Source organism: Pygocentrus nattereri, chromosome 11, assembly GCF_015220715.1.
Source record: "Pygocentrus nattereri isolate fPygNat1 chromosome 11, fPygNat1.pri, whole genome shotgun sequence".
Classification (NCBI taxonomy): domain Eukaryota; kingdom Metazoa; phylum Chordata; class Actinopteri; order Characiformes; family Serrasalmidae; genus Pygocentrus; species Pygocentrus nattereri.
In genome coordinates this window covers 12,518,149-12,652,321 of record NC_051221.1, presented here as the reverse complement: position 1 = coordinate 12,652,321, position 134,173 = coordinate 12,518,149, and the positions used below count along the sequence as shown (strand labels likewise).

Below are 134,173 nucleotides of genomic sequence, written 5' to 3'. Positions count from 1 at the left end.
TGTTTTCACCAAAGGAACTCACTGCATAGCGCTTCTCCCCGTTTTAAAGCTTTTCAGCGCTTCTGGAGTGCTGTGGTCGCCTAATCAGGCTTTTTGAGCGTATAGAAAGCAGGGACTCACTACTGTATTGAATTCTTTATCCAAATTAGAGCTTTACTTCGCTATGTTAAAAAATGTGTTTATCGTTCAGATTCATGACATATCAACTGTGTTTCACGTCAGAAATGTCTGTTTATAATCATTCCATTGTTTTCACCAAAGGAACTCACTGCATAGCGTTTCTACCCATTTTAAAGCTTTTGAGCGCTCCTGGAGTGCTGTGGTCGCCTAATCAGGCTTTTTAAGCGTATAGAAAGCAGGGATTCACTACTGTATTGAATTCTTTATCCAAATTAGAGCTTTAATTCTCTATGTCACAAAAATGTGTTTTCCTTTCAGATTCATGACATACCAAGTGTGCTTCATGTCAGAAATGTCTGTTTATAATCATTCCATTGTTTTTACCAAAGGAACTCACTGCATAGCGCTTCTCCCCGTTTTAAAGTGTTTGAGCGCTTCTGGAGTGCTGTGTTCGCCTAATCAGGCTTTTTGAGCGTATAGAACGCAGGGATTCACTACTGTACTGATTTCTTTTCCAAGTTAGAGCTTTAGTTCGCTATGTTAAAAAATGTGTTTATCGTTCAGATTCATGACATATCAACTGTGTTTCACGTCAGAAATGTCTGTTTATGATCTTTCCAATGTTTTCACCAAAGGACCTCACTGCATAGCGCTTCTCCCCATTTTTTTTTTTTTTTTTTTTTTTTTTTTTTTTTTTTTTTTTTAACCTGTCATATCTGGCCATTTTTGCAATCGGAATGGTAATCCGAATGTACTGATGTACCAAACATATTTGTTTTCACAAGAAAAAGCTCTATAGGTTACTAAAGCCTATTCTTGTTAAAGTTTTTATTTTATTTGTTTGGCCAGGCCTGACAGGCAATAAAAAAGAGGACAGGAAAGAAAGAGAAGAAGGGAGGAGAGAGAAAAAAAAAAAAAAAAAATAATAATAATAATAATAAATCATAATAATGATAATTAAGTAAGTAAATAAATAAATAGAAAAAAAAATAATAATAATAATAATAAAAAAGAGAGAAAAAACAAATAAAATAAGTAAATAAACAGACAACTAAATAAAAATAAATAGATAAATAAGTAAGTTAAAAAAAAAAAAAAAAAAAAAAAAAAAAAAAGGGGAGGGGAAAAAAACAATTATACAGATATACATACATATACATATTCACATATACATATACATATATACACCCAGACATAATTCTACTATTTGCTGCTACATACATACACATGTTTACATATCTATACATATGCCTCTATACATATACACCCACCCACCACACACAATTCTACTGTTTGCAGCAATGTGTATATGTGTGTATATGCGTTCACGTGTCATGTGTCATGGAATGTGCTCAGCAATGAGGGCAAGAAGCCGCAACCATGCCCCCGTGGTCCAGAGACAGATAGGGAAGGACCCGGGGGACCCGGACCATCCACAGCCCATTAGGAACTCAGGAGACCTGAGGCCACACGCTCCGACGGCCACCGCGTGCACGCCCCAGAGGACGAAGAATGGAGGCCCCAGACAGAGCGCCCACAGACAAAGGGCAAGTGACCGGAGAGCCAGAGGCAATGAGCAGCCCACCCCCCCCGGCAGGCCAACATCCCCAGCATGAGCCGAGCATGCGGCCCCCGAGGGCCCAGGCGCCCGAGACCGGCCGACCCCCGGCAGGACCCCCCCCCCCATGCCAGAAAGGCCCAAACCACCCTCAGGACACAACCGCCAAGGGAGCAGGGCAGGGACCACGCCACGATGTCCAGTCATGCACCCAGGGACCCACAGGGCACCCATACCCCGGGTGTGGGGCGGAGTCGGCAAGCAGCGGGGAGCGGTGGGGAGGGGTAACTCCTGCCCACCACCATGTACCACAGATGTCCAGGCTCAGCAAGTCATAGACCCAGGCCCAGCTGTCCACACACACATGTTCACATGCACCCACACACACCCACACCCACACTCGCACACACCAGTCACCCACTCATGCATACACACGGAACATACATGGACTCACAGTATCGGCGGGCGGACACCAGCACGGGTCAGCGGTAACCCAGGGAGGCAGCCACCCCGGCCCCGAATGACCGGCCGGTCTCCCCACCAGGCAGGGTGCACCAAACCGGTGTGAGAGGACCTGCCCACCCCCCCCCCACACACTCAATATGTGTGTGAAATGAAAAGAATGTGTGTGAGCTACAGTGCAATTAAAATTGGAGGGACAGAGGCAATGTAGTACTGAATAACAGCACACTGCCACGCTGCCCCCCAAGGCCCTCAATGTCTAATGTGTAAATAAAATTGAGGGGCAGGTAGCAGTGAGCAGATAAGTGAGGTCACATCAGCAGCGCCACCCACCATCCACTGAGTGACACCTGCCCCCCAAAGCCCTGTGTGTACTGTACTGTGTCATGAAATGTGTCATTGTAAGGGGGGAAAAAAGGGGAGGAGTGGGACATCACGCATCACAGCGAGCAGAGCCAGGTAGGTGGCCCTACTCACTGTAGCATGGGCCCCCCTCCCCCAGAACCCCCATGTGTAGTGTGATGTTTGACTGAGTGGGAGGAGGGGAAGGGTCAGGATAAGAAAGACCGAGAGGCAGAGAACTACCCCTCGGAGGAAGAGAGCCAGCTGGCGCTAGCTCACTAGGCACCCCGGTTTCCTACACCCGGCCGCGGCGCAGGGAAGGCCGGCCCAGGGCCCGAAGCGGCCAAGCCCCCAGGACACCACCGCGCTCCAGGCCGGCGCCCGCCCACACAGCTGACACAGCACAAAACATACACACCCACACGCACACAAGAGACAACAATTATCACACATACACATACTCACGGTTACAATACACATACTCACGATTACAATACAAACACACACACATACATACCAACACAAACACACTCACCCGCACAAACTTCACACACACCCATATATACGCAAACACAGTGGTCCTGGGTCCAGAACCAACCAGCCCTATGTGGTTGTCCCCCTACTTGAGTGCCCCACCCCTCCTCCCGGGAGGCATCAAGAATCCTGGAATGCCAGACAGACACCCCGGCGCGCCCCAGACCCCCATCACCCGGCGGTGCGCCCAGGGGGGCACAGACCCCTCCAGCGCAGGGAGGAGCCCAAACGGGGGACGGGCGACCCCAGGCGCCAAGGCCCCAGATCCCACACCCCGGCCCACACAGAGGAGGCCAGCCCCCCGGACGGGGCCAGCACCCACCCCCACGGGTCCCCAGGTCCCCACCCCAAGACCGTGAGCGCACACATCCAGGCCCCCCACCATCAACAACAGGGCCCGCACACAGAAACCGCAGAGCGTCAGCCCCCATCTCCAGTCCAAGAGCCATCAGACATCCAAATCCCCCAGCCCACCCCCAGCCACCTGCTGGGTACACCACAAGACAAGACTACAGCCGGTTACCCCCATCACGTGATGGAGCTGATCAGTGGGGACCAGAGGGATTCAAATGTAGTCAATTGATTTTTAGTGGTAGCAGACATTCTTTCCAGACTAATGTGGTCTAGAAGTAGGTTTCTGTAGTGAGTTATACATAAATCATTTTTTGATTTCCACTTCATGAGGATAGTTTTCTTGGCGATGCATAAGGCAGTAAGAACTATAGGTGATATATTCGTTTCTATGTTTAATTCACTTATATCACCTAAAATGCACAGTTTTGGTGAGGCTTGGATATCACAATGGAACCATGTGGATAAGTCTTCACATATTGTCTGCCAAAATCTCTGAACTGGCATGCAAGACCATATAGCATGCATATAATTTTCAATATAATTACCTGTGCAGTTAGTGCATATATTTGTTTCTCTGAGGCCCATTTGGAACATTCTGTGCCCTGTATAATGTATTCTATGGAGAGTTTGTATTGTATAAGTTGTAAATTTGGATTTTTAGTCATTTTAAAAGTATTTAGACATATCTGTGTCCAGAAATTTTCATCCGGGATGATGGAAAGATCTCTCTCCCATTTTGTAATTGGAAGGGATATTGAATCATTAATTTTTAATAATAATTTGTATATTTTTGATAACAGTTTAGGGGTATAGAGGTTTAGAAAGTCTGTTATCCACACAGGGATTTCTAGATTTAGATTACTTAGATTAAATCTTGCCTGTATGATGGACCTCAATTGGTGATATTCCAGAAATTTGCTACTGCTAATTTCATATTTTAAAATAAGATCTTCAAATGAAATAAAGGTCCCATCATGAATAACATGTTCTAAATTATTTATTCCTTTTTCTTGCCATTCTGAAAAATTCTCCCCATTTTAAAGCGTTTGAGAACTCCTGGAGTGCTGTGTTCGCCTAATCAGGCTTTTTGAGCGTATAGAAAGCACGGATTCACTACTGTACTGAATTCTTTATCCAAATTAGAGCTTTAATTCTCTATGTCACAAATATGTGTTTTCCTTTCAGATTCATGACATACCAAGTGTGCTTCATGTCAGAAATGTCTGTTTATAATCATTCCATTGTTTTCACCAAAGGAACTCTCTGCATAGCGCTTCTCCCCGTTTTAAAGCGTTTGAGCGCTTCTGGAGTGCTGTGGTCGCCTAATCAGGCTTTTTGAGCGTATAGAAAGCAGGGATTCACTACTGTATTGAATTCTTTATCCAAGTTAGAGCTTTAGTTCGCTATGTCACAAAAATGTGTTTTCCTTTCAGATTCATGACATACCAAGTGTGCTTCATGTCAGAAATGTCTGTTTATAATCATTCCATTGTTTTCACTAAAGGAACTCACTGCATAGCGCTTCTACCCATTTTAAAGCGTTTGAGCGCTTATGGAGTGCTGTGGTCGCCTAATCAGGCTTTTTGAGTGTATAGAAAGCAGGGACTCACTACTGTATTGAATTCTTTATCCAAATTAGAGCTTTAGTTCGCTATGTTAAAAAATGTGTTTATCGTTCAGATTCATGACATATCAACTGTGTTTCACGTCAGAAATGTCTGTTTATGATCTTTTCATTGTTTTCACTAAAGGAAATCACTGCAAAGCATTTCTACCCATTTTAAAGCGTTTGAGCGCTTCTGGAGTGCTGTGGTCGCCTAATCAGGCCTTTTGAGTGTATAAAAAGCAGGGACTCATTGAATTCTTTATCCAAATTAGAGCTTTGGTTCGCTATGTTAAAAAATGTGTTTATCGTTCAGATTCATGACATATCAACTGTGTTTCACGTCAGAAATGTCTGTTTATAATCATTCCAAGGTTTTTACATTAAGAGCTTACTGCATAGCGTTTGCCGACATTTTAAAGCCTTTGCGTGCTTGTAAAGTGCTGGAATCGCCTTTTCTGAACGTATATATGAACGTTTTCATGATTGTACTGCTTTCTTCAACAAAAGTAAAGGGTTAGGTCTCTATGTCATAAAAAGTGTATTTATTTCAGTTTTATGACATAGCAACTGTGATTCATGTCAGAAATGTCTTTTTAAAATTATCCCAAGGTTGTCACATTATCACCTTACTGCATGGCGTTTGCCGCCGTTTTAAAGCCTTTGCGTGCTTCTGAACTGCTGGAATCGCCTTTTCTGCACAAATATGAGGACGGTTTCATGATTGTACTGGTTTCTTCATCCAAAGTAGAGGGTTAGGTCTCTATGTCATAAAATGTGTATTTATTTCAGTTTTATGACATAGCAACTGTGAATCATGTCAGAAATGTCTTTTTATAATTATCCCAAGGTTGTCACATAATCAGCTTACTGCATGGCGTTTGCCGCCGTTATAAAGCCTTTGCGTGCTTCTGAAGTGCTGGAATCGCCTTTTCTGCAAGTATATATGAACGGTTTCATGATTGTACTGCTTTCTTCAACCAAATTAGAGGATTAGGGCTCTATGTCATAAAATGTGTATTTATTTCAGTTTCATGACATAGCGAGCGTGATTCATGTCAGAAATGTCTGTTATAATTATCCCAGTGTTTTCACGTTAAGAGCGTACTGCATAGCATTTGTTGCCGTTTTAAAGCCTTTGCGTGCTTGTAAAGTGCTGGAAACGCCTTTTCTGAACGTATCTATGGACGGGTTCATGATTGTACTGGTTTCTTCAGCCAAAGTAGAGGGTTAGGTCTCTATGTCATAAAATGTGTTTTTATATCAGTTTCATGACACAGCGAGTGTGATTCATGTCAGAAATGTCTGTTATAATTATCCCAGTGTTTTCACGTTAAGAGCATACTGCATAGCATTTGCTGCCGTTTTAAAGCCTTTGCGTGCTTCTGAAGTGCTGGAATCGCTTTTTCTGAACGTATATATGAACGTTTTCATGACTGTACTGCTGTCTTCAACAAAAGTAAAGGGTTAGGTCTCTATGTAATAAAATGTGTGTTTATTTCAGTTTTATGACATAGCAACTGTGATTCATGTCAGAAATGTCTTTTTAAAATTATCCCAAGGTTGTCACATTATCACCTTACTGCATGGCTTTTGCCGCCGTTTTAAAGCCTTTGCGTGCTTCTGAAGTGCTGGAATCGCCTTTTCTGCACGTATATGAGGACGGTTTCATGATTGTACTGCTTTCTTCAACCAATTTAGAGGATTAGGGCTCTATGTCATAAAAAGTGTATTTATTTCAGTTTCATGACATAGCGAGTGTGATTCATGTCAGAAATGTCTGTTATAATTATCCCAGTGTTTTCACGTTAAGAGAGTACTGCACAGCAGTTGTTGCCGTTTTAAAGCGTTTGCGTGCATCTGAAGTGCTGGACTGGCTTTTTCTGAACGTATATTTGAACGTTTTCTTGATTGTACTGGTTTCTTCAGCCAAAGTAGAGGGTTTGGTCTCTATGTCATAAAATGTGTATTTATTTCAGTTTTATGACATAGCAACTGTGATTCATGTCAGAAATGTCTGTTTACAATCATCCCAAGGTTTTCACATTATGAGCTTACTGCATAGCGTAGGCCGACGTTTTAAAGCCTTTGCGTGCTTGTAAAGTGCTGGAATCGCCTTTTCTGCACGTATCTATGGACGGGTTCATGATTGTACTGGTTTCTTCAGCCAAAGTAGAGGGTTAGGTCTCTATGTCATAAAATGTGTTTTTATATCAGTTTCATGACACAGCGAGTGTGATTCATGTCAGAAATGTCTGTTATAATTATCCCAGTGTTTTCACGTTAAGAGCATACTGCATAGCATTTGCTGCCGTTTTAAAGCCTTTGCGTGCTTCTGAAGTGCTGGAATCGCTTTTTCTGAACGTATATATGAACGTTTTCATGACTGTACTGCTGTCTTCAACAAAAGTAAAGGGTTAGGTCTCTATGTCATAAAATGTTTGTTTATTTCAGTTTTATGACATAGCAACTGTGATTCATGTCAGAAATGTCTTTTTAAAATTATCCCAAGGTTGTCACATTATCACCTTACTGCATGGCGTTTGCCGCCGTTTTAAAGCCTTTGCGTGCTTCTGAAGTGCTGGAATCGCCTTTTCTGCACGTATATGAGGACGGTTTCATGATTGTACTGGTTTCTTCATCCAAAGTAGAGGGTTAGGTCTCTATGTCATAAAATGTGTATTTATTTCAGTTTTATGACATAGCAACTGTGATTCATGTCAGAAATTTCTTTTTATAATTATCCCAAGGTTGTCACATTATCAGCTTACTGCATGGCGTTTGCCGCCGTTTTAAAGCCTTTGCGTGCTTCTGAAGTGCTGGAATCGCCTTTTCTGCACGTATATATGAACGTTTTCATGATTGTACTGCTTTCTTCAGCCAAAGTAAAGGGTTAGGTCTCTATGTCATGAAAAGTGTATTTGTTTCAGTTTTATGGCATAGCAACTGTGATTCATGTCAGAAATGTCTTTTTAAAATTATCCCAAGGTTGTCACATTATCACCTTACTGCATGGCGTTTCCCGCCGTTTTAAAGCCTTTGCGTGCTTCTGAAGTGCTGGAATCGCCTTTTCTGCACGTATATATGAACGTTTTCATGATTGTACTGCTTTCTTCAACAAAAGTAAAGGGTTAGGTCTCTATGTCATAAAAAGTGTATTTATTTCAGTTTTATGACATAGCAACTGTGATTCATGTCAGAAATGTCTGTTTACAATCATCCCAAGGTTTTCACATTATGAGCTTACTGCATAGCGTAGGCCGACGTTTTAAAGCCTTTGCGTGCTTGTAAAGTGCTGGAATCGCTTTTTCTGAACGTATCTATGGACGGGTTCATGATTGTACTGGTTTCTTCAGCCAAAGTAGAGGGTTAGGTCTCTATGTCATAAAATGTGTTTTTATATCAGTTTCATGACACAGCGAGTGTGATTCATGTCAGAAATGTCTGTTATAATTATCCCAGTGTTTTCACGTTAAGAGCATACTGCATAGCATTTGCTGCCGTTTTAAAGCCTTTGCGTGCTTCTGAAGTGCTGGAATCGCTTTTTCTGAACGTATATATGAACGTTTTCATGACTGTACTGCTGTCTTCAACAAAAGTAAAGGGTTAGGTCTCTATGTCATAAAATGTGTGTTTATTTCAGTTTTATGACATAGCAACTGTGATTCATGTCAGAAATGTCTTTTTAAAATTATCCCAAGGTTGTCACATTATCACCTTACTGCATGGCGTTTGCCGCCGTTTTAAAGCCTTTGCGTGCTTCTGAACTGCTGGAATCGCCTTTTCTGCACAAATATGAGGACGGTTTCATGATTGTACTGGTTTCTTCATCCAAAGTAGAGGGTTAGGTCTCTATGTCATAAAATGTGTATTTATTTCAGTTTTATGACATAGCAACTGTGAATCATGTCAGAAATGTCTTTTATAATTATCCCAAGGTTGTCACATAATCAGCTTACTGCATGGCGTTTGCCGCCGTTATAAAGCCTTTGCGTGCTTCTGAAGTGCTGGAATCGCCTTTTCTGCAAGTATATATGAACGGTTTCATGATTGTACTGCTTTCTTCAACCAAATTAGAGGATTAGGGCTCTATGTCATAAAATGTGTATTTATTTCAGTTTCATGACATAGCGAGCGTGATTCATGTCAGAAATGTCTGTTATAATTATCCCAGTGTTTTCACGTTAAGAGCGTACTGCATAGCATTTGTTGCCGTTTAAAAGCCTTTGCGTGCTTCTGAAGTGCTGGAATCGCTTTTTCTGAGCGTATATATGAACGTTTTCATGATTGTACTGGTTTCTTCAGCCAAAGTAGAGGGTTAGGTCTCTATGTCATAAAATGTGTATTTATTTTAGTTTTATGACATAGCAACTGTGAGTCATGTCAGAAATGTCTTTTTATAATCATCCCAAGGTTGTCACATTATCAGCTTACTGCATGGCGTTTGCCGCCGTTTTAAAGCCTTTGCGTGCTTCTGAAGTGCTGGAATCGCCTTTTCTGCACGTATATATGAACGTTTTCATGATTGTACTGCTTTCTTCAACAAAAGTAAGGGGTTAGGTCTCTATGTCATAAAAAGTGTATTTATTTCAGTTTTATGACATAGCAACTGTGATTCATGTCAGAAATGTCTGTTTACAATCATCCCAAGGTTTTCACATTATGAGCTTACTGCATAGCGTAGGCCGCCTTTTTAAAGCCTTTGCGTGCTTCTGAAGTGCTGGAATCGCCTTTTCTGCACGTATATATGAACGTTTTCATGATTGTACTGCTTTCTTCAGCCAAAGTAAAGGGTTAGGTCTCTATGTCATGAAAAGTGTATTTGTTTCAGTTTTATGGCATAGCAACTGTGATTCATGTCAGAAATGTCTGTTTATAATTATCCCAAGGTTGTCACATTATCAGCTTACTGCATGGCGTTTGCCGCCGTTTTAAAGCCTTTGCGTGCTTCTGAAGTGCTGGAATCGCCTTTTCTGCACGTATATATGAACGTTTTCATGATTGTACTGCTTTCTTCAGCCAAAGTAAAGGGTTAGGTCTCTATGTCATGAAAAGTGTATTTGTTTCAGTTTTATGGCATAGCAACTGTGATTCATGTCAGAAATGTCTTTTTAAAATTATCCCAAGGTTGTCACATTATCACCTTACTGCATGGCGTTTGCCGCCGTTTTAAAGCCTTTGCGTGCTTCTGAAGTGCTGGAATCGCCTTTTCTGCACGTATATATGAACGTTTTCATGATTGTACTGCTTTCTTCAACAAAAGTAAAGGGTTAGGTCTCTATGTCATAAAAAGTGTATTTATTTCAGTTTTATGACATAGCAACTGTGATTCATGTCAGAAATGTCTGTTTACAATCATCCCAAGGTTTTCACATTATGAGCTTACTGCATAGCGTAGGCCGACGTTTTAAAGCCTTTGCGTGCTTGTAAAGTGCTGGAATCGCCTTTTCTGAACGTATCTATGGACGTGTTCATGATTGTACTGGTTTCTTCAGCCAAAGTAGAGGGTTAGGTCTCTATGTCATAAAATGTGTTTTTATATCAGTTTCATGACACAGCGAGTGTGATTCATGTCAGAAATGTCTGTTATAATTATCCCAGTGTTTTCACGTTAAGAGCATACTGCATAGCATTTGCTGCCGTTTTAAAGCCTTTGCGTGCTTCTGAAGTGCTGGAATCGCTTTTTCTGAACGTATATATGAACGTTTTCATGACTGTACTGCTGTCTTCAACAAAAGTAAAGGGTTAGGTCTCTATGTCATAAAATGTGTGTTTATTTCAGTTTTATGACATAGCAACTGTGATTCATGTCAGAAATGTCTTTTTAAAATTATCCCAAGGTTGTCACATTATCACCTTACTGCATGGCGTTTGCCGCCGTTTTAAAGCCTTTGCGTGCTTCTGAACTGCTGGAATCGCCTTTTCTGCACAAATATGAGGACGGTTTCATGATTGTACTGGTTTCTTCATCCAAAGTAGAGGGTTAGGTCTCTATGTCATAAAATGTGTATTTATTTCAGTTTTATGACATAGCAACTGTGAATCATGTCAGAAATGTCTTTTATAATTATCCCAAGGTTGTCACATAATCAGCTTACTGCATGGCGTTTGCCGCCGTTATAAAGCCTTTGCGTGCTTCTGAAGTGCTGGAATCGCCTTTTCTGCAAGTATATATGAACGGTTTCATGATTGTACTGCTTTCTTCAACCAAATTAGAGGATTAGGGCTCTATGTCATAAAATGTGTATTTATTTCAGTTTCATGACATAGCGAGCGTGATTCATGTCAGAAATGTCTGTTATAATTATCCCAGTGTTTTCACGTTAAGAGCGTACTGCATAGCATTTGTTGCCGTTTAAAAGCCTTTGCGTGCTTCTGAAGTGCTGGAATCGCTTTTTCTGAGCGTATATATGAACGTTTTCATGATTGTACTGGTTTCTTCAGCCAAAGTAGAGGGTTAGGTCTCTATGTCATAAAATGTGTATTTATTTTAGTTTTATGACATAGCAACTGTGAGTCATGTCAGAAATGTCTTTTTATAATCATCCCAAGGTTGTCACATTATCAGCTTACTGCATGGCGTTTGCCGCCGTTTTAAAGCCTTTGCGTGCTTCTGAAGTGCTGGAATCGCCTTTTCTGCACGTATATATGAACGTTTTCATGATTGTACTGCTTTCTTCAACAAAAGTAAGGGGTTAGGTCTCTATGTCATAAAAAGTGTATTTATTTCAGTTTTATGACATAGCAACTGTGATTCATGTCAGAAATGTCTGTTTACAATCATCCCAAGGTTTTCACATTATGAGCTTACTGCATAGCGTAGGCCGCCTTTTTAAAGCCTTTGCGTGCTTCTGAAGTGCTGGAATCGCCTTTTCTGCACGTATATATGAACGTTTTCATGATTGTACTGCTTTCTTCAGCCAAAGTAAAGGGTTAGGTCTCTATGTCATGAAAAGTGTATTTGTTTCAGTTTTATGGCATAGCAACTGTGATTCATGTCAGAAATGTCTGTTTATAATTATCCCAAGGTTGTCACATTATCAGCTTACTGCATGGCGTTTGCCGCCGTTTTAAAGCCTTTGCGTGCTTCTGAAGTGCTGGAATCGCCTTTTCTGCACGTATATATGAACGTTTTCATGATTGTACTGCTTTCTTCAGCCAAAGTAAAGGGTTAGGTCTCTATGTCATGAAAAGTGTATTTGTTTCAGTTTTATGGCATAGCAACTGTGATTCATGTCAGAAATGTCTTTTTAAAATTATCCCAAGGTTGTCACATTATCACCTTACTGCATGGCGTTTGCCGCCGTTTTAAAGCCTTTGCGTGCTTCTGAAGTGCTGGAATCGCCTTTTCTGCACGTATATATGAACGTTTTCATGATTGTACTGCTTTCTTCAACAAAAGTAAAGGGTTAGGTCTCTATGTCATAAAAAGTGTATTTATTTCAGTTTTATGACATAGCAACTGTGATTCATGTCAGAAATGTCTGTTTACAATCATCCCAAGGTTTTCACATTATGAGCTTACTGCATAGCGTAGGCCGACGTTTTAAAGCCTTTGCGTGCTTGTAAAGTGCTGGAATCGCCTTTTCTGAACGTATCTATGGACGGGTTCATGATTGTACTGGTTTCTTCAGCCAAAGTAGAGGGTTAGGTCTCTATGTCATAAAATGTGTTTTTATATCAGTTTCATGACACAGCGAGTGTGATTCATGTCAGAAATGTCTGTTATAATTATCCCAGTGTTTTCACGTTAAGAGCATACTGCATAGCATTTGCTGCCGTTTTAAAGCCTTTGCGTGCTTCTGAAGTGCTGGAATCGCTTTTTCTGAATGTATATATGAACGTTTTCATGACTGTACTGCTGTCTTCAACAAAAGTAAAGGGTTAGGTCTCTATGTCATAAAATGTGTGTTTATTTCAGTTTTATGACATAGCAACTGTGATTCATGTCAGAAATGTCTTTTTAAAATTATCCCAAGGTTGTCACATTATCACCTTACTGCATGGCGTTTGCCGCCGTTTTAAAGCCTTTGCGTGCTTCTGAACTGCTGGAATCGCCTTTTCTGCACAAATATGAGGACGGTTTCATGATTGTACTGGTTTCTTCATCCAAAGTAGAGGGTTAGGTCTCTATGTCATAAAATGTGTATTTATTTCAGTTTTATGACATAGCAACTGTGAATCATGTCAGAAATGTCTTTTTATAATTATCCCAAGGTTGTCACATAATCAGCTTACTGCATGGCGTTTGCCGCCGTTATAAAGCCTTTGCGTAAAAGATGTGAAATCATGGATGTCACACAACTTTCTTCTATTAAATAGTGATAAAACAGAAGTTCTTCTATTAGGCCCTAAAGCTGCTAGAAATAAATTATCACACCTAATGTTGAATCTGGCCGACTTCTCAGTCACACCTGGTTCAACAGCTAAAAATCTTGGCGTTATCATAGATTCAGATCTAGCATTTGATAAACACATATCTAATGTTACTAAAACAGCTTTTCTACATCTCCGTAACATCGCCAAGCTAAGAAATGCTTTATCCTTACATGACGCAGAAAAATTAGTACATGCCTTCATTACGTCAAGGCTAGACTACTGTAATGCGCTACTGTCAGGATGTTCTAGCAGTAACTTAAATAAACTTCAGCTAGTTCAAAATGCTGCAGCCAGGGTCCTTACTAAAACTAGAAAATTTGACCATATTAGTCCAGTCCTATCAGCTCTTCACTGGCTTCCAGTCAAACTCCGCATAGACTATAAAATTCTCCTGTTAACGTATAAAGCCCTACATGGGCTCGCTCCTGAGTATCTGAGAGACCTTATCTCCTATTATGAACCACCACGATTACTTAGATCACAGGGTGCTGGCTTCCTAGTAGTTCCCAAAATTCAGAGAAGCTCTGCAGGAGGAAGAGCTTTCTCTTATAAAGCGCCCCAACTCTGGAATAATCTCCCCGATAATGTTCGGGACTCAGACACAGTCTCAATCTTTAAGTCTAGACTAAAAACTTACTTGTTTAGTTTAGCTTTTGGTAGTTAATGTTAATTCCCTTTAGATAAGGCTGCAGATCCAGGGGTTCATGGACATAGTGAATTGTGGGTAAACTGAGATGCTGGTGCTGCTGTCACTCACTACATGCAGTCACTCAGGTTTGTGGACGGTGGAGTGGGTGAATGCCAGTGTCTCAGGGAGCCTCCGTGTCTATGTTACCTTCTGGCTCTCTCCCTTTAGTTAGGCTGTCATATTCAGACCTGCCGGAGTCATTAGTCACACTCTGATAATTTTTTACATTTTCTGTTCTTCATAAATCCAGTCTAAACTAATTCCTAAATCTTTCCTTCCTCCGAGTTACTGACTGTCCACCGGTCCGGCCCAATACTGATGGATGTCCCACCCTCAAGTCCCCCTGTCCCCCTGATTGACCAGACTGATGGAAGTTTCTGGAACGCAGCTTCTCCACTACAGATCACATCCAAATCTATATGAACTCTAATTGTTTCCACTGTTGATTATACACACCTGAATATATTAGAACTGCGTGGATGTAAAATTGACTTTTCAATGTTTAACTTATAAGTTGTCTGACCAGTGGTAGGATGGTCCCCCCTTTAGATGTGAGTCTTGGTCCTCCCGAGGTTTCTTCCTCCTCCAGCTCTGAGGGAGTTTTTCCTTGCCTCAGCGCTCACGGGGGTTCTGTATATTCTGTATATTATGTTCAGTGTTTTGTCTGATTCTCTGTGCTGTGATTCCCATTTTTGTAAAGCTGCTTTGTGACAACATCAGTTGTAAAAAGCGCTATATAAATAAATTTGATTTGATTTGATTTGATGCGTGCTTCTGAAGTGCTGGAATCGCCTTTTCTGCAAGTATATATGAACGGTTTCATGATTGTACTGCTTTCTTCAACCAAATTAGAGGATTAGGGCTCTATGTCATAAAATGTGTATTTATTTCAGTTTCATGACATAGCGAGCGTGATTCATGTCAGAAATGTCTGTTATAATTATCCCAGTGTTTTCACGTTAAGAGCGTACTGCATAGCATTTGTTGCCGTTTAAAAGCCTTTGCGTGCTTCTGAAGTGCTGGAATCGCTTTTTCTGAGCGTATATATGAACGTTTTCATGATTGTACTGGTTTCTTCAGCCAAAGTAGAGGGTTAGGTCTCTATGTCATAAAATGTGTATTTATTTTAGTTTTATGACATAGCAACTGTGAGTCATGTCAGAAATGTCTTTTTATAATCATCCCAAGGTTGTCAAATTATCAGCTTACTGCATGGCGTTTGCCGGCGTTTTAAAGCCTTTGCGTGCTTCTGATGTCCTGGAATCGCCTTTTCTGCACGTATATATGAACGTTTTCATGATTGTACTGCTTTCTTCAACAAAAGTAAAGGGTTAGGTCTCTATGTCATAAAAAGTGTATTTATTTCAGTTTTATGACATAGCAACTGTGATTCATGTCAGAAATGTCTGTTTACAATCATCCCAAGGTTTTCACATTATGAGCTTACTGCATAGCGTAGGCCGCCTTTTTAAAGCCTTTGCGTGCTTCTGAAGTGCTGGAATCGCCTTTTCTGCACGTATATATGAACGTTTTCATGATTGTACTGCTTTCTTCACCAAAAGTAAAGGGTTAGGTCTCTATGTCATAAAAAGTGTATTTATTTCAGTTTCATGACATAGCGAGTGTGATTCATGTCAGAAATGTCTGTTATAATTATCCCAGTGTTTTCACCTTAAGAGCATACTGCATAGCATTTGTTGCCGTTTTAAAGCCTTTGCGTGCTTCTGAAGTGCTGGAATCGCCTTTTCTGCACGTATATGAGGACGGTTTCATGACTGTATTGCTTTCTTCAGCCAAAGTAGAGGATTAGGTCTCCATGTCATGAAATGTGTATTTATTTCTGTTTCATGACATACCAAGTGTGGTTCATGTCAGAAATGTCTTTTTACACTCATCCCAAGGTTTTCACATTATGAGCTTACTGCATAGCGTAGGCCGCCTTTTTAAAGCCTTTGCGTGCTTCTGAAGTGCTGGAATCGGCTTTTCCGCACGTATATATGAACGGTTTCATGATTGTACTGCTTTCTTCAACCAAATTAGAGGATTAGGGCTCTATGTCATAAAATGTGTATTTATTTCAGTTTCATGACATAGCGAGTGTGATTCATGTCAGAAATGTCTTTTATAATTATCCCAGTGTTTTCACGTTAAGAGCCTACTGCATAGCATTTGTTGCCGTTTTAAAGCCTTTGCGTGCTACTGAAGTGCTGGAATCGCCTTTTCTGAGCGTATATATGAACGTTTTCATGATTGTACTGGTTTCTTCATCCAAAGTAGAGGGTTAGGTCTCTATGTCATAAAATGTGTATTTATTTCAGTTTTATGACATAGCAACTGTGATTCATGTCAGAAATGTCTTTTTATAATTATCCCAAGGTTGTCACATTATCAGCTTACTGCATGCCGTTTGCCGCCGTTTTAAAGCCTTTGCGTGCTTCTGAAGTGCTGGAATCGCTTTTTCTGAGCGTATATATGAACGTTTTCATGATTGTACTGGTTTCTTCAGCCAAAGTAGAGGGTTAGGTCTCTATGTCATAAAATGTGTATTTATTTTAGTTTTATGACATAGCAACTGTGATTCATGTCAGAAATGTCTGTTTATAATTATCCCTAGGTTGTCACATTATCAGCTTACTGCATGGCGTTTGCCGCCGTTTTAAAGCCTTTGCGTGCTTCTGAAGTGCTGGAATCGCCTTTTCTGCACGTATATATGAACGTTTTCATGATTGTACTGCTTTCTTCAGCCAAAGTAAAGGGTTAGGTCTCTATGTCATAAAAAGTGTATTTATTTCAGTTTTATGGCATAGCAACTGTGATTCATGTCAGAAATGTCTGTTTACAATCATCCCAAGGTTTTTACATTAAGAGCTTACTGCATAGCGTTTGCCGACGTTTTAAAGCCTTTGCGTGCTTGTAAAGTGCTGGAATCGCCTTTTCTGAACGTATCTATGGACGGGTTCATGATTGTACTGGTTTCTTCAGCCAAAGTAGAGGGTTAGGTCTCTATGTCATAAAATGTGTTTTTATATCAGTTTCATGACACAGCGAGTGTGATTCATGTCAGAAATGTCTGTTATAATTATCCCAGTGTTTTCACGTTAAGAGCATACTGCATAGCATTTGCTGCCGTTTTAAAGCCTTTGCGTGCTTCTGAAGTGCTGGAATCGCTTTTTCTGAACGTATATATGAACGTTTTCATGACTGTACTGCTGTCTTCAACAAAAGTAAAGGGTTAGGTCTCTATGTCATAAAATGTGTGTTTATTTCAGTTTTATGACATAGCAACTGTGATTCATGTCAGAAATGTCTTTTTAAAATTATCCCAAGGTTGTCACATTATCACCTTACTGCATGGCTTTTGCCGCCGTTTTAAAGCCTTTGCGTGCTTCTGAAGTGCTGGAATCGCCTTTTCTGCACGTATATGAGGACGGTTTCATGATTGTACTGGTTTCTTCATCCAAAGTAGAGGGTTAGGTCTCTATGTCATAAAATGTGTATTTATTTCAGTTTTATGACATAGCAACTGTGATTCATGTCAGAAATGTCTTTTTATAATTATCCCAAGGTTGTCACATTATCAGCTTACTGCATAGCGTTTGCCGCCGTTTTAAAGCCTTTGCGTGCTTCTGAAGTGCTGGAATCGCTTATTCTGAGCGTATATATGAACGTTTTCATGATTGTACTGGTTTCTTCAGCCAAAGTAGAGGGTTAGGTCTCTATGTCATAAAATGTGTATTTATTTTAGTTTTATGACATAGCAACTGTGATTCATGTCAGAAATGTCTTTTTATAATTATCCCAAGGTTGTCACATTATCAGCTTACTGCATGGCGTTTGCCGCCGTTTTATTGTTTTATTGACATCAAGGAAAAATGGAAGTTGGAAGCAAATATTACAATAAAAGATGATGAATGGGAAGAAACATTAATAGCAGGACATAAATTAACTAATAGTCCCACATGGAGGGAACTTGAAAGTAAAAATGAGATACTTCATTATTTTTTACATCAAAATACAATAAGTCATTGGGGCTATGTTGGAGAGGGTGTGGACAGGTACGGGACATGACACATATATTTTGGGACAGCCCTGAACTAGCGGAATTTTGGAGGAATATCCAAAAAGAAATTAGCCAAATTTTAGGAATCAGGTTCACATTAGATCCTGCACTGTGTATATTAGGTATATTACCTGATAGTATGATTGATGAGGATATGGCATACTTGAGAGTCTTAGCCAAATAAGAGAATAGCCAAAAAAATGATAACGGTGTGCTGGTTAAAACCTCACCCTCCCAGTATATTGCAATGGAGAGAGGGATAAAAAATTTAGCAAAAGGTGGCTACCAATTAAGCTTCAAATGCAAGAACTGTAATTACCTTTTTTTTTTTAGTAATCTGTACACATTTATTTTAGGTTGTTATGTTGTTTTGCAAATGCATCTCGTACGTAATGGAAGTTCTGTGTATTGTCATATGTGTTAAATAAAAACTCAGTTTAAAAAACTTGTAGAATAAAGTTTGTTCTCTGTACAGAATTTGTTAACTTATTTTCAAAAATCAATGTTCAAACTTTTTTTTTTATTTTATTTTACATCATAAGAACAATTAATGCAAAACAGGCTGTTTTGTCAGCTTAGCTTCCATAGACTGGGCAGTGAACTGTACATTTGCAGCTGATTTAGTTCTGTAATTCTCAAAAAAAGAAAAAAGAAAATGGATCCTTGCTGGATATTTATAAGTTAATCAGCAAAGCTGTGTTTTTCTTATGGTATTTTACAGACACATTACTGAGCTCATGTATGTCTGAAATGCCTGAAATGTTACTGTGAAATATGTTTATTCATCAGTTTGTTTTATTACCTTTTTTTTTCCTTTGTTTGTCCCATTATTTTGAGCGCTTTGGTTTGTGATGCCAGGTCCAAGTACACTATTCATATTCAAAATAATAAACTCTTGCTTAATTAGTGGCTTTGTTCCTCTGTCATTTCATCATCCACACAACAGTGTTAAAGAAGTAATATTTAATCACTTGACTTTGAAGGCCACAAACATTATGAACTCATGAAGTAATGATTTACTAATGCTAAATATTTCGCCACTTTACTTTGAGGGCCACAAACATCATGAACTCATGAAGAAGTAAGGATTTACTAATGCCAAATATTTCACCACTTAACTTTGAAGGCCACAAACATCATGAACTCATGAAGAAGTAGTGATTTAACAGCCTTTAACAGCCTTGTTCTATGAAGTGTTGGCTAACTGTTATGTTTTTACCACAGTTTACATGATGAATGAAGACCTGTATGAACATCATGAATAACTCATGTCACCTGACGATATTTATAACTTAATAACTACATGAAATAATATATTGATCATGCTTTAAAGCATGCATGAGGCATGCTTACTTTATGCATATTCATGATGACTCATGATGTATTGCATGTATGAGTTAATGATTACTCACTCATGAAATAATGCATGAATTAATGCCATTTCATGTACCCTTATTCTAAAGTGTTACCATCATTTCATCATAAATGTGACCAAAAATATGATCAGATCATTTCAAACAAATAGTTTCTGTAACTGTTGATCAGCATTGCACATTGACTTGGAGGGATCTTGGCTCGTTCCTCCAGAACTGTGTCAGCTGTGTTATGTTGGTGGGCTTTCTTGCATGAAAGCCTCACTTTTGGTTCTGCTTCAATATTTCTATTGGATTAAGGTCAGAACTTTGACCAAGTCATGCCAAATGCAACATTTCTTCTGCTTCAACCATTCTTTGTAGACTAACTGGTATTTTTAGGGTCATTGTCCTTCTGTAGGTCCACCTTCTGTTCATGGATTGATGTCCTAACATTCTCCCATAACACTTACAGATCCATCCATCCATCCATTCATCATCTTCCGCTTCTCCGGGGTTCGGGTCGCGGGGGCAGCATCCTGAGCAATGAAGCCCAGACCTCCCTTTCCCCAGCCACTTCCACTAGCTCCCTGGGAGGGATTCCGAGGCGCTCCCAGGCCAGCTGGGCGATATAGTCACACCAGCGTGTCCTGGGTCTTCCCCGAGGTCTCCTCCCCGGTGGACTTGCCTGTGACACCTCCCAAGGGAGGCGTCCAGGAGGCATCCTAACAAGATGCCTGAACCACCTCAACTGGCTCCTCTCGACGTGAAGAAGCAGCGGCTCCCCGGATGACCGAACTTCTCACCTTATCTCTAAGGGAGAGTCCAGACACCCTGCGGAGGAAACTCATTTCGGTCGCTTGTATTCGCGATCTCGTTCTTTCGGTCATTACCCAAAGCTGATGACCATAGGTGAGGGTGGGAATGTAGATTGACCAGTAAATCAAGAGCCTTGCCTTATGGCTCAGCTCTTTCTTTACCACAACAGACCGGTAAAGAGCCCACATCACTGCTGACCCAGCACCAATCCGCCTGTCAATCTCCCGCTCCCTTGTACCATCACTCGTGAACAAGACCCCGAGATACTTAAACTCCTCCACTTGAGGCAAGAGCTCATCCCCGACCCAGAGAGGGCTCTCCACCCTTTCCCGCCTGAGAACCATGGCCTCGGATTTGGAGGTACTGATCCTCATCCCGGCCGCTTCACACTCGGCTGCAAACCGATCCAGTGAAAGCTGAAGTTCACGGCCTGATGTCCCCAATAGGACCACATTATCTGCAAACAGCAGAGATGTGACCCTGAGGTCACCAAACCAGACACCCTCCATCCCCTGACTGCGCCTAGAAATTCTATCCATAAAAATTATGAATAGAATCGGTGACAAAGGGCAGCCCTGACGGAGTCCAACTCTCACTGGGAAAAAGTCTGACTTACTGCCGGCCATGCGAACCAAACTCCTGCTTTGTTTGTACAGGGCCTGAATGGCTCGTAGCAAAGAGCCATGTACCCCGTACTCCCGAAGCACCTCCCACAGAATACCCCGGGGAACACAGTCGAATGCCTTCTCCAAATCCACAAAGCACATGTGGACTGGTTGGGCAAACTCCCATGAACCCTCCAGAATCCTGGAGAGGGTAAAGAGTTGGTCCAGTGTTCCACGACCAGGGCGGAACCCGCACTGCTCCTCCTGAATCCGAGGTTCGACTATAAGCCGGACTCTCTTCTCCAGTACCCTTCGGCCTCAGTAATGGACAAGCCTATTCCCGTGTCCCCAGACTCTGCCTCCTCACTGGAGAACGTGTTGGTGGGATTGAGAAGGTCCTCAAAGTATTCCTTCCACCGCCCAATGACGTCTTCAGTCGAAGTCAGCAGCACACCATCTCCACTATATACAGTGCTAGTGGCACACTGCTTTCCCCTTCTGAGTCACCTGATGGTTTGCCAGAATCTTTTCGGAGCCGACTTAAAGTCACTTTCCAAGGCCTCACCGAACTCTTCCCACACCCGGGTTTTTGCCTTGGCAACGACTGAAGCCGCAGATCGCTTGGCCTGTCGATACCTGCCAGCTGCCTCTGGTGTCCTACAGGCCAACCATGTCCGGTAGGACTCCTTCTTCAGCTTGACGGCATCCCTCACCTGGGTGTCCACCACCGGGTTCGAGGATTACCGCCCCGACAGGCACCAACTACCTTGCGACCACAGCTACAGTCAGCCGCTTCAACAATGGAGGAGCGGAACATGGCCCATTCTGAGTCAATGTCCCCCACCTCCCCCGATATCTGGTCGAAGTTCTGACGGAGGTGTGAGTTGAAGATCAATCTGACAGGTTCTTCTGCCAGACGTTCCCAGCAAACCCTCACTATACGTTTGGGTTTGCCTGGTCTGACTGGCATCTTCCCCCACCACCTGATCAAACTCACCACCAGGTGGTGATCAGTTGACAGCTCAGCTCCTCTCTTTACCCGAGTGTCCAGTACACATGGCCGCAAGTCTGCTGACACGACAACAAAGTCAATCATTGAACTGCGGCCTAGGGTGTCTTGGTGCCATGTGCACTTATGGACATCCTCGTGTTCAAACATGGTGTTCGTTATGGACAAACTGTGGTTTGCACAGAAGTCCAAAAACTGAACACCACTCGGGTTCAGATCAGAGAGGCCATTCCTCCCAATCACACCCCTCCAGGTCTTACTGTCATTGCCCACGTGAGCGTTGAAGTCCCCCAGTAGGACAATCGAGTCTCCAGGAGGAGCACTTTCAAGCACCCCTTCCAAGGACTCTATGAAGGCTGGGTATTCTGAACTGCTGTTCGATGCATAAGCACAGAAAACAGTCAGGACCCGTTCCCCAACCCGAAGGCGTAGGGAAGCTACCCTCTCGTCCATCGGGGAAAACCCCAACATACAGGCGCCGAGTCGAGGGGCTATGAGAAAGCCCACACCTGCCCGCCGCCTCTCACCATGGGCAACTCCAGAAAAGAAAAAATTCCAGCCCCTCTCAAGGAGATTGGACCCAGAGCCCAAGCTGTGTGTTGAGGTGAGCCCGACTATATCTAGCCGGTATCTCTCAACCTCGCGCACCAACTCAGGCTCCTTCCCCGCCAGTGAGGTAACGTTCCAAGTTCCAAAAGCCAGTTTCAGCAACCGAGGATCAGAACGCCAAGGCCCACGCCTTCAGACACTGCCCGATCCACAATGCACCGCACCCCTACTACTGCCCCTCCCATCGGTGGTGGGTCGATGGGAGGGGGGACTCATGTAGCTCCTTCGGGCTGGGCCCGGCCGGGCACCATGAGTGAATGCCCGGCCACCAGACGCTAGCTGGCAAGCCCCTCCCCCAGGCCTGGCTCCAGGGTGGGGCCCCGGTAACCCTGATCCGGGCAGGGTACACAAGTCCTGCTTTGTTGTCCTCATAGGGGTGGTTATGGATCAGACTTTGTCTGGCCTGTCACCTAGGACCAGTTTGCCATGGGAGACCCTACCAGGAGCTTTTGCTCCAGACAACATAGCTCCTAGGGTCCTTCAAGCACACAAACCTCTCCACCATGATAAGGTGGTGATCCATGGAGAGGTTACTGATACAATCCAGAATTCATAGCTCCATCAAATAATGGCAAGCTGTTCTGATCCAATCCCAGCAAACAGCCCCAAACCTTGATACTCCCACCTCTTTGGTTATGGTTCTAATGCCAGAATGCAGTGTTCTGTTTTGCCAAATGTAATATCTGTCATTTGAGCCACAAAGATCCATTTTTGTCTGATCTGTCCACATATAAATATTTCAGTCATCCTCTGGCTTAACCAGGTTGTCTTCAGGAATCCTTATTCAGGCAGAAATATTCCTTGTGGAGAGTGATGGCTTTCTTCATCCTATCATTCCATACATACTTTTCCTCTTCAGTGTTTGCTTGATGGACTCATGAACTCTGACATTACCCAGTGTAAGAGAGGCCTGCAGATTCTCAGATGTAGCCTGGGGCTCTTTGTGATGTTATCGGGAAGATATCCAGAAGAATTAGAGGGGAAAGTTCATTTTAAATGGACTAACAAAGGATTTAGATATCTGGGTATTATTATTACTTGTGCAATATCGGATTTATTAGAGGAGATTTATGGGAAATTAGGGATTTGGCTAGATGGGAGTTACTGCCTTTGAATCTAACAGGTAGAAACGGTTAGAATGATTTCTCTTATTCCAGTCATTGCCTATTTGGATCCCTAACTCTACTTTTAAAGTATTAAATAAACATATATCAAAGTTTCTATGGCAAAATAAGAGAGCTAGAATTAAATAGACTCTTCTCTGTCCAAAAGAAAAAGGAGGTTTGAATTTTCCAAATTAAAAAAATGACATGCCAAATGCAACATTTCTTCTGCTTCAACCATTCTTTGTAGACTAACTGGTGTTTTTAGGGTCATTGTCCTTCTGTAGGTAGGTACCCAGTGTAGGTACCCAGTGTAAGAGAGGCCTGCAGATTCTCAGATGTAGCCTGGGGCTCTTTGTGATCTCCCAGAATATTATGTGTCTTGGTCTTGGAGTCATTTTTTGTTGGATTACCACTCCGGTGAAGGGTAACAGTGGTGTTGATTTGTTTGAACAGAAACTCCTCAGAAAATGTTTAAGAGCTTCATCCAGCCCAATGAACACTGACAGATGTTTTTCAGTGAGTGTATGGTAAAGACCAGAGTTTTCCAGTGAAGACTCAGGTTGATGGGTTTTTTTTTGTTTGTTTTTTAAGAGTAGAGATATTCACACTCAAACCTGATTGTAATCCAGTTGAATGAACCTCCTGACCCTATCCAACAAAACCCTCACCTGACATTCAAACAGCAGTTCAAGGGGTCATTTGAGTAAATCATTATATCCATGTTTTGGGTATCTCTTTGTAGATGAATCACAGGTATACTAGCTACTGTTTCATGTCTATGCGCCTCATTCACACATATTTTCCTATGTTTTTTCTGAAATTTATTTTTGGGAAAGATCCTAAGAAAATATTTGTCGAATTCACGGTGTGATCTTAAAGCCTAGAACTGTTCTCACCTTTGTGCTCTAGAGTCTGGGTAGATTCAGTTGTTACCTAAGAAAAAATCCCAAATAAAACACTGGTGAATGTCAGAGGTGGGTTTAAGAAGAAATTTCTCCTTAAGAACGTTTGGTGAATGAGGTGCATTAACTAAGAGGATGATCTTGAGGGTCAGACTGAAGTTTAAGGCCAAATCCCTTTCAAACCAGACCTAAGTTTGGAATGATAAGTGGAGCTTCGCTCATATAAGTAGTCTGTATTCAGCTGAATTAAGGTGTTAATCACCTTCATAGCTTCAGTTCTTAGAATTCTTCAGGTTAACATGTAGCACAAACACATTACTGAAATGTTTCTGTCTGTGGACGAAACTACCTAATCTTATCTGTCTAATAAAGTATTACAAATTTAGCTGCAGCTTTGGCAAACAAGGTTTTGACCATCTTTTTGGCTTGTTGTTTCTATGGTTCATTTTTGGTGGTGCTCAGTTCCAGTCTTGGAGACTGAACACTACATATTACTGTATTCTTACTCTAACACACCTGACTCTGATGCAGAGCTTAACAATTCTCTGATAAGTTGAAGGAAGTTTGATATACTGTGACTACCACACACCCACAGTTAGCAGCAGCGCTGAAGTAAGAAGTGAAACCAGCTCCCCACAGCCCACCCAGCTGAACACAAACAAGCAGTTTTAAGCAGTAAACAGTCAGAGACAGAGAGAGAGAGAGAGAGAGAGAGAGAGAGCAGTGGGGTGAATCTCTGATTTGCATTAGCAGGCCTGAGTCGTCCACTTTCTCCCAGAATAGAGCAGCACTTTCAGCAGGTGTTCAGCTTCGTTCAGCCAAACTCACTCAAGCCCAACACACACAGCACTGAATCTCCAGCTACAGATCCTCTCACAACACTGACCATTAAGCAGAGTGAAAGAACAATGTTCTAGATTCAGCTTTATTTCAGCTCAGCAGAACCACAGGAACAGCAACAGGACAGAGAACCGAGTATAGACAGCTGTATAGAGTTTAAACTCAACTACATTCTGTAGATGATGTGGAAGCAGCTCTATGGTCAGCTCTATTTTGGAGCTGCTAGCCTTCACAATGGCAGAGACACAGAGGGCTTCACTGTGGGACTCGCTGGAGTTGACACACATACAAACACATACACACACAGCATTAAACACACACTCTGCACATTCAACTCCAGTTCATTCAGTTTTATCTATATTGAGCTTTTTCCTATAGGCACAACACCACATCATGTAGACAGGGAGGATGGGGGCATATAAGGCTTCACTGTGGGACCTCCAAGCTCCAGTACACAGAGATTAAACTCCACTTACTATCAAATACATCAAAAAGTGATAATTGTGAGTAATCAGACTGCACTGTGATTTAGTGACTCCCAGTTCTAATAAGTAAGTAAGTAAGTGACACTTTTTAATCCCACAAATGGGGAAATTCCACCTCTGCATTTAACCCATCCGTGAAGTGAAACACCACATATATACTAGTGAGCACACACAGACACTAGAGGGCAGTGAGCACACACTTGCCCGGAGCGGTGGGCAGCCCTATCCACGGCGCCCAGGGAGCAATTGGGGGTTAGGTGTCTTGCTCAAGGACACCTCAGTCGTGTACTAACACTAAAACACTCAGTGAGTGAATTCTGTAAGTCCTCTGAACTCCACAACTGGAAATTATGCAGTAACATTAATGCAGTCTAGCACTGGAGAACATTTACTAGTTCCTCTTTACACAGTGAAGCAATTAGAACCTTCCTAGCTCATAATCTAAGTAACATCAGATGAAGTGACATAAAAACAGTTCAAAATGCTCATTAAAACCTGTGAATTTACAGTAGAATAAAACATGCTGCGCAGAATTCTAACACAAGGACTAATTACATACCGTTAAAAATGCTTTATTGTTAATCTATTTTTAAATAAAACTATTAATATTAATAATAACTATTCTTTGACAGTAGAGTAACAGAATATTTGCTCAGAAACACAAATTCAGTTCACATCCACTGTGACACTCATAACAAACAAACAAAAAAAACCCACAAAAATATCATTGCTCATTTGCAATTCTGAATTTCTTCACAGGAAACTTTTTTTGTTTAGCTTAAATTGCTCTTTTTTCTCTTTACTGTAAATGTATTCAGTGTAACTGTTTATTAAATTAAATATTTAAATAATATGTGCACACACACGTGTGCACACACACACACACACACATATGCACACAAAAACACACTTGCATCAAACTCACAATTAAGAGCGTAAATTTAATTTACTCTGTAAAAATGTCTATTATCTATAATATTCTTCTTCACACTATCGGTGCAGAAATAGTATTTTTCTTCATTTCCATAGAGAGAGCTGACTTTGCATTATCAGCACTGCTTCAGTGCTCTGGGGGAGTTTATAGTCCTGTGAGTTTAACACTTCATGACTGAGAGTTGCTGCCCCACAAACTTCACCCACAGCAGACATGACTTTGACCACCATCTTCATCTGGACTCTGAAGATAGAACTTAGGTCAAAATTGTGTTTTAGAAATTAGTTCAAATTCTGTACAAGAGTCTGTTGCACATTGCTTCTTTCCTCATTTACCTTTTTCTCCTCATGTTCTTTTATCCCAGAATCCAGAGGTCAAGCTGTCATCACTCAGACTCCTACAGAAATGAAATCTGCTCCTCCAGGAGAAACGGTCACCATCAGCTGTAATGCTAATGTTGCCTGGAGAAACCTGGAGAAGCTCCTAAACTCCTGATAAAGTTAGCAAACCAGTTACACTCAGGTGTTCCAGCTAGTTTCAGTGGCAGTGGATCCAAGACCGACTTTACTCTGACCATCAGTGGAGTCCAGACTGAAGATGCAGGAGATTATTACTGTCTGATGGATCATTACAACACATATAAAACTTCAGCGCTCACACAGTGATATTAAGTCATACAAAAACCTTCCTGAGTCAGAGACACAGAGACTGCACTGCTGCAGCTGAGACCTACTGCAGGTGCTGAGGGGGAGGATGTGATACAGCACAATCACACACTCTGTGGAGAAGAGGAAACACACACTAACACACAACTCAACACAGACAACTAGAAAGAAGCACAAAGCAGTAATGCACACAGCATTTCAGCTCCACTTCTATGAGAGGAGGAGTTTAGTGGAGCTGGAGCTCATTTTAATCCTACTGTTCATGTGTTAGTGGTGGAGGTTTCATCCTGGAAATGCTCTGCAGTATGAAAGCTGCTTTAGATCCAGCACTTTTGTCAGTAACACAAGTCCTACATCCTCTCCATGGATCACCCCCTTATCGTGGTGGAGAGGTTTGTGTGCTTGAATGATCCTAGGAGCTATGTTGTCTGGAGCAAAAGCTTCTGGTAGGGTCTTCCATGGCAAACTGGTCCTAGGTGACAGGCCAGACAAAGTCTGATCCATAATCACCCCTATGAAAACAAGAAAGCAGGACTTGTGTACCGTGTCCGGATCAGGGTTACCGGGGCCCCACCCTAGAGCCAGGCCTGGGGGAGGGGCTTGCCAGCTAGCGTCTGGTGGCCGGGCATTCACTCATGGTGCCCGGCCGGGCCCAGCCCGAAGGAGCTACATGAGTCCCCCCTCCCATCGACCCACCACCGATGGGAGGGGCAGTAGTAGGGGTGCGGTGCATTGTGGATCGGGCAGTGTCCGAAGGTGTGGGCCTTGGCGTTCTGATCCTTGGTTGCTGAAACTGGCTTTTGGAACTTGGACTGGCTTGGTTACCTCACTGGCGGGGAAGGAGCCTGAGTTGGTGCGCGAGGTTGAGAGATACCGGCTAGATATAGTCGGGCTCACCTCAACACACAGCTTGGGCTCTGGGTCCAATCTCCTTGAGAGGGGCTGGACTTTTTTCTTTTCTGGAGTTGCCCATGGTGAGAGGCGGCGGGCAGGTGTGGGCTTTCTCATAGCCCCTCGACTCGGCGCCTGTATGTTGAGGTTTTCCCCGGTGGATGAGAGGGTAGCTTCCCTATGCCTTCGGGTTGGGGAATGGCCTCTCTGATCTGAAGTGGTGTTCAGTTTTTGGACTACTGTGCAAACCACAGTGTGTCCATAACGAACACCATGTTTGAACACAAGGATGTCCATAAGTGCAATGGCACCAGGACACCCTAGGCCGCAGTTCAATGATTGACTTTGTAGTCGTGTCAGCGGACTTGCGGCCATGTGTATTGGACACTCGGGTAAAGAGAGGAGCTGAGCTGTCAACTGATCACCACCTGGATCAGGTGGTGGGGGAAGATGACGGTCAGACAAGGCAAACCCAAATGTATAGTGAGGGTTTGCTGGGAACGTCTGGCAGAAGAACCTGTCAGATTGATCTTCAACTCACACCTCCGTCAGAACTTTGACCAGATATCGGGGGAGGTGGGGGACATTGACTCAGAATGGGCCATGTTCCGCTCCTCCATTGTTGAAGTGGCTGACTGTAGCTGTGGTCGCAAGTAGTTGGTGCCTGGTAACCCGCGTGTGGGAAGAGTTCTGTGAGGCCTTGGAAAGTGACTTTAAGTCGGCTCCGAAAAGATTCTAGCAAACCGTCAGGCGACGGGGGAAAGAAGGGGAAAGCAGTGTGCCACTAGCACTGTATATAGTGGAGATGGTGTGCTGCTGACTTCGACTGAAGACGTCATTGGGCGGTGGAAGGAATACTTTGAGGACCTTCTCAATCTCTCCAACACGTTCTCCAGTGAGGAGGCAGGGTCTGGGGACACGGGAATAGGCTTGTCCATTACTGAGGCCGAAGTCGCTAAGGTAGTTAAAAAGCTCCTTGGGGTGGATGAGATCCGTCCCGAGTTCCTCAAGGCTCTGGATGTTGTGGGGCTGTCTTGGCTGACACGCCTTTTCAACATTGCGTGGACATCAGGGGTGGTGCCACTGGATTGGCAGACTGGGGTGGTGGTGCCTCTTTTTAAAAAAGGAGACCGGAGGGTGTGTTCCAACTACAGGGGAATCACACTCCTCAGCCTCCCTGGTAAGGTCTATGCAGGGGTACTGGAGAAGAGAGTCCGGCTTATAGTCGAACCTCGGATTCAGGAGGAGCAGTGTGGGTTCCGCTCTGGTCGTGGAACACTGGACCAACTCTTTACCCTCTCCAGGATTCTGGAGGGTTCATGGGAGTTTGCCCAACCAGTCCACATGTGCTTTGTGGATTTGGAGAAGGCATTCGACTGTGTTCCCCGGGGTATTCTGTGGGAGGTGCTTCGGGAGTACGGGGTACATGGCTCTTTGCTATGAGCCATTCAGGCCCTGTACAAACAAAGCAGGAGTTTGGTTCGCATGGCCGGCAGTAAGTCAGACTTTTTCCCAGTGAGAGTTGGACTCCGTCAGGGCTGCCCTTTGTCACCGATTCTATTCATAATTTTTATGGATAGAATTTCTAGGCGCAGTCAGGGGATGGAGGGTGTCCGGTTTGGTGACCTCAGGGTCACATCGCTGCTGTTTGCAGATGATGTGGTCCTATTGGGGACATCAGGCCGTGAACTTCAGCTTTCACTGGATTGATTTGCAGCCGAGTGTGAAGCGGCCGGGATGAGGATCAGTACCTCCAAATCCAAGGCCATGGTTCTCAGGCGGGAAAGGGTGGAGAGCCCTCTCTGGGTCGGTGATGAGCTCTTGCCTCAAGTGGAGGAGTTCAAGCATCTCGGGGTCTTGTTCACGAGTGATGCTACAAGGGAGCGGGAGATTGACAGGCGGATTGGTGCTGGGTCAGCAGTGATGCGGGCTCTTTACCAGTCTGTTGTAGTAAATAAAGAGCTGAGCCATAAGGCAAGGCTCTCGATTTACTGGTCGATCTACGTTCCCACCCTCACCTATGGTCATCAGCTTTGGGTAATGACCGAAAGAACGAGATCGCGAATACAAGCGGCCCGAAATTAGTTTCCTCTGCAGGGTGTCTGGACTCTCCCTTAGAGATAGGGAGAAAAGTTCGGTCATCCGGGAGGGACTCAAAGTAGAGCCACTGCTTCTCCATGTCGAGAGGAGCCAGTTGAGGTGGTTTGGGCATCTTGTTAGGATGCCTCCTGGACGCCTCCCTTGGGAGGTGTCACAGGCAAGTCCACCGGGGAGGAGACCCCGGGGAAGACCCAGGACATGCTGGCCTGGCTATATCGCCCAGCTGGCCTGGGAGCGCCTCAGAATCCCTCCCAGGGAGCTAGTGGAAGTGGCTGGGGAAAGGGAGGTCTGGGCCTCATTGCTCAGGATGCTGCCCCCACGACCTGAACCCCGGAGAAGCGGAAGATGATGGATGGATGGATGGATGGATGGATGGATGGATGGATGGATAGACAAGTCCTACATCATCATGTGTTCCTGTTCTATATTTCACTGTTGAAGCACCAGTCAGTGCCCATGTTTGTATGTCGTCTTAGTTTATTTTACAGTCCTTTATGTCAAAGTGTCACTGCAGTCAGTAAAGTAGGTCCTACAATGAGAGTAAAATGTTCACATTTGCTCTTTTTTACAAATGGAAATAGAATTTTGATTTAGGAGCACTTGAGCCAGAGAATTTGACCTTGTTATGCAAGAATACAAGTGTGTGGAGCAGTGATGTGTGTCAATAAAAATGTTGCTATTCTGACAGGGTTTGACAAGAACATTGACATATAATATGTTTATACGTTAATTGAGTATGTCAGAAGTAAAATGACCTACAAACACAAACTTGCATAGCAGACAAATCTTAGAGTTTAGTTAAGAATTGCTGCCTTAGAGTCCCACTTTTGGTCTCACAGCAATGAACATAAACGTCAAAAGTGTTTGTCTTCTAAAAAAATTACAGCTGCACGCTGTGCAACTTCATCACACACATGAAACAAGCTTAGCTGTGTGTTTATGCAGAGTTATTAGCCAACAGAGCACCCTATGCTGGTTTGTGTGATATATTTAATACTCATCAGTGAGTAACGTGTGGTTTAGAAATGTGTTTTCTAGAGTTTGTTGCTGTGCTGTGAAGATCACAGTATCAGTGCTGCTGTACATTAAAATGCAGAGGAAAGCAGACAAAACACACTTGATAAAGTTGATAAAGCTGGCCTAGCAGGAGAATAAGAGATAAAAAGATGAAATGTGACTGCATCAAAAAATAAATAAAACAAAATCCAAGAGAAATGAATATTGGATGTTGAGACTGGACTGAAGAGTCAAAATCTGAAGAATGACACATTAAAGGTAAGTGCATGAGTGAATGTGTAATTCCATTGGGATTGTGGGTAGATGGGCTTTTCTTTAACCTCCATTCAGAGACCAACCCAAAGTCTGTTTGGGTTATAAAAGAACAATCCACTATAGAAGGAGAATAAAGAGCAACTGAAAGGGATGATCTGATCAGCCCAGTCTTTAGGTTTCAGTTCAATGAGCTTGGAGGGGCCAAATTAGACCAAACATTAATCAAATCAAATCAAATCAAATTTATTTATATAGCGCTTTTTACAACTGATGTTGTCACAAAGCAGCTTTACAAAAATGGGAATCACAGCACAGAGAATCAGACAAAACACTGAACATAATATACAGAATATACAGAACCCCCGTGAGCGCTGAGGCAAGGAAAAACTCCCTCAGAGCTGGAGGAGGAAGAAACCTCGGGAGGACCAAGACTCACATCTAAAGGGGGGACCATCCTACCACTGGTCAGACAACTTATAAGTTAAACATTGAAAAGTCAATTTTACATCCACGCAGTTCTAATATATTCAGGTGTGTATAATCAACAGTGGAAACAATTAGAGTTCATATAGATTTGGATGTGATCTGTAGTGGAGAAGCTGCGTTCCAGAAACTTCCATCAGTCTGGTCAATCAGGGGGACAGGGGGACTTGAGGGTGGGACATCCATCAGTATTGGGCCGGACCGGTGGACAGTCAGTAACTCGGAGGAAGGAAAGATTTAGGAATTAGTTTAGACTGGATTTATGAAGAACAGAAAATGTAAAAAATTATCAGAGTGTGACTAATGACTCCGGCAGGTCTGAATATGACAGCCTAACTAAAGGGAGAGAGCCAGAAGGTAACATAGACACGGAGGCTCCCTGAGACACTGGCATTCACCCACTCCACCGTCCACAAACCTGAGTGACTGCATGTAGTGAGTGACAGCAGCACCAGCATCTCAGTTTACCCACAATTCACTATGTCCATGAACCCCTGGATCTGCAGCCTTATCTAAAGGGAATTAACATTAACTACCAAAAGCTAAACTAAACAAGTAAGTTTTTAGTCTAGACTTAAAGATTGAGACTGTGTCTGAGTCCCGAACATTATCGGGGAGATTATTCCAGAGTTGGGGCGCTTTATAAGAGAAAGCTCTTCCTCCTGCAGAGCTTCTCTGAATTTTGGGAACTACTAGGAAGCCAGCACCCTGTGATCTAAGTAATCGTGGTGGTTCATAATAGGAGATAAGGTCTCTCAGATACTCAGGAGCGAGCCCATGTAGGGCTTTATACGTTAACAGGAGAATTTTATAGTCTATGCGGAGTTTGACTGGAAGCCAGTGAAGAGCTGATAGGACTGGACTAATATGGTCAAATTTTCTAGTTTTAGTAAGGACCCTGGCTGCAGCATTTTGAACTAGCTGAAGTTTATTTAAGTTACTGCTAGAACATCCTGACAGTAGCGCATTACAGTAGTCTAGCCTTGACGTAATGAAGGCATGTACTAATTTTTCTGCGTCATGTAAGGATAAAGCATTTCTTAGCTTGGCGATGTTACGGAGATGTAGAAAAGCTGTTTTAGTAACATTAGATATGTGTTTATCAAATGCTAGATCTGAATCTATGATAACGCCAAGATTTTTAGCTGTTGAACCAGGTGTGACTGAGAAGTCGGCCAGATTCAACATTAGGTGTGATAATTTATTTCTAGCAGCTTTAGGGCCTAATAGAAGAACTTCTGTTTTATCACTATTTAATAGAAGAAAGTTGTGTGACATCCATGATTTCACATCTTTTACGCAAAGGCTTTATAACGGCGGCAAACGCCATGCAGTAAGCTGATTATGTGACAACCTTGGGATAATTATAAAAAGACATTTCTGACATGATTCACAGTTGCTATGTCATAAAACTGAAATAAATACACATTTTATGACATAGAGACCTAACCCTCTACTTTGGATGAAGAAACCAGTACAATCATGAAACCGTCCTCATATTTGTGCAGAAAAGGCGATTCCAGCAGTTCAGAAGCACGCAAAGGCTTTAAAACGGCGGCAAACGCCATGCAGTAAGGTGATAATGTGACAACCTTGGGATAATTTTAAAAAGACATTTCTGACATGAATCACAGTTGCTATGTCATAAAACTGAAATAAACACACATTTTATGACATAGAGACCTAACCCTTTACTTTTGTTGAAGACAGCAGTACAGTCATGAAAACGTTCATATATACGTTCAGAAAAAGCGATTCCAGCACTTCAGAAGCACGCAAAGGCTTTAAAACGGCAGCAAATGCTATGCAGTATGCTCTTAACGTGAAAACACTGGGATAATTATAACAGACATTTCTGACATGAATCACACTCGCTGTGTCATGAAACTGATATAAAAACACATTTTATGACATAGAGACCTAACCCTCTACTTTGGCTGAAGAAACCAGTACAATCATGAACCCGTCCATAGATACGTTCAGAAAAGGCGATTCCAGCACTTTACAAGCACGCAAAGGCTTTAAAACGTCGGCCTACGCTATGCAGTAAGCTCATAATGTGAAAACCTTGGGATGATTGTAAACAGACATTTCTGACATGAATCACAGTTGCTATGTCATAAAACTGAAATAAATACACTTTTTATGACATAGAGACCTAACCCTTTACTTTTGTTGAAGAAAGCAGTACAATCATGAAAACGTTCATATATACGTGCAGAAAAGGCGATTCCAGCACTTCAGAAGCACGCAAAGGCTTTAAAACGGCGGGAAACGCCATGCAGTAAGGTGATAATGTGACAACCTTGGGATAATTTTAAAAAGACATTTCTGACATGAATCACAGTTGCTATGCCATAAAACTGAAACAAATACACTTTTCATGACATAGAGACCTAACCCTTTACTTTGGCTGAAGAAAGCAGTACAATCATGAAAACGTTCATATATACGTGCAGAAAAGGCGATTCCAGCACTTCAGAAGCACGCAAAGGCTTTAAAACGGCGGCAAACGCCATGCAGTAAGCTGATAATGTGACAACCTTGGGATAATTATAAAAAGAAATTTCTGACATGAATCACAGTTGCTATGTCATAAAACTGAAATAAATACACATTTTATGACATAGAGACCTAACCCTCTACTTTGGATGAAGAAACCAGTACAATCATGAAACCGTCCTCATATACGTGCAGAAAAGGCGATTCCAGCACTTCAGAAGCACGCAAAGGCTTTAAAACGGCGGCAAACGCCATGCAGTAAGGTGATAATGTGACAACCTTGGGATAATTTTAAAAAGACATTTCTGACATGAATCACAGTTGCTATGTCATAAAACTGAAATAAACAAACATTGGTAACACTTTACTGTAGGGCACGGTAATGAAGGCTACATGACACCTACATAAGCACTTCATGACAACCGACACAAACATACATAAACATTTATAAACACTTATTCCATAAGTCGTCAGTTGTCATAAAGACTGCTTTTGTCAATTTTGATGTCATGTTGACATAACAACTATGTCAAGAGACATAGATTTTTGGTGACATTAGGTTGTGTCATGACATTTTCTGAGGTGAAATGACATAGCATGTTATGACAGCTGACTTAGTGGCTTTGTGTTTGGTATGTCAGGGTGACACAGTGCTGATGATGTGATACAGCTTTATAAAATGAGGCAGTTGATTAAACTGAACAAAAGTGTTAATTTCAAGGCCTACACAGGCGCAGTAGTGAGTGAGAAGAAAACAGACTACACAGAAAGGGAAGTAAGTCTATGAAATTCTTTCTACAATTTTATTTCATCATGTGCAAATTCTTTAACCCTTTACTCATTCTTCATTAAAGAGTAAACAATGGTGCAGGATGCAAGTTTCAGTACTTTTCAGTGACTCCTCTGTTGAGATCCTGTTGAGGGAAGAAGATACAACTCTTTAATTCTTACCTTCCAAGCACACTGGCTTAGGTCTTCCACTTCTCTCTTGAAATGTCCTGCCATAAAATACAAGCTTGCCTCTCAGGTTACTGCTTCAGTGTCTTGGCCCCTCAGTGGTAGAACACACTTCTCCCTAAACTCTGCACTGCACCATCTCTCAGCTCCTTCTGTTATCGACTGAAGAACCGCACTCTTAACTCATCTGTAGACTTGTGGTATAAATATGTATTTTACTATATTTAACTATAAGGTATGACGTCTTTTAGGATATAGATTCCTGCTTGATTTTGCTTCCACTGTTAGCACATTTTGTGCAGGTTAAGAGAATGACAAAATAATGTGGGTTATGAAAAATCATTTTCATGAATCCTTAATCAAATACTATGACACTATATTGACATTCTTATGTATGTTTTCTCTGGCCCCTAAGTGAGTTTTACAGTTTATAATGTTTTTATGAATCCTTATTCAAGTGCCATAACGCTCTTATGTATGTTTTCTCTGGCCCTTAAGTAAAGTGAGTTCCATTTTACAGTTTATAATGTTTTTATGAATCCTTATTCAAGTGCCATGACGCTCTTATGTATGTTTTCTCTGGCCCTTAAATAAAGTGAGTTCCATTTTACAGTTTATAATGTTTTTATGAATCCTTATTCAAGTGCCATAACGCTCTTATGTATGTTTTCTCTGGCCCTTAAGTAAAGTGAGTTCCATTTTACAGTTTATAATGTTTTTATGAATCCTTATTCAAGTGCCATGACGCTCTTATGTATGTTTTCTCTGGCCCTTAAATAAAGTGAGTTCCATTTTACAGTTTATAATGTTTTTATGAATCCTTATTCAAGTGCCATAACGCACTTATGTATGTTTTCTCTGGCCCTTAAGTAAAGTGAGTTCCATTTTACAGTTTATAATGTTTTTATGAATCCTTATTCAAGTGCCATAACGCTCTTATGTATGTTTTCTCTGGCCCTTAAGTAAAGTGAGTTCCATTTTACAGTTTATAATGTTTTTATGAATCCTTATTCAAGTGCCATGACGCTCTTATGTATGTTTTCTCTGGCCCTTAAATAAAGTGAGTTCCATTTTACAGTTTATAATGTTTTTATGAATCCTTATTCAAGTGCCATAACGCACTTATGTATGTTTTCTCTGGCCCTTAAGTAAAGTGAGTTCCATTTTACAGTTTATAATGTTTTTATGAATCCTTATTCAAGTGCCATAACGCTCTTATGTATGTTTTCTCTGGCCCTTAAGTAAAGTGAGTTCCATTTTACAGTTTATAATGTTTTTATGAATCCTTATTCAAGTGCCATGACGCTCTTATGTATGTTTTCTCTGGCCCTTAAGTAAAGTGAGTTCCATTTTACAGTTTATAATGTTTTTATAAATCCTTATTCAAATACCATGATTTCTAATATCTTCAAGTATGTTTTCTTCCGCAACTAAGTGAGTACCATTTAATATTTAATGTAAAGACAATCATATGTACAAAAGGTACTTGAGCTTTAATATAAGACATTATTTGGAACTTATGGCTAAAACACTTTTTACATAGAATGCTACATATGAGATATGCTACATATATATATTTTCCAAACTAGTATCAATTTACAAATTCCTTTCCCCAGATACATCTGACACTTAGAATAGTAACTTGACTGAAATTACATTTCAATAACATTCAATTAATTAGTAATGTACACATTTCATGCTGAAAAAATTTAAATTAACATCATTCCATCTTTAAATCTGCAATAACAATCACTTTGAGTGAAGCCGTAGTCCATTCTACAATTGTTACCTGTCGCAAAACTGATTTTACTGAGAAAACAAACAGGAGTGTTAGTATCCAAATAGTGATACAAATGAACAAATCATCCTAACCTTCATCCATCATTGGAATTTTTTCAAATCATGGATCAGTCTACCCAACAGACCTTCAGCAGTCTGGATGTGCGATTACCCCTATGACGCCATATGTCCACCTTGTATGTCTGCCAAGCACGTTCAATATGCTGAGTGTGGCTGCCTGTCCTGGCATCAACAAAATTGTCTTTGTGGCATACAGAGAAATGTTGATATCCATACTGACTGAGCTGACCCCTATACGCACGCCATTCGTCACTCATTATGTAACTTCCTCGTTTGACATGGCGTCTGATCACACGAAGAAGAACACGGCGTGAGCGTGTCTTCACAAGTTTGAGGATTGGTCTTCTAGTAGTTATCCCGACCTCCAGCATACCGAAGACCCACTGCCGTTTGCGACGCCAGCTGTTGCCAAATCGTCCTCGATTGTACTAGAGGAGGAAAAAGTTTGTTTAGAGGTAGTGCACTGTAAAAAAATCTATTTACAGTAAATTATTAATAGCTTAGTTGTAAGCAAAGAAATGTAAATATACAGCAATGGACTGTAAGACATTTAACTGTTATCTTACTATATTTCTATAGCAATGAAACCGCAGTAACTATTTTAAACACACAGTACTTTCCTACAGGGTCAGACAGATAATAAGGAATTCACTTTGGGCCATTGGGCCCTCAATGTATCTGGTAGTCAAATTTAAGTTATTGTGGGCCATGTTTATAGAAATACTTTAATTGTATATTTATTACATTTACAATTTCAAAGTAATGCATCACTACCAAATTAATTGTCAGGTGCTGCTTTGAAATTAAAATATTTAGTAAATTTACATCAACAACACACATTCACTTGTGTCCATTATGCGAGCAGAGAGCCATTAGGTGAAGCAGTATATTCTAAAAGGATGTTGAGTTACTTATGTTATTTAATATTCAGTTTCACTGAATCAGCTAAAGCACATATAGCTTGCAGGGCTTGTGTGTGCTTAACAAAAACATTATTCAAAAAATGACTGGTAATTAATTATTAGCTACTGCTCAGGGATAAAACATTTTTAATTAATGGTAAATATTTGTGAATTTATAAAAATACTGCTGATCTGGTGTTTTTAAAAAGAAAATGAAAAAAAAAAGAAAAAAATCCAAGGTCAAAGCCAATAGTTCACAGGCTCTGCATTTTTCCTGACCAGGCAATATCAATGCCTGTGTTCATGCATACCTGTAGCAATACCAGACATGTTTATACAGCTAAAAAGAACAGCAAGAGTACACAAAATAAAACTGACATTTGCAACTGACATAAGCTCACAGGTGAGGTATAGGTCAGCTTGATACCCAGACAGCCTCAATATTAAATACAAGTCATGTAGACATAGATTATGCAATTGAACTGATAACTATAATGTTTGCCAACTTACTGATTCACTGACTCCACCTCCTATATGTCTATAAGCCACTTCATTAGGTCCACCTATCTAGTATTTTCACTGTCCACTTTGTCAGATCAACTGACCATATTGTTTCACTCTGTAGTGTTGTTCTACACTTACAGACTGTAGTCCATCTGTTTCTCTGCATACTTTGTTACCCTTTTCTTCAGTAGTCAGGAGCCCCACAGAGCAAGTATTATTTGGGTGGTGGATCATTCACAGCACTATAGTAACACTGATGTGGTAGTTGTATTTTAGTGTGTGTTGTGCTGTGCTGGTACGAGTGGATCATACAGTTTGTGAGTGTCCACTCACTGTCTACTTCATTAGACACATCTAACCTATTGGACCACCTTGGAGATGGAAAGCTTTTGATCATAATTTATCTGAAGCCACATAGATTGTGTTGGTCATCCTCAGTCTTTCACTGGTGCTCAGTTTCAGGACACAGGACATTGTTAACTGGTATTTAAAAACTCCAGCAGCACTGCTGTGTCTGATAAAATATGCACAGCATACATGCACAAACACTCCACCACCACTTTAATGTCACTGCAGTGCTGAGAATGATCCACCACCCAAATAGTATCTGCTCTGTAGGGGTCCTGACCACTGATGCAAGGGGGTAAAGGGGCAGAGAAACAGATGGACTACAGTCTGTAACTGTAGAACTACAAAGCGCACATAGATCTTCAGTGAAGCTGATAAAACAAGGACAAGGTAGGTATACCTAATGATTAAGTGGCTAGTCAGAGTATACTGCATTTTTATTTATGCCCAAAGATTACAATTTTTCATTAAATTTACCATATTTTGTGTTATTGCTGAAGAATTTGAAATAGTGTAAATATTTTTGGGGATTCTGGGAGTTTATTTCATAGGATCTTACACAAATGTAAACTATCATTCGCTGAAAAAATTCGCTGCATTCTTGCCAAAATACATATGATGCATCCACATATAAGATGTTCGTAACCCAGTTTGAGCTGCATTTGGAGTTTCTGATCATTTTGGCACTTGTTAAATGTTCCAGTTGCTGAAAAACAATTCATCCTCTGGTGTGTCACCATGCCAACAGCAGAGATGACTGTGATTGGTTAGAGATTGACTTTCGATGGAAAACGTTTAAAAAGAGCACATTTTCATTGTCTGAAATTGCATTTGGTGTATAAAGGCCCTTAGGTAAGCTTATTGTTTATAGCATAGGGTTACCATCCTGCTAGAGAATGATAATGTTTAACATCATGTACTAACACGCATGAACGTATTTCATAAAATAAAAATGATTACAGAAAACCTGCAATGTTTTTCATAACCCAAGCTTAAGCACATTTTTCAATTTTAATTTAAAAAAAAAAAGAAGTCAGTATTGGACATGGATTGGTGTATTTATTTTACATTACCATCATAAGTTCTGCAGGAACCTTACGAACACTGATTTTAATTGTGAATCCTTTTTCTTCCAGATCACAAAACACTAATCAAACAGCATTTGATGTGAAAAAACTCTATTACCTTAATCACACATCTAGTAAAATAATACATTACCTTCCTTTTGTGAGAGAATTTACTTTCATCTAGAACAACGAAGTGATGTCGACCTCCAACCTTCATGCCTTTGCTTTTAAGACGGGAAACAGCTTTCATGCACACCTGCTAATCATAGAGAAGTACATTACAAAACCACATATTGTATAAATATTGTAGCTGGAATATACTTCCATTTCCCATTTCTAAGCCCTTGCAAAATGTAAAAAATACAATTTAATAATTATGCTTTGTATTTACTTGATTTAGGTGAGTCCATTGGTTGCAAATGACTAAAATATGTTGCATTAACACAAAACAAATAAACCTAAAAAAAAAAAAATGTGCTTGTGTAATGTATTTTATTTATTATCCACTTGACATGTTTAAGTAGTACCTGTTTCTTTTCACTGTATAGGCTAAATACTGTATCTGTCCCTGCCTCCCAGCTTTAATTCAGGGAGTGATGGACCACATATAACTCAACTTCTGGCTGGGTCACAACCCGATTCACCTAAATCACCAATGAGTTGTTTGTAAAACACACAAACAATACCTGTCAAATTTGATTGACCTATTTATTTGATAGGGAACTATATATAATGAAGCAGTCATAAACAGACCTTTCTTACTGTATGTGCCATTTTGGTCAGCGTTCTTGAACTGCCAGCAATCCCGTGTTCAAGCATGTCAAGTTGTCTTAGCTGCAGACCTTGAGAAAATCTACATTAGATGTAAGAGGGTAAAACATTAGTTCAAATAACCCACAAGTTTATACACATAACTTATAAATGTCTACACTTGAGTTGGGGATGTTTCTTTCGTTCTTTCAATGTTCCACCCCACTGAAAGTAATGCCCACCACCATAACACAGTCGACCACAGTGGGATGAAACAATAAAATAAATACAATTACTCATCAGTCTGCAATTTTTAATTCATTTCAGATTAATTTTTTAATAGGCACAGTGGTTTTGTACAGATTTTAGTGAAGGGAGAGGCCGAGTTGTTTCAGGATAGTACTTGTGGGGCCTGTTCTGGAAAAACTGGATTAAATAAATGCCCCATTAAATAATTACAGTGGCAAGTTAATATTATTCAAACTTTAGCTAAAGGGGCTGGACAATGGACTGTTACAATAAAACTTTATCTCAGTAATTCTGAACTTATGTGACTGGATGATCATTAGCCAAAGTCAAACTTGGAAAATATTAATTAAGCTATAATATTATATAAACTAAATATTAAATAAACTTAAACTATAATAACTCCAATTCTATCTGCTCAGGATCTTGTATATATGTAACTGTAATCATAAAAATGTAAACAAACGCAAGCCAGCAAGCATTTTTTGGTATTTTTGTTTCTTTTTAAACTTTAATTTTCAGGCAGAGGTCGAACCTTGAATTGATATCAAGATATCGAAATACGGAGGTAAAGTTCAATCAGGGGTGACTATGGTAATCAGAAAGGTAGCTAAAGTTCACTGTGTTTGTGACTAAAGCAAATGCCACTGGCTTTTGGTAAATCAAGTAACCTAATGTTAATGTTACTTTGGACAGGCGGCAATGACAGTCAACAGTTATTGCTTTCCCCTTTCCTACTACACTGTAAAAACAAGTATATGGGCCAATGACATCCTCTAAAAGCCATCCCATGCATAAATAACAAGTCATGAGTAACGCTAATGATAATTTCATCGAGCTCTAGAGAAGCGCTGAGAAATAAGTGTAACTAGCTACCTGTATATGAACATCAGCCATCTCGCCAGGGATTTGCGAGATTTGTACATCACAGATCCATAACGTACTGATGTTTTCTTTGCTTTGTGGTTTGTTCCGCAAACCCTTAAGGCAAACATTAAAAGTTCAATCAGTTTATTATTTTCACTGTGTTGTGAGCCAAAATGAGTCTAGGCAATGTTATGGTTTATGAAATCTAACAAAGTGCAGTCGGGCCACTTACCAGGTAAGACCATCACTGCGCGCGCTTTCTCTCAGTCGCATGCGACGTGTGCAAATGCAGCACCGCATTGATCGTTTCAGTATTCCCCGGCGCTGCATCCACCTCACACTTCTTCTCCTGTTGTTAAGTGTGTCCCGTTGATGTACAAGTTTAAGAATATCTTCACTTAAACGAGCCATACTAGGCAGAAGGACGCGCTCTAGATGTCTAAGCATAACGGAATGCTGGGAAATGAAGTTCGTACCACGTGTGTCGCGGTAGTTTTGTTTTGTGCGGTAATGTTAGTTGCATGCGATTATTTCCCGTTTCATGTTTTTATCGCTTAGTCTGCAGCAAAGGAAAATCATGGTAAGTAATAATTTAGGGTCGCATATAATGGTTTCTTACTATAGATACAGCGTAGTCATATTCTTAGGGTAGGTCCCAATGTGCAGTGTCTTGTGAATTTGAGTTCCTAGATAGCCTTGCTTAACACAGTGGTAGCCAGCTTGCTAGGTGTGGCTACCAAAATGTTAGCTAGCAAGTGGTGACATGAGCCTGAATGTGTTTGGGCTGTGGGATCACAAAAACAAAATGTTTTTGTGATCTTATTTTCTTTCATGTGTGATTATGAGAAACAGAATCGTATAACTACACGCGCTAAGTCAAAAGAACAAGTTGAAAAGGAGCCAAAGGGGGAACCAGGAACATCTCTTCCACCACAAAAGCACGGTGTCTAACAGTTACTCAACGTATTTGGCCAGCTGGCTGGTTTAAGGCTAAATAAAGTAAAGTAACTTTATTTCTCAAAAACAGATGTGGAAATAATCACGGGCGAGAGTTCATGTTCCAGACCACAGCATGGCAAAAAGAATCTGCTGTCACGACCCCAGTCGTTATCCATCAAGAAAGGTCAGTAGCTAGATAAATTAGACCGTAAACTAACTAATATGTATGTGGTTATATGTGGTTATGTGGGCTACTTAAATGGGGCTGCACAATTTTTCATTAGATTTTACTTATGATTTTTGACTTAAAACTAAAATCATGATTCTCATTTATAATTCTTTGAATAGCAATTTTGTACAGAACAATATGAATTTATGAAGGTCTTTCATTCTGTATCTTAGTGTGTGTACAGCAATTTGGAGATGAAGTGTATGTAATATGCAATATAGTGAAGTACAAAAGCTTTCTAAATAAAATTAGAATTATAAAGTACAAATAGAATCGCATTAAAAATCCTCATGTAAAACAGGCAAACTACCATCACCTTACAACTTTTGTTGTAGAGTTTGGTAATACACATGAAAGGTGTCTGCATAGCAAAACATCTTCTATACTTCATCTTTCGTATTTGTTAATGTTAAAAATGTTATGTAAATGTTAAAATCAACACATCTACAGTTATAGTTGTTTCACAGAGTGGTAATATGAACTATTATGCCATTTTATGAAGATGTTTCACTGACAGCTTTTTGTACTTAATATATAAATAGTTTACATTTTTAGTGTAAGGGATTAAAACTATGGTTACTCATAGTTCATTTTAGATTAAATAAATGTTACAAAGTAGGTAGGTTGCTTACTTTTAAGTTAAAATGAAACTTTTATTATTTAATTATTTGCAACACATGCAGTGTAAAGTAAGCAACAGGGATCTTTACAAGTTTGAATTTATTAAACTGAAAATAAGATATAAACCACAGATTATTGTTCTGTGAAAGGGGGCCTTTTATGCTCATTTTCCGTGTTCATGATTTTATTTTTGAGGTCTACTAGAATAGATTTACATGCGTCACTGTTACTAAATCATTTTACCATGTTGTATTAGCATGCTAAGCTTGCCGGTAGGCAGGCAGTAAGAATTGTGTTACGGGATGGCATCACTTTGTAACAGAGAAAAGGCTGGAGTACCAACAAGGTATTTTGAGCAGCCGAGAAAATTGGTTTCTGTGGGAGAGATTTTCTCCCTCTAAACTTCGATTTGACAGAATTCGTGACTTTGGAGACCATTTACAAGCACAAAAAGCATAATAGGTCTTTTTTTTTTTAAAAGCATAATATGTCTCTTACTATTATACACTTGTTATCTGTATTTATTTGTATTATTTATTGCATATACATTTATCATTTAAGACATCCATATTACAGTCAGGTAAAAGGACAAAGCCAGGTCAAAACCAAAATCAGGGTAAAAATTCTCTGTAAGATGGAGCTGTTAGCACCCAAGAAGTAGATTTAATGTGCGTTTGTTGAAAGGAAGGGAACTGATCTCATTAATACAGGTTTCTTTCAGCCACAAATTGCCTGTATGTGAATGAAAAAACTCCAAACTACAGTAAACATATCCTACATTTCATTTAACTAGGTCTAGGTTGTCAAGCTTGGTAGATAGTAGCTGTTTATAATTTTCTTTCTATCTATCTTTATGTATATTGTTTGTACATTTCACATGCAAGCATAGATAATATTTGAAAGCATAAATTCTCTCCTTTTATCTTGTTTTTCTTTTTCATTTAATTTTTCTCTTAATGCTTGTCTCTTCTTTTTATTTTTCTATAAAACAGATGAGAGGACATTGGCTTTGGACTCCAGCCCAGACAAGGCATCCACCTCACTTCCTAAAAAGAGAAAGCTGCAGATGGCAAGCCCCCTGAAAAAAGGTTATTATACAAAATAATTTTTTCATAGTGGGTTACATTGTATTTACACTCTGTTTATGAAGCCCTATCAACAGTGACTTCCAACAACTTCCAGGTGAAAGAAAGCATTAGGCTAGTAATGTGAGATAATTCAGCGTAACAGATTTCACAGAAGACAGAAATCATATTGCCTTCTGAGAGGTACTTTCAAGATACCTTATGTTCATTCTCTTTCTAATTGTGCCATGACTAGTGTTGAATTTGAGTTTTTTTTTTTTTGCATTGCAAATGCATTTTTAAAATGCCTTCCGCTAACTTTTTTGTACCACATAGCCCTAAATATGATATGCTTGTTTCCATTTAGTTATATACTATACATTTTAAATAGGACCCAGAATCTTTTATTAGGTCTGAAGACAGACTGGAAAGTCAGTGTCTGCAATATATTATCTTAGCTTATGGATAAACTTGATCCATTAGGTCTATTCTTTTGTCTCAGATGTCTTGTAATTTTTTGAAACGGTTACCTTTTTCATGGTAGGGATGTTTCCCACAGCTGCTTTGGAGCTTCAAAAGTTGAGGGGCAAAGTTGAACTGATGGAACAAAAGATCAAAATGCTGGAACAAGTGAATTCGGATCTGAAGGATGACAAAGAATTTTTGCTCAGCCAGATAAAATCATCGGCTCCTCAGCTGAGTATGTATTAAAAAACAGCAACAATGTATTGTAACACATGGGGTAAATTAATACATATAACATAATACATACATGACAACAGACTTAAACCTAATCCATATTCTTTAAAACAGCATTTTTCTTGTTTTCTTCCTTCCTTATTTATTTCATTATTGTATACCCAGAGAGGCAAACCATTCAGACTTCATCAGATGATGAATCGAGCACATCATCATACACGTCCAGTTCTTCAGAGGAGGTGCCAAAAAAGAAAAAGAAGAAAAAGTCTTCTCGTGGATGTGATAACGAGAGTCTTCAACTTGGCAACAGCAGGACCCGTAGTAAGTGAATAAGCACACTCTTCTGCTCACTCCCTTCCTGGTTCCTTTTCTCACTCCACCTTATTACTGATTTTTCCTGTTTACTGTGTCTTTATCAGTTCTGTGATTTATTAGACTTATTACTACAGTGGTCATTTTAATGATTGTCTTATGCTGCAATGTAATGTAAGAGCAATATTGTAGAAAACTGGAAAAAAAAAATCACAGTTCTGAAAAAAATATGCGTAATACAAAGTCTTCATAATTGAGAATAATGTACAGCACCATTAGAAGACATTTTTAAACACCTTGCCAGAAAATTTGTAGTGGTTTTTACAATGTGCTTCTGTACTGAGTTTTTTTGTATTCTGATTGGAAACTGTTGAACACTAGCAAGTAACCTGTTGCAAAAAGTAGCACGTCTAAACTTAGCAAAGTACCTGCTCACAGGTAAAAAAAAAACAAAACAAAAAAAAAACACTTTTTGGTTGTTTTCTGTCAAAGCAAACACTTCTTGGCTGTAGTCAGAGGCAGGACAGAGGTTTCCTGTTGCTCTACATTAATTAGTTAATTAGCTGGAGCAAAAAGGAAATTAAGACCAGACTGGGTCTCCTGCACCAGTCTTTACTGAGCCTGTTGAACACCAAGAGCATGCTCAGATTTACTGGACTGGACAGGTTTACTTGGATTAGCACTATATGCTACCCACAACAACAATAATTGTTTATCGGTTATGTTTTCTCATTACTTTGCTGTGTTACATAATAAACTTTTTTATTAAAAAGTTTATTTAAAGAGCAAAGAGCCATATGGGACAGTGTGGACACCCCTGGTCAAAGGAATAAAAAAAATATTTGCTATCATTGTTATTTGCTGACACTGACAGATTGGAAATTTTTCAAAAAAATGTGCCGTGTGCAGACTTTATATATGTTATGTTACAAAAGTTAAAATATATATAAATGTAATTTTTTCGAATGTGTTAAATTTAGCAAATTGCTAGAAATTGCCACATATATGCCATATTTAAGTTGTTTGTTAGAGTGGATGTGTTAATTTATTTACACTTACATAATCAACAAGTCTGATTTGAGGAGGGCTATTAAAACTTTTGTAAAATACTGTAAATAAAGAGCATAATAAATAAATATTTTCCAGCAATCATACATAAGCAACCTAACAGTAAGTGATGGTAATAATAATAGCAATTATTGTTCAGTTATTGTTCATGTCTTGAGCTTTTCTTACTTTTGTAAGATGGATTTTTCAAAACAATTTTCAATAGTTGCAGGCCTAGACGTTGCCATAGCTGCAAAATGTGTTGATCATTAAGATTCGCTTTGTGTCTTGGACATAGGAAATTTTAACTTTAGTGATATTACCAACCACTGAAGTAATTAGACATTTTCATGCTGGTCAGGTTACATAGAAATACAGTATTTATGTTGCTGTTGGCATTTTAACTGTACAGCACAATTTATTTAAGTAATTAAAATAAAAAAAAATCATGTTTGATTTTGCCAGCATTCTTAGTCAGGTTTTCCAAAGATACAAGACTGTAGTTTTATATATTCATGCATATGATTATTGAACAGTATTTGAGGATTATGACTTTTCATGCCTTTTTTTTTTTTTTGCAGTGAAGACGATTGAAGGGGTCATAAAACGCTATAAGCTGGCACTGAAGTCGTACAGAAGATGTGGCTCGATGAAGAGGGCGTTTGAAAAGCAAAATGTCGACAGAAACACGATTGCGCGAACTGCTCCAATTGCAGAGCTTTACATAGCATTTCCAGATGCCTTTGCTGCTTTGCCAGAATGGAATGACACTGTTGAGAAGATGTCAGCATATGCTGAACGTTGTAGGCAAGCAATTACTAGTGACATGGCTCAGCAAATTCTAGAAATGAAAAAGAAACACCTCCTTCTACCAATTGTGTATAAGCTCACGTAAAAGTTAAGTTGATAAAATATTTGTGATACAAAGGCATCTGAATATGTAAACTTCATTTAGGTTTGTGGTCATTTTCTTTTGTACTGAAAAAATTTTGTTTGTAGGAAATGTTAAGTAATTAAAGCCTGTGTTTAAATAGGATGTCTTAGAATTTTGGGTAACACTTTATTTGAAGGCTACCTACATAAGGGCTTTATGATGCATTCACACTGAATAATGTGTTTATGAAGCACTACTTGAACATTTATTAAGTGCTTATGTCGGTTCTCACAACCTGACAGAAGATGTTTTATGAAATAAATGACATTGTCCTGACATAATATGAATAAACCTTGAACATATTTACAGCACTAAACATATTTAAAATGCTATACATAAGTATTTATGTCAGCATTCTTAAGACGACTGTATTAATATCAGGTGAAATATGCCTGGAAACCACCCCCTCTTCCCTCGATGGCATGGATAAGATGATTGATGCAATTATGTATAGTGTTTTAAATGTTTAGTGCTGTAAATATGTTCAAGGTTTATTCATATTATGTCAGGACAATGTCATTTATTTCATAAAACATCTTATGTCAGGTTGCGAGAACCGACATAAGCACTTAATAAATGTTCAAGTAGAGCTTCATAAACACATTATTCAGTGTGAATGCGTCATAAAGCCCTTATGTAGGTAGCCTTCAAATAAAGTGTTACCGAATTTTGGAGTATCTTGGTATTGTTAACATGATTGTTACAATGCAAGTTTCATTTATATTCACTACAGTCAGTTTGTAGTACGAGCTAGTAAATATGTCCGTGCATTTAACTTTTGAGTGATAACGTAATGGAACAACCTGCCTATTAATCACAAATATTGGAAAAAAAAAACAACTTTGTATACTGAAGGCATTTTCTTTTTCTCAGTAAAGGTGTTTAATGTAAATTTGTTTCCACATTTTGATTTACTGCTGCCATTTGATATTAACAGTAACAATTTTCATACTAATTTACAAATATTTGTTTATTAGGTAGCATGTCAAACAGCACATTAGAAATTGTTAAATGAAACTCACATAAAACAAGTTGAGACTAAAGTTTATTTAAGAAATTATATGTAAAGATGTGGAACTCACTTTACTTAAGGGCCAGAGAAAACATACATAAGAGCGTCATGGCACTTGAATAAGGATTTATAAAAACATTATAAACTGTAAAATGGAACTCACTTTACTTAAGGGCCAGAGAAAACATACATAAGAGCGTTATGGCACTTGAATAAGGATTTATAAAAACATTATAAACTGTAAAATGGAACTCACTTTACTTAAGGGCCAGAGAAAACATACATAAGAGCGTCATGGCACTTGAATAAGGATTCATAAAAACATTATAAACTGTAAAATGGAACTCACTTTACTTAAGGGCCAGAGAAAACATACACAAGAGCGTTATGGCACTTGAATAAGGATTCATAAAACATAAACTGTAAAACTCACTTAGGGGCCAGAGAAAACATACATAAGAATGTCAATACAGTGTCATAGTATTTGATTAAGCATTCATGAAAATGATTTTTCATAACCCACATTATTTTGTCATTTAGCAGATTCTCTTAACCTGCACAAAATGTGCTAACAGTGGAAGCAAAATCAAAACAGAATATTCTAGATTGAGACAGCAGGAATCTATATCCTAAAAGACGTCATACCTTATAGTTAAATATAGTAAAATACATATTTATACCACAAGTCTACAGATGAGTTAAGAGTGCGGTTCTTCAGTCGATAACAGAAGGAGCTGAGAGATGGTGCAGTGCAGAGTTTAGGGAGAAGTGTGTTCTACCACTGAGGGGCCAAGACACTGAAGTAGTAACCTGAGAGGCAAGCTTGTATTTTATGGAAGGACATTTCAAGAGAGAAGTGGAAGACCTAAGCCAGTGTGCTTGGAAGGTAAGAACTAGAGAGTTGTGTCTTCTTCCCTCAACAGGATTTCAACAGAGGAGTCACTGAAAAGTACTGAAACTTGCATCCTGCACCATTGTTTACTCTTTAATGAAGAATGAGTAAAGGGTTAAAGAATTTGCACATGATGAAATAAAATTGTAGAAAGAATTTCATAGACTTACTTCCCTTTCTGTGTAGTCTGTTTTCTTCTCACTCACTACTGCGCCTGTGTAGGCCTTGAAATTAACACTTTTGTTCAGTTTAATCAACTGCCTCATTTTATAAAGCTGTATCACATCATCAGCACTGTGTCACCCTGACATACCAAACACAAAGCCACTAAGTCAGCTGTCATAACATGCTATGTCATTTCACCTCAGAAAATGTCATGACACAACCTAATGTCACCAAAAATCTATGTCTCTTGACATAGTTGTTATGTCAACATGACATCAAAGTTGACAAAAGCAGTCTTTATGACAACTGACGACTTATGGAATAAGTGTTTATAAATGTTTATGTATGTTTGTGTCGGTTGTCATGAAGTGCTTATGTAGGTGTCATGTAGCCTTCATTACCGTGCCCTACAGTAAAGTGTTACCCAAACATTTTATGACATAGAGACCTAACCCTTTACTTTTGTTGAAGACAGCAGTACAGTCATGAAAACGTTCATATATACGTTCAGAAAAAGCGATTCCAGCACTTCAGAAGCACGCAAAGGCTTTAAAACGGCAGCAAATGCTATGCAGTATGCTCTTAACGTGAAAACACTGGGATAATTATAACAGACATTTCTGACATGAATCACACTCGCTGTGTCATGAAACTGATATAAAAACACATTTTATGACATAGAGACCTAACCCTCTACTTTGGCTGAAGAAACCAGTACAATCATGAACCCGTCCATAGATACGTGCAGAAAAGGCGATTCCAGCACTTTACAAGCACGCAAAGGCTTTAAAACGTCGGCCTACGCTATGCAGTAAGCTCATAATGTGAAAACCTTGGGATGATTGTAAACAGACATTTCTGACATGAATCACAGTTGCTATGTCATAAAACTGAAATAAATACACATTTTATGACATAGAGACCAAACCCTCTACTTTGGCTGAAGAAACCAGTACAATCAAGAAAACGTTCAAATATACGTTCAGAAAAAGCCAGTCCAGCACTTCAGATGCACGCAAACGCTTTAAAACGGCAACAACTGCTGTGCAGTACTCTCTTAACGTGAAAACACTGGGATAATTATAACAGACATTTCTGACATGAATCACACTCGCTATGTCATGAAACTGAAATAAATACACATTTTATGACATAGAGCCCTAATCCTCTAATTTGGTTGAAGAAAGCAGTACAATCATGAAACCGTCCTCATATACGTGCAGAAAAGGCGATTCCAGCACTTCAGAAGCACGCAAAGGCTTTAAAACGGCGGCAAACGCCATGCAGTAAGGTGATAATGTGACAACCTTGGGATAATTTTAAAAAGACATTTCTGACATGAATCACAGTTGCTATGTCATAAAACTGAAATAAATACACTTTTTATGACATAGAGACCTAACCCTTTACTGTTGTTGAAGAAAGCAGCACAATCATGAAAAAGTTCATATATACGTTCAGAAAAAGCGATTCCAGCACTTCAGAAGCACGCAAAGGCTTTAAAACGGCAGCAAACGCTATGCACTATGCTCTTAACGTGAAAACACTGGGATAATTATAACAGACATTTCTGACATGAATCACACTCGCTATGTCATGAAACTGAAATAAATACACATTTTATGACATAGAGACCTAACCCTCTACTTTGGCTGAAGAAACAGTACAATCATGAACCCGTCCATAGATACGTTCAGAAAAGGCGATTCCAGCACTTTACAAGCACGCAAAGGCATTAAAACGGTGGCAAACACTATGCAGTAAGCTCTTAATGTAAAAACTTTGGGATGATTGTAAACAGACATTTCTGACATGAATCACAGTTGCTATGTCATGAAACTGAAATGAATACACATTTTTTGACATAGAGCCCTAATCCTCTAATTTGGTTGAAGAAAGCAGTACAATAATGAAACCGTTCATATATACGTGCAGAAAATGCGATTATAGCACTTCAGAAGCACGCAAAGGCTTTAAAAAGGCAGCAAATGCCATTCACTATGCTCTTAACGTGAAAACACTGGGATAATTATAACAGACATTTCTGACATGAATCACACTCGCTATGTCATGAAACTGAAATAAATACACATTTCATGACATGGAGACCTAATCCTCTACTTTGGCTGAAGAAAGCAGTACAGTCAGGAAACCGTCCTCATATACGTGCAGAAAAGGCGATTCCAGCACTTCAGAAGAACGCAAAGGCTTTAAAACGGCGGCAAACGCCATGCAGTAAACTGATAATGTGACAACCTTGGGATAATTATAAAAAGACATTTCTGACATGAATCACAGTTGCTATGTCATAAAACTGAAATAAATACACATTTTATGACATAGAGACCTAACCCTCTACTTTGGCTGAAGAAACCAGTACAATCATGAACCCGTCCATAGATACGTTCAGAAAAGGCGATTCCAGCACTTTACAAGCACGCAAAGGCTTTAAAAAGGACGCCTACGCTATGCAGTAAGCTCATAATGTGAAAACCTTGGGATGATTGTAAAAAGACATTTCTGACATGAACCACACTTGATATGTTATGAAACTGAAATGAATACACATTTTTTGACATAGAGCCCTAATCCTCTAATTTGGTTGAAGAAAGCAGTACAATCATGAAACCGTTCATATATACGTGCAGTATATGCGATTGTAGCACTTCAGAAGCACGCAACGGCTTTAAAAAGGCAGCAAATGCCATGTACTATGTTCTTAACGTGAAAACACTGGGATAATTATGACAGACATTTCTGACATGAATGACAGTTGCTATGTCATAAAACTCAAATAAATACACATTTTATGACATAGAGACCTAACCCTCTACTTTGGCTGAAGAAACCAGTACAGTCATGAACCCATCCATATATACGTTCAGAATCAGCGATTCCAGCACTTTACAAGCACGCAAAGACTTTAAAAAGGCGGCCTACGTTATGCAGTAAGCTCATAATGTGAAAATCTTGGGATAATTGTAAAAAGACATTTCTGGCATGAATCACAGTTGCTATGTCATAAAACTCAAATAAATACACATTTTATGACATAGAGACCTAACCCTCTACTTTGGCTGAAGAAACCAGTACAGTCATGAACCCATCCATATATACGTTCAGAATCAGCGATTCCAGCACTTTACAAGCACGCAAAGACTTTAAAAAGGCGGCCTACGTTATGCAGTAAGCTCATAATGTGAAAATCTTGGGATAATTGTAAAAAGACATTTCTGGCATGAATCACAGTTGCTATGTCATAAAACTGAAATAAATACACATTTTATGACATAGAGACCTAACCCTCTACTTTGGCTGAAGAAACCAGTACAATCATGAAAACGTTCATACATACGTTCAGAAAAAGCGATTCCAGCACTTCAGAAGCACTCAAAGGCTTTAAAACTGCAGCAAATGCTATGCAGTATGCACTTAACGTGAAAACACTTGGAGAATTATAACAGGCATTTCTGACATGAATCACAGTTGCTATGTGATAAAACTGAAATAAATACACTTTTTATTACATAGAGACCTAACCCTCTACTTTGGCTGAAGAAACCAGTACAATCAGTACAAAACTAAAGATTGGTTTACTTAACATAAGATCTCTAAATTCAAAAGCAGTAATAGTGAATGAAATCATAACTGATCAGAAATTTGATGTGTTGTGCCTCACTGAAACCTGGATTAGACCCGCTGAATATTTAGCATTAAACGAAGCCACCCCTGCAGGCTATAATTATATACACAACCCCAGATCGTCCGGTAGAGGAGGCGGGGTCTGCATAATTTTTAGAAATTCCCTAGCTGTCAATCAGAAACACTATGATAATTTCACTTCTTTTGAGCTTCTTTACATCAATATAATTAATCCAATTACAAAACAGAATGCATTTTCTTTAATTAATATTTACAGACCACCAGGACCCTATGTAGAATTTTTAAAAGAATTTAGTGATTTCGCTGCAGATTTAGCAGTTTGTAGTGATAAAGTAATTATAGTAGGAGACTTCAACATTCATTTTGAAAAAGTTGATGACTCATTAAAAAAAGGCTTTTGCATCAATTCTAGACTCAGTTGGTATTGCTCAAAATGTAACAGGACCTACGCATTACTGTAATCATACTCTGGATCTGGTTTTGACCCTGGGTGTTAGCATAGATAACCTAGATATTCTTTCTCAAACCTCAGTAATCTCAGATCATTATCTTATTTCTTTTAAACTTCATCTTAGTCATAATATACGTACATCCCCCAGCTACTCTATGAAACGTTCAATAACGCCCTTTACCGCTCAACAATTTACTGATAACCTTCCTGATTTATCAACCATAGTGTACTCTCCAGGTAACCCAGCAGATCTAGACAAACTAACTGATTGTTTAGAAAATACCTTCCGTTCTACTTTAGATGGTGTAGCACCACTTAAACACAGAAAAGAGAGACAGAAAAAACTTGCGCCGTGGTATAACGACCAAACTCGTACTTTAAAGCAATTAGTACGAAATTTTGAGCGAAAATGGCGATCAACCAAACTGGAAGTATTCCACTCTGCTTGGAAAGACAGTATTGTTGAATATAGAAGAGAAATTAATAAAGCCCGCTCAGAGTATCTGGCCTCTCAGATCGAGATTAATAAAAACAACCCTAGAGTTCTCTTTAGTGTTATTTCTAAACTGACTAAAAATCAGGCAGGTACTGATCCTCAGATTCCAGCAATCCACACTAGCAATGCTTTTATGGACTATTTTGATAATAAAATCGAAAATTTCCTCGACAAAATTCAACAGATAAATATCACATCTTGTCTGTCATCTGGTGTGGCTGATATAGAACAAAATCCAGCTACCGAAGTCAGGTTGGAAGTTTTTAACCCACTACATCAGTTAGAACTGGAGAAAATTATCTCCTCATCAAACTGCACAACCTGTACACTTGATGCAGTTCCCACAAAACTATTAAAACAGGTATTACCAGACATAATTAAACCACTATTAACAATAGTAAACTCATCATTAAACCTGGGGCATGTTCCCAAAGCCTTTAAACTAGCAGTAATTAAACCTTTGATCAAGAAACCAAATCTTGATCCTAGTGTACTATCTAACTATAGACCTATTTCAAATTTACCATTTATTTCTAAGATTTTAGAAAAGGCCGTGGCCCAACAACTTGGCTCTTATCTGCAAAGAAACCAGATCTATGAAAAATTCCAATCTGGATTTAGGCCTCATCATAGCACTGAGACAGCTCTAGGTAAGATAACAAATGATCTGCTTCTTGCCGCTGACCAAGGCTGCGTTTCTTTACTGGTACTTCTTGATCTGAGCGCAGCTTTTGATACAATAGATCATAATATCCTCCTAGAAAGATTAGAGAAAATGGTCGTTATAACTGGAACTGCCTTATCGTGGTTCAAATCATACTTGACCGATCGTTTTCAGTTTGTGAGGGTAAATAATATACCCTCCAATTATACAAAGGTTAGATATGGAGTTCCACAAGGCTCTATCTTAGGACCGTTATTATTTACGTTATACATGCTCCCCCTGGGCAAAGTTATTAGAAAACATAATGTTAATTTTCATTGTTATGCAGACGACACGCAGCTCTTCATATCAGCCAAACCTGATGACAAACAGAGAATAAAGAAAATGGAGGATTGCGTAAAAGATGTGAAATCATGGATGTCACACAACTTTCTTCTATTAAATAGTGATAAAACAGAAGTTCTTCTATTAGGCCCTAAAGCTGCTAGAAATAAATTATCACACCTAATGTTGAATCTGGCCGACTTCTCAGTCACACCTGGTTCAACAGCTAAAAATCTTGGCGTTATCATAGATTCAGATCTAGCATTTGATAAACACATATCTAATGTTACTAAAACAGCTTTTCTACATCTCCGTAACATCGCCAAGCTAAGAAATGCTTTATCCTTACATGACGCAGAAAAATTAGTACATGCCTTCATTACGTCAAGGCTAGACTACTGTAATGCGCTACTGTCAGGATGTTCTAGCAGTAACTTAAATAAACTTCAGCTAGTTCAAAATGCTGCAGCCAGGGTCCTTACTAAAACTAGAAAATTTGACCATATTAGTCCAGTCCTATCAGCTCTTCACTGGCTTCCAGTCAAATTCCGCATAGACTATAAAATTCTCCTGTTAACGTATAAAGCCCTACATGGGCTCGCTCCTGAGTATCTGAGAGACCTTATCTCCTATTATGAACCACCACGATTACTTAGATCACAGGGTGCTGGCTTCCTAGTAGTTCCCAAAATTCAGAGAAGCTCTGCAGGAGGAAGAGCTTTCTCTTATAAAGCGCCCCAACTCTGGAATAATCTCCCCGATAATGTTCGGGACTCAGACACAGTCTCAATCTTTAAGTCTAGACTAAAAACTTACTTGTTTAGTTTAGCTTTTGGTAGTTAATGTTAATTCCCTTTAGATAAGGCTGCAGATCCAGGGGTTCATGGACATAGTGAATTGTGGGTAAACTGAGATGCTGGTGCTGCTGTCACTCACTACATGCAGTCACTCAGGTTTGTGGACGGTGGAGTGGGTGAATGCCAGTGTCTCAGGGAGCCTCCGTGTCTATGTTACCTTCTGGCTCTCTCCCTTTAGTTAGGCTGTCATATTCAGACCTGCCGGAGTCATTAGTCACACTCTGATAATTTTTTACATTTTCTGTTCTTCATAAATCCAGTCTAAACTAATTCCTAAATCTTTCCTTCCTCCGAGTTACTGACTGTCCACCGGTCCGGCCCAATACTGATGGATGTCCCACCCTCAAGTCCCCCTGTCCCCCTGATTGACCAGACTGATGGAAGTTTCTGGAACGCAGCTTCTCCACTACAGATCACATCCAAATCTATATGAACTCTAATTGTTTCCACTGTTGATTATACACACCTGAATATATTAGAACTGCGTGGATGTAAAATTGACTTTTCAATGTTTAACTTATAAGTTGTCTGACCAGTGGTAGGATGGTCCCCCCTTTAGATGTGAGTCTTGGTCCTCCCGAGGTTTCTTCCTCCTCCAGCTCTGAGGGAGTTTTTCCTTGCCTCAGCGCTCACGGGGGTTCTGTATATTCTGTATATTATGTTCAGTGTTTTGTCTGATTCTCTGTGCTGTGATTCCCATTTTTGTAAAGCTGCTTTGTGACAACATCAGTTGTAAAAAGCGCTATATAAATAAATTTGATTTGATTTGATTTGATTATTAATTACAAATAACTAATAAATATTACTAATTGCTTTTCTAAACCTTTAATGGGACTACTTATTACTTCCTGGAGAAAATAATCTTATTACTCAATACGTAAATGTGTTTAATACGCTGCTGTTTGCAGATGATATGGTCCTATTGGGGACATCAGGCCGCAAACTTCAGCTTTTGCTGGATCGGTTTGCAGCCGAGTGTGAAGCGGCCGGGATGAGAATCAGTACCTCTAAATCCGAGACCATGGTTCTCAGGCGGAAAAGGGCAGAGAGCCCTCTCTGGGTCGGGGATAGGCTCTTGCCTCAAGTGGAGGAGTTCAAGTATCTCGGGTCTTGTTCACGAGTGATGGTACAAGGGAGCGGGAGATTGACAGGCGGATTGCTGCTGGGTCAGCACTGATGCAGGCTCTTTACCGGTCTGTCATGGTAAAGAAAGAGCTGAGCCATAAGGCAAGGCTCTCAATTTACCGGTCGATCTACGTTCCCACCCTCACCTATGGTCATGAGCTTTGGGTAATGACAAATACAAGCTGCTGAAATGAGTTTCCTCTGCAGGATGTCTGGGCTGTCCCTTAGAGATGGGTGAGAAGTTCAGTCATCCAGGAGGGACTCGGAGCCGCTGCTTCTTCACGTCAAGAGGAGCCAGCTGAGGTGGTTCGGGCATCTGGTTAGGATGCCTCCTGCACACCTCCCTCGGGAGGTTTCACAGGCAAGTCCACCTGGCAGGAGACCCCGGGGAAGACCCAGGACACGCTGTCGTGACTATATCACCCAGCTAGTGGAAGTGGCTGGGGAAAGGGAGGTCTGGGCCTCATTGCTGGTTGTGTCATTGATACTCACATGATGTGCTTTGTTAATATTAGCAAAATGTTAATAACTAAATATTTCTAACAGCCTTGTAAGTACATGAAGGTTTGTGTGCAATGGGGACGTATAGTGCTATACTGCCTGAAGCTTTAGCTCTTTTCAGAGTCTCCTGTGGCAGAGGGGTCCTAACAGAGATTACCATCTATATTGGGAAGCAGCCATATAGGGCATTGTCCACAGTGGATTATCACAGAGGTGGCAATGGCATCAGTCATCAAAGTCATCAGTTAAGCTGCATGTAGGAATGCAGTTGGTACCTCATTTTAATTGCAAAGATATGGCCTGGAGCTGGAATGTGAAACATTACAAACTTCAAATGTGCAAACTTCAACTGAAGCTGAGAAAAAAAACATGCCACCATACTTCCTAAGTAATACTACCTGTATTAAAAGAAAACGTCATATGCAGACTTCAGATTCTGGACATAATCTATAGAGAACCAGAAGAGCTATGGATGTAAATTAAAGAAATCATCAAAGACAAATTAGTGGAATATTAAGGAGGCACAAAAGAATTCAGGCATAAAAATTATGACTGACTGGCATGTAGCAAAACAGGGATTGAGGAGATTGATTAATCTCTGCAAAGATCAAATCTGTCTATGCTGTGGTCTTTTCTGTGGTTCTGTATGGATGTGAATCTAGACAATAAAAACCATGACAGGAAATATATGGATGGCTTTGAAGTTTGGGTCTGGTGCAAAAAAATAAACCAATTCCTTCTTGATCAAATCAAGCCTCACATCTCATTCAAGTCTCAGATAACCAAACTGAAGCTCTCTTGTTTTGTACATATTGTGAAAAGAAGAAAGTATTGGAAAAGACAATTATGCTTGGACCAGTGGAAGGTAAAAGAAAAAGAGCACAACTAGCAATAAGATGGATGGACACAATGAGAGATACGAACAAGCCATTAAGAAGGTAAAAGATTTAAAGTCTAAATTAAAGATTTAGTCTACTAAAAACAGTAGACAGGACAGCATGTAGAAACATTATGCATATGGTCACCAGGAGTTGAAATTGTACTTGACAGCACTTAATTAAAATAAATAAATAAATATATATATATATATATATATATATATATATATATATATATATATATAATAACAATAATAATAATACATTGGAGACATATGTACAAAGTGACTCGAGACTTTAGATAGCATGTTTACTATGGTATTAATGTGACTTAAATCTCAGAACTATAGTCTTTGGCGCAGATATGTGGTCACAAGAAGACTACCAAGGTAACACCTAGGCTATAACCATATTAAAGATTTTAGCTAACTCAAAAGTATAAAAAAGATAACACTTTGTCTATCTAACTTCATTAAAAATGGAATTGGGCTGATAGGTTTTCAATAGTGCCTAGTGGAAAAACTGTCTGGGTCTGGGTAGCTTACTATTAGTACTGCCAATAATCACTAATAAAGTTCACTGAACAGCAACAAGTAGCTCTATTGTTCAATGCTGCTAGTGCCTCAAATTGAAATGTTGACAAAGTAAAAAATGTTCAGATCTAAAAGTATATCCAAAGAGGTGGCCCGACTCACAGCCTGGTCAAACTTTGCTAGCGCTGTGAAAATGCTACCGCTGACCAAAATGCTGACCAAAATGCTGACCAAACTCGACAAATGCAGTGAAGATTCTACAGGTTTACTGCCTAACCAAACTTCTGTATTGCAGTGAGTCTCTTGACTCACAGCCTCATTAAATCTGCTGTGAAAATTGTCCTGGCTCATGGCCTAGTCAAACTCTGCTACCCTGATGCAAAGTCTCTCTGCCAGCATTAATATGCGTTGCACCTAGGGGGCCATAACCAACATGAGAACAGACTTTTTGATATGCGGTGTGAAACCTGATCAGAAACGTATTTCCTGCACAGTGGGGATGGGGGTCAGTAATGATCAATAATAGATCATTATGAAATCTGTGAGTATAGTTTAAGAATTACAGACAAACAAAACAGCATCAACCTACAAGCAACATCTGTGTACTGCTCAAGCACATCAGTTTCTCTCTGCATACCTGTTAAATCATCATTTAGTGCCTGTTTACCATGTTATTAATAAATGAATCTCAATAAAGTTAATCACTTATTTGGTTGTGTGTGTAATTATCACAATCCAATTAATTGATTACTCACTACAGGAAACCCTAACCTGAGATGAACCTAAAAGTAAGTTGCGTTTATGGTGCAAGTGGAAAATAGGTGAATTATTTGTCAATCCCCAGATACCCAAATCCTTATTTTTTGCACTGATATCAAACAAGCACAAATACATTAAATCACCTTCCACCTACCTTACTCACATGCATATTCTCTCCGTTACACACAAACTCACTCCATCATGTACATATTATTTCTCTCTGTTTCTCTCTCACACACCTACAAGTAATTCTGTAAGTAATTTTTTTTCAGTATAATTCTAAGAAAAACTTTTGTTTTTGTGTGTAGGTCCCATATTATTAAGAGCATATAGAATTCTAATTAACACTTCTGTTGGTGACCAGTAATATGAACTGTAACTTCATATTGCCTGTCTCTAATAAATGTGCAGTTACACTGTAAGTACTGATGAAGTTTACAGTAGTACAGCTTAATTAAAAACAGACATGCATCAACATGCATGAGTTTTTTTATTCATATAATTACACAAGTTTATCTTGATAGTTGTGACAGCATTTTTTCTTATATAATTAAACATAATTACAGTAATAACCTTTGTAGGAACTGCTGTTTTTCCAATAATACATTTCTGATTGTGAAAGGAGATGTGTGTAATTACCTACATTATGAGAGAACTTACACTGCATTTAAACAGGAAATGCCAGCTTTGCTAACATAAAGCTAGCTGTATTCATCAGGGCTAACTAAAACTGTGACTTTAAACTACTTTGCACTGTGATATATTTGCACTGTAACATGGTAACATGATAAAATCACAGGTTAGTACAAATTTCACAATACCTAGATAATGATCAATCTTTTAAAGATAAATGGGCATTTGCTGTTGCTGTCACATTAAAGAAATGTTTACCATGTTACATCATAAACATACTGATAGAGCTAGCAAAATGTTTAGAAATTGTGAATTTCTTGTGCAGAAGCAGCAGTTCATAAAAATGTTATTAACCTCACCATATCACATGTGTAATTACATAAGAGAAAAATATACTGTTACAACTATCAAGATATAAATGTAGATACCTGAGTAAAAACTGAAGTTAATGCTTGTGTGTATTTGCATAAGTTGTACAGTTGTAATCTATCTGTAACTGTTAATGCACTGTTGTTTCATGTGTTGTTAATGTGTAACTAGACTGTCACTAGAGACAATATAAAGTGGAACCATGTGTTTTTTTGCTGTCTGTAAAAATATATCAATTCAGTAACTCACTGTAGTTTCTCCAGTTTACAGTGTGGATCATTCAGTATAGAGGAAAGTAGCTTTACTCCTGACTCTCCTGGTTTATTGGAGTTCAGATTCAACTCTCTCAGGTGTGAGGGGTTTGTTTTCAGAGCTGAAACCAGAGCAGCACAGCCTTCCTCTGTAATACTGCAGTCAGACAGCCTGTACAGATGAAGAGAAAAAAGCCTTTAAACCTATACTTCAACACACACACACACAGTTACTTAGAATGGGTGAAAGATATTTTTAAAAACCATGACCATTCAATAGGTGGTAATTTCATTTGTTGAATATTTTGTAAACTAGTAGACTTATCCTGTGTTTCTCTATTCATCTGCACATATAGACAGTGTGTTGCACATAGTGCACTTTCTGCATACCTCATTGCGCATCTTGCACATCTGGACATTAGACACTTTATTGGGTACAATATATGCACATATTTATTTATTCATTCTGTGGTCATCTTTCATTTTATTTATTCATTATATGCTGTCATCTGTAAATTTTGGTACAGTCATTATTGCACTGCATCTCTCATCTCAGGTTATAGATATTATGACAGACTGGGGTATTTTATTTTATTTTTTATTTTTTTGTATATATGACTGTAGATAGGATCTGGTTTATTTATTCTTTGTTATATGTTTACACCCATTTACAGTTACTGTATAGTGTTGTGTGTCTGCTACTGGCTGCTAAATTTCTTTCGCGATCAATAAAGTATCTATCTATCTATCTACCTATCTACCTATCTATCTATCTATCTATCTAAACACACATGCATGTACACACACACACACACACACTCACTCACACACAAAAACACCAAAAAAAGTAGGTTCAGGAAGTTGATATTTATATAATTAAATGGAAAACCAAAATTGCTCATACTCAGAACATACTCAACAAATACATGTTGTAGCAAACATTGACTGAAACATTACTTTAAGCTGAGTGTTTAGCTAACTTATCAACAACCCGAAGTTAGCAGCCTTTTGACTCCAGCAAGTCAAATCTGTCAACATAACATTCCCAACCCCGAACCCACTCAAATTTATGACAGAATCAAGGACCAGAACCTCTCTCTTCCTCAACCCAGGGGGCAACACAACACCTCTCTGAAATTTGGACATATAGCTCTCCAAATTCCTGTGGACAACTCTTTCTGTAAGTAACATTAAGGTATATATCCACTCCGAACTGCAACCATTTGGTAGAACTCTCTTTAATTAAATGAGACATACCAAAAACGAAACTGATATGACGATCTGGACCACAATTCAAACTTTCTAAATTCCCTGAGGATCTCAAGCAGGAAGACACAGCACCCCCAAGGCACAAGAAACAAGAATTACCACATCACCACCATAAGGAATGTTGCTCACAAAGAACCCCAGGAAAACTCATTGATATGCATGTCTCACTATTAACCTTATCTAATTTGCAATTGATGATGCATGTATTTGTGTACTCAGTTACTTAAAATGTGTATTCTTTTTCCTTATGCCAGATGTTAGGAATGTGTAGGATAACTTTCTTAAAGTTATTGAAGTAACCATTTAAAATAGTGATGTTAGGAGACTAAGTATGCACCTAAGTTTTCTTGTCACTTGTTTAATTTAGCCTTCTGTTTTATTCTTCTTGTTACTTGATTTTTTTCTTTAGAAGTAATGTGTTAAAATCCTGCAATGAAAAGACACCCATAGGTTTATCTATAGGATTGCTTCTGCCTTTACCCTAGTTATTTTCAGGTCATGTGGGTTAAAACTGCACATCGACACAAATTGTAGATTTGTTCTGTTTTATAGGCACTTAATTGAATGGTCTGAAACTATTTTGTTTAATCAAATTAAAACTTTTGAGACCTAGAGGGAACGTTGTTTAACAAAATCCTGGAGAGTGAGAGGATGCCTGATGAGTGGAGAAGCAGTGTATTGGTCCCCATTTTTAAGAACAAGGGTGATGTGCAGAGCTGCAGTAACTACAGATGTATAAAGTTGATGAGCCACACCATGAAGGTATGGGAAAGAGTTGTTGAAGCAAGGCTATGGTGAGAGGTCCAGATCAGTGAGCAGCAGTTTGGTTTCATGCCCAGAAAGAGTACCACAGATGCAATTTTGAAATTGAGAGTGTTGGTAGAGAAGTACAGAGAAGGTCAGAAGGAGCTACATTGTGTCTTTGTGGATCTACAGAAGGCATATGATAAGGTGCCAAGAGAGGAACTGTGGTACTGTATGAGGAAGTCAGGTGTAGCTGAAAAGTATGTTAGGGTGGTGCAGGACATGTATGAGGATAGTGAGACAGTGGTGAGGTGTGCAGTTGGAGTGACAAATGGTTTCAAGGTGAAGGTAGGGTTACATCAGGGATCAGCTTTGAGCCCCTTCTTGTTTGCAATGGTGATGGAAAGCTTCACAGATGAGGTCAGGCAGGAGGCTCCATGGACCATGATGTTTGCAGATGACATTGTAATCTGTGGTGAGAGTAGAGAGCAGGTGGAAGAGAATCTGGAGAGGTGGAGGTTTGCACTGGAGAGGAGAGGAATGAAGGTCAGTAGTGATAAGACGGAATACATGTGTGTGAATGAGAGGGAGCCAGGTAGAAAGGTGAAGATACAAGGAGTAGAGGTCGTAAAGGTGGATGACTTCAAATATCTTGGGTCAACCATCCAGAGCAACGGACCGTGCAAAAAAGAGGTGATGAAGAGGGTGCAGGCAGGATGGAGTGGGTGGAGAGGGGTGTCAGTGCTGATGTGTGACAGAAGGATAGCAGCAAGAGTGAAAGGGAAGGTTTACAAGACAGTAGTGCATCCTGCTATGATGTATGGTTTGGAGCCTGTGGCTCTGTCTAAAAGACAGGAGGCTGAGCTGGTGGTGGCAGAGATGAAGATGCTGAGATTTTCGTTGGGAGTGACAAGGCTGGACAAGATTAGAAATGAGCAGATCAGAGGGAGAGTGAAGGTGAAGCAGTTTGGAGATAAAGCCAGAGAGGCCAGGTTGAGCTGGTTTGGACATGTGTTGAGGAGGAATAGTGGATATATTGGGCAAAGAATGTTGGAGATGGAGCTGCCGGGTAGGAGAAGAGGTAGACCTCAGAGAAGGTTTATGGATGTAGTGAAGGTGGACATGGAGATGGTTCGTGTGAAAGTAGAGGAGGCAATGGATAGGGCAAGATGGAGGCAGATGATCCGCTGTTGCGACCCCTAAAGGGAACATCCAAAAGAAGAAGAAGAAGACCTAGAGGCAACAAATAAGGGAGCTTCCCTGGAAAGGTGCTCACAGAGAAACCGCCACCAATCAGAATCAAGAACTAGGAATAGCTATTTACCCGTTAGGTAAGAGAACCTATCAACACCTTTGCTCCACCCCCAAATGGAAGGGCCAACAGTTAGGTAAAACTGGAATGCAAGCAGGTTCCAGTTAGTTAAATCTCGCATTCCAGAGAAGAAGAGAAACAACCACAAGTCTGTGCCAAACATTGTTAGAACTTTAGAACACTTAGATCAGATCTGGACATTTTGCTTTCTGTGTAGTTTGTCTTTTTGTTTATACCTTTAAGTTTAACCCAACATTAGAGAGGAAAGTGAAGATTTCTTTATGTGGCTAAGTAAAGTATTTCAAGTTTCAGCTCTGATGAAAATAGGTAGCTTATTTAGGTTAGCAGCCTTGATGTTTGATTGCACTCATCCCAGCCACGTGTGAGTCGAGGTAGCCCCACAATGGCAAGAACAAGGATTCCCTTTTGAGACACACCTTAATCTGAGGGCAGATTGACCATGAAGGGCTGCAAGCTCCATACTCATGCAAGCCCCAAAAACAAACCCAGAGACCCTGAATCTCCTTCACAGTCACACCTTATTCAATAAGAATTGTCTTTTAGATGTATTAGTTTAGGTGAAGTTTCACTATAGATTCTTTTACCCTTAAGTTTCAAGTTGCTATCTCAAGGAGTGCCCTAAGCCACAATTTCATACCATTTCTAACTGTGAATTAAGTTACGTTATCTGAGCCATTCATTTGTTTGGTTTATTTCTTTTCTTTTTTTTATTAATAAAGTTATCCACTTGCAGCGTCATTTAGCCAATAAAGTCGGTGTGAGTGTCTGTTACTCTTACCTCCTCTTTAAGTTTAAGCAATAATAATCATATTTATAATCAGATTAAAATTGCAATAACCAAAACAAAATTGTACATGCATGTGTTTCATATATATATATATATATATATATATAAAGAGAGAGAGAGAGAGAGAGAGAGAGAAAAGTGATCTCACTCTAGTCTCTCCAGTTTACAGTTTGGATTCGCCAGTCCAGCAGAGAGAAGCTTCACTCCTGAATCCTGCAGTTTATTGTTACTGAAGTCCAGTTCTCTCACACTTGAGGAGTTTGAGCTGAGAGCTGATGACAGAAATGCACAGCTTTTCTCTGTGAGCTGACAATTATACAGCCTAGAAGAAAAACAATGATATATGAAAAACACTGAGAAATATCTCAAACACATGCAGTTACAAGCAATACTACACAAAAAAATTAACAAAACGTAAAAAAGTAACACAGTCATCTTAAAAAGGATTTGTCAATAAAAACCTAACACATACAACGACAAAGGCAGATGAAGTATAAAACATATTAATATCATCTTCCTTTTTTTCCCCACAGACACATACAATTGCACACATGTATTTAATCTCTCTCATGTGTTTGCATGTGCAAAAAAGAAAAACAATATGTAGCAGAGGATTGAATTGATGTAGCAGGTTGAATGAATGAATTCAACTTGAACAGAAATCATAGATGAAATTTGTCACATGGGATGAATGAGGAAATAATGGACTACTGAATAGGAAAACCATTACACAATGCTTGTCTTAATGCACAGCCCCTGAGTATATAATGAATATTGAATACTGAATTTAGGCCAGCCAATGCCAGATTTTTGGCTAGCACTGCATGTGTCCAATCTTAACAAATTGCACATTTCAGACACCAATGCCCCTTGGAATTATATACTCATTAATACACTGATGATCTTAGGTATATTTATTTGTTTTTGTCTTCTTTCACAAATGGTGTGATATATCCACCCTGTGATATCCATATGGTAAATCCATGCTCTAAAAATTAGATATCTTTATAAAAGTTTATATATAAGTTTTTTTAAATATAATTTGTATAAAATGCTGCAAGGACAAATAAGGATTACCTTTCTGATAAGCACCAGGTTGTGGTCCTGGGACAACATAAATCTGATCTACTGCCTGAAGGTGCTTATTCATTATATGTATCAATGATATTCCCATCTCAGAATGTAAAGTTCACTTATATGCAGATGACATAATATGCAGAGATTAATTTTAAATTCAAAGAAGACCAAATTAATGCTGTTTTCCAACATTTCTAATTTTGATTTTGACTTACTAAATTTTACTACCCTGATGGGATCCAGAATTGAAAAGGTCACTGAATACAAGTGCCTTGGCATGTGGCTGGATGAAATATTTACAATTAAATATATCAGTAAGCTAGTTAGTAAACTAACTGACAGAAGCTTGATTTTCTGTATCAAAACAAAATGTCTTTCCTAAAGCATACTAGAAAATGATTGTTGAGAGTACTCTATCAGTAGCTGATTATGGTGATATGCAGACATGTGCCAATAGCCCCATGCCCTTACACTCAATCTTTTACTTGGCTCTGAGATTTATTGCAAAACACCTCCTCATCATTACCCCTCATCAATACTCATCATTGCATACTTTATGGTAGTGTGGCTGGAAACACATCAACTTCTGAACTACAGAATACTCATCAGCCATATGACATCTCACATCTGTGCTCTCTGTGTAATGGAAATTTATAATCAAGTCCCTGAGTTTAATAAATATTCAAGGGCTGGTGAGTCTAGGATTTTTTTTTCATGAGGGGCTGAAATAGGGCCACAATTCCTGTTCAGGGGCCAATATGCAATTTGCTTGGACCCCTATGATTGCCACTTGTGCTGTCATTTGCACACAAAAACTTAGTACTCATAGGGAGAACAATTCACAGAAATGCACGTTCTACATGAATTTCAAACAAAAACAAAGTGTTAATTGACTGTTTTGGTTACAATTATTTTTTTAAAAATGTATTAGCCTTTTTGCACCCACCATTCTAAGGTTATTGAAGACAGATATCATATTTGTGAGAATGAAAATGAAAAACAAAACAAAAAAATAAAAAATAAATAAAACTGTTGTACAGAATACATTTCATTTGAATGAACGAAGCCCTTTATTGTCACTAGTCACAAGTACCAGTGAAATTAGCCATTAACCCGTATGTATATTTACATTTACGGCATTTTGCTGACACTGTTATCCAGAGCTACTTACAATTTGATCATGTTACATAGGTAGGCCAAGGTGGTGTTAAGAGTCTTGCCCAAGGACCCTTATTGGTATAGTGTAGGGTGCTTGCCCTGGTGAGGGACTGAACCCCAGTCTACAGTGTAGAAGGCAAAGGTGCTATCCACTACACTAACCAAGCACCTGTATTGCATACATACAATATGACAAGAGGGGGAGGGAGAGGGGCAGGACAGGAAGACAGGGATGAGGAAAAGTACAGAATACATGGGGAAAGTGGTGGAGGAAAAAACTATAGTTTTAGGGGTGGAGACAACTCAGTACAAGCAAGCAGCCATCCAGATCTGCAGCCATATTCGGCACTGATCAATTCATTTGGTTCATTTGGTATTACCATTAAATCACTGATCTCCATAACCTACGCTAAGGTAATTTTATCCAGGAGCACTCATGAAACTCTTTCAGTCTACACCAAGGGTGGCCAACCCATGGCCTGCACATGTGCGGCTCTTCTATTTAAAATTTTTAATATATTTTTATTGCACACTTGTAGCATATGTTGTGTATTTGAGTCACTGCTTGAATATTTTCCAGGCTGGAAGAAGCCAAAGTCTGTTGCCACGTTGATGCTACACCCCCACCCCTCCCCCTCCAAAAAGAATGTCACAGCAGAACCATGCGCTGAGCCAGGCTACAAGCTATCCAGCTGCTGAAACATGGCAGCATTGGGGAAATGTAAAGCCAAACGAAAATATGAAGATGAACACAGAACCTTCTTACCAGAGTGGGAGGATTTGTATTTTTTCATTGAGCGGAAAGGGATGCTGTACTGTTTGATATGCCAAACGTCGTTATCCAATTTTAAAGCTTCCAATCTTCAGTGCTACTTTACCTCACAACACGCCAACTTGGACTAGGAGTTTCGCAAAGGTACCGAACTGTGCAAGCATAAGCTGAACATTTTGAAACGCCAGTCAGACAAACAGACTCAGTTGTTTCAGAAATTAACAAAACAGTCAGAAATTGTCACTCATGCATCCTATCAACTGGAATGGAATATCACTCATGCTAAAAAGCCATACAGTGAGGGGGAATTTGTGAAAAGTTGTCTCAGCGACGCGATTTTAATCTTATATCCAGAAAACAAACTTTTGAAACGAATAGTATCAGAGCTCCAGTTGTCCCGACATACAGTTGAACACAGAATATCAGACATTAACAGTGCAACTGAGACACAGATATACTCTGATCTTGAGAAATGCTAGTATTATAGTGTTGCTCTGGATGAGTCTTGTGACGTACAAGACAAGCCACAGCTGGCAATTTTTGTATGGTCAGTAACAGAGGACTGCACGATAAAAGAAAAGCTGCTTGATATTCTGCCACACAAGAGACTCTCCACAGATGGAGCACCATCTATGATGGGATCTTTGAATGGTCTTGTTGGACTGTGCAAATCTGACTTCTCACTTCATTGCAACGTAAGGTGGCTTTCAAGGGGTAAGGTGATATCTCTTTTTTTTTAACTCTTGAACAAAATTAAGTTGTTCCTGGAAGAAAAACACAAAGACTATCCTGAGCTTTCTGATCCCCAGTGGATTTTAGATTCGGCCTTTCTGGTGGACATGCTGCAGCACTTGGACAGAATGAACCTTGATCTCCAGGGGAAATTAAAGATGCTACCTGATCTAACGCAGTCAGTATTTGCATTTGTTAACAAACTCAAGCTGTTGAAAACTCATCTTAAAAAGGGAAAACTAACACATTTCCAGTCTGTGTCAAATGCAAGTGCCCAAGCAGCTAAGGTCCTAAAAGGGATAACTGCACACTATGCAACACTTCTTGAAAGTCTGCAACAGAACTTTGAGGACAGATTCCATGATCTACAGCTGAAAAGGACACATATTACATTCCTTATTAACCCTTTTGTTGCTGATTCAGACTGTTTGAAACCCCCATTGGTGACAGATGAAGCTCAAATGGAGATGATTGAACCTTTTGAAGATGACAGACTCAGGTCTGTTCTGAGTGAGGGAACCCTGGAATTTTGGAAAATCATGCCTGTGGAAAAGTATCCCAATGTAGTAAGTAAGTAGATTTTATTTATATAGCACATTTAAAACCAAAGTGCTTCACAATAAAACAAAAAGTATTCCCACCGTCCAAACACCACTACCATAAAATCACACAATAGTCTATAGACCTCAGTCCACAGATCAACGACTGCTGAACACTAATTGATAAAAATGTGTTTTAAGCTTTGCTTTAAAAACAGTCACAGATGACGCATGCCTGATGTCACTTGGAAGGCCATTCCAAAGTCTTGGTGCAGCAACAGCAAAAGCATGATCCACTTTTTGTTCAAAATGAGACCGAGGAACAGTTAAAAGTGATTGAGAGGCAGACTTTAAAGATCTTGAGGGCGCATATATACAAAGCATGTCCTCAACATATGCAGGTGCCTGACCATTCAAAGCTTTAAAAACCATCAATGCCATTTTATAGTGGATTCTGTAATGCACTGGGAGCCAGTGTAAGGATGCTAAAATTGCAGTAATATGCTCCCTTTTCTTTGTACCAGTTAATATTCTGGCTGCAGCATTTTTAAGTAGTTGTAAACGAGCCAGAGATGCATCGTTAATTCCAAAATATAGTGCATTACAGTAATCCAATCTAGATCTCACAAAGGCACAAATGACTTTTTCCAAATCTGAAGTATTAAGAAATAATTTGAACCTGGAGATTGTCCTAAGCTGAAAAACTGGCCTTTTTATAAAAGGGGTTAAAGAACCCAGATTTTCTTTCAAGCTCTTGGATACTGTAGGAGGACCAAATAAAATAACCTCTGTTTTACTATCATTCAGTTGAAGAAAGCTCTGGGCCATCTAATTCTTAATATCCATGATACATTCATTGAGTCTTCCTAAGGAGTAATGATTTCCAATGTAAAACAAGCTGCACTGAAGCTCCAGTCAATGTTCGGCTCAACCTATGTTTGTGAATCAGTATTTTCCACCTTGAAACATGTAAAATGAAAGCATCACTCTGTTCTTACTGATGCACAAGTGAAAGAACTGCTTTGAGATGCAACAACTGAATACAAGCCAGACTTGAGTCTCTGAAGTGTCTGAATCAAGTCTGAGTCTGAATCAAGACTCTGCAATGCACACTGGAGAAAGGGACAACTTTGCAGTAAGGCCTCAGTTATAGCTTTTTATCTGGCATGATCTGAGTCATGTTGCAAGTCAGAAAAGTGCAAGTGTGAGTTGATATGTGACTCAATAAACATGCAATGCATATACAACTCAAGTCAGAGTCCTCATCTCTGCCACCTCCAATACTAATCAGATGATATAAAAACATACACTCACAAGCAGCATCACTGATATGTAATATATCTGTAATAATGTAATAACATTTGTATCTGTACTGTATCTGTATCTGTAATAACATAATATATATGTAATAATGAAGTCATCAATGAATCTAAAGTGGTTTGACTAACTGAATTCATGCTTCTTATTTTAAAACAAAAATAGCACATTAAAGCATTTAAGGATTAAAATACTCACACAACTTTTCTGGATGCTTTAACCACTGGCAGCAGTCTCAGAAGACATTCTGCTGATCTACCATATTTCCTCAGGTCAAACTCATCCAGCTCCTCTTCTGAACTCAGCATCACAAATGCCACAGCTGACCACTGGGAAGAGGAGAGCTCAGCTCCACTGAGACCACGAAAACCTCCTTTGTCCAGGAATGTTTGGACTTCTTGTACCAGAGACTGATCATTCAGTTCAGTCAGACAATGGAACAGACTGATTGTTTTCTCCGGAGTGGCATTCCCCCTGATCTTCTCCTTGATGTAATTGATTATTTCCTCTTTGCTGTAAGGGATATTACCTGTTTGTGTCAGTAGGCCTTGTAAGAGAGTCTGATTGGACTCCAGTGAGAGGCCCACAAGGAAGCGGAGGAAAAGATCCAGGTGCCCATTTTTACTCTTTAAGGCTTTGTCCACTGCATTCTTGAGAAAGGAAAACATCGTTGATGACTTTTTGATGAAAACAAAACATCCAGTGGCTTGTGGTAGCACATTTGCGTTGTTGGAAATGAAGTAAAGAAATGCATATAAAGCAGCCAGAAATTCCTGAACACTCAAATGCACAAAGCTGAAAACCTTTCCCAAGTGCAACCCAAACTGCTCTCTGAAGATCTGAGTACACACTCCTGAGTACACTGACACTTCTCTGACATCAATGCCACACTCTCTCAGGTCTTCCTCATAGAAGATCAGGTTTCCTTTTTCCAGCTGTTGGAAAGCCATTTTTCCCAGTGCTGGAATCATCTTTCTGGTCCACTCATGATCAATGTCACTTTTTCTTTGGTACTTTTGGCTGCTGTGTTTGATCTGGAAGATCAGAAAGTGTGTGAACATCTGAGTCAGAGTCTTAGGGGTCTCTCCACTCTCTGCTTCACCAAACATCTTCTCTAGAACAGTCGCTGCAATCCAGCAGAAGACTGGGATGTGGCACATGATGTAAAGGCTTCTTGAGGACTTCATGTGTGTAATGATTCTTTCAGCAAGCCTCTGATCACTGATCCTTTTCCTGAAGTACTCCTCTTTCTGAGGGTCACTGAACCCTCGTACCTCTGTTATCTGGTTAATACAGTCAGGAGGGATCTGATTGGCTGCTGCTGGTCGAGTAGTGATCCATAGGAGAGCAGAAGGAAGCAGATTCCCCTTAATGAGGTTTGTCAGCAGCACATCCACTGAGGTTGTCTGCGTTACATCAAATACACTCTCATTGTTCTGGAAATCTAGAGGAAGTTGACATTCATCCAGACCATCAAAGATAAATAGAAGTTTGCAATGATAATAGTCCCTTGGTCTTAAACCATTTATATGTGTAAAAAAACGATTTAGAAGTTCTACCAGACTGTGTTTTTCTTTTTTCAGCAAGTTGAGCTCTCTAAAAGGAAGTGGAAATATGAAGACAACATCCTGATTGGTTTTTCCTTCAGCCCAGTCCAGAATGAACTTCTGCACAGAGACTGTTTTTCCAATTCCAGCGACTCCTTTAGTCAGCACAGTTCTGATGGGTTTGTCTTTAAAGATGTCGTTGCATTTGATGGGCGTCTCCTGTGTTGCTGGTCTCCTGGATGCTGTTTCAATCTGTCTGACCTCATGTTCATTATTGACCTCTCCGTTCCCACCCTCTGTGATGTACAGTTCTGTGTAGATGTCCTTCAAAAGTACTGAGGTTCCAGGACTTGAGATTCCCTCATTCATTTTCTGAAATTTTTGCATCAGTGTGGATTTGAACTTTTGATGACAAGAAGGAGTCAGTTCTAATAAAAATGATAATAACAAGAAACATGTCATCTTATTGTTAATCATGTTACAGAGGTAGTTAAATGTAACAAAGAGTCATGCACCTAATTTGCTAATTATAAAAAAGGTGTATCATCACAATTTAAATTCATTCAAACGCAATCATTTAAAATGAATGCACATAGCAAGTCATCACAAGGCCCAGTTTTCTTACTAGTCTTTAGTTTGTCAGCAAGGTCTGTCTGGTTCATGTTCCTCAGGATGTGCAGTGTGATCATCAGAGCCCCCTCTTTGACACTCTGATCCTCCTCATCCTCCATCTCTCCCTCAGAGCATGCTGGGTAATCCAGACTCAGTAGCTTCTCAAATCTCTTAAGATGATTCTTTACTAGAGAGATGATTTTGTGCTCCAGCTCCTGATTAAGAATAAACAGGAAGCCTAGGTTCTAGGTATTAACCAGGTAAGTGTGGGGTACAAACTCAAAAGTATTAGGTAATTATTTTAAGTGACAAGATGGTAAGCACAGGTATAGTCTAAATTAATTATACTGAAATGTCTCATAGGTTCTAGGTATTACCCAGCTAAGTGTAAGGTATAAATTAGAAATTACTGGGTAATTATTTTAAGTAATAAGATGGTAAGTACCAAGACAGTCTAAAAGATTTACTATGAAACGTCTCATAGGTTCTAGGTATTAACCAGGTAAGTGTGAGATAGAAGTTCCAAAGTACTAGGCAATTATTTTAGGTATAAAGATGGTTAGTACCAGGATAGTCTAAATAGGTCACTCAAATCTGTAGAGTCCTAAATAGTATGTATCTGTCTGTTACCTAGATACTAAAGTGAATATGAACTGCAAAAGAAAGCAGGGACTCTTTTTTGTGGTAAGAACCCAGTAGAACCATAAAGTTCAGAAAAATTGCCACTTGTAAGAGTAAACAGATTGTTATAAAAGGAAATGGATGACCATGATTTTACTCTGTTCTTGAAGCTTTTCTAATGTCAACCATACATACATAACTGAACATTTCAGTATATTTGTTAAGTGCAGACAACCTGCCCTGTAAAAGAATTCTTTTTCTCAGACAAAATATTATTCACACAAATAGGACTATTTAAACATACTAAAAAATATATGAAAACAACTACACAGCAAAGTGTAGGAATTCAGACATTCTTATAATATTTTACTTTGTAATGTACAAGAATTAATGTGTCAAAAAACAGTTGTCAAAAGGTTTTAATAAATTGTGATGAATCCTGCTTTTACAGTCTGTTTCCACTTGCATAATAAGTGGCAATTTTTCTGAACTTAATTTTAAGAACTCAGTCTCTGCTTTCTTTTATAGTTCAGATTCAGTTTAGTATGTAGGTAATAGACTGATACATACTATTTAAGACTTTTCAAATTTGAGTGACCTAAGCTCCTACTCACATCCCGTTTATTCTTTTGAAGTTCCAGGTAAATACATTACAACACATACATACATTCTCTCTAATATTGACAATCTAGTACCCATGTGTCAAACACAAGGCCCACAGGCCTGATCTAGAACCTGTGAGATGTTTCATAATAATTCCTTTAGAACTTAGGGGACTGTAAATGAAAGGGCTTATGAACTAGTTAAGGGTTAAACAGTAGGCAACAACATTGTTTTTTATTTATCAGGTATAATTTGTATTATAATAGACATTTGTTTTATTGAAAATTGGATGTTAAAAACACTCACAATGTTTGAATGTGGTCTTGTGATATGTATGAATGCAATATAATTAAAAATATATATATATATATATATATATATATATATATATATATATATATATATACATACACATACACATACATGTTCAACTATAGAATATGTCTATTGAAATATCTACCTTTACTCTGATTCCTAGCATGTTTTAAACCAGGAGTTACTTTTTACTTTATTTTAATTTACTAATGCAAAATAGATGACACTGCTAACCATAAATAAACAAAACATTAACAAATAATTTTGGCTTTAGTTAATGCAATGACATATTTTCAAATCTAAAAGATCTTCAGCAAATTTTTGCATCCCACAAGCCAGTGCTACACATGCACATACAATAACCTAGTGCATAGAATTGCTGGAAATCACAGCAAGATGGAGAATTAGACACCATAAATAAGTCACCCATGAGGCCCATAGGAACTGCAAATGAACTAACAACCACATAGAGCATCACTACACAACCAAACTTAAACGGTCAACTGCCACAACAACCCTATATGTTCTCATCTGGTATAACAAATAAAAACATATGCTAACAATAAAAGGTACACCCCAAGACCCAGGCTTTTCCTAATCCCAGACAAATCTTAAAAAATATCTGGAGGCAGAATCAACTTCAAATTCACTATGACATCTAGAAAGAAGGACTAAATAAATACAATTTAGAAATACATAAAGCCAAGCAGTCTTACCTCTCTGACATTATTAACAAGAACATTAATAAAAAATACTACAAATACAACATATCAAATGTTAAAACTGAGAATTTTTATTGTCATTTGAAAAATATATGCCCAATTTTAAATTTGATGCCAACAAATTCAACAAAAAGCCCCTACATTTTGCCAGATGCTTCTAAATCTTTCAGTGGGACCAGGTTATATGGTCAGATCACACCAAAATAAAGTTTTTTGGCAAAAACATGAGAGATGAGTTTGATGTAGACACAAAGATGGCCATGCAGAAAAGTACCTCATCCCCACTGTGAAGTATGGAGATGGATTTGTGATGTTGTGGGAATGTGGAATACCATGTATGCAATTTATTTGCATACATGGTATCACAGATTCAATTAAGTACTAAGTATTAAGTATTGTTTGCAATATATTGTGCTGCACTATATTATATTTTATTGTATTATACTGTGTATTGTAGTTTACTGTATTGTATTGCATTGAATGGCACAATGTGTTCAACTCTGTTCCTTGTTTTCTGGGTATGTACAGTGACTATTGTATCTAGCAGTACCTGAGCTCAGGACTGTCTTTTTTTTCTAACCTATTGGTAACTAGAAAAGATACTTTCTCTAGATAGACAAAGCACTTCTTGTAAGTCGCTCTGGATAAGAGCATCTGCTCTAAATGTAAATGTAAAGTACTAGCAGATATTAAAACCAAAAACTGCCAGGGTTGGATCTTCCTGCATTACAATGATCGAAAGCACACCTCAAAATCAACACAATAATTGTTCACTGACCACAGAATTGAAGTTTTGCTAAGGTCATTCCAGTCCCTGGACTGAAATACCACAGAAAACCCATGGGATGAGCTGGAAAGGAGAGTGCATAGTGTGGACCTCAGAATCTGAAGGATCTGGCACTTTCTCCAGTCTCATCAAGAATTATAGGAGAGAACTCAGAACTGTTGTTTATGAAAAGGGTGGCTGCACAAAGTATTAAATGAAGGGGTGCCATTTGAGGAAAAAAAATGAAACAATTGTACCCCTGGTCCCCTGGTCAAAATAGTTGCTGTACTTCGGAAAACATGTATCACTGCTGTAAGTTGTGAATAGAGTATGTTTATGGCCTCTGTATAAAAAATGGTGAAAGCAAATAAACACTGCATTTTTGTTCTGTATAAGAGTCCTCTGCCATTGATTGATAAAGGGGTCCTTGACTTAAAACATTTTTAAAGACCCTGTAATAGTGAAAGATTCCTTAATGATGTGTTTTATTGTATCATATGTATTATATGAGAATCAAAGTCAATTAGCAGGAGTTAAACGTTTCCTCTGTTTATCTATAAAACAAGTGAATTAAATAAGGCATTAAGTATCAAGTACAATAATCACACAGATATCAAATGTAATGAAAATACACCTGTCATAATAATCTTAAAGAAATATAATGATTTAATAGGTTTATACACTTACATTAGTTACATACACACCTTAAATAAAGACTCCAGATTTCTCTTGGTCATGTCTGAAGTCTTCTTTTGGACTCTATCAGGAAACATAGCACTGTCTCACTAAACTGATGGACAACAGATAGACAATAAAGAAAAAGAGCGTGCGATAAACTTCAGAATCCTGAGTTTTGGAAATGGCAGGTAGACAGTGAAGAAAAAGAGGGTGCGATAGACTTCACAATCCTGAGTTTTGGAAATGGCAGGTAGGAGGGTGGAACCAAGACAGATAAACTGTGACAAAAATCTAAGTAAATTACACAATTAAAAGGTTTTTAAATTTACAAGTATCCTTTGTATTCAATTATACTTTTATTAATCAGACAGTCTAAAGACCACATATGTCATTTTTGGGTTCCATGCCTTTAAGTGAGGATGAATGTTGAACAGATTAGTTTTCAAAAATGTCTGGTAGTAGACTTTTGGAACTTTGAAATCTTTGGGAATTTGTAATCTTGTGAGAAAATAGATGCAAGAGGGGGAAAAAACAGTAAATAAATTCTGTAAAGTAGTTTGCCATATCAGCAGCAAACAGTGTGAAAACATAATTGAAAACTTTTATCCAGACTAAAGAACTTTGGGATGTTGAAAGCGTTACTTGGTGGATAAAGTCATTAAAGCCTAATTGAAACTCATTTTGTGCAACTGATTATTTTACTATGTCATATGATTTTATAAATTGTTTACAATTTTTAACCTGGATAATGATGGCTAATATATTCACAACATGGTACTTTAACCAGCATCATCATTCGAAATATCAGGCTATATTCAGCCCTTTAGTGTTGGGCTGGTTTTGGTCAGGTTGGACAGAATTTTGTATTTACTGCATGCAGTAAAACATTTTTCTGACTGTGTTAGATTTACTTGCTTATTTTCTTTGGCATATTTCTAAGAATTGTTGACCCCTTGATCCCTTTCAAGAACAACAGTGCTCATAGACAAAGTAAGATCTGTGAAGATAAGATTGTCACATCATCCTACCTGAGCTCAGCAGAACTGTCCTCTCTGAAGTGTATTATTTGGTCCATTGAGTGGTCACTCTTCATGGAGACACAGGACAGTTCAGGACAGTCAGATCTCTTACTCTGATCCATTCTAAAATGCAACCAGTATCAGAGAAAAAGAATTGCAAAATGTGACGCATGTTGTGAAGTTCTGACCACTTTGTCTCCTTTGTCTCCATTCTGGCTCTGACATAAAATCTATAATACATCACAGCTCAGCCTGGAATACACAAGCTGATTCATACTTATAATTTATTAACTGTTTTGTATTTTAAATCATATAACAGCATTGCATAGTGTATTTTCATGTGTAAATTTGCATTAAAATGCATTACACAAAGATGACCAGCATGTAGTAAAACATTTTTCTGACTGTACCTTATTTGCTTATTTTGTCACCCATGAGAAACATCAAGCCCTTGAACCATCTGTCCTTAAGGGACAATGGTGTTCATAGAAAGAGTAAAGTCTGTCAGGTTAACATCACATCATCCTACCTGAGCTCAGCAGAACTCTCCTCTCTGAAGTGTATTATTTGATCCATTGAGTCGTCACTCTTCACAGAGACATAGCTGGGTTCAGGACAGTCAGATTTATTGTCCTGAGCCAGTCTAAAACACAACCAGTATCAGACATGATCCATATCAGAGACAAAGAGTTCAGGATATAAAAAAAGACGTGATACATGTTGTGAAGTCCTAACTGCCTTGTAATAATAATAATAATAATAATAATAATAATAATAATAAATTCCTTTTTTATTTTTCATGCAAAACTATGCATTACACTGAATGATGGTCAGCATGCAGTAAAACATTTTTCTGGCAGTATCTTTGTTTATTTTGTTACCCATGAAGCCATCGAACAATCTGTCTTTAATGAACAACGGTGTTTACAGACAAATTGAGATCTGTTAGATACCATTGTCATATCATCCTACCTGAGCTCAGCAGTACTGTCCTCTCTGAAGTGTATTATTTGGTCCATTGAGTGGTCACTTTTCACAGAGACACAGCTGGGTTCAGATGAATCAAATCTCCTATCCAATCTAAAACACAACCAGTATCAGATTGAAAGACTCATACAAAATAATACAAAGACATGATACATGTTGTGATATTCTAATTGCTTTGTTCACTTTTTAGTAAAAATATTCTGGCAAAAAAAATAACAACCAAAAAAAACCCCAACAATATATCACAGTTTAGCCAGGCATAAACTACATGTCTTACATTTGTAATACATGGCTTGTACTTACATTTGCAATACATAGTAGTATACAGCATAATGTATAGCATAAAACAGTAAATTCTTTTTTTTATGTGCAAAATACGTCTCATCATGCTTACCTGAGCTCGGTAGAACTCTCACCCTCGCTGAAATGTAATTTGTGCATTGCTACTCTTAATGGATACACTGTCCAATGTCCACTATCTCTTACCCTCCGCCGCTCTAAAAACAAACAGTGTCAGACATGACATGAAAACTTTCCTCCATGCAGGAGTGAGAACATACTTTCTTTAGAATTACTTGGTTTAGATCACTTCTCTCAACTCAGCTTTCTGTAATCCTGTTTACCAGAAAATCCAGAACACCAAAATTACATCTCATCCTGCAAAACACACACACATACACACACACACACACACACACACACACACACACACACACAACCTTTGAGCCCTCACTCTCTCTCTCCCACAAATGGCTCAGTCATAAAGATAACTCAGTGCAGTGACCCTGTCCCATTGTTCATTAAACAGCTGAAAAGAAAAGCTGGAGATATGCTGACGCCGGTTCATACAAAGAGTTCTGGGTTGTTAAAACTAATGTTGTGGACTTCTCACTGCTTTGTTCAACCTTTTCCGTATGTTCTGCCCCTAAAAACAATCAATAACCATATAGCAGTTAGAAAAAAAAATGTCAGTAAAATACTGAATAAATGTATTGATCTGAGGGGAAATCATTTAAAACTGTGATGGTGTAAATCTTCAAGTTGAGGCAGAGTGTAACTCAATCTGTGTAAAAACACACTGAGGTAAAGCGGAGGAGCTCAAGGAGGATATGACAGAGTGGGCCTGAAGCAAATGAGCATGCAGACCTGTGCATGGCAAAGAAGGGACCACCACACATGATTAATACAAATACCTGTATTTTATAAATCACTTGTTGATGTTTTTCATTGAGACCCAATTAGAAAGCAACTGCATCTTGTCTTCAGTGATGGTAAAGTGTCTCTCAAACCTTGAGAGGAACCAAGACTCAGAAGGGGAACCCACCCTACTCTGGTCGACATTGTTAGTATAAATATTATAGTACAAAGCAGGAAAAACAGGTGGGTAGTGGTTAGTTTGATTAGTTTATGATTATGCAGCAGGAGCAGCAGCATAAACATAGCAGTCTTGGGCTGTTCTCCATTTGGCATTATGAAACAGCCACCTCTATGTGATAGCTTATGGAAACATATAGAAACTGTGAATATTGATTACATAGCAATGCCATGTGTTTAACAACTGCTGGCTAACTTTATCTAAACAGTTAACTTAAGCATGCCTCTGCATAGCCTAGTCAAATACATATTGATGAGAAAATACTAACCTCTGGCCTCTTGATCACTGCTGGAGGACAGTGGGTTTGCATAGTGTCTGGCATTTTGCCAACCTTTAATAACGTACTCTATATTGAGTTTACATCTGCTATACTGTTGCTGGGCAACGGGTCACTGCCTAAATAAAATGGAACAAAAAAGTAACAATTTGAATCTCCATAGTAAATACCATTCCTTCTTAAGAATAAAAGAACAACTTTTTGGTAATAGCCCCAAATTAAGCAACTTCGTTAATGATCAGCTACCCTATAGTTTCAATGGTAGTGCCATCTCAAGACATTAGTAAGACATATGATTCTTTATACAGTGTATCACAAAAGTGAGTACACCCCTCACATTTCTGCAGATATTTAAGTAAATCTTTTCATGGGACAACACCGACAAAATGACACTTTGACACAATGAAAAGTAGTCTGTGTGCAGCTTATATAACAGTGTAAATTTATTCTTCCCTCAAAATAACTCAATATACAGCCATTAATGTCTAACCCAATGGCAACAAAGGTGAGTACACCCCTAAGAGACAGTTCCTGAAGTGTCAATATTTTGTGTGGCCGCCATTATTTTCCAGACACAGCAAACCTTCTTGCCATCCCTTACCAAAAAAAAGTATACTTAAAGTTCATTTTATTAAGTAAACTTAAGTAAAGTTCAAGTATATTTCCAAAGTATACTTTATGTAGTAAGTATACTAATATCAATGTACTAGTAGTATACTTGTAAGTGTACTCTTTCAGTACTTCTTGGGACTAAATTGGCCCACTTTTTAGTTTATTGAAGTATACTTTTAAGTATATATTTAAGTATACTTTAGGTGTAAGTGTAGTAAACTTTGAGTACACAACTAGTTTAGATTTAAGTTTTATTTTGTATTGCAACTATACTATGAACTATACTAAAAGTGAACTTCTCAGTATACTGTTAGTTTACTAGTTATTTACTTATATCCCACTTTTTTAGTTTATGAAAGTAGTTTGAAGTATACTCTCAGGAAACTAATAGTTTAGTGGTTTTTATACTGCAAGTATGCTTGTACATTTTCTTTAAGTGAATTTATTAATACTTTGTTTAGTACTTCTATATTATTTTTGCACTTTAAAGTATACTACTAGGTTTCAATTTAGGTATTTTTTTATACTTAAAATATACATTTAAGTTTACTTTAAGTACACTTATCATTGAACTACATGTATAAAAATAAACAAGACATACTCAGGATTAAGAACATGTTTTTTTTATAATCAAAATTACCAAACAAATATTGTACTGGATGACACTCCAAACAAAGCACAACAAGCACATTGTCTTTTGATAAGCCGACATGCAGCCTCTACAAGATCAGTCCCTGGCTGCCCACAAGCAATTTTGTACAGTTGTTAAATGGTCATCCTGAGACAGAGGAACCACAAATGTAACCAAAAATGTTCAACTAAAGGGGAAAAAAGTTCTTTTCACATGGTCTTCTTTGCTGTGGCTTGCCTGGTATAGCTTTCGTTGTTGCATTTTTTTCTTATGATGCGTCTCACATCTTGGACACTGATGTCAGGGAACTTTGATAGAGCATGACCTAGGATACAGAAAACAAAATGTTACTTTAACTTTTTTTTCTATCACACCAAATTCACCATCCAGAATTAACACAACAAAACAGTGGAAGTGGCATGTTTCTACATGATATTTTAATTTTGTTAGGTAAGTATCTGAACACTAATGGGATCAGCAAAATTACATTTATTTTTTGCTGCATTACCAAATCGGTGTTTACATGGACGTATTCTATTCCGATTGAGCTATTAGTCAGATTATTAACAGATTATCAGGCTGCATGTAAACGTGGCTAATGTTCCATTTTTGTTCCATGTTGAAGGTGACAGAAACTGAACACTATTGCAGTCAGAGACAAAATGAAACACTGCAATCATTTTGTAAAAAATATATACATGTGTTGTGTAGGAATTTATTTCAGAATGAAATTTCCCTTTAATTAAATGTACTCACCAATTATAGCATCAAGTTTTGTGTTTTCGAGTTGTGGCTTTGATTCCACGTCTTTGTGTGCCCCTGACTGTCTCCCTGTCAAACTTGAATGTGACAATGTTTCCCTGCCATAGACAAGCACAGCAAGGTCCCCGATGTACACGGACGGATTTGCCGTCCGCAGAGAGTTAAGCTTTCGTCTAGGGACTTCAACATTAGAGCCTGGCAGAAGACACACCTGCAAAAGAATTGATGGAATGGTTAGTTTGAAAGTGGTCACACATTGTTGTTACACACATAAGTAATGACAAAATAATAATACACATCCCCCGGGAGGTCTGTGCATGTATATTAACTAAGACATTATCCCTGAAATGCCTCTCACATTTCCCAATGAAATGACTAATATGGGGTGCAAAATACTTTGCCATTCAAGGGATAGCATGGCCACATCGCTCTGTAGTATCTCCATCTACATTAATAATGTCATTTGAAAATGTGGGAATGACTCCCAGATTGCCTGTTCAGGGAATATGCATCCTAACCAGTTAACATGCACATTCACCACAACTGAATATGCAGATTTTCCACGTTGGAAACACATGGCCTATAACATAACTATATGTGGTACTTACCATATCATCAGACACTACTTGAGGAGAAACACATGCAGAAACTGGTGAGCCCACAGATGTTGTGGATGTTGACCAGTTGGATGCAGGAGTTGAGGTTTGAAATGTAACATTTTCAATTACTTCTTTCATCTTTGCAACTACCACTGGAAGCTCTGTTCAGAGAATGAACATATAAATAATTATAAGACAAGTGTAAAAACTTTAAGTCTTATGACTGAATGTTGAGACACATTCCAGACATCACAATAATCATTTGAAAAGAAAAAATATATATAATCAGGGTGTCTACAGGGTCTACTAGGTTTCAGTAAGCTATATATAAGACATTTTAAGATTTTTTTATTGCCACTACCAATTAAACACATAAGCCTTTTTAGTAAAAAAAATGTCTTTACTGTTCAATGACCAAAGGAAACCTGCTAGTTTATATAAGACATTTAACAAAATCAAATTCTGACCAGTATGTCTGAATCTGTAAATCAAATTTCAAAAGAGAAATCTTCAAATGCTAAGGCAAGTGAGAACAGCTGGATTTTTTATGAAGCCTATAAGTCCTTAAAGTACTAGTTCACTCAAAACACTACTAAGTAGTGGGGGCAGTCGTGGACTGGAGTTTAGGGAACTGGCCCTTTGACCAGAAGGTTGCTGGTTTGATCCCCAGTCCACGACTGAAGTGCCCTTGACCAAAACACCTAACCCCCAATTGCTCACTTCACTTCACAAATGGGTTAAATGCGGAGGTGAAATTTCCCCATTTGTGGGATTAATAAGTGTCACTTAACATAATCCTCCATTACTGGTGCTCTGCTGGCTTGGTAAATGCAGGTAGTGAGTTAAGGGCGTTTCTACATGAAAGAGCATGTCACCAAAGTAGTCAAAGTTCATCCTCTAACCAGCATGAATGTGTTTTCCGAATTTAAAGGCAATCGTTAAAATAGATTTTGAGATATGCTGTCCTGAAGTTAAGTGCTTTCCAGTGAGGTGTGTGTGTGGTTATTTATTTCACTTTCTTGTACTGAAATTTATCAGTCCAGATCATTTCAGTGTGATTTGGTAAGGGCTAGATATTTATGTAACATTCACTGCCTGCTGTCACCCAAATACAATGGATACCATGGAATGACAAAAGCCAACACTGGTCAACTATCTCTCCTTCGCTTGTATTCTTTGGTTGCTGCTAAGTTTTTCAAATATATTTTTGATGTTATCTCCACATACCCATATTAGCCTAAGGTGATTTGATGTTGCCTTATTTTCTCTGCAATTTTTGAGATATTGCCTACACAAGGGCAGAATATTTGTTTAATTGCTTAAAAGTCATAAAATTACCTCTCATGGCATCTAATATCTCTTTAATACTGCCTTCTTTCAGCCTCTTGTTCTCTCTTTTAAGCTCCTTTATTTTCTGCTGTGCCTTACTCCAGTTCCTGGGCAGCAGGTCCTCATCTGATGACTCCTCCTTTTCAGTATTTGACTATACCAAAACACAATGATCAGAAAAAATGTAGCCAGAATAGGAAAACCAAACACTAGGTCTAGAGAGCGCCTTTTGTAATTTGAAGCAGAAGCTTAAATTTGTGGCACTATAGCACTGACTGGAAAACACAACAAGAAGAATCCTTCTTGAAATGTCCTACCTTAGCACACATTTAAAGGTAACACTCTACATAAACTGCAGGTTTTTAACAGCTTAAATCTCTTTATTCAAAAGTACTGCCAACATTAAAACTATGAGGGTGAATTCAGCTTATTCATCAGCTTCTTGTTAGAATTTTCCCATTTTACCTTAAATAGTGCAGCAAATACTGTTGTAACGCTTCAGGGTTAGGGTTAGGGTTAGAGAACGCTTCATGTCAGCACCATTCAGGGTGATACAAGAAAACTCTGGAACGCCAGGTTGGTTACAATTTGCAGCCTCACTGCTAGGGGTACAACCTACTCCTTTAAACTCAAAATAACATTAAAATTGTAAAAATAACTGTAAAATTTGTAAATATTAAAAATAATTTACCTCTAAAGATGCTTGCTTTGCCATCAACTCCTTCTTCAGGCCTTCAATTATTTGGTCTGATGCTTCTTTTGGGGTACAGGTTGCCTTTTTGCTCTTTTGCTGTCAAAATGATAATTATTTTTTTTTTATAGCAGGTATGTGCAATAGTAGTGATTCTAATAACTATTTAGCAATCAACTGGACCACAGATAGTTCTGACCTACCCATAAATTACCAAAATAATCAAAAATCAATATTTTAAGTTTGACAACTGGGACACTGCCAATTATTTTATTTAACTATCCACTTTCTGTTCCCCAGTACTACCTGAATACTTAGTACATTCCTATCCATCAGACTCACAGAGACTCAACAAAAGGCCATTACATAGCATGTGTCAAAATTTACCGCTGTGATAATGAGACAAAAATATTGTTCAATGACCAATACATGATTTACAAAAACAATAAGATCCTTTTTAAAAAATATTAATTTATTTAATACAACCTAGGGATTACCTAAGTAAAGATTCTTGGGCCAAAACATGAAAATGAGGAGACACTCCACCAAGTTCTCAAATGGGAACCACAACAGCCATCGTGGTGTTGTGATGGTTCAAAATCTTAAGGTTTAAAAGGTTTTGATGATGCACCCCATCTATTTATTTCAGATAATCAAGGTTTGCAAATGTGTCTTTGTCAGAAAAGTTGAAATATTTCCATACCACTGACATGATGGCTGGGATTATGATGAGCAATTAAAATCAAACATTAGAACATCTACAAACTATTATAGCTCTCATAAAGCATCTATCACAGAGTAATCATAATTGAAAATACATGAAAGACAACAGAGAAATGCAAGCCCTTCAATACATTGTTCTGATGACCACTGATTTCTTTATTGAAAAACTGTCAACAGGGACTTCCTTTTCAAGATGTTTGACAGTGATTGCATTTAATGATGCACAATTCTCTCCTACTCTTAAGAGAAATTAAGGTACAAGTTGTTGCAAATATGGAGTAATGCAAATTTTTGAATGCAACAGAAAGGAAGGTTTTGCTTTTCAGTTTTCCACACATCAATAAATAATGAGAAAGTAATGTGTCACGCCTGTATTGTAATGCATATTCATTTCTGCTAGAATAATTTAAGAGGTGACACACAATCCTCTGCATACTGTTCTTTAACTGTGTAAATGTAATTACCTGTTTTGTTGGCCTTTCATCCTTATCTTCCATGTCCTTCATCCACCTACTGTTTGGCTTGGTCTTCCTCTTGAGTGTTTGGTTCCAGATGTCTACACCCTTTATGAATTCCTCCCTCTTCTGGCAGAGGTCACTGTTGTTGTCTATGTGAAAAATTTGTGCATAATGACCAAATTAAAATGCTGACTGGGTCTTCAGGGTATATGTTCCTATGAGCTCTCACTAACAGACAGACAGCTTGTTGATATCATAAGACATGACACTCAAGCCAAAGCATTGTTTTTTTCATGCACTGGTCTATTTTGAGATTTTGGTTTTTTTTGGCTTCTATAACATGTAAATAACTAATAATAATGTTTGTTTTTTTACACTTTGTTTATTTAAGTCTGTACATTTCAATTACAATGCATCCTAAAAGATCGTTTTCTCAAAATGAGCTTTTCCCTCTTACACTGAGCCAGAAACCTCCACATCAGTAGGTTAGCACCCGCATACTTCCCGTTTCATTCCTACCTTTTATTCCTTCATATATCCTGAAGCTTTTTAAAGAAGGGTTTACTCGTATATCATCTATAGTGTCGTTTATATAACATTTTATTCCTAAAGACACGGTGAAAATGGATTTTTATGGCTGCTGTTATTTTCTGACGTGCTAATACTCAAAATCACCTCTGTAAAAACATGTGGTTGTGTAGTTATATATTTAAGACATATACATCTTTATACACTCATTGAGACAAATTTGGATATTCGACTTTGAAGAAAAACACGTTTATTTCAGGTGTGTACCTCGTTAGTTGGTGCTAACTAGGCTAGCTAGCGTTAGCTGGCTTAACCTGTCTGAAGAGTCGCTGCGAACAGTCGATTACCGCCACAGAAGAGGTCAGAACTAGAAGCTAGCTGGCATAAGATCTAAAAGACCTGCTGTGAATGAAATTTATTGAATCCAGTGACGAAGCTGGGAATGTTAACTAGTTAGGTTAGCTAGCTAATGTAGTGAAACCGTTAAGATGCATTGTGCACTAAGCACTATGTGTCTAGACTAGCTTGCTAGCTAACTAAATTAGCTAGCTACTGTCTTCCACATAGTTTAGCTAAGTTAACGTTAGCTGGTTAGAAAATATGATCGCAAGCATAACAAATTGGGGATAAAAAAACCTAAATATTACAAAAAACCGACGCACAATCTCCGATACGTAACTTCTATTGTGAACATATGTCTGATAATTTGCCCGTCCAAACTAAAACGCAAACCCGGAGACTAAACCGAGGCCAGTGAGCAGCGTTTCAAAAACGGGTTCAGAAACTCTGGAGTTCATATGGACGCCAGGCGAAGACGAAGCTCGCCAAAGCGATGCGTTTTAAAACTAAAACGCACTAATGTCGACATAGCCAAAGTCAATAGCTATTGAACCTATACTTACTCACCACTAATCATTAAAACCTTTGCAGGAAAAAAGGCTGGACCATCTTTCTTCTTTCTGCCTTTATCCCAATTCACATTTATCCATCCATCTTCATCATCGAGTCTCGGGCACTGTGTGATCATCTTTGAAGACGCATAGTCCTGGTCTTCAGCACTCATCCAAGCAGTTTTTCCGACTTCCACGGTCTTGTCCTTAAAATAATATATGGCAAATGCCATTGTGATAGATCAGTATTGTTATCACTGACAAATTTTAGCTTTCTTTGTTATTCGTACATGTAAACCGGTGATCCTCTAATCCGCCAAAGATGCTTAACGGTCAAAGGCGAAATGCGCGCGTGCACATTTCAAATGGCCTGCTATCGCGAGAGGTGCGTGACCGCGTCGAAAGGATTCGGAAAGCGGGAGACCACTCCAAAGGCTGCTCTCGGTCCCATTCGTCCTTCATAGCAGGTGGGTGCAACGTGCGAAATAATGGCAAGACGTTCAGGACCTTACAAAAGATACTTGGAAAGTGACACAGAAAGAATTCCAAGGAGAACCAAGTTCAGATGGAATGCGAAAGTAAGTAACTTTGGTAAAACTTAGGATGCAAACTAATAACTGTTCACTACACCAAGATTTAAGTCTACTTTTATTTCTGTTCAAAGTCAGATTAACACAGGAAACTAACTTAACGTTAGTGCTCGCCTGTCAAAACTTTGGTTCTTGTTATAATGCTTCATTTTATGCATATTATCACGGTGAATCATAATGAGAAATCACTATCAACAGCCCAGCACAATAGCTGTATGACTAAAATGTCTCTGTGTGTCTCTTTTTCTATAAATATAGAGTAGCCAAGAAGACAGCTGGTTACATGCAAATAATGAAGATGATGAGCACAGTTTGCTAAATGTGGTCAGTATGAGAGATGCTTATTGGAGGCTGACACAAGGGCTGCGACTAATGATTTATATTGTATTAGTGCACTTATAAGTTGCACTTATTTATAAGTTTTACTCATTAAATATACACCTGGTAATAAGCAGACATTAAAAATACTACACACATACCTTTAGAGAGCTGTAATAAAGTAAAATGTTTTTTGAGATTGAGTAATTGATGGCTGTGCACTGTGTGTGATGCACAATATAATTTGGATACATCTGCAAAAACTAAGGGTATAATTGGCCTCAATTTTTAAATGTTCTTAATATTTATTCTGTAATATTAACCTTGGGGAAAGAAATTACCGCCTTTTTATTTTTTGACACTACCTCTTACCCTTTCCGTCTTTCCTTGTCTACAAGTACAACTACGAAGAACATGATCCAAGAAATACTGGAGATGGCAGGAGCAATGCTTCCAACAGTGAAGATGAAATAAATAAACTGGGCAATGAAGACTTCGAGAAAGATGTTGAAGAGGTATTTACATTTTACACCTACTGTGTCTATGTCAGCATTTTTTGCTTCTTTGCTTGACCATTCTTATTCATGTTGCTAATAGCTGTTCATTAAAATTGTAATTGTGTAAATATCTCATGAAAGCACCATTTTTTTTCCCTTCCAATATCATCACAATATCAATGCTGAGGTATTCACTCAGACATATTGTGATACTTAATGTGCATATTGCCTGGGCCTCATAGAGAGCATTATTTATCTTATTACAACAGTAAATTATTCATGTTCTTTAATGCTGTACTACACATTTTTTGTACATTTGTACTCAAGTCATAAATAAATAAACTTTTACCTTATTTTTACTGTGTCACTTATAACAATTTCCTGTATATAAACACTGTCTGTCACCTATTAGTAATTAACAGTTTAATAACATTGCACAACTTTAAAGTCTGTTAACTGTGGTACAAGAAAAGCCTGCTATGTTTAAAATGTTCCTTGACTTTTCCCTTGTTAACCGTGTGAGGATGACCAAATAAGCACAAAAGATGGCATGAGTAATGCATCCAACAGTGAAGACAATGACCATGAAGTGGACAGTGGAAATTCCTCCACAACTGGACTGTTGGGTACTGACATTGAAGAGATAAATACACAATTGCAATTTGTCTACTGACATTGTACTGACATATCCAGCTTATTGCTCCAAGGCAACAAATCAGAAAATATGCTGGGCCAATTGCATAAAATTTGGTGAGCACATTCATGCTCCTTGGAGGATGACCCTGTGAAGTGTGTTGATCCTACTGTGCTGTGAAAAAGTATTTGCCCCCTTCCCAAATTCTTGTATTTTTTCTTGTTTGTCACACTTGAATGCAAAGAAGCGTGGGCCAGAATCCCTCCACAGTGGTGCAAAAAGTGTTTGATCACAGTTATTACTGCCAAGAGCGGCAAAACTGGTTTTTAGGCTTGTGGTGGGAAACATTTTTACATGAGCGATATAAACACACACATCTTCTAAGCCACTTCTCCTTCTGGGTCGTGGGGAGAGCTGGAGCCTATCCCAGCTGACATCAGGCAGAAGGCAGCATACATGGGTGATATAGGTTTTGAATAAATCCTTAACTTCAGTAAATGGAATGATCATTTAAAAGCTGCGTTTTGTGCTTACGTGTGTTATCTTTATCTTGTATTAAAATTTGTTGGATGATCTGAAACATTTAAATGTGATACCTACAACAAAATAGAAGAATTTGAGTGGGGATAAATACTTTTTAACAGCGCTCTATGACCTTTAATCCAGCGCCATTCTCACACCAAAATGTCAGAATTTGTCAGATATTACATGTAGTTAGTGGATTGCTGTGGTATTTGCATTTTACTCCCTACAGAAATATTCCACTGTATTGTGGCCAAATAACAGACTCCATTCTCCCACTACTCATTTTCTCCCTACATGCAGCAGAGGGCCTGCACAAGTTCAGTGATATTATGCCATTCGTTCAGTTATTCATTTTTTCCCTTGTGAAACTTTAGATCAACAATGAAGATGACCAACCAAACACAGAAGATGACATGAGTAATGCTTCCAACAGTGAAGACGATGATGATGAAGTGAACAGTGAAAACTCCTCCACAACTGGCCTGTTAGGTGCTGACATTCAAGAGGTAAATACACAGTTGCAATTTGTCTACTGGCATTGTTATTTTTTTTAATCTATCTCATTGCTCTAAGGCAGAAAATCTTGAAATATGCTGGGCTAATTGCCATAAAATTTGGTGAGCACAGTCATGCTCCTTGGAGGATGAATCCTGTCAACTCTCTTAAACTTATGACCTGAAGTCCAGTGCCACTCTCACACCAAAATGTCCACATTGCACATAAGACATTACATGTAGTTAGTGGATTTCTGTGACCTGCACAAATGGCCTGCACAAATTCACTGATATTTTGCCATTCATTCAGTTTTTCATTCTCTTTCCTTTGTGAACCTTTAGAGTGACAATGAAGATGACAAAATAAACACAGAAGATAGCATGAGTAATGCATCCAACAGTGCAGATGAAGAAGATGAAATGGACAATGAAAACTCCTGCACAACTAGCCTGTTTGGTGCTGACATTCAGGAGGTGAATTCACAATTTTAAATCACAGTTTTTACCATGGATTAAATAAAATACCTATCCTTTTAATTAATTCATATTCTTTCAAGTCATCATTTCCCCTTGTTAACCTGTAGAACGAGGAAGACCTGTCAGATTCTGAAGAGAGCATGCTTAATGCTACCAGGAATGAAGCTGGAAACGATATGGACAGTGAAGACTTGATGGAAGGCAATACTGGTGGAGAAAACACATCTGAATTTTCAGTGGTATGTAGTAAATTGTTCAGTAACATGGTGTTAGGAGTTAATAGTTCATTTAAGAAGACCATTACATAAAATGAGTGCATTCATAGACAATATGAAATAGCGATGGGCTAACTGTAGAAGCTTTTTACCTTTGGTCAGCAGACATAGATATGTGCTGTGCCTAGATCACCTGGGGAAACCACAGTGCATTGCCTAGCAAAAATGTTTAGAGTTTTTGTCCTTACATACTTTTTTATGTCGTTGAGTTGAAGAAGCAGGTAGTAAGAGTTTTCTGAATATCAGACTATTTCAAAATGACAGCATATGTAAACATAGAATTAAGTTTTTCTACCAGACTCCTAAAATTCTGAATTTTGTTAACAAGTCAATCAAAAGTCATGGGTTATATTTTGCTGTACAGCAATGTATTATCACTCCTGCACTTTGTGGGAAGACGTAGGGAGTAGATTATAGTTTGTTTAAAGTGGAACTGAAGTTTGGTAGCATCTTGGGATACCTGGATATAATATGAGCCCAGTGTTCTGTATTACCAGCCCTGGGAAGCATAGACAAAGTAATAAGGATATTTTATCACTGTTAGGATTAGGCATAACCCAAGGCTCTAAAGTTAAACACATGGGTACACATACACCTAGGTACTCTTTCTTTTGCATTTGCATCTTTGTAGAATATGATGAAAATATCACATATATTTTGTGATGATCCAGAGCAAGCATTCCTTGAAAATTACATTTTGTAAAAAACAACACATCGGACTAATATTCCTGTTTCTGTTCTGCAGCTGCTCACATTTTTACATCTTTGGGTTCTGTCTCTTTCTCTCTCTAGGTTAGTGAAGATAGAGCAGATACTGGTGACACACCCTTGTATCCTGGTGCACCTCTTTCTAAAGGAGAAAGTGTACTGATGCCCTATCTGCTACGGCATAATTTAACTGGTGAAGCACTTACTCACTTACTGGAAATGTTTAACATAATGTTTCCAGGTCTTATCCCATCTTCACATTACCTTTTCCACAAAGAATTTGGAAGTTCATCTAAATTTGAAGTTCACTTTTATTGTGAAAGCTGTTTAAAATACCTTGGCATTAGAGCAGACTGTCCCTCTCAGTGTGACTCTTGTAACATAGTATTTGATGCCAGTGCAAACCTAAAGAATGGCTTCTATTTCCTTGTGTTGCCCCTGTATGCACAGATTAAGCAACTTCTGCAAGAACATGGTGTAATTCTTAATAAAAAAACTAGAACTTTCGGAGTTCTCTCTGACATACAGTCTGGCGAAGAGTATCAAAAGTTATGTGATAGTGGAGTTCTAGGAAAAGATGACTTGACACTAATTTGGAATTGTGATGGTGCACCAGTGTTCAAAAGTTCTAAATGCAGCATTTGGCCAATTCAGTGTCAAGTAATTGAACTAAAACCAGAAGTGAGGAAACAGCACATTTTGATGTCAGCGTTATGGTTTGGACCAAGTAAACCATCAATGTTAACATTGCTAACACCGTTTGTTAAAGAAGCCTCATTATTAGAGAGTGAAGGTGTTGATTGGCAAGACATACAGGGAAACTGTCATGTTTCTAAAGTGTTTGTACTGGTTTGTAGCTCTGATTCGATGGCTCGTCCATTGCTTCGTAACACAAAGCAGTTCAATGGTTTTCATGGTTGTGATTTTTGTTATCACAAAGGTGGTAAATCCTATCCATACGATCAACCTGAACCCCCACTTCGAAATGAAAGAGATCATTTCAGTCATGCAATGTCAGCTTCAGATAATGAGCCAGTATTTGGAGTCAAAGGGCCATCTCCTTTAATGAAGCTCAGTCACTTCCAAATGATAAATGGATTCATTCCTGAATATCAACACAATGTGTGTCTTGGAGTCACTCGGCAATTGTCCACACTGTGGTTTGATACAGGAAACAGTGAAGCCCCCTGGTACCTTGGCAAACAGATTGAAGAGGTTGATTTGCGACTTGTAAAAATAAAGCCTCCCGTTGAGATAACCAGGACACCAAGGTCAATGAGTGAAAGGAAGTTCTGGAAAGCTTCAGAGTGGCGAGCATTTCTTCTCTTCTATGCTCTACCTGTCTTGAAAGGCATACTCCCTGCCAGATTTTGGAATCATTTGTTCCTTTTGGTGTTTGGTGTATATACATTACTGCAGGACAAGATCAAGACTAGAAGCATCTTGATGTCAGAATTGGCTCTTAAAAAATTTGTCATTGAATTTCAAAGACTGTATGGGAAACATCACATGACTTTCAACATACACTTACTTACACACATCACACAAAGCGTGAAACATTGGGGGCCATTATGGGCTACGTCAACCTTTGCATTTGAATCTAATATGGGCACTCTACAGAAGTATTTTCATGGAACACAGTACATCCCTTCACAAATAGCTAGAAAATTTCTGTTGTGGAGAGAATTGCCAGAAAAGGCCAAACATACTATCACAAGTGCAAAAGTTCAATCATTTTTTGAAGAGCTGTACTTTAATAAGCGAAGAACAGAAAAATGTGAAGTACTAAATGAAAGTGTGAAGGGTTTTGGGTATCCTCAATTGCGAGAAAATATCACAACTTCGTATATGGTTGCCATTGCCAAGTTATGTGGCAATCTAAGTAACTGCTTCTGGTCTTACAGCCGTTTTTTGGTCGGTGGAGTTTTGTATCACAGTCAAAAATATGACAGACTAAAGAAAAGATACAACAGTGCTGTATACTTGAAAGATTGTACGTTGTGTTTAATTAATGACTTAGTCATTTTTAAAAAAATGTGTGCACATCAAAGCCCTGCATATTGTGCATGTACCAAACATTGCTGTATTTTAGTTGAGGTGCTTGCTAAATCTAGCAGGCCTTTGTGTAAAGACTTACAAATAAATGTACAGAGTACTTTCATACATGAGGTGAGGAAGACTGGAAATGTCAGTGCTATATGGCCAGATATGATAACAATGAAATGTGTTGTTGTTGAAACATTTGACAGATTATATGTTACACCTTTGCCAAATCGACATGAACGGGACTAAAAGAGCAATCATGGGCTATATAAGAAATCAAGCATTGTAGCCAGTGATTTATGTATTACTTAAAGACACTTGCTCCTTTTTATGTATGATGTGCTATTTTGTGATGAGATTGAATACATATAAATCCATCCATCCATCCATCCATCCATCATCTTCCGCTTCTCTGGGGTTCGGGTCGCGGGGGCAGCATCCTGAGCAATGAAGCCCAGACCTCCCTTTCCCCAGCCACTTCCACTAGCTCCCTGGGAGGGATTCCGAGGCGCTCCCAGGCCAGCTGGGCGATATAGTCACGCCAGCGTGTCCTGGGTCTTCCCCGGGGTCTCCTCCCCGGTGGACTTGCCTGTGACACCTCCCAAGGGAGGCGTCCAGGAGGCATCCTAACAAGATGCCCGAACCACCTCAACTGGCTCCTCTCGACGTGAAGAAGCAGCGGCTCTACTCCGAGTCCCTCTCGGATGACCGAACTTCTCACCCTATCTCTAAGGGAGAGTCCAGCCACCCTGCGGAGGAAACTCATTTCAGCCGCTTGTATTCGCGATCTCGTTCTTTCGGTCATTACCCAAAGCTCATGACCATAGGTGAGGGTGGGAACATAGATCGACCAGTAAATCGAGAGCCTTGCCTTATGGCTCAGCTCTTTCTTTACCACAACAGACCGGTAAAGAGCCCGCATCACTGCTGACCCAGCACCAATCCGCCTGTCAATCTCCCGCTCCCTTGTACCATCACTCGTGAACAAGACCCCGAGATACTTAAACTCCTCCACTTGAGGCAAGAGCTCATCCCCGACCCAGAGAGGGCTCTCCACCCTTTCCCGCGTGAGAACCATGGCCTCGGATTTGGAGGTACTGATCCTCATCCCGGCCGCTTCACACTCGGCTGCAAACCGATCCAGTGAAAGCTGAAGTTCACGGCCTGATGTCCCCAATAGGACCACATCATCTGCGAACAGCAGCGATGTGACCCTGAGGTCACCAAACCGGACACCCTCCATCCCCTGACTGCACCTAGAAATTCTATCCATAAAAATTATGAATAGAATCGGTGACAAAGGGCAGCCCTGACGGAGTCCAACTCTCACTGGGAAAAAGTCTGACTTACTGCCGGCCATGCGAACCAAGCTCCTGCTTTGTTTGTACAGGGCCTGAATGGCTCGTAGCAAAGAGCCATGTACCCCATACTCCCGAAGCACCTCCCACAGAATACCCCGGGGAACACAGTCGAATGCCTTCTCCAAATCCACAAAGCACATGTGGACTGGTTGGGCAAACTCCTATGAACCCTCCAGAATCCTGGAGAGGGTAAAGAGTTGGTCCAGTGTTCCACGACCAGGGCGGAACCCGCACTGCTCCTCCTGGATCCGAGGTTCGACTATAAGCCGGACTCTCTTCTCCAGTACCCTTGCATAGACCTTACCAGGGAGGCTGAGGAGTGTGATTCCCCTATAGTTGGAACACACCCTCCGGTCCCCCTTTTTAAAAAGAGGCACCACCACCCCAGTCTGCCAATCAAGTGGCACCACCCCCGATGTCCACGCAATGTTGAAAAGGCGTGTCAGCCAAGACAGCCCCACAACATCCAGAGCCTTGAGGAACTCGGGACGGATCTCATCCACCCCTGCAGCCCTGCCGCCAAGGAGCTTTTTAACTACCTTAGCGACTTCGGCCTCAGTAATGGACAAGCCTATTCCCGTGTCCCCAGACTCTGCCTCCTCACTGGAGAACGTGTCGGTGGGATTGAGAAGGTCCTCAAAGTATTCCTTCCACCGCCCAATGACGTCTTCAGTCGAAGTCAGCAGCACACCATCTCCACTATATACAGTGCTAGTGGCACACTGCTTTCCCCTTCTGAGTCGCCTGACGGTTTGCCAGAATCTTTTCGGAGCCGACTTAAAGTCACTTTCCAAGGCCTCACCGAACTCTTCCCACACCCGGGTTTTTGCCTTGGCAACGACTGAAGCCGCAGATCGCTTGGCCTGTCGATACCTGCCAGCTGCCTCTGGTGTCCTACAGGCCAACCATGTCCGGTAGGATTCCTTCTTCAGCTTGACGGCATCTCTCACCTGGGGTGTCCACCACCGGGTTCGAGGATTACCGCCCCGACAGGCACCTACATATAAATCATTATGTCAAAAACTGAAAAATGACATATATGGAGATTTTTTGTTCCAACAGCAGCTATATATGACACAATCTGAAAATGTCTGTTGTCATTTACATGTGTAAATTTTATGATGAATTAACCAAAAGAAACAGCCCAAAAAGAAAAAAACAGTTTTATTTACTTGCATTAACAGTAAAGTAAGTGTTCTTTGTTCTGTAGTTTTTGAATTTTGGTATGTACATATGTATGCACACATGCATGTATACGGTAATGGAATATAATATCAGTGTGAATTAAGCCTGTTACAATACTGTCACACCTTGGAAGAGTATTGTCAATAAACTGTCAAATGTTTCTCTGTTTCTGTATCAGTTTGTGTTGGTTAATGATACTGCACATAGAAGGTCAGGTTCAGTTCCAAAATACAAGCCTAGTATACTTTATAAGGCAAGTACAAGTATAGGCCAAATGTACTAAGACTTTTCAGTATACTTGTCAGTATAAGTTAAGTATACTTAGGTATGATTGTGTTTAGTATGTCACTGATAAGTATGTAAAAAGTAAACTGAAAGCATACTCATATATTTTTAGTTTAAAATAAGTATACTAATAGCACACTTGAATAAACTTCTTTTTCGTAAGGGATAGCTCACATTGATGTGCCATCCTGGATGAACTGCCCTACCACTAGCCACTTGCGTGGATTGTAGAGTCCATCTCATGCTACCACGAGTGTGAAAGCACCACCAACATTCAAAAGTGACCAAAACATCAGCGACAAAGCATAGGTACTGAGAAGTGGTCTGTGGTCCCCACCTGCAGAACCACTCCTTTATTGAGTGTGTCTTGCTAATTGCCAATAATTTCCACCTGTTGTCTATTCCATTTGCACAACACCATGTGAAATTGATTGTCAGTCAGTGTTGTTTCCTAAGTGGACAGTTTGATTTCACATAAGTTTGATTTACTTGGAGTTATATTGTGTTGTTTAAGTGTTCCCTTTATTTTTTTGAGCAGTGTATATTTGTCTGTATTCATCCATCCCAGGAGCTAAAAGCTCAATCTCAGAATCAAAGAGATCAAAATCATCAACAATCAGGATGTAACTGTACTCTTAGAAACATGGTGTTGGTCAGATGTGGACACTTACTGTCCCTCAGGCTACAAAGAAATACTCTTACCTACCTTTAGACATTCAAATGTAAAGCACGGCAAAGATTCAGGTGGGGTATTCATCATCTGGTATAAGGAGAGGCCGATATCCCATTTATCAATTTATTTTTGATCAAATTTATCAAAAAAGACCCCATCCACAATTGGCTAAAACTTAAAAAGGGCATTATTAATAAAGAAACAGCTTACACTCCTCCTGCAGAATCCCCTACTGTAATGAAGAGTTCTTCATCTCCACACAGAACACAGCCATTTCCTGGCTCAGGGCAATGAGCTGCTGCGTGGAGATTTTAATGATAGAACAGGTTCTGAATCTGATGTAATTGACACACAAGGAAATAAGCACATATTTAAGGCCTCCCCAAACCCAGCCCCCACAACAACAACACACAATAACACTGACTCTGCTGTAAATAAGAATGGTAAGGAGTTAGTGCAGCTCTGTTGAGGTGGTCGGATCCGAGGAGACTCTTTAGGCCGGTTCACTTACTGCTCAGCTCTTGGGTCTAGTGTAGTCAACTACGCCATTACTGACATGAACCCCTTCTCCATCAGTGCATTCACAGTCAGACCTCAGTCACCACTATCAGACCACTACCAAATGAATGTGTTCCTAAACAGAATTCCACAATCAAATAAATCATAGGAGTCTTGTAAACTAATTCAAATCAACCCTACTTACAACAGTGTGTCTGAATTCATTAATGCAATCAGTTCTACAGAGATTACTAACCTTATTAACCAATTCCTAACGACAGAGTTACAGCCTAATGAGAGGGATATAAATCTGGCAGTAAATCTCTCACACAAACACACACACACACACACACACTTTCTAAGCTGCTTCTTCCACCGGGGGTGCTGGAGCCTATTCCAGCAGTCATTGGGCAGAAGGCAGGATATACCCTGGACAGACCGCCAGTCCATTGCAGGGCAGACAAACACACACACACATATATATACAACTAGGCGCAATGTAGCATGTCCAATTGGCTTTACTGCATGTCTTTGGACTGTAAGAGGAAACCGGAGAACCCGGACCTGCAGACACAGGGAGAACACACAAACTCCACACACAGAGGACCGTGGTTGCCCGGCCAGGGAATCATACCCAGGCCCTCCTTGCTGTGAGGCGACAGCACCTACCCCTCGGGAATAAATCAAATTAATTAAATTTATAACAAATCGAAAATCAAAGCAAACCTCACTAAATCAAAGCAAAAAGAAAAAGACCCCACAGAGAAAAATGGTATGATGCAGAGTGTGAAATCACAAGATAACAGCTTAGAAAGCCATCTAATCAAAACATAAAGAACCATAAAAGGCCAAATTGAGACAAATGAAACAATCAAACAATATAAGAAAACTATTTATCAGAAAAAAAGAAACACATGGAAAACATACTTTGAAAATCTATTTAAAGAAACCCTAACATAAAATCTCACAACCAACCAAAAACACACACAAAATAAATTAGAACTTCTCGAATCTGCTATCAGAAACAATCAAAACCCATTAGATTAGGAAATTACCCTGGAAGAATTGGCAGACATCCAAAACCTAAAGACAAAGAAAGCCTGTAGCATCAGGACTGAGATGCTGTAGAGCAGCTCTCCTGGCCTGCACAGGGCCTTACTGAAACTCTTTAATTTGGTTCTCCAAGCTGGCTGCTTTCCTGAATCCCGGAACAGGGACTAATTTCCCAAATCTACAAGCGCGGAAACAAAAATCCTGAGGCATCTGTGTGAGCAGTAATCCGGGGAAGGTTTTCTGCTGTACTATTAATGCCTGTATACAGGCCTTCCTTACTGAGCACAGTGTCTTGAGTCAGATTGGCTTTTTACCAAATCACCGCACTGCTGATCATATTTACACCCTACACACCCTACGCACGTCCACCAAAACAGCAACAGTAAAATATTTGCATGTTTTCTTGATTTTAAGAAAGCTTTTGATTCCGTTTGGCACACTGGATTATTATCAGACTCTACGGTGTACAGGGTAAAATACATGACCTCATCAAGTCCATATATTTGAACAAGTGTGGAATTAAACTCAGTGACGGAAGAACAGAGCAATTAACTCAGGGGCACAGGCTGAGACAGGGCTACAGCCTGAGTCCAGCCCTATTCAACATATATATAAACGAGTTAGCAGTGTTACTAGAACAATCTGAAGCTTCTGGACTCACCCTAAACCACATGGAAGTGAAATTCCTGTTCTATGCAGATGGTGCTGCTGTCATCCACACAACGAGGGCTACAGCAGCACCTGTACCTGCTGGAGAAGTTCTGTCAGAACTGGGGCCTGACAGTCAATCCAGAATTATAATCTTCCAGAAAAAAGTCAGATCTCAGGAAAACCGAAAACCTTTCACTCTAGGAAACACCACCCTAGAGCATTCATTACACTATGAATCAGTGAAAATCAGTGACTCTGGAAATCTGGGGGTGAATGCACTAAAAGAGAAAGCATGGAGAGCTCTCTACACCATCAGGAAACAATTCCACAAAATAGACATCCCAATTAAAAAGAGCTCAGCCCTAAACCCAATCCCCTCTGTCAGCTGGTTCTCAGGCTAACTAACCCTCTGACCCCTAACACACAGCAGCCTCAGTCCAGCACTGCTGTTCAAAGCCCAATCACAATAAACAAGATTATGAGACAGTAAAAAGTCCCATCTGGAACACTGGGACAAAGAAACTAGAACTCAGTCTAAATTAAAGAGCTATCGGGCCCTAAACAGAGAGGATGAACTGGCAATATTGTACTCAAAACAGTCATGCTAGTATAGCTATTTTAAGTTGCATTTGTGAGAGTATGGACATTAGTGTGTGTGTGTGAGAGAGAGAGAGAGAGAGATTAGTGTGTGAGGGTATGTACATTAGTGTGTGTGTGTGTGTGTGTGTGTGTGTGTGTGTGTGTGTGTGTGTGTGTGTGTGTGTGTGTGTGTGTGTGTGAGAGAGAGAGAGAGAGAGAGAGAGAGAGAGAGAGAGAGAGAGAGAGAGAGAGAGAGAGAGTATGTACATTAGTGAGAGAGAGAGGATGTACATTAGTGTGTCAGAGAGAATATGTACATTATTGTGTGTGAGAGAGAGTAGGTACATTAGTGAAAGAGAGAGGATGTACATTAGTGTGTCAGAGAGAATATGTACATTATTGTGTGTCAGAGAGAGTAGGTACATTAGTGTGGCAGAGAGAGAATATACATTAGTGTGAGAGAGAGATTATGTACATTAGTGTGTGTGAGAGAGTATGTGCATTAGTGTGTGAGAGAGAGTATGTATATTAGTGTGTGTGTGAGAGAGTATCTACATTAGTGTGTATGAGAGAGAGAGACTATGTACATCAGTGTGAGAGAGAGAGTATATACATTAGTGAGTGAGAGAGTATGTACATTAGTGTGTATGAGAGTGTATGTACATTAGTGTGACAGAGTATGTACATTGTGTGAAAGAGTATGTACATTAGTGTGTAGGAGAGAGAGTATGTACTTTACTGTGTGAGAGAGTGTATGTATATTAGTGTGTGAGAGAGAGTATGTACATTAGTGTGTCAGAGAGTATGTACATTAGTGTGTGTGTGTGAGAGAGTATGTACATTAGTGTGTATGAGAGAGAGAGACTATGTACATCAGTGTGAGAGAGAATGTACTTTACTGCGTGAGAGAGAGTATGTACATTAGTGTGTGAGAGTATGCGCATTAGTGTGTGTGAGAGAGTATGTACATTAGTGTGTGAGAGAGTATGTACATTAGTGTGTATGAGAGAGAGAGACTATGTACATCAGTGTGAGAGAGAGAGAGTATGTACATTAGTGTGTGAGAGAGTATGTACATTAATGTGTGAAAGAGTATGTACATTAGTGTGTAGGAGAGAATGTACTTTACTGTGTGAGAGAGTATGCACATTAGTGTGTGTTTTTATGATTGTTGTGTTTTTGTACTTGGTTTTTTCTCATTTTCTCTTTGTTTTATCTGAATTGATGTTCATGTTTGAGGTGTCAGTGTTTCTGATAGATCCTCATTTCTCTCTCAGCCTGTGTGGTTGTGATCTCACAGAGAAAAGCTGTGCAGAACCGTCTTCAGCTATCAGCTCAACTTGACGTGAATTTTTCATCTCTCTGTAGTCTGTATAAGTGCAGTGTTACAGAAGAAAGCTGTGAAGCTCTGGTTTCAGCTCTGAAATCAGACCCCTCACACCTCAGAGAGCTGAATGTGAACTCCAATAAACCAGGAGAGTCAGGAGTGAAGCTGCTTTCTGATCTACTGAAGGATCCACACTGTGAACTGGAGAAACTAAAGTGAGTTACTGAATTACTGTCTGAATTACTGTACACACATTCACTCAGTGGATGATCTACAACATTTTTAGCTCAACCTCCTCCATAAACACACACAGACACACAGATTGTTGTATGTGATGGATCTTGAGGTCTGTATGAGGAATGAATCAGTGTGTTTAATTGAGATTGTGTGGGGTTGTGTTCTTCCTGGATCGGGGCCTTGTCGTGGCGGAAGGGCTTGTGTGGTCTAGAGATCTTCACAGCTAAGTCGTCGGGAGCAATATGCTCCTGGTAGGGGCTCCCAGGGCGAACAGGTCTCGAGTGAAGACCCAGACTAACGCGATCCAAACTTCTCCATGCATATCGTGCACAAAAAATCGTGTACCCTGCCCAGGAAAGGGTCACCGGGACCTACCCCTGGAGCCAGGCTCAGTAAGTAACCCGGCCAGGCTCAGCCCGAAGAGGCAACGTAGGGACCACCCACAAGGTCCAGCATGGGGGAGCGGTGCAGTGCCCTATTGGCAGCGGGAGACTGCGGGGAGGCCCTAGGTGGCCTAGGCCCCTGCAGCAGAAACTAGCTCTTGGTACATGGAGAGAGCGAGAGAGTATGTACATTGTGTGAAAGAGTATGTACATTAGTGTGTAGGAGAGAGAGTATGTACTTTACTGTGTGAGAGTATGTATATTAGTGTGTGAGAGAGAGTATGTACATTAGTGTGTGAGAGAGTATGTGCATTAGTGTGTGTGAGAGAGTATGTACATTAGTGTGTCAGAGAGTATGTACATTAGTGTGTGTGTGTGAGAGAGTATGTACATTAGTGTGTATGAGAGAGGGGAAGGAGGGGAAGGAGCCGGAACTTGTTCTGTCCCGGCCATGGAACAATGGACCAGCTTTTCACCCTCTCACAGATTGTTAAGGGGGCATGGGAGTTTGCCAACCCAGTCTACATGTGTTTTGTGGACTTAGAGAAGGCTTATGACCGTGTTCCTCGAGATATCTTGTGGGAGGTCCACCGGGAGTATGGTGTGCCGGGGCTACTACTCCGGCCTATCCAATCTCTGTACTCCCAGAGTGAGAGCTGTGTCTGTATACTCGGCATTAAGTCAGACTCTTTCAGTGTTAGTGTTGGACTACGCCAGGGTTGTGCCCTGTCTCCACTCTTGTTCATGATATTCATGGACAGAGTGTCAGGGCGTAGCCGGAGTCAGGAGGGCATTATGTCTGGAGGCCAGAGGGTGGTGTCTCTGCTATTTGCAGATGATGTTGTTCTTTTTGCCTCCAGCGCTCACTGGAGTGGTTTGCAGCTGAGTGTGGTTGGTATGCGGATCAACACCTCCAAGTCTGAGTCCATGGTCTTGGCCCGGAAAAGGATGGCATGCCCACTCCAGGTAAGGAGAAAGGACCTGCCCAAGGTGGAGGAGTTTAAGTAACTTGGGGTCTTGTTCACGAGTTACGGGAAGAGGGATTGTGAGATCGGCCGTAGGCTGGGACAGGCGGCAGCAGTAATGCAGTCACTGTACCAGACTGTAGGCATGAAGAGGGAGTTGAACCAAAAGGTGAAGCTCTCTGTTTACTGGTCGATCTACATCTCAACCCTCACTTATGGTCATGAGCTGTGGGTAATGACCGAAAGAACGAGATTGCAAATACAAGTGGCGGAAATGAGCTTTCCTCGTTGGGTGCAGGCTACACGCTATGTGATAGAGTGAGGAGCTCGGTCATCCGGGAGTAGCTCAGAGTAGAGCCACTACTCCTCCGCATTGGGAGCAACCAGCTGAGGTGGTTCGGGCATCTGAGTCCGGATGCCCCCTGGACGCCTCCCGGTGGGGGTGTTCCAGGCACGGCCTACCGGGACAAGACCCCGGGGTCGTCCTAGGACCCATTGGAGGGATTATGTCTCCAAGTTGGCCTGGGAGTGGCTTGGGTCCCCGGGAATGAGCTGGAGGAAGTTGCGGGGGACAGGGTCATCTGGGATTCTCTGCTCTGCCAACTGTTACCGCAACCCTATCTGGACTAGAGGTCAACGATGATGGATGGGGTTGTGTTGTTTGAGCTGTTCAGTGAAGGGTTCTGATATAGCTTCTCTTCTCTTTTGTGTGTTTGTGTGAAATGATTCATATTTGAATATGTGGCATTTGTAGTTTTTGATGTGATGCTATCCTGATGCCTCTGGTGCCTTCTGCCTTAATAAGAATGTAAATTTCCTCATAATGAGCTTCAGACAGACAAAGAGATTTATTTGATGACTTTATTTACAACCCCAATTCCAATGAAGTTGGGACGTTGTGTAAAACATAAATAAAAACAGAATATGATGATTTGCAAACCATTTTCAACTTATATTCAATTAATTACACTACAAAGAGAAGATATTTAATGTTCAAATGGATAAACATTATTGTTTTTTGCAAATATTCACTCATTTTGAATTTTATGCCTGCAACACGTTCCAAAGAAGTTGGGACAGGGGCACCAAAAGACTGGGAAAGTTGATAAATGCTCAAAAACACTTCCACAGGTGAACAGGTTCATTGGAAACAGGTGAGTGTCATGATCCCTGAAAGGCTCAGTCTTGAAAGGCTCAGTCAAGCAAGGATGGGGCGAGGTTCACCACTTTGTGAGCAACTGCGTCAGCAACGTTTCTCAATGTGCAATTGCAAGGTATTCATGGATTTCATCATCTACAGTCCATAATATCATCAAAAGATTCAGAGAATCTGGAGCAATCTGCAAATAAGCTGCAAGGCAGAAAACCAACATTGAATGCGCATGACCTTCGATCTGTCAGGCAGCACTGCATTAAAAAACCGACATCATTCTGTAATGGATATTATCACATGGGTTCAGGAACACTTTAGAAAACCAAGCTCATCTGAGATAGACTGACACAAAGTGGAAAAGTGTCCTGTGGTCTGATGAGTCCACATTTCAAATTGTTTTTGGAAATCATGGATGTTGTGTCCTCCAGGCCAAAGAGGAAAAGGACTGCCTGGATTGCTTTCAGCGCAAAGTTCAAAAGCCAGCATCTCTGATGGTATAGGTGTGTGTTAGTGCCCATGGCATGGGTAACTTGCACATCTGCGAAGGCACCATTAATGCTTAAAGGTACATATAGGTTTTGGAGCAACATATGCTGCCATCCAAGCAACATCTTTTTCAGGGATATCCCTGCATTTTTCAGCAAGACAATGCCAAGCCACATTCTGCATGTGTTACAACAGCGTGGCTTCATAGTAAAAGAGTGGGGGTATTAAACTGGCCTGCCTGCAATCCAGACCTGTCTCCCATTGAAAATGTGTGGCACATTATGAAGCTCAAAATATGACAACAAAGACCCCGGACTGTTGAGCAACTGAAGTTGTACATCAAGCAAGAATGGCAAATAATTCCACCTACAAAGCTTCAACAATTAGTGTCCTCTGTTCCCAAATGCTTACTGAGTGTTGTGATGTAGGTGATGTAACGGTGATGTAACACAGTAGTAAACATGTCCCTGTCCCAACTTCTTTGGGATGTGTTGCAGGCATCAAATTCAAAATGAGTGAATATTTGCAACAAACAATAAAGTTTATCAGTTTGAACATTAAATAGCTTGTCTTTGTAGTGTATTCACTTTAATATAGGTTGAAACGGATTTGCAAATCATCGTATTCTGTTTTTATTTGTTTTACACAACGTCCCAACTTCATTGGAATTGGGGTTGTATTTCTGGTGTATATGAGAGAGAATTGAGTTTGTGTGTTATACTGGAAACACTGTACACTAGAGATGTCAAAATATTTAGACCACAATAGCATAATTATTTTAATACACTTTAATCTCGTCACAGCAGCAATGAGATGCTTTGTCACACTGCTTTTCTTCAGTGTGTCAGTGAGTTACTGCTGTGGTGGTATTGTTGACTAAACATATTTCACTCAGTAAAAGAGTAAAGTTTAGATAAAGCTGGTTAAAGAATGTTTTGGAAGAGTATTTATGAATTAATAATTTCAGACTTTAATTTATCACTTAACAGACACATTCAGGCAGCTTTGCCTGAGTGATAGCAGGATAGCATTTCAGCCACTACTCACAGTAAGGCTCCCTCTCTTTATAACCTGCTTGACCTGTAAGGGGCGACTCATACAGAGAGAAATGAATACACACAAATCTAAATCAACATTCTAGCATCTGAACAAACACCTGACCTGGTCTGAGTCTCACACACACTGGGGGTTATGAGGAGAGGATGAAGTGTAATAGAACACACACACACACACACACACACACACACACACACACACACATACATATACTGGTTTCTATGTTGGATGGGGACCAACTTTCTGATCATCTTCCATCTTCTATTTAGTTGCTTAAAAAACTGTAGGGTTCAATATGAAAGTAAACTTCAGTGTACCTGTTGGGCAGTGTTGGTTGGACCAGTAGCATCATCTACCTGAGTCCTCTGACAGAAGGGAAGGGTGGGAGTCGTGCACTACCATAGCATTAGCTGTTATGCCTTGCCTGCAAATGCATAATGACATAATGACATTATTTTAGAAAATGAAAACATAGGAAAAAAGGTCAATCTGATGAAAATACTGCATGACAGACAAAAATTTGACTACTTCTTCAGACAAAATCTCTATGATGAGATGCATGGTAACATACACCAGATTTCAAAGAACAAAAGTAAAATCATCAAATATTTCTTTCTGCCCAGCCAAGCTCTGTCCACTTTTACACACCCTAAATTAAACAGATTTTACGGGCACCTTTCACACTCTATGCTAAAGTTCCTTGTGGGGACCAGTTTTTATCCAAGTTTTCAAACACAGTTTCTATCCAATCATTCAAACACACTTTCTGCTCACACACAGACTGAATGTGTGTTGTGGGGACATCATGAGTGTCCAGAATAGAGTGATAATTAACCAAGATAAAAATCCCTGTGAAATGTGAAATGTAAAATCTGATCTAAATGTCCCACTACCACTAAGCTACTGGACACATTCCAACTGTGTTCGGTTTTACTGACTCACACTAGATCACAGTCAAAATAAATTTTCTACCTCCTTTTAGCTGCTTAAAATAACAAAACTAAAAAAAATGTGACAAAGAAAGACTGTAGAACCCAATATAAAGCTATGAACATGAATGTACCTGTTGTTCAATGTTGGTTGGACCAGTAGCATCATCCATCTGAGTCTTTGAGAGGAGGGAAGGTTGGGAGTCTCATGCCGCCATAGCATTAGCTTGTATGCTGCTTATCTATAAAGGCAGTTTTTAGTGACATGCCTCTGTCTCTGTGTTTCACATAATCTGTATGCAATTAAACATATGATTTAAATTTTTATAATACCAACTGGCGAGTTTTCACAATATGTTCATCCACAGTCTTTAAATGGGAGGGATGGCTGGAGTCATCTGCATCATTAGCTGTTTCTTCACCTACCTGTAACATTTTCATAAGAATTAGACTTTTTTGTGATTGCATTCACTTAATTACCTGCAATATGACAGTTGTATACCACACATAACCTAGGCAGAAATCATTTGGCAAATGACTTTACCAACTTTAATCTTTAATGTCCACATTTTAAGTAGATTGTCTTAATTAAATGAATTAACCACAGGCCATTTTTGCAGCTGTGTTTTTAAACATTTGTAAATGTGTTTACACAATTTTACCAACCCAATCATAAGTGAATTTCTGCAATCATGTGAATATTCAAATAGTCATGTAAACAGAACATAAATAAAGATAAAGAGAGAGAGAGATTTTAGCTCAGTAATTGGATTCTCATGTAAACTCTTACTCAGATTTCTTTCTAATTTCTCAGTCTGAGCTTGTACAAAAACAGATTGCAGCCCTGGAAATAAACAAGCAAGAGTTTAACACAACAGATGCAAGATGGCAACAAAACTCTAGGAGCACCGCCAAATCTGACTACATGGTTGACAAAATAAAGGATTTAAATATTCTTCATCATAGATGACATATACTCATATCTTCAGTGATATTAAAAAACACTGCAACATAAGGTTTGAGTTTTACATTGCTTTTACATCATGTCTTATTCTGTGAGGTTTTTGGAATCCGATTCCTGTCTGACTCATGCAGAGCCAGAGTTTCACGATTATCTGATTATCCAAGAGCATGTTAACACACTGAAATGACAAAATCTCATTTTCTGCAGCTATCAGATTATTAAATGTAGACAAAATGAATCAGTTACTGAAACAGTCTATTATTCTGCAGTTATCAGATTATTAAGTGTAAAAACACTCAACCAGTTACTAACACAATCTGATTTTCTGCAGATTGATAATCAGATTACTAAGTGCATGTAAGCACACTCACTGATCTAAAATAACCTTCAATGGCCCATAAACATAAATAACTTTCATGTTTGTCCACTGCCTGTTCCTGTATTGGAAGACTGACAACTTGGTTGATCAAGAAAATTCTGATAACACTAGATTGGTATTTTGTTACTTTTAGCATGCATTTTTTTCTCATAAAGTAATACAGACAAACTCATATTTCTAATTGATTCAAATTATAATTCAAGCACAAAGTTATTTAATACATTCTGCAACACTATTCTGTTTACTGTGTACAGTGCAACATACTTTTGTTCTTCATGGGCAATTTTCACCTCCATAGTCAAAAGTTATTTATTCTTCTTCTTTGATGTCATTCAAGGCAAACAAACAAAGGTGGGGTTTTCCATTCACGTCAATTTTTTCATCCTACAGTTTAATGTTGGTGTTCATCATTAACTAGCCATCCAAATGATCCATCTGCTCTAGAGGCATCAATACTTATGAATATGGAAACATAAAAAGGGTATACACAATATATTACCTCAAAATTAGAGTTACACTTAGTTTAGCACAGTATAGTTTAGTATAAGGAGTGTAGTTTAGGTGCAACTTGAAATCTTACCATCATGTTTTCCCTCTCCACTTAAACGCAAACATAAATGCAGCACATGACGGGTGGTAAAGTTTTCTTCTTCTCTGGGATTCTGCATTTATCATATTTCCTCCATATTCAACATCAAAATCTCCTTTGCAAATTTAACCCTTTGTAAATACACCCACGTCCTGTAAAACACAAAAACATTTTCAACAAATAGTAATATGTACCACAAAAAAACCCACTAATTTTGCAAATAAAGGTTGACAACTACACAAAAATTGACCTCAAGAGATGGTAGCTGATTTGAGATAGGCTGCAATCTAGTGCCTACTTAATGTACCCTGAAGGTTTGCATCAGATGCTCATATGGGCAGTATGGACAACAATATGGCATTTATGGCATTTTGCCAGTATGGACAACAAAATGCCATTTATGGCATTTTGGCTGACGCTCTTATCCAGAGCGACTTATCATTATCAACATCATCAGTATAATTAAAATTACTGATGCTTTTGGTGTATATGACAGTACAGTATATTTACACCCCCCCACCCCCACAATAAAATCATTCTGGATGCTTAAGTAAACATATTTAGTAGATTAATAATGGCGTATTATTTTGAATGTCCCATCACACTTTTCATGAGAACCAAATTTAACAATTGAAGTAAATTAAAATATATTTTCATTGGGCTAAACAGTTAAAACAGAAATCAATATTACAGTCAGATTTCAGTATTGCTTTCTAACCCTAACAAGATTAAGGTGAGCGTGTGCAAAGCCCACAGCAGCTTCTCTAAATGCTGCTGAATGTAGTTTTCCGTCTGAAAGTCGTTTGTCTCGTTTGTGTGTCTCTCACTCAGGCTTTCATCTAAGAGTGTCAAATGCTTCTGGAGTTTAGTAAATATTACAGCCGTTCACTCTATCAGTTTTAGCTGAGAATTTACAGAGCCTCTCAGTGTGTAGGTTGAGACCGCAGCGTCACCTGAAGCAGCTGACTGAGCAAAGAGAAAGACACATGCTGGGCTAACGGCTAACGGCGACCCCAAAGAATAGACTTTTACTCCAGCTCACTACACAAGAGATGAGGGAGTCAGTGAGGTCTGCACTGTTTGTACATTGTGTTTTCTGCATTTAGAAATGGCAAAACTAATACCTTAAAAAGAGTTTCAGCTGGTAAACCAGATGAACTGGTATATCACCCAACCAGTGTAAGATAATGATTGTGCATTTTAATAATTATTAACTAATAAATCTATCAGACACCACCTTACCTTTCACTGCTTTGATGTACTTCATCTCTAGTCTGCATGTTTTGTCTGTCTTTGAAACAACGTGCTGAATGGCATCCTTAAGGGGACTGATATGGGGCGGCATTTCAAACTTACATTTACATTTATGGCATTTTGGCTGACGCTCTTATCCAGAGCGACTTACAATTTGATCATTTTACACAGGAAGGCCAAGGTAGTGTTAGGATTCTTGCCCAAGGACTCTTATTGGTATAGTGTAGGGTGCTTGCCCTGGTGGGGGATTGAACCCCAGTCTACAGTGTGAAAGGCAAAGGTGTTAACCACTACACTAAATAAAGGGAAATATTTAAAAAGTTAGTTTTCAGTGGATTTAATTATGGATTGAGATCTTTACAATGGTTACCTATACACGATTTTTGTTTTAGTTATCCCTTATACCCAGATACTTCAAAGGCAAAGGAACTGCATACTTTCAAGATTTCTTATTCTTTCAGGCCACCACCTCTAAAAAAGCCTTTAAATAACAGATGAGATTAAAATGTAAAACAAAAAGGGGAATCTGATAGTGTTCAGTGTTAAAGCATGTTTGTATAATCCAGCTTCTGGTTTACCATTCCCAATGTTAAATGACTCAGGGCCACTATCCATCCAAAATACATCTGTGAAATAAATTATAATCAAGTTTATTTTTGTTTGTTTTTAACAACATAGTGAAATAAATAACCCCATGAAATTAGGCTGCAACATCAACCTGGTCTTTGCAGTAAAAAGGAGTAAAGCCTAAGAATTTATATTTATATACTTCCGGTGCCGGCGAGAGCAGCAGCTCCTGCTTACTTTCGTTCTTTTCCTTTTGTACTTTCTTCCTCTCTCTGTTAGTACGTAAGTTCACTGTGAGTTGTTTTGTTTTTCTGCACTATGCATACCAAACTACTGGAGTTGCAGAGCCATGGCTCCATTGTTTACAACCGGGGTCAGCTGTTGGTGCTGCGCCACACGGTAGTGCTGCCGGACGAGAGACTCATCTGAGAGCAGACTGCAGACACAGCACCCTCAAGCCCCCCTTCTCATCTCTGGGGACTTCAACCACGCTTCTCCGTCCTCCACTCTGCCCACCTTCTCCCAGTATGTAACCTGCCACACCAGAGACAATAAAATCCTGGACCTGTTTTATGCCAACACAAAGGAGGCATATAGGTTATCACCTCTCCCTCCCTTCGGAAGATCTGATCACAACCTGGTTCATCTCCTGCCTGTGTACAAACCTCTTGTACAGAGGGAACCAGCAGTCACCCGCACAGTAAAGAAATGGTCTGAGGAAACTGAAGAGGTTCTGAAGGACTGTTTTAATACAACGGTGTGGGACGTGCTGTGTGATCATGATGAGGAGGACATAGACAGCCTCACACACTGCATAACGGACTATGTAAACTTCTGCGTGGAGAACACTGTACCCACCAAGACGGTATGGTGTTTCTCTAACAGCAGGCCGTGGATTAACCCTGACATAAAGACTCTTCTGAAGGAGAAAAAGAGGGCCTTTAGATTAGGGGACAGGGAGGAGCTGAAAGCTGTGCAGAAGGAGCTGAGCAGGAAGATCCGGGAGGGGAAAGCTAGCTATAGGAGGACAATGGAGGAACAGCTACAGCAGAATTATGTCAGTGGAGTCTGGAAAGGCCTTAAAGCAATCTCTGGCCACAAGAAGTCCAACTCTCAAGCGGTAGGGGACCAAAAGTGGGTGAACGATCTCAATCTGTTTTTCAACAGGTTTGATCACTCACCCGCCCCTCCCACTATACAGACATCTCTGCTGAAACCCTCCTGTCTGGCACTTCCAGCATGCTGCTCTACCCCCTCTCTCACACCCACCCCCATCCCAACAACTTTCAGCTCAGACCCACCCCCCACTGGTTCTTCTGCTGGTTGCCGTAACCCACTGTTCACATATTTCAACACTCAGCACCCCCCCTGCTCCAGCCTGACCTTAACAATGGCCCAGGTGAGAAATAAGCTCAGGAAGATCAAGGTGAGGAAGGCTACAGGGCCGGATGGCATCAGTGCCAAGCTCCTCAAGTCCTGCACAGATCAGCTGTGTGGGATAGTGGAGCACATTTTCAACACAAGCCTGAAGCTGGGGAGAGTACCACAACTGTGGAAAACATCTTGTGTGGTGCCATTGCCAAAAACACAGCACCCAAAGGACCTCAGCAGCTACAGGCCAGTGGCACTGACATCACACCTGATGAAGACACTGGAGAGGTTGGTCATTAGACAACTCCACCCTATGGTGAGCTCATCTATGGACCCGCTTCAGTTTGCCTACCAACCTGGCATCGGGGTGGATGATGCCATCATCTACCTGCTGCATGGAGCTCTTTCTCATCTGGAGAAGCCTGGGGGCACTGTGAGAATCATTTTCTTTGATTTCTCCAGTGCTTTCAACACTATACAGTCTGGGCTCCAGAAGCACAAGCTGGAACAGGCAGGGGTGGACCATCACCTAACACACTGGATCCTGGACTACCTCACCAACCATCCACAGTATGTGAGGACAAGGGACTGTGTGTCCGACATGGTGGTCTGTAAGACAGGGGGCCCACAGGGAACGGTTTTAGCACCGTTCCTCTTCACAACCTTCTCTGAGGACCTTTACGACCTCTACTCCTTGCATTTTCACCTTTCCACCTGCCTCCCTCTCATTCACACATATGTATTCCATCTTATCTCTGCTGACCTTCATTCCTCTCCTCTCCAGTGCAAACCTCCACCTCTACAGATTCTCTTCCACCTGCTCTCTACTCTCACCACAGATTACAATGTCATCTGCAAACATCATGGTCCATGGAGCCTCCTGCCTGACCTCATCTATCAACCTGTCCATCACCATTGCAAACAAGAAGGGGCTCAAAGCTGATCCCTGACGTAACCCTACCTTCACCTTGAAACCATTTGTCACTCCAACTGCACACCTCACCACTGTCTCACTATCCTCATACATTTCCTGCACCACCCTAACATACTTTTCAGCTACACCTGACTTCCTCATACAGTACCACAGTTCCTGTCTTGGCACCCTATCATATGCCTTCTCTAGATCCACAAAGACACAATGTAGATCCTTCTGACCTTCTCTGTACTTCTCTACCAACACTCTCAACGCAAAAATTGCATCTGTGGTACTCTTTCTGGGCATGAAACCAAACTGCTGCTCACTGATCTGGACCTCTCGCCTTAGCCTTGCTTCAACAACTCTTTCCCATACCTTCATGGTGTGGCTCATCAACTTTATACCTCTGTAGTTACTGCAGCTCTGCACATCACCCTTGTTCTTAAAATGGGGACCAATACACTGCTTCTTCACTCATCAGGCATCCTCTCACTCTCCAGGATTTTGTTAAACAACCTGGTTAAAAAGTCCACTGCCTTCTCTCCTAAACACCTCCATACCTCCACAGGTATGTCATCTGGACCAACTGCCTTTCCATTCTTCATCCTTTTTAAAGCTGCCCTCATTTCCACCTTACTAATTCTCTGCACTTCCTGATCCACTATCTCTCCCCCCGTTGTCCTCCGCTCTCTCTCATTTTCCTCATTCATTAGTTCTTCAAAGTACTCCTTCCATCTACTCAACACTTTCTGTTCACTCACTAGTACATTTCCTTCTCTATCCTTTATCAGCCTAACCTGCTGTACATCCTTTCCAGCTCTATCTCTCTGTTTAGCCAAACGATACAATTCCTTTACTCCTTCTTTACTGTCCAGCCTCTCATACAGCTCATCATAGGCCTGAGCCTTTGCCTTTGCCGCCATTCTTTTTGCTATGCGACTAGCCTCACAGTACTCCTGCCTACTTCCTTCATCTCTCTGGTTATCCCACTTTTTCTTTGCTGCCTTCTTCTTCTGAATACTCTCCTGGACTTCCTCATTCCACCACCAACTTTCCTTGTCTTCTTTCCTCTGACCGGACGAAACACCCAACACATTCTTGCCAGTTTCTCTCACCTTTGGCTCTGTCTTCACTCTCTTCCTCTTCTTTGTTTCTAATCTCATTCTACAGACAACCACCCTATGCTGCCTTGCTACACTTTCCCCTGGTACCACTTTACAATCTCCAATCTCCTTTAGGTGGCATCTCCTGCTAAGGATATAATCCATCTGTGTGCACCTCCCTCCACTCTTGTATGTCACCCTGTGTCCTTCCCTCTTCTGAAAATACATGTTCACCACAGTCATTTCCATTCTCTTTGCAAAATCTACAACCATCTGACCTCCCACATTTCTGTCTTTCACACCATACATACCATCCCCTCTGTTCCCTTCACCAACATGTCCATTGAAGGGACACCATCTACCACTTCATCCATCTTACTCCAAAATTCCTCTTTCTCCTCTAACTGACAACCAACCTGTGACTCATGATCCTGTCTGACACTCTTGTTACATCCAAAACACTTTTCCCAAGCTGTTCCTTGAGGATTATCCCTACTCAATTTCTCTTCCTCTCTACACCATGATAGAACAGTTTGAATCCACCTCCAATGTTCCTGGCCTTGTTTCCTTTCCATCTGGTCTCCTGAACACACAGAATACCTACCTTCCTTCTCTCCATCATGTCTGCATGTCTTCTCTCCATCTCTCTGCCTTTACCAGTTATTGTCCCTATGTTCAGAGTCCCTACTCTAACCTCCACACTCCTGCCTTTCTTTTTCTCTCACTGCCTTCTAACCCCACCTTCCTCCTCTCCTCTTTGATGGTCTTCGACCTATAGTAGTCCAATTTCCACCGGCACCCTGCTGGTCAACAGCACGGGAGGCGGTCGTTGTTAAGCCGGGCCTCGACCGATTCTGGTATGGTAATCATATTTGTGATCCACATGATAGTTTAGGCACAAGTTTTATGCCGGATGCCCTTCCTGACACAACCCTCACCATTTATCCGGGCTTGGGACCGGCACCAGAAGTGCACAAAGTACACCCCTAATGGCTGGTTTGTTTTTAAGAAATGACATTTATTATATATATATATATATATATATATATATATATATATATATGTAGCAGTATGCTTTCAGTTGCACTTGTGCCTTTTTTTTGGTGGCCGTTCCTTGTGTTAATTAGTGAGCCAATCAGGGCTCTCTGTGGGACTATAAAAGAGTCTGCGTACGGCCATGGGGGGCGCTGTGTGAATGACTGGTGCCACTGCTCATTTCCCTCCCGTTGGCTTCTGTCCTCATGACTTCCGGGTTGTGAACTTGTGTGTTCGGTTGCCTGTGGCTGCAACTGGCATCAGGCCAATAGACTACAGGATTGGTGTTGGTGTTGTCAGCTCACTATTGCCCGAAGCGGGTGCTTACTGATATCTGCGTTTGCCATGTTAGCGGAGCGTTAGCACGGTCTGAAGCGTCTGAATTAGCCTTTGCTCTCCTGTGCCTGGCTCTGGATAAACGGATGGTCAATTGGTGTTGGCTTCTGCTGTTTTGTTTCTGCCGTTGTACTTTTGCAAGCTTTCCATCTCCGTGCTGCTTTGTTTCTTCTTCTATTGCTGCTTGCTTGGCGTTGGTGCTATGTGCCGGTGCTCCCTCTGTTCTGAGCCAGTCCTGCTTTCTGCGGAGATTGCACGCCAAGCTTGTTTAACTCATCGGTTCTTTCTGAGTTTATTTTTTTTTGGCTGTATTTGTTTATTTTATTTTCTTTCTTAAAAAGGGCTTTACTGTGTTTCTTGTTATTTATTTTTTGCTTATGTAACCCACTACTGGGTATGTACACGTCGATGGTAGGCCAGGTTCAATAGGCTGAAGAATAAGAGACACTAGGTTCTGAGGAGAGAGTGGAAAAGACAGTGCAATTAAAAGACACCACACAAGGATATAAGTTTTTCTTTATTTTAGTAATAAATTGAAAGGTTGAAATATTTACAATTACCCAAAATAAAAGATCGGACCCTTTAAAATAAAATAAAAATGAATTGTCTTTCAAAACTTGGGAAATAGTCCTTTAAATCCTCAAAGAGAAAAGTTTAGAGAGTTCCTTTCCAGGAGTTCAGTTCAAGGCGTTATTCCTTGGTTCAGTTCGTAAAGTGTTAATTCAAGTCAATAAGTCAAGTCAGTCATAGTCAGTGGTGTGACACGAGCAGGCCACAATCCTACCAGATATGCCATGTGCAACGACATAGAACAGGATCACACTCGAATGAGTGGGTGGCTCGCCATCTAATGTAGTCCACGAATCCTCAGCGAAATCCAGATCCAGCTCAAAAACTTGACCTGTGTAACCATACCCTTAGTTAAGCTACACATACAGGCCATAGTTCAATTCCTATCAAATATCATCAATCAGTTTAAACTTAAAGTAGTTGTACAACATTAATATCAATCTTCTCAAAAGAAAAGCTATGCAAACTGCATATACTTCATTTATACTGAAAACCATTGCATACCATTCAGTTAAATTAGCATTATCAAGTAAACAGGATGAATACTATGAAATAACAACATTGTATACTGAAATCGCGATAACCTTGCAATTATACACAACATTACCCTGTACAGAGATTATCATGAGGACACATTCAGCTCTCTCACCTTTGCACGTGCTGGGTGCGGTATTACAGCATGTGAAATACAGTCAGCTCACTCCGAGCATTAAACTTACTCATTTCAACCAAAATATACCCTGTCAGATTCCTTACAACAAATATTGACAAAACAGATTACAATTCTCAAGTTTCACCGAAGTATTTAGCAATGATAAACAAAATATGACTTAGATTACATCAGTAAGGGAAAATAGACAAGTTGCCTTACCGAGACGATTCAAACAAAAGAAATACTCGACGAAACAAAGCTTCTGGTCTTCAAACATACAGCATTTACAGAGCTGGTCGCTCAGTACTCCAAAGGAAACTTAAACTTCGTAAACAACTTAGAATTAGTTTCTTTCAATTGTTTCTAGCTCTGAAAACGTGGAGTTTCCAACTCTCTGGCTCTCATCAGCTCAACAGACTGAATGGCTCCATGGGAAACCGAATGCTTGCAAAACAGCACGTCAAAATAAAAGAACCAGATCGTAACTGTCACAGTAAAAGTACTGCTATATCAAATACATTCAAATCGTGTTTTTAATAATAACAACCCATCATTCATGAATTGATTCACAAGGATTATCACTATTTATTATCCCATTTTACTATTTATGCTTTTTATCACTAATTATTGTACCTTTTTATTATGCATTTGTCAACTGGGTTACACCCTCCCTCTCTAAACTGGCATGAGTCCCTTCATGACATTTTCACGTGGGAGAGGATTACCCTCAAAGGTTTCAACTAAAGCATTGTTAAAAGCTTCAAGGATAGTCTGAGCAAAAGAAATAAATGGTTTGCCTAATTGAGTATAAGTAAACCTTCCGGGTGCTTTTCTCTGACGTTCAGATCTACGCAAGGTGTCATGCTCTGGTTCACTAACACTATCTGGACCTTCTACAGGACTTGACTCAGGACAGGGGTGAGTAACTGTAGGATAGGATGTGTCAGTGTTAGGAATGACTGGCAAATCAGATAGATCCAGCAATGGGGTTTCATTATCAGTTTTTTCATTTGGAACAACTTCTGATACTACAGTATCATTCTGCTCTTGAGAAAGGGTAGTTGTCAACTTCGGCTCACTTAAAGTAATTGGTTCTTCCTGATCATTTTCTGTTGGTTTCGTTTCTTTAGGTTCAACGGATGACTCAGGTTCAGCATTCATGTTGCTCTGGTTCAAAGGCAATTCTTTTTCTACAGGTTCTGCATCAATTGGATCATCAGGTGGGAACTGAATAAGGTCAGGTTCTTCTTCTGCCGTAGAAGAACTTGGGATATCGGAGCATTGAACTTCAGGAGTGATATCAGGTAAGTTTTCAGCTATAGGTGACGAATGATTCGGAGGACTTGGTTCATTTCCAGGCTGTGCAACGTCTGGGGTTTTTTCAGTAGGATACATCACTTCAGGACCAATGATTCTTGTCTCCACTTCAAACCGTAGAGGATATGACAATGAATAGTCCTCTTCATCAGACTCGACAGGGTTTTCAGCTGGCTGAAGAGTACTTTGTCTGGTTCTGGGTCTAGAGACTCGTACAGGCTGTTCGGGCTCTGCATCTTCTTCAGCAAGAAACCCGCATGGCAGTAGGAGATCCCTGTGTAGAGTACGGGTGGGTTCATCCTGACCCGCAGGACACACCGTGTAGACTGGTAGCTCTCCTGCTCTCTTTTGTACGACATACACAGTGGGCTCCCATCGATCAGCAAGTTTATGCTTGTTGCGAAGTCTGAGATTACGTACAAGAACGCGATCCCCTATCTCCAGACATGACTCTCTCACTCTCATATCAAACCTCTTTTTGTTTTTGTCAGCTACTTTCTTTGCATTTTTCATGGCAATGTTGTAACTTTCTTTCAAGTAGGACTTCAGATTTTTCACGTACTGGGAGTGTGATGTGGATGAGGCTCCTTTTACTGGTAACCCAAAAGCTATGTCGATCGGCAATCTGGGCTGGCGCCCAAACATGAGCTCGTATGGGGAATACCCAGTCACCTCGTTCTTTGTACAATTGTATGCATGAGTTAGTGGCTTTACATACTCACGCCATCTGGTCTTTTCTCTCTCCCTCAGGGTACCCAACATACTCAGCAGAGTACGATTATAGCGCTCTACAGGGTTACCTCTGGGGTGATAGGGACTTGTTCGGACTTTCTTTGTACCCACTAAGGCACAGAGCTCTTTGACAATTTGTGACTCAAAGTCACGGCATTGATCGCTGTGTAGGCGCTCTGGGAAGCCGTAATGGATGAAAAATTGCTCCCACAGGCAACGTGCTACAGTGATGGCCTTTTGATCTTTCGTGGGTATCGCCACAGCATACTTGGTGAAATGGTCGGTAATTACTAATATGTCCTTCGTGTTGTGGCTATCCGGTTCGAGGGACAAGAAGTCCATACAGACCAGTTCCATGGGTCGGCTGGTTTGGATACTGACCATCGGCGCTGCCTTCTCTGGCTGATGTTTGCGCTTGACACACCTTGGGCAGGTTTTGATCTTTGACTCGACATCTGCTGACAATTTCAGCCAATAGAACCTGGACCTGGCCAGCTCAAGGGTGCGCTCGATACCGAGATGACCCATCTCATCATGGAGACTGGTAAGTACGGATGCCCTCAAAACACGTGGAAGAACAAGTTGGTACTCTGTCCGGTCTTCACACTGTCGCTTACGATATAACAGTGAGTTTTTGACTTCAAGGCGGCTCATCCCTCTCAGCATAAGCATCAGCTCTGGTGATTGCACATCCGGTTGAGGTGCAGGCTCACCAGATTCAAGTGCCTTGATGATCACGCTGATTGAGGGGTCTTCTCGCTGTAGTCTGGCTATTTCACTCTCGCTGTGCATTGGGACAGAGCAGAGGCCTTGTAACTCTGACTCCACATCCTCATACACAGGCGGAATGGCATCAGGGTGGATAGCGAGTGACTCTACAAGACAATGAGACGGTGACTCCTCATTCAGGGCTGCATGGTACTGACAGGTGGCCTTGACAATGTCCACAGGAGTTAGATGGTGAGAGGTGAACTGATGAATTTGCAGACTCTCCTCCTGTGAGCAGTTGTCATTCACCAGTGGTCCATGTGGCCTCCTTGACAGACCGTCAGCGTCTTGGTTTTGCTTGCCCGCACGATACTGGATGTCAAAGGAGAAGGTGGACAGGGCAGCTAGCTGGTCGCGTCTAGCTTTGCCGTGGTGAGTATGTATCGAAGCGGATTGTTGTCAGTCACAACAGTAAACGAATGCCCATACAAGTAGTCTTGAAATTTTTCGACAACGGCCCATTTTAAGGCTAAAAATTCCAATTTATGGGCTGGGTATCTGGCTTCACTTTGTGACAGGCCTCGGCTGGCGTAGGCTATTACGCGCTTCTGTCCATCCTGCTCTTGATAAAGAGCAGCTCCGAGTCCCGTAGTGCTTGCGTCTGTATGCAAGACGTATGGCAGCTCTGGATTAGCAAAACCCAAGACTGGTGACGAGGTAAGTCTTTCAATTATCCTTTCGAAGGCATTCTGACAAGCTGTTGTCCATCTTTCTCCGAATGGCTCCTTCGGATGGAAGTACTTCGCGTCAGTCTTGGTTTTCTGGGTGGACTTCCGTGCTGGAGGATATCCCGCAGTTAGGTTGGTCAACGGCTTGACTATTTTTGAATAGTCCTGCACGAACCTCCGGTAATAACCGGAGAAACCGAGAAAAGAATGGAGTTCCTTCAAGGTACGGGGTCTCGGCCAAGTCTTGAGTGCTTCGATCTTCTGGGGATCGGTCTCCACTCCTTTTTGTGAGACTATGTGCCCCAAATAACGGACAGATGTCTGAAAGAAGCGGCACTTATCAGGAGATAACTTTAGACCATTCTCCCTCAGACGATCCAGGACTTTGGTTAGACGAGCTTCGTGTTCCTCCAGGGTTTGGGAGAAGACGATGATGTCATCAAGGAATACCAACACTTCACGCAGATGGATATCTCCCATGCACTTCTCCATTAAGCGCTGGAACGTGCTTGGAGCGTTTGTGATTCCTTGTGGCATACGATTCCACTCCCAAAATCCGAGGGGACATACAAAAGCAGTTTTCGGTTTATCATCTTCGTGCATCTCAATTTGATAATATCCGGATTTCAGATCCATTACGGAAAACCACTGCGATCCGCTTAGGGCAGAGAACGACTCTTCAAGATTGGGTAACGCATAGGCATCTTTGATCGTTTGCATGTTCAGCCTCCTATAGTCTACACATAGGCGTACGTCGCCATTCTTCTTTTTCACTATGACTATAGGTGAAGCATATGGGGATTCCGATTCACGGATGATACCCGCTTCAAGAAGGGTTTGAAGATGTCGTCTCACAGCGTCGTAATCCTTAGGATGGATAAGACGGGGTCGGGACTTAAATGGCGTCCTCATCCTTCAGTTTGATATGATGTTTGACTTTCGTTGCGTGACCAAAATCAAGGTCATACTGCGAACACACGTCAGAGTAGGTGTTCAGTGTCTCTGTTATTCGGTTCTTCCATTTTGCAGGAAGCGGAGAATCTCCGAAATCAAAACTTAAGCTGTTAGTTTGCTGCTCATCCTGACGGGGCTGTTGCTGACTGGAGCAGACGGTGGATGATGACGACAATTGACTTAGGCTATAGGTGTTGTAGGTCTGACTGATTTCATGTGGGATACAAAGTTCTGCAAGGACAGAGTTACTTGCCAAGACAATGTCATGGCTGGTTTCATTTCGCAGCACTACAGGTACCTTGTATGGGTGATGTGCTGGAATAGAGATCAAGCAGCTATCAATGAAGATTCCCCCTGGTAAAGACGAGATTGAGGGTTCTTCAAGCACTGCCCATTTCTCATTGTTCGCTTCACTTCTGGAGACAAAGCCTTCCAAGACAACTTTCTGTCTGGCAGGGATGATACCTTGCTCATGACGACCTAACATAACAACACCAATCTGACCCTCTGAGTTTTGCTTTTGTCTGAGTTGCAGGGTTTTCAAAACTTGTTGGTAGCCACAGTATGTGTTGCTTACCAGAGGATTTCCGTCACAGAATTGTTCATAAAGGGGGTCTAAAATATTTGTACCAATCAGTACAGGCACGCTACTGTTTAAGCGAGTGTCTGGTACTATCAGGGCAAGAGTCTGCACTTCAGGTTGTGAAGCCATGAATTCTCTGGGGAACTGCATACTGAGCTGTATGTAGCCTAGGTACGGGACTGCCTGGCCGTTAGCACCTTCAACTTCCAGTATGTCACTGACTGGGTGTATCGGGTGATTGGAGAGGTGTGAATTGTAGAAAGACTGAGACACAGTCGTAACTTGTGACCCAGTATCAAGCAATGAGTTCCATTCAATTCCATTAACTTTCACATTTGCTGTGCTCTTATTTCCTACTAGGCCTCTAGGCAGTTTTCCAGTTCTTACAGTTCTGTGTTCGTTAAGTGTCACTTTTTTCTTGATTTTCGGTGTCACGGGGGGACTGTTAGTTGACTCTGTTCCTATTTGCCCCTCAATAGGAACAGTTACTCGTTTAAAGAACTTTCAACACCAGGGTTTGCCTTTTCCCATGCTCTCTGTCGTTCTTTCAGCTCTTTTTTCTTTGCGTTAACTAGTGCAGGGTTCGGCGGATCAGTGCAGCAGCTCGCTATATGCCCATCCTCGCCACATTGAAAACAATACCACGGTTTGGGTCTTTTCGGGATGGTGGCGAGTTTTTGTGCTGGTGCTTCAGCACTAGGTGGTTCTTTTGGTGTAGGTTTCTGCTGTTTCTTTCCAGCTTGGGGTTTATTGGGCGGTTTGTCTTTGGGGTAAGAGAGCGCTGCAACCTGAGCTTGGAGTTCGGCTATCTGCTTTTGCAGCTGATTCATCGCTGATGGAGGAGCATCAACTGAAAGTGGTAAGTCGTACTCAATGTCAGGTTCACAAAGGTTCTGTGCTTGAACTTGAGCTTTGGTCTTTGAGAAGCCGAGATGCTGTTTCATTCTGTTTGCTTTGGCTGTTTGTTTATCTTCTTCAGTGCGCAAGAGCAACAACAGCTCTGAAAAGGTGGGTGGTTTCTCCTTTCGCTTTTCAAGCTGAAGTGTGCTGATCAAGGTATTGTTCCAACAGCCTCTGCAGAATTGTTTCAGAAGCTGTCTTTCGGAATCAGTTGGTGATACTGCCTTCACCTTCACAATCTTGTTCAGAGCAGTCTGAAGACGATGAAGATAACTGGACGGTTTCTCACCGGAGTTCTGGTTGATGTTAAGAAACTCTGAAAACAGATCGTCCCCATCTTTCACTATGTCATAAGCAGAGTCAAGCAGATTGAGATAAGCTCTGGGGGAAGCATAAGGACCTAATGACTTCACTACTGTAGCAGCCGGCGCTAAGAGACTGTCAACAATCTTCCTCACAAGTTGTCCTTTGGGGACAGCAGGATCAGCCAAGTAAAACTCCACACTATTTCACCATGTGTCATAGTCAACCTCAGTGTTAGGACACGGTACTCTGCCCGAAAAAGTCCTCAGCTTCACTGAGTGTAGGTCTGAGCGAAGGTCGGAGCTCTTCACTACATGCTCAACAATGAACCGTTGCATCTCAGGCGGGTTCAGGTGATTGGGTGCTGGCTTAAATTGTGGAAGTGGTTCAGGTCGGCTTATATCAGGTGTAATAGTTTTAGTGGGCTCTGGGGTGTGTTCGTTTTGAGTTGAGTGCAATTCTGCAGTTTTGGGGTATTCTTCATTTTCAGGGTCAGTATCAGAGGGAGTTTGTTCTGCTGGTTCATCATCTAACATTTGCACCAGTTCACTTTCAGCTGCTGGCTTTGTATGGGCAACAAGGTCAGAGATTCTGGCTAACTCAACTTGTAAGAGCATTTCAAATGATTTCCCACTATGTTTGGCAATTTCTCTAAGCTGAGTTATAAATGACTCTGTTAAACCTGTACCCTTTTCGGATGAGTACACATTTGCAAGAGCATCAACATGGTGAACAACATCAGTGTTACCGTCACAAATTCTGTCAAAAGGCAAGGAACCTTTCAGTGTTTCAACAGCTAATCCAGATTCAAATTCAACAATTACCTGGTCGCTAGCATCAGGCACTTTAATTATTCTTGAAATTTTGCCATACTGTTTCAAATACTCAAAAACCTCATTATCAACCTCAGTTTCAGATAAACCCTTTATGATAAGAGAGTTAGGTACCTTCACACTTTCCATCGTAATGATTTCCATTGTAGTCAAAAAGTAGAGCTTAAATGAAATGTTCACAAGCGCAAAAATACAAAAATTGTGGTGATTGCACTCACTTAAACACAATCTCCTGGCTGGCTCGCCAAGTTTTACTGTGTAACCCACTACTGGGTATGTACACGTCGATGGTAGGCCAGGTTCAATAGGCTGAAGAATAAGAGACACTAGGTTCTGAGGAGAGAGTGGAAAAGACAGTGCAATAATATGACTTAGATTACATCAGTAAGGGAAAATAGACAAGTTGCCTTACCGAGACGATTCAAACAAAAGAAATACTCGACGAAACAAAGCTTCTGGTCTTCAAACATACAGCATTTACAGAGCTGGTCGCTCAGTACTCCAAAGGAAACTTAAACTTCGTAAACAACTTAGAATTAGTTTCTTTCAATTGTTTCTAGCTCTGAAAACGTGGAGTTTCCAACTCTCTGGCTCTCATCAGCTCAACAGACTGAATGGCTCCATGGGAAACCAAATGCTTGCAAAACAGCATGTCAAAATAAAAGAACCAGATCATAACTGTCACAGTAAAAGTACTGCTATATCAAATACATTCAAATCGTGTTTTTAACAATAACAACCCATCATTCATGAATTGATTCACTAGGATTATCACTATTTATTATCCCATTTTACTATTTATGCTTTTTATCACTAATTATTGTACCTTTTTATTATGCATTTGTCAACTGTGTTACACTTATTTCTTTGGGGTTTATTGACTTGTGTTTCGTTTTTTTTTTTTTTTGTGTTTATTTTGATTTAAAGTAGATTTGTTGCATAATTTCTTTTCTTAGTACATTTTTAGGTTGCAGGATTCTGTTTTTGTTTATATACATTGTCCATATTCTGGTTTGGCTGAGTGCTTATGGCAGGGTGGGGGGGGATTAAGTGCTGGAGTTGTATTCACCGATGTGTGGTGTGAAGGTTTAGAGTGTTTGCTTACTATTTGCTTATTGCTTCTTTTGTGTGTGTGTGTGTGTGTCTGTGTGTGTGTGTGTGTGTGTGTGTGTGTGTGTGTGTGTGTGTGTGTGTGTGTGTGTGTGATCGGTCTACAGAAACACCCAGAAATCTGTTTCACATCTGTGGAATAAATTCATCTGTTTATTTGAGTTCAGCTCCTTACTGCTTCTTGTAAAGCCTTGGTATGGTGTTGGGTTGTCTGTTATACTGATTTCGGCTAGTAGAAGGAGGCACAGAGTGTCTCCTTAGTAATAAATGACGAGCAGCATCACCTGAACCTGACCTTACTTAAGAGGAGCTCTCAGTCAGCTTGGTGAGCAGCACTCAGTCCTGAATTGAGCCGGACCACCTGCCACAGTCGTCCTGCACAATAGAAGATGTGGGTTTGATTTCACCTCAGGCCTGTTGACCTGTTACAACTTTTAAAATCGATCTTCAAATTAGATCTATTGACCACTGAATTAATCAGATCCACTTCCATTCTGAAGACGCTGATGAAAGATCTGTTAGAGTGCTGCTGTGTAGGAACACAAGAGAGACGTGGAAGTTGTTTTGCCTGAAAGGTGGGATTGAAGGAATCTGGAAGTTGCTGTGGTTTATTTCAATGGCGATGCTGTGAAGGTGAAGGAAGAAACTCTTCGGTGACACCCGTCTCTTGCATAAAAAAGAAGTTTATTTGTATTTTGATATTGAAGTCAGAATCAAGCCTTCACAAAACAGCTTGGAGAGAATGCGCCAATAATTCTCTGCCACATACCTTTGAGTCCATGCTTTTATACCCCAATTGTTTTTGACATATAGTCCACATCTGGTTCCTTTTAAAATAGCCTCAGCTTATTCTGAAGCTAAAAGCGAGAAAATGAGGGGCCCATCTCTCTCTTGAGACCTGGAGCTTTAAACCTGGGTCCCCTTCACACATTCCATATGAAGTAAAAAATCACACATAGTGTTTTCAGAAAACACACAACTGGATGCATATTAAAGCCCAAAATCATATCAGTATCATATATATAGCATTTTATCAAGGCTTATACACTTCATATTCCCCCCTTCGAGACCCAGAGAGTCTCGGAACACAAAAAGAATAAGACATACATGTTTGTAGTTCTGACAAAATAACAGTTCCTCCCATAGTGCTTCCTAGAGCACAACCTTAACAATACAGCAATTTTATGGAGTGCGAGAGCGAAAAACCTTTCAGGCAGCTATCTTTCTGAAATGTCTGTTAAACATTCTAGACAGGAAAATTCTCTCACGGCCCCTCTGCCTTAGGTGACTACATTCAGTACTCCAGACCAATTTAAAAAGAAGAAATTGTAACTATCTGTTTATGGATATGGCTTAAACAAATACATATGGAAACCTCAGAAGATAAACTCAAAAATAATGCCCAAATAATGTTCAGGCTGGTTGACCCATCTGATCCTGCTAATGACCTTTCCCTGCCTAACAACCATGTCCATAAACCGAGAAAAAGAAAAACTCACGCATAGTACCCCATGGAGTTGGAATGTAATCAGGAGGAACCATCACACTCCAACGAACATTATTTTTCAGACAGATTGTGCACTTGCCTATGACATAATCAATCTGTTCAAGCAAACATGGTGCCCAAAAACCAAACTCCTTCGTAATCTTTCTCCTAACTTCCCCCCTTGCAACATGTGCTAACCCATGTACCTCCTGAATCATTAGACCTAAGAGGTGTGGAGGTGCTATTATCAGCCCCTCATGATTTCTCCTATATACTTCTGCTCATATCCCTCAGACACCAACAAAGTCACATGTGACACATTTCTCAATGTCAAACTCTTTATGCAAATAATCATCTCTGTCTATCTTCATAGTTCCTTGTGGTCCCAAAATCATGCAGCATGAACAAAGTTGAACTTGCTTTGGTTGACGACACAAACCATTCCTCTGAGTTCGATTTGGCAGCATTCTTAAAGTACTTGAGCGTGCAGTGTAATGGATACTCCGGAAACTTTGCATCAGGCATGTTTGCTACAATAAACTTCTCCCACAATTTAGCTGGTTCCAAAAATCTGCATGAAGATTTCCAATCCAAAATACTGTAGACGCTTCAGTCTCAATGTCCGTCCAGACATTGAGAGATGTATAGCATCATCAGGTTGAATACAGGTGAAAACTGTCCACACCAAACTCGCTCATCCATCTCTTTATCGACCTTGCTTTGTGGCCATCCTCAAACTGTTTCCACAAAATTGGGAGCATGAAATGGTCCAAACTCTCTTGTTGCTGAAGAGTTCCTGTCACTGGAACTAAGGGTCCGAGCCCAACTCCTGAAACCCCATACCATAATCCCCCCTTGCTTTGCACAATACAGTCAGACTAGTACCGTTCTCCTGGCAACCACCAAATTCAGACTTGTCCATCAGATTGACAGAGATTCATCACGCCAGAGAACATGTTTCCACTGCTCTAGAGTCCAGTAGCGGCACTTTACACCACTGAATTCAAAGCTTTACATTGAGCTTGGTGATGTAGGGCTTGGATGCAGCTGCTTGGCCATGGAAACCCATTCCATGAAGCTCTCTATGCACTGTTCTTGAGCTCATCTGAAGGTAGGAAGTTTGGAGGAATCTGAAGTTTGGAGGTCTGCAGCAATTGACTCTGCAGAAAGTTGGCAGCCTCTGCACACTATATGCCTCAGCATCCTCTGACCCTGATCTGTCATTTTATATGACCAACCACTTTGTGGCTGAGTTGCTGTCATTCCCAATCACTTCCACTTTGTTATAATACCACTGTCAGTTGACTGTGGAATATTTATTTGCAAGGAAATTTCATGACTGGACTGCAAGTCTAGGAGCTTGGTTTCATACACCTGTGGACATGGAAGTGATTGGATCATCTGAATTCAATGATTTGAATGGGTGACTGAATACTTCTGAAAATAAAGTGTTTGTCAATGTAATCTTCAGTGCCTGAAGTATATAGTATAAAGCCTACACATCACAGCCACAGCAGGGAGGGCAAATGTATGATTACATCCAACAGGGATTTTGATCATCAGGAGCAAGCAAGCAAAATAAGGGAAATGATCAATTCATGAGTATTACCATCGGAGAGAGACAAGCAAGAAAGTTGGTGCTCTTAGCAGCGGACCATGACATTACACACAAGCACTTAAAGGACTGCGATTAATCTAGGACAGTTGGAGCGCACACACACATACGCAGAGAGGTCAGCCACGCCTGACGAAAGTATACCCCATCATTGTGAATCATTCACCACAATCTTCTTAAAACCTAGAAAAGATTTATATAGTGAACCACTATCAAATAGTGAGTATATTTTGTTTTTGTATGGATCATGTTTAGATTTGATATCAAACTTAATTCTGACAATGGCCAAAACTTTGTTAATGAAGTTATTGATGTATTCACACAGACATTAATTACTAATGAATAATTAAATGTAGATTGGGATGTGTATATCATCCATAATCGCAGGGCATATTTAAATGTCAAAATTTAATTCTTAAAGTAAAATTGTTAAGATATGCGTAGCAAGTGGACAGAAAATTAACTGGCTTAATGCCTTTTCATTAGCATTAATGAGTGTCAACTAATCGCAATACACATCTCGCTCTGTAAGAGATGCTTACCAGACAATCAATGCCAGTATCTTATTTTAGGGCACCTACTAGAGGCCCCAGGCTTGAACAATTGCAGAAAGAATTGCATGATTATGTTAAATGTTTGACTAAAATTCATCAGGAGATGTTCCATGATGTTACTGAAGGGCGATGCTCAGAGATTAGAGAGGAAGAACTTAAACAAGTGCTCTCTGGTGACTACATCTACTTAAAAACCATCAAGAAAGGCTGGCAAGAATCAAAATGTGAAGGTCCTTTCAAAGTGGTTTTAGCCACCCCAACAGCAATCAAGGTCGAGGGTCGGAAGGTGTGGATCTACCTAAACTACTGTTCTGCTCCACCACCAGCCCTTACACCACCACAGCCAGCACAACAAGAAGAACCAGGCAGTGCAGAAGACCCTACTGGAGAAGGAACCAGTGGTCCATCCAGACCACTGAGCACCAGCACCAGAGCACAAACACGTAAAACCACACCACCTGATAAGACAGACAATTCAGATTCAAGTTTAGACTTGGACTCACACTCACAACCAGATTGAGGCTGAGGAGGGTGTGTAGATGCCCAGCTGAGGTGGAATGAGTACTGATTGGGCGTGCCCGCACTCTGAGCACCAAAATGCTTCATGAAGGGTAAACGCTCACCCCCATCTGCCTCAATCTTTTATACACAGACTGGTGACTATTTGCAAGACATGCAAAAGTGTTATTCAACATAGTTTTACTGTTGACCATTGTAGCCATGAGAAGATACTGACTTTGACTATCACTGAGGGAAATACGACCACGTTTAGTTTTGATTTCTGTTCTGTTTCCTGCCCAGACACTTATACCAAAAACACTGATAACTGCAGATATGCAGTGTACATGTGTCTTAGTCTCACTACCAACACGACCCTTCCTGGGTCTGTAGACAATGGGATGAGGTATGGTGGAATACAGGTGTTAATGGCTATACATACAGGCAGTCCTCATCAAAATAGAGACAACTTCAGAATAGTCTAACTCTAATACAAGACCGTATTTCATACCCATGTTCCGTGAATTCTTATCCATTTTTCTTAACTATTAATAATGCTACACAATTAATGAACAGAACTTATGGCTTAGGAGAAGACGTTTCAGGTTATGATCCAATAGGTAGAATTTAGAATCCTGGTGTTTAAACCCAATACAACTGCCCACTCTACACCTGAAACTACACCTGAAGTAAAAACACTTTCTTTAGAGACCCAGATGAAGTGATAGCAATAGAAACTGGATTTAAAGACACAAATAGGTGGATTGACTGCATACACTACACAGTTCTCACCTTAGGTGTACGTAATTGTTATGCATGTTCCACAGCTAAGCCAATATTGACAACAGCACCATTTCCAACTTTATTAAATGATAAAAATCGCATTTCATGCCTTCTCATCATACTTAGTAGGACAACTATAAATGACTCAGTCTGTGCTAATATGTACTGGAAATCCCCATCTGTTAGGAAAACAGAACATACACCACCCATTTTTTTGGTTCATTTATTTCAGTAATTCCATTCAAAAAGTGAAACTTGTATTTCAGTAGTATATAGTGTTTATTTCTTTTAATTTGATTATATCTGACAACTAATGAAAACCCCAAATTCAGTATGTCAGAAAATTAGAGACCAATACAAAAAAAGGATTTTTTAGAAATGCTGGCCAACTGAAAATTATGAGCATGTACAGCACTCAATACTTAGTTGGGGCTCCTTTTGCCTGAATTACTGCAGCAATGCGGCGTGGTATGGAGTCGATCAGTCTGTGGCACTGCTCAGGTGTTATGAGAGCCCAGGTTGCTCTGATATTGGCCTTCAGCTCTTCTGCATTGTTGGCTCTGGCGTACTGCATCTTCCTCTTCACAACATAGATTTTCTGTGGGGTTAAGGTCAGGCGAGTTTGCTGGCCAATTAAGAACAGGGATACCATGGTCCTTAAACCAGGTACCGGTAGCTTTGGCACTGTGTGCAGGTGCCAAGTCCTGTTGGAAAATGAAATCTACATCTCCATAAAGTTGGTCAGCAGCAGGAAGTGGAAGTGTTCTAAAACTTCCTGGTAGATGGCTGCGTTGACCTTGGACCTCAGAAAACAGTGGACCAACACCAGCAGATGACATGGCACCCCAAACCATCACTGACTGTGGAAACTTTACACTGGACCTCAAGCAACATGGATTCTGTGCCTCTCCTCTCTTCCTCCAGACTCTGGGACCTTGATTTCCAAAGAAAATGCAAAATTTACTTTCATCAGAGAAGATAACTTTGGACCACTCAGCAGCAGTCCAGTCCTTTTTGTCTTTAGCCCAGGCGAGACGCTTCTGACGCTGTCTCTTGTACAAGAGTGGCTTGACACAAGGAATGCGACAGCTGGAACCCATGTCTTGCATACGTCTGTGCCTGGTGGTTCTTGAAGCACTGACTCCAGCTGCAGTCCAGTGTTTGTGAATCTCCCCCACATTTTTGAATGGGTTTTGTTTCACAATCCACTCCAGGGTGCAGTTGTCCCTATTGCTTGTACAGTTTTTTCTACCACATCTTTTCCTTCCCTTCACCTCTCTGTTAATGTGCTTGGACACAGAGCTCTGTGAACAGCCAGCCTCTTTAGCAATGATCTTTTGTGTCTTGCCCTGCTTGTGTAAGGTGTCAATGGTCTTTTGGACAACTGTCTAGTCAGCACTCTTCCCCATGATTGTGTAGCCTACAGAACTAGACTGAGAGACCATTTAAAGGCCTTTGCAGGTGTTTTGAGTTAATTAGCTGATTAGAGTGTGGCACCAGTTGTCTTCAATATTGAACCTTTTCACAATATTCTAATTTTCTGAGATACTGAATTTGGGGTTTTCATTAGTTGTCAGTTATAATCAACAAATTAAAAGAAATAAACACTATATACTACTGAAATATATCAGTCTGTGTGTAATGAATGAGAATAATATACAAGTTTCACTTTTTGAATGTAATTACTGAAATAAATGAACTTTTCATGATATTCTAATTTTATGACTAGCACCTGTATATGTTTTACCCGACAAACCATTGCTAGACGTTATGTGGGCACATTGTGTAGAGACATATAACAAGACTGATCTTCCAACTCTAAACTTTTCTACTTTGCTAGTAGCTAGAGCTGACATTTGGTGGTACTGCTTAACAACTACCTTAAGACCAACTTTACCTAAGATTTGGATGGGTACATGTGCCCTTGCCGTGTTTACAATGCCAATAGCTATAATTACTGTACATGACAATGCAACTCATTACAGACCCAAGAGATCAACAAATGTTCCTGGCAGCTTCGATAACACCATCTACGTTGATACTAGAGGGGTCCCTGATGAGTTCAAAGCAAGAAATGTGATTGCAGCAGGATTTGAATCAGTCTTATTCTGGTGGTCAACCATCATCAAGAATGTAGATTGGATCAACTACATCTACTACAATCAACAATGTTTCATCAACTACACCAGTCTGGCTTGCTTTTCTTGGCTAATAAAATCCTCTCACTAAGGACAGGCCTTTGTTATAACATAATATAAATCAAATCAAATCAAATCAAATTTATTTATATAGCGCTTTTTACAACTGATGTTGTCACAAAGCAGCTTTACAAAAATGGGAATCACAGCACAGAGAATCAGACAAAACACTGAACATAATATACAGAATATACAGAATATACAGAACCCCCGTGAGCGCTGAGGCAAGGAAAAACTCCCTCAGAGCTGGAGGAGGAAGAAACCTCGGGAGGACCAAGACTCACATCTAAAGGGGGGACCATCCTACCACTGGTCAGACAACTTATAAGTTAAACATTGAAAAGTCAATTTTACATCCACGCAGTTATAACATATGTATGGACTTGGACAGTCGTCCTGCACAGTAGAAGATGTGGGTTTGATTTCACCTTAGGCCTGTTGACCTGTTACAACTTCTATAATCAATCTTCAAGTAAGATCTATTGACCAGATGAAAAACAGAGCTGCACACTCATAAATGAGTTACTTTCTCTTTAAAAAGTAAATAATCAGATCCATTTCCATTCTGAAGACGCTGATGAAAGATCTGTTAAAGTGATGCTGTGGAAGTTGTTTAGTCTGAAAGGTGGGCTTGAAGGAATCTATAAGTTGCTTACTGTAAAGAGGAGAACATCTATTATCTGACCTGTAAAAGTTTCTCTTTATTTACTTTTTAAAGAGAAAGTAACTCATTTATGAGTGTGCAGCTCTGTTTTTCATCTGGTTACAGCAGCTGCAGGCAGAGTGATCCACCATAGAGTCTGTCAGGTGGACTCTGATAATGTAGGGGTACCTCTGATGTGAATATCTGTATACCTTTCATTGCTTTTGTCTTTAACTGCTTGACCTCAGCTGGGAAGAATGGTTGGCTTATACCTCCTTACAGAACTTTTCCAGCTCTGTGTGAACGTTATTATTGATCAGCTGCTGATTATTTAACAGCTGAGACTTTCTCTCTAAGACAGTGGTATCCAGTCCCAGTCCTGGTGACCCCTTTACTCTGCACATTGTTGTGTTTTACCTGATTCAGACCATGAGGAGCTTCATAATTAGTTAATGAGTTGAATCAGGAGGGCCAGATGAGAGAAAATACAAAATAGTGTTCATAATTTGGGGTGAGCAGCACTGAGCTTGGCAACTGCTGCTCTAGAGTATGATGCTGTTCTTGGAGATCAGACCCAAAGCATTCAAAGTCAGAGCTTGGTGCAAGTTCATCACTACATGGCGCTACAACATGAAAAAAGTGCTGTGCAGACCAAAGGTTGCCCGACTGACATGAAATTTGGTCCCAGATCAGAATTTATGTGGTTATTGTCAAATTTGAAAAAACATTGCCATCTTTGGCCAATGAGATTTCAGCAGGTATTTGACAGCCTTAGAATTGGCCAATAACTACGAAATTTGGTACAGATCTCCAGGTATGGGCTCTCTACTGCCAATTGAAGTATGACCTGTATTGGCCAATGGGTGGTCAATACATTAAAAATTTTAAAAGTACTGAAGCTTAGAGTCTGAAAGTTAAAAAAATATTTAAAAATTTGGATTTTTGAAGCTTGTCTGCAACTTGTCAATGACCCCACCTTGGCAGTTTTTATAACTCCATTATCCACACATACATAATCTGACTGAGACCAAAACTGGTACATCT

General features: G+C 40.0%; 3 protein-coding genes across 10 annotated transcripts; all 3 read right to left on the bottom strand.

Annotated features, from left to right (window-relative positions):
- Positions 1 to 32,352: 32,352 nt before the first annotated feature.
- Positions 32,353 to 79,867, bottom strand: LOC108415727 (NLR family CARD domain-containing protein 3-like). 7 transcript variants are annotated; one of them, XM_037542878.1, is made up of 11 exons: positions 79,586 to 79,853; positions 79,177 to 79,284; positions 78,734 to 78,847; positions 78,214 to 78,327; positions 77,212 to 77,266; positions 73,494 to 73,695; positions 71,520 to 73,296; positions 65,875 to 66,048; positions 61,592 to 61,765; positions 45,559 to 45,670; positions 44,052 to 45,042 (listed from the first exon to the last, which is right to left on the bottom strand). In XM_037542878.1, exons 1-10 carry the CDS (start codon positions 79,630 to 79,632, stop codon positions 45,601 to 45,603), a joined length of 2,835 nt encoding a protein of 944 aa, XP_037398775.1. In that variant the 5' UTR covers positions 79,633 to 79,853; the 3' UTR covers positions 44,052 to 45,042; positions 45,559 to 45,600. The 7 variants fall into 7 exon arrangements, with proteins under 7 accessions (XP_037398779.1, XP_037398775.1, XP_037398776.1 ...); XM_037542879.1 differs by lacking the exon at positions 44,052 to 45,042 and having other exon boundaries at positions 45,072 to 45,670; positions 79,586 to 79,688; positions 79,791 to 79,867; XM_037542880.1 differs by lacking the exon at positions 44,052 to 45,042 and having other exon boundaries at positions 45,072 to 45,670; positions 79,586 to 79,688; positions 79,767 to 79,861.
- LOC119264355 lies at positions 37,041 to 43,956 on the bottom strand. 2 transcript variants are annotated; one of them, XM_037542885.1, is made up of 5 exons: positions 42,408 to 43,956; positions 42,185 to 42,289; positions 41,066 to 41,165; positions 40,464 to 40,571; positions 37,041 to 37,919 (listed from the first exon to the last, which is right to left on the bottom strand). In XM_037542885.1, exons 1-5 carry the CDS (start codon positions 42,620 to 42,622, stop codon positions 37,539 to 37,541), a joined length of 909 nt encoding a protein of 302 aa, XP_037398782.1. In that variant the 5' UTR covers positions 42,623 to 43,956; the 3' UTR covers positions 37,041 to 37,538. The 2 variants fall into 2 exon arrangements, with proteins under 2 accessions (XP_037398782.1, XP_037398783.1); XM_037542886.1 differs by having other exon boundaries at positions 37,045 to 37,919; positions 40,464 to 40,568.
- A 2,328-nt stretch (positions 79,868 to 82,195) lies between the features above and the next one.
- On the bottom strand, positions 82,196 to 88,267 carry LOC119264449. Its single transcript, XM_037543098.1, has 7 exons — positions 88,083 to 88,267; positions 86,655 to 86,797; positions 85,468 to 85,566; positions 84,786 to 84,930; positions 83,457 to 83,608; positions 82,843 to 83,059; positions 82,196 to 82,411 (listed from the first exon to the last, which is right to left on the bottom strand). The coding sequence occupies exons 1-7, from the start codon at positions 88,237 to 88,239 to the stop codon at positions 82,296 to 82,298; spliced, it is 1,029 nt and encodes a 342-aa protein (XP_037398995.1). The 5' UTR covers positions 88,240 to 88,267; the 3' UTR covers positions 82,196 to 82,295.
- Between the last annotated feature and the right edge of the window lie 45,906 nt (positions 88,268 to 134,173).

Excerpts from the sequence above, each read along its gene's own strand:
- LOC119264355 (XM_037542885.1), bottom strand. The coding sequence starts at position 42,622 with ATGCTTAGACATCTAGAGCGCGTCCTTCTGCCTAGTATGGCTCGTTTA. Across the intron at positions 41,166-42,184 it reads TGGCTGATGTTCATATACAG|ATTTTCTCAAGGTCTGCAGC; the intron begins GTAGCTAGTTAC and ends CATCTAATGTAG. Across the intron at positions 37,920-40,463 it reads AATTCTCTCACAAAAGGAAG|TACAATCGAGGACGATTTGG; the intron begins GTAATGTATTAT and ends TTCCTCCTCTAG.
- LOC108415727 (XM_037542879.1), bottom strand. The coding sequence starts at position 79,632 with ATGCACAAATTACATTTCAGCGAGGGTGAGAGTTCTACCGAGCTCAG. Across the intron at positions 73,696-77,211 it reads ATCTGGAGTCTTTATTTAAG|GAGCTGGAGCACAAAATCAT; the intron begins GTGTGTATGTAA and ends ATTCTTAATCAG. Across the intron at positions 45,671-61,591 it reads TGTAAACTGGAGAAACTACA|ATCCGAATTCACTTGTTCCA; the intron begins GTGAGTTACTGA and ends GTCATCCTTCAG.
- LOC119264449 (XM_037543098.1), bottom strand. The coding sequence starts at position 88,239 with ATGAGTGCTGAAGACCAGGACTATGCGTCTTCAAAGATGATCACACAG. Across the intron at positions 84,931-85,467 it reads CAAAGCAAGCATCTTTAGAG|TCAAATACTGAAAAGGAGGA; the intron begins GTAAATTATTTT and ends GTTTTGGTATAG. Across the intron at positions 83,060-83,456 it reads AAGTAGTGTCTGATGATATG|GTGTGTCTTCTGCCAGGCTC; the intron begins GTAAGTACCACA and ends ATTCTTTTGCAG.